This window comes from Culex pipiens, chromosome 1, assembly GCF_016801865.2.
Source record: "Culex pipiens pallens isolate TS chromosome 1, TS_CPP_V2, whole genome shotgun sequence".
Classification (NCBI taxonomy): Eukaryota; Metazoa; Arthropoda; class Insecta; order Diptera; family Culicidae; genus Culex; species Culex pipiens.
In genome coordinates this window covers 26,257,621-26,401,799 of record NC_068937.1, presented here as the reverse complement: position 1 = coordinate 26,401,799, position 144,179 = coordinate 26,257,621, and the positions used below count along the sequence as shown (strand labels likewise).

Genomic DNA, 144,179 nt, shown 5'->3' with positions numbered 1-144,179 from the left:
CGTGGATTTCACCAAAAGCCTGCCAGCAACGCCTAAGTCAGCCCAGTCCAACTCAGTCAACGGAACGTCGACAACGACGACGACCTCGTCGATAGTTGAGTATCGAAACATTAACCATAGCAATTACTTTTACAAGTTTGAGAGCATCAGCTGTGCGGCGGATCCGGGAGGTCGCCATTTGCGGCGCCAGCGCCGCCCAAGTCCGCGGGATGACTCTCGGAACAACAACGGCGGTGGTGCGCCGGACTACGACAATGCCAACGAGGACGCCGGTGAAGAGTGCGAGGGTGAAAAGTCCACCGTGTACGTCGCCGTCGCCACGTGGGTTCCCAAATGCAACAGGTTGCCCTACCAGCAGCAAGACGAGGCAATCGGCGTTCTGGGGCCCACGTCGGACCAGGCAGAGTGAGTATTATTACAGAGGGGCCTTATTTATGCATTTAAATGTGAGCGCGGGACACACAATGTTTTAAATTAAGTTCAATTTATTGCGAATGGGACAGCAGCAGAGTTGAGTCGGGTTTTTGTGATTTTGAATGGGCGAACCGGCTTGGTTGGAGGGTTGTTGGATATTTCGAAATTATCTCGAGTTATGGAAGGGCACTGCTGGTCTTTTCGGGTAAGCTGACTGGGACATGGTCGTTCGACCGAATTGATAAGAGTTTAAATGTCTCAATTAATTTAAATTGACGGAAAGGAAATTTCAAAAAAATACAAAATTGACGGAAAGGAAATTTCTAAAAAAAAAAAATACAAAATTGACGGAAAGGAAATTTCTAAAAAATTACAAAATTTAGGAAAGGAAATTACTTAACCTTCGGGAAGTCGCGTGTTTTCGCCTTCCTTACAAGTGCCCTTACAAACTGTGTACAAAGTACACGTACGCGACCTCCGGTGGGTTAAAAAATATAAAATTTAGGAAAGGAAATTTCGAAAAAATATAAAATTGACGGAAAGAAAATTTCTAAACAATACAAAATTGACGGAAAGGAAATTTCTAAAAGATACAAAATTTAGGAAAGGAAATTTTCAACAAATACAAAATGACGGAAAGGAAGTTTCTGAACAATATAAAATTTAGGAAAGGAAATATCTAAAAGATATAAAATAAACGGAAAGGAGATGTCTAAAAATGTAAAAATGACGGAAAGAAAATTTCAAAAAAATACAAAATTGGCGGTAAGGAAATTTTCTAAAAATATAAAAAATTGACGGAAAGGAAATTTCTTAAAAAATACAAAATTTAGGAAAGGAAATTTCTAAAAAATACAAAAGGGACGGAAAAAAAATTCTTAAAATATAAAATTGACGAAAAGAAATTTTCTAAAAACTACAAAATTGACGAAAAGGAAATTAAAAAAAAAAACATAATTGACGGAAAGGAAATTTCTAAAAAATATGAAATTGACGGAAATAAAATTTCTAAAAAATAAAAAAATTACGGAAAGGAAATTTCTAAAAATTACAAAATTGACGGAAAGAAAAAAAAATACAATTAACGGAAAGGAGATTAAAAAAAATACAAAATTGACGGAAAGGAAATTAAAAAAAAAACACACACAAAATACAATACAAAAAATACAATTGACGGAAAGGAAATTAAAAAAAAATACAAAATTGACGGAAAGGAAATTTCTAAAAAATACAAAATTTCTAAAAAGTATAACATTGACGAAAAGGAAATTTCTAAAAAAAATACAAAATTGACGGAAAGAAAATTAAAAAAAAAAAACAATTAACGGAAAGGATATAAAAAAATACAAAATTGACGGAAACGAAATTTCTAAAAAACACAAAATACATACAATACAAAAAATAAAATTGACGGAAAGGAGATTAAAAAAAAGTACAAAATTGACGGAAAAGGAAATTCCTAAAAAATACAAAATTGATGGAACGGAAATTTCTAAACAATACAAAATTGTCGGAAGGGAATTTTCTGAAAAAAATAAAATTGACGGAAAGAAAATTTCTGAAACATATAAAATTGACGGAAAGGAAATTTCTAAAAAATATAAAATTGACGGAAAATACAAAAATACAAAAATACAAAAATACAAAAATACAAAAATACAAAAATACAAAAATACAAAAATACAAAAATACAAAAATACAAAAATTCAAAAATACAGAAATTCAAAAATACAAGAATACAAAAATACAAAACTTTCTAAACTTCAAAACTTCAAAACTTCAAAACTTGAAAACTTCAAAACTTCAAAACTTCAAAACTTGAAAACTTCAAAACTTCAAAACATCAAAACTTCAAAACTTCAAAACTTGAAAACTTGAAAACTTCAAAACTTAAAAACTTAAAAACTTAAAAACTTCAAAACTTCAAAACTTGAAAACTTCAAAACTTCAAAACTTCAAAACTTCAAAACTTCAAAACATCAAAACTTCAAAACTTCAAAACTTTAAAACTTCAAAACTTCAAAACTTGAAAACTTCATAACTTCAAAACTTCAAAACTTCAAAACTTCAAAACTTCAAAACTTCAAAACTTCAAAACTTCAAAACTTCAAAACTTCAAAATTTCAAAATTTCAAAACTTCAAAACTTCAAAACTTCAAAACTTCAAAACTTCAAAACTTCAAAACTTCAAAACTTCAAAACTTCAAAACTTCAAAACTTCAAAACTTCAAAACTTCAAAACTTCAAAACTTCAAAACTTCAAAACTTCAAAACTTCAAAACTTCAAAACTTCAAAATTTCAAAATTTCAAAACTTCAAAACTTCAAAACTTCAAAACTTCAAAACTTCAAAACTTCAAAACTTCAAAACTTCAAAACTTCAAAACTTCAAAACTTTAAAACTTCAAAGCTTCAAATTTTCAAAACTTCAAAACTTTAACACTTCGAAACATCAAAACATAATTCTTTTTGAAATTCTAAAATTGTAAAATAAAATTCTAAAATTCAATATCACAAAAAAAAACTTCAGAGATTCAAAATTTCAAGTAATTAAAAATTCAAAAATTTTAAAATATAAAAATTAAAAAAGTATAAAATTCCCAAACTAAAAAAATCAAAAATTGAATGATTCGAAAATTCGAAAATTTGAAAATTTAAAAATTTAAAAATTTGAAAATTTAAAAGTTCGAAAACTCAAAAATTCAAAAAACTCCAAATTTAAAAAGCTTGAAAGACTTCAAAAATCTGAAAAAAAAAAACATGAAATCGATTAGTAAGACGGGAGAAGTTAATGTTCCTTTTTTTTTAAGGGGACAAGGGAAATTCTCCACGGAACTCCCAACACGAAAGTGATTAGTAAGACGAGAAGAGATTTGATCCAAATAAGCACCTTCTCCAGGGGTAAAAACTATTCCTCATTGTTCTCTCAACCCAGTACTCACCAGAAGTCCCCAATCATCAGCTTAATCTTTTTCGTTTAACCCGCTGGCCAAAATCCTAACCCCCCAAAATCCGCCCGCCTTCCAAGAACGCGCCATTAATAAACCCATCAATCTGGCTCAGACAAGCCACTAACAAGTCTCGCGAAGTCCGCACCTAGAAATGGGCGTTGTTCCGTTGAAGTCTGTGTGTGTGTGCGCGAAGGCTTCCGAGGTCCAACACTCTTCAGCGAGATCAAGCTAAATGTTGATTTAGCACTCTTTTCAGTGCTTGGATATCTCCAAGTGTCCACGAACTTGGCTGTAATCTTGTGTGCGCTAGATGGCGTAACAAGAGTACTTGCGGGAGATTTAATCTCTGCTGCGCGAGCGCGCGTGTTCTTCGATTTTGTTGACTGGCAAACAGATGAAAAAACGTACATCTGGCAGCAGACAGGCTGGATGCACCCAAAAGTGAGTGATCCGTCAAGAATTGCACTCTTTTTAAGGGGATAGGGGAAATTCTCCACGGTAGCTATAACTTATGTTTCGCTTTGATTTGGATGATTCAAAGGTTAAGATTCGTGAGATTCTGCTCAGTTTTGAGGGCACTGCGTGTTGACGACTCTCCATGAAGGAACGCACCTTTTTTTAAGAGGGTAAGGGAAATTCTCCACACTTTAAGGGGATAGGGGAAATTCTCCACGGTAGCTCAATCTAAGTTTCGCTTGGATTCGAACGATTCAAGAGTCTAGGATTTGTGTAATTCCGCCCAGTTTCGAGTGCACTGCATGTCGACGACTTCATTCTTCACCCCAACGATTTGGGAAGTTCTGGCTTAAGCTCTGTACACAACGTCCAACTTTACTTCCTCGATCGCCAAATTAAGCTGTGCGCGAACTGTAATTGAGTGGATTATTCCGGTTTAAAGTTTTTCGTGTTGTGTTTGTCAAACGTTGTTGTGTGTACCACTTTTTTGCTTCTGGATCGCAAGAAGGTGAATGAAACTTGCGCGAGAATGACGAAAAAAAGTGACTTAGTTTGACGTGCGCTACTAAGGTGGGCGTTTCGTGGAGTGGCAAAGAACAGTTACATAAGCTGTGTGGATTGTTCTGTCCAGGTGGACCACGCGAGGTGTTGAAGCTGTGGGTACTTTGCATTTGCTGCAATAAATCAAAAAGTTAAAAACAATATGGAGAGAGAGGGAGAAGCCTGGAAGGCGTTCTGTTTCTTTTTTGCTGACAACGCAACTTTGGCTTCGCGAAGGTTGTTGCTTCAGCAAAAGTTCAACGAGGTAATAAAAAGCACATGCGGAGTCCTCCGAAGCTGATGCTGGTCAGATGGTCCACTCAAGCGGACAAATGACCTAATACAAAGATCGCTAGCTTCAATACCCGGCGACAATTGAGCGATTCACTGAGTTGGATGAACTCTCTCCCAATTCGAGCGCAAAACAACCACAGAAAAAAGAAAATCCAGATCACGTTTCCTTAAAACACGCAGCCAACGAGACGCGAATAAATCAGCTCGAAAAAATTAAATCATAAGTCGTTCCGTAAAAGGTAATTTTACATCCTCTTGCGAGCGAGCGCAGCCGGTCGTCGTCGCTTCTTCTTGGACTTTTTTCCTTGTGGTCGCTGGCTGACAGTTATGGAAGTTGAAACAGTCGACGTCGTCGTTCAGGTAATCGCCGCGCTTAACCATTAGTTCGTGGTGCTGCTAGACGCAGAGCAGGCTCTTCGGGCGAAACCGGTATTGCGGATCACTGAACGTGGCGAAGGGTTGCCGAGGGTAACTTTGGTTGAAAACGCACCTTTTTTAAGAGGGTAAGGGAAATTCTCCACGGTATCACCAACCAAGTTTTCGAGCCCAAAATCACAACCCTCAACCCGCTGTACGAAATGGAAAGCCAGTTCGGTCGTGTCGTCAATGGCCAGAATCAGCATTTCTGCGCGCGCAACTTCAGCGCGCAGGTTTTGGCCCTCTACCCTCATGGGAGTCTGGAGTTGTCCACAGCAAAAAAACACTGAACTAGCCAATGTATGGGCGGATGTTCAGACCCCCACAAGGTTGCGATAATAAGCGCGGTATCGGTTATGCTGAAGGACGCACACACGCGTTCGCTGGGAAGTCGTAAGATCTGACGACAGACGACGACCAAGCGGTTAAGGTCAGCTAAATGATTGATTCGTAACGGTCGTAAATTTGGTATCGTTATTCGTGGTTCTCTGAAAGATGCGATTTTGAAGGGATTCCAACTACCACTGGGTCAGGCTTGGAGTTACCTGCCCAACGTGTTTTGGAATGTTTCCACGATCTGATAATAACCCTATGACCTGAATGCCCAAGTAACATTTTTTCCCAGGAGTTCTACAAGAGCTCTTCAAGATAGCTACAGCATAGCAGTTTGGACCGCGGTAGGATAAAATTATCTTCAAGTACTCTTCCAAACTCCTGAAGAAGTTTTGAAGAAAATTTTATCCTACTGCGGTCCAAACTGCTATGCTGTAGCTATCTTGAAGAGCTCTTGTAGAACTCCTGGAAAAAATGTTACTTGGGTGACCTACTTTTTGGAGACTTTGGGTCATTTAATATATTTTTGAAACTAGAACTTCCAGTCAGTTATTGAAATCTTCTTTCCCTGCGATTCAATTCCCATGTTTACGGTAAAAAACGATTTCTGAAATGTTTCGAGACCTCTTGAAACAATATAACCTGTATGACCTACTTTTTGGAGACTCTAGGTCATTCAATTTATTTTTAAACTAGACTCTATTTTTTGAAATTTTCCGTCGTTGCAATTCAATTCTTCCATGTTTACGATAGAAGTGCGTTTTCTAGAATGTTACCGCGACCTTTTGACAGCTTACCTGTATGACCTACCTTATGGAGATTTTGGGTCATCGCTATTTTTAAACTAGAACTTCGAGTCAAGATCATACAATCTTCTAACGTTGCAATTCAACACTATCATATTTACAACATAAGTTCGCTTTCTGAAATGTTTCCGCGACCTTTTGATAGCACTATGACCTGTATGACCTACTTTTTGGAGACTCTGGGTCATCCAACTTATTGTTGTTTAGAGTAAATCTATGAAGGTTACGACCCACTTTTGAATTGTTGGGTCATCCAAATTGCTCTAGAAAAAAGGTCTTAGAGTATACAGTGGGTCCAAAGGGTCATGGGCAAATCTCTATCCTGAAGATGGGAGTCATCCTCGGTACATTAAGTTCAAAAAAAGTACAATAACCCTTTCAGGACTGAATTTTTCTTAGCTCAATTCTACCATGTTTACGATAATGGTTCATATTCAGTGATGGCCCTGGGACCCTTTTACGTTATTATGAATTTTTTGGATCACTTTTTTTGATGTTCTTAGACCTTCAAAGTGTCCTGAAATACAGATCTTGGAGTCTACCGCCGTAACCACACAATTCTACCACGTTTACGATTATGGGTCATGTTCAGTGATGTCCCTGGAACCCTTTGGCATCACTATGAACTGTGTGGACCATTTTTGGGATGTTATTAGTCCTCTAAAGTGTCCTGAATTACAGATCTTCGAATCTACCGCCGTAACCACACAATTCTACCATGTTTACGATTATGGTGCATATTCAGTGATGGCCCTTTGGCATTACTATGAACTCTGTGGAGAAATTTGGGTGTGTTCTGGGTCCTCAAAAGTGTCCTAAAATGCAGATCTTGGAGTCTACCGCCATAACAACACGATTCTACCACGATTTTGATCATGGATCATAATCAGTGATGTCCCTGAGACCCTTTGGCATCACTATGAACTGTGTGGACCACTTTTGGGATGTTCTGGGTCCTTCAAAGTGTCCTCAAATTCAGATCTTGGAGTCTACCGCCGTAACCACACAATTCTACCATGTTTACGATTATGGTTCATGTTCAGTGATGTCCCTGGGACCCATTGGCATCACTATGATCTTCGTGGAGTATTTTTTGGATATCTGGGACCTTCAAAGTGTCCTCACATTCAGATCTTGGAGTCTACCGTCGTAACCACACAATTCTACCATGTTTACGATTATGGGTCATGTTCAGCGATGCCCCTGGGACCCTTCGGCATCACTATGAACTGTGTGGAGCACTTTTGGGATGTTCAGGGTCCTCCAAAGTGACCTGAAATTCAGATCTTGGAGTCTACCGCCGTAACCACAAAATTCTACCATGTTTACGATTATGGTTCATATTTAGTGTTGTTCCATAGACCCTTTGGCGTCACTATGAACTTTGTGAAGCACTTTTTTGGATGTTATGTTACCTCCAAAGTATCCTGAAATACAGATCTTGGAGTCTACCGCCGTAACCACACTATTCTACCATGTTTACGATTATGGGTCATGTTCAGTGATGTCCCTTGGACCCATTGGCATCACTATGATCTTCGTGGAGCACTTTTGAGATGCTCTGGGACCTTCAAAGTGTCCTAAAATACAGATCTTGGAGTCTACCGCCGTAATTACACAATTCTATCATGTTTACGATTTTGGTCATATTCAGTGTTGTTCCATAGACCTTTTGGCGTCACTATGAACTTTGTGAAGCTTTTTTGCGATGTTCTGAGACCTCCAAAGTGTCCTGAAATGTAGATCTTGGAGTCTACCGTCGTAACCACACAATTCTACCTAGATTTTGATCATGAAGCATATTCAGTGATGTCCCTAAGACCATTTGGCATCACTATGATCTTCGTGGAGCACTTTTGGGATGTTCTGGGACCCCCAAAGTGTCCTGAAATACAGTTCTTGGAGTCTACCGCCATAACTACATAACTCTACCGTGTTTACGATTAGGGTTCATAATTAGTGATGTCCCTGAGACCCTTTGGCATCACCATGATTGATGTGGACCACTTTTGGGAGGTACTGGGTCCTCCAAAGTGTACTGAACCATGACCAAAAATTGGTAAAATTGCGTTGTAAACCTTTTCTCAGAGAAAAACAGGTCGTTCAAGTTTTTCATAAAACTCCAGATCAGGAGGTCAATGTTCTGTAAGTTCCAGATAGTTACGATTACCCACAGTACGACTATGAGACCCATCGGTTCCTGGACACACTCTCTCTCCACCAACAGAATGAGATCATCCCAGAACCGCACCACGAACTCTCAAGTAGCTCCCAACTTCACACTTGCTCTTCAACTGCAACGCGCGAAAGCGAAAGTGTGTACTCACGCGCTCCGCTATCCCACGCACTTGTCCCGCGCAACCTTGAACCTCCGTTTGGAGTTCTTCCGCGCAGACAGTACGTCGGGCAGGTCATCGCACGCGTCAGTTGGAACTTCTGGGAACCTTCCTCGGCCGCTGCGGCGTGGGCCGGTGATCCACCGTGAAGACCACCGCGCGAATTGTTTGTAATTGTCGTTTATTGACTCCGCCGCGAGAGGTTTTCGGTTTCGTTTGAACGGTTTATGATTGACTGGTCGCACTGGACGTGGGCGGTTGTGCGAAATCGGAAGTTTGTGCGGTACAGACAGTTGAGTGACTTGGGCGCACTGACAGTTCAATGAAAGTTGACGCGCGCGACCGTGAACTTGGTGGTGCAGTTTTGGCACCACCGCAACTCCCCAAAAAAGGTTCGTGGGGAACGAAACTTGACACCTGACCGAGCGAGCTGACTCAGCGCAAATCCGACGACGTCAGCTTACGGTATGGCAATCCGATTATAACGCAATTTTGAGTTTGGCTGCCGTATGTGATTAGCTCGCTGGATTCCGAAAAAGTCAAGTTCTGTCCCGCCCAATATGGGAGAGTTCTGCCCGAAGAGCAGAAGCAACCTCCGAGCGGTGGAATGATATGGCACCTTTCCGCTTCAATCACGTTGAGTTAACGAGGTGAGAAACGGACGGATTTGGGCACTCGGGACGACGAATACGATGTTTACTTTGCCAAATTGCTTCTTTTTATGGGCTATAGCCGCAACATTGTGCTGGGAAGTTCTTCCCCTCGGGCATGACGAATGAAGATCCTCTTCAGCGCTGACTGTTTATTCAATGTGGCGTATAATCATTGTTGGCAGAAAAAAATGGTAGCGAACATCAGGTTGGACTGATTGGTTTGGGGTTCTGAAGCTCAACCAGAGATTTTGAACTACGTCAATGGAAGCCTTATTCATAGGATTCGCGATGGGGGCACCTTCAGGTAACCTCAGTGACCTGTGATTCCAATGACCTGGATCATACAATGACTTCCTGGAGTCGAGGCCTGGACTTCAACATGTAAAAAAGAAACGTCCGTAAAAATCCGTCAACCTGCGCGTCCACAACCGTCGCAAATCAATACCGGCTGTCCCTAATAATCCAAGTGGGACACCTCACTCCAGACCGGGCCGAGAATCCGACGTGACCGTCTACGGAACACTTACGTCAGCAACTCGCGAACGACTTCTGATCTAATGAGAGCACCGCCGCCGTCCAGCTTTGGATTAGGGATTTTTATGACTAATTAAAAAGCATGCAAGCCGCGTGAGCGGGTGATCCCAATTAAGGTGAGGACAGCTTTTTCTCTTTGGACGACGATGTTCTGGATTCTGACAGGTTGGAGGTGGCGGCTGTCATAGTTCTGCGACGTTTAGTGACGCACCTTTCAGGTCGTGTGCAATTTCAGCACAAATCAATCAATCGTTATTAGCGAAAAGCTTTGGATCGGGTTGTTCAAATTCGATTAGTTCTGTGCGAACGCGCTCGCGCGTTCCGATGATTTGATTAGAATGAGGGCGGCGCAGCTTTCGACCGGTTTGCTAGGTGTGGGCGTAACGCGCGCGAGAATCGCGTTTCTTTTTATTATAATGAAAGTGATTTCGTAGGTTGAGTCCGCCGCGACTGTGCCTGGAGTGATAGTTTCATTTAATGTGTTCTGTCTGGTGTAAAGTCGATGGAAATTTATGAAAAGATGCAAATATTGCAGGCCAAGAGTCGCGCATACCGCGCGACAAGTGCGCAAATTGCTATGCTTGCCGCACAGCTTATCTTTGCGCGTCTTCTTGAAGTAATCGCTACCAAACAATTTGCAAATCATCCCCATCAAGTTCAAAGAAAGCAGATCATCCGTAATTGGAATTAATGAGTCGTTTTTCTCGAACAAAATGCCTGTGGTGAAACCTTGACACTACAAACCCAAGGCACTTCCTCGTGACCTTCAACCGTCGCGTTGTCGGGTGCACACACATTCACGACACGCACGCACACGTTTTTTCCCCTTTCTCTTTCGCTCTTCTTCATGAGTGTGTGTGTCTGTCACATGTGACGGTAGAAGCTTACTTTCTCAAACGATTCTATGCACGATTGGGGGATGGGAAAAAGTCAATTAAGCGAAATTGTCTGCTGGTGCAACACAAACCGAGCAATATTTATGTTTAGATCGGCGGAGGAGATTTCACCAACACACACACACACACATTAGCTTGACGTGTTTATGTTTACTATTTGTAAACTCGACAGAGAACGAATGCACGAAAGTGTAAAGTCTCTATTATAATAAATACAAAAAATTAATAAAAATAAACTGAAAACATAAACTCGAAAGGGATTGTTTTGGGGTGAAAATAAATTTTAATTAGTTCTTTGCATATCGGCCTATAAAATTTCATGAAATTCATTGCAAGTTTCGTTTTCATCACCTTATTTAACCTGATCTTCTACAAAAAGAAGACAGCAAGATATGATAGCAGTACTGAGATTGAAAACTCTCCTGAAAATCTCAATACTCTTTCGATCAAATAGAGAAGAGCGGCTCGATCTTTTTTGATTTTTTTTTTTACTCTCAGCAAGTGCTCAGTGAATGTCTTTTGATCAAGACTATCGTGGTTCAATAACAATACTTCTATTGTTATCGTTATATCGGTGATAATCGTCGATAACTCATTTAAATTTATTTACTAAAACGAACTCATTCGAGCTAAATTCTCTAAGCTGATTTTTTGATAATTTAGTTAAGTCAAAAAATTTAACTCAATACTGTATGATTTTATATATAAAAAAACCCAAATTAAGACAATGTGCAAAATTAGTGTCAAATGTTTTTGCTTTTTTGGGATAATATTTTTGACATACTTAAGCTTCGTTTGTTAATCATATTGCAACTGTAAAAAAATCTAAAATAAATAAAAAAATAAGTTTTTTTAAATGCGAGATTTTATGAAAATTTATTTTTTTAAACACTTAAAAATGAAAGTGAAAATTTCTACCAAATATCGCATCACTTGATACCAATATCGTAAATTATGGAAATTTTAGTATTTCCAAAAATACGGAAATTTGTGAAAAAATTAGTATTTCACACTTTAAACACTAATTTTCAGAGCAGCGAATGACCAAAAAGGTTAAAACTGACAGAAATAAATGAATTAACAACAACAACAACAAATTTTCTATCGTTTGATACCCATGTTGCAAATTGTATTTTCAAAGAAGGTTTTTTTTCTGAAAATTTTAGTATTTTCACCTTTAGGTAAAAAACCTTTCAACCTTCAGGTAGAAAATATCTGTTCATCTTTTCGCGTCATTTGATACTCATATTGATCTTTTTTTTTAAATTTGGGTATTTTTTAAATTAGTAAAATATTATTTTTTTTTAAATAATTTGCAAATATGGGTTTCGGATCGCAGCAACCGTGCGCGAAGTCGGAAGCGAAAATTTTTAGCTGTCATTTTTTCACCCATTTTTTTTTGTGAAAAAAAGTATTTTAACATTATGAAGATCAACGCAAAATTTCTGATGATGACCAGTGGAAGTTTTGGAAGCGGAGCTTTCGCGATTATCTGGACCAGCTCTCTTCAATTCCTCAAGTGTCGTCGTCGGATGAAATGGCAGTTTTGGCCAGATGAGGTCTGCGGTCCGGGCCCCCCTAGCTGCAGCCGTTGTTGGAGTGGAGATATTCGGAGCTAAGGAACACTTCCACTTCATCCGATCGGCCTGTTTTTTTTATCAAGAATTTGGGATCTGACGATCGGGACCCCACCCACCTGGCTGTGTCTTTTGAAGATTTGCTGTTCCTTGGTGAGAGCTTTCCATCATTATTTGCTATTTGACTATATTCCCCTTTATTATAATATTATATTATAAATTCAATAACCCTCCTACCCCTTTCTCATTTTCCCATTCCCCAATCCCAATTTCCCCGACCCCAATTTTCCCATTTCCACTTCCCCCCTAAAAATATAATTGCCAATTTACACTAACACACCACACCCAACTTATTCGGAGCGTTTGGTACGGTATGTCCACGCATCCTTCCTCCCCTGTTGATTCTGTGAAATGTGGTCCGTTCACAGAATCTGTCTCTGCGGTTAATGCAACGCAGTAGGCCTGGCCGCTTTAATTTTTGCAATTCATTTTCGGGGTAACTCGGATGTACTGCAATTATTACTATTGACAAGAAAGAACTTGGGGCGTAATCTAACCACAAGTTCTTCCAGGATGCTTTCTTCGGACTGGCTGCGCTTGTGTTCGATTAGATTAGATTAGATTAGATTTGCAAATATGGGTTTCAAATGACGCGAAATGTTGTATAGATTTTCACTACATGAGAGTTTTTAGTGTAAAATACTAAAATTAGAAAAAAAGTTGTTCTTTGAAAGTACTCATATTTTTTTATAATTTGCAATATGGGTGTGCAACGACAGGAAATTAGTGTAAAATACTAAAATTTTCACAATTTATTGAAATTTCGGAAATACTCATATTTCAATCATTTAAGATTTTGTTGTCAAATGACGCGATACTTGGTAGAAATTTTTACTGTAAAAAAAAATAAAAATAAAATTTTCATAAAATATTGGACTTAAAAAAACCTTGAATTTTCATTTATTTTACCCGAACGAAGCAAAATATGCAACATTATTTTTTTTAAATTAAATAAAAAAAAGCAATCAATTTTTTTCAAATACTTTTTATCCAAAACTTCGCTTCCTTTGATACACATACAGCAATTTATCTTAATTTGAGTATTTTAAAAATCATACGGCATTGTGTTAAAATTTTAGTACTGTACACTAAGAAACTGTAATGCAGTGATTTTTGTTTAAATTCGTGTTATTTAAAATTTCAATTTAAAATTTAAAAAATTTGAGTATTTTTAAAAAATACGATACTTTGTGAAAATTACAGTCTTTTTCGAAAAAAAAACTCTTTTAAGTGTAAAAGCGTACACAATTCCGCTTTGTTTGATACCCATATTGCATATTTTGAAAATTTGAGTATTTTCGAAAGAATACGGTAATTTGTGAAAATTTTAGTATTTAAAAAAATGTGATAAATTGAAAAAGCAAACAAAATTTCAATTCGTTTGATACCCATATTGCAAACAATGAAAATTGGAGTACTTTTGAAAAACACGGTATTTTGTGAACAATTTTGAGTATATTTTATACTTTGAAACTAACTACATTTAATAATATATTATTAGTGAAAGCATTGAAAATTTCGATTTTAGAAAGATTGTAAAAATGAGATTATCGCCGATAGAATTATCGAAACAACGATAGACCATTATCGTTATCGTCAGACGATAATATTTTCGACGATAATTTTATCGATTAACAATCTTGGTTATTCAATATCGATTGCAAAAATTATGAAAATTTCAGTACTTAAAAAATACGATATTTTATGAAAATATGAGTACCTTAAATGTTGAAAATTTGAGATCATTTCATTTTGAAAGGTCTGTAAAATTAAGAATTTTCTCACGTAAATTTGAGGTAGTAATAGGCAGATATTTTACGCAGTGAAGTATTTCGTATTTTTTTACGTATTATTTAATATCGAAAAAGAGTTAAAATTACCTAATTTTTCTGACACAAAACTCTTCCAAGTCGAAAATTTTGAGATTTTTTGTAGGAATAGATCACTATTAGAAATATTGATTTTCAAAGCAGTTAATCGTGAAGTGAAATAGTTTCGAATAAAGATTTTATTTTTCATAAACAACAGTTGGAAAATTAAAGTCCGTTTCCGATATTTTTTAAACATACTTTTTGAAAAAGAAAAAACTGGCAACACTGCCAACAATGCTCAAAAAAAATCAAAAAATGTTTTTTCGTTTCAAAAATAGTGTTTTCGTAACTTTTGTAACAACGACTTGTTTTATTTACAGTTTTACTTTTTTTTCCTAAATTTTCTAAAACAATTCTGTCCTTTTATCTAGTACCAAGAAGAAGAAACATAATTCAAGAAAGTTTACATTTGGGTATTAAGTTCTTTAATTTCAAGTTTCGACCATTTCTTGTAAGTTTTATTGATCTTATCAGTGAGTTTCACCTGATTATCATAAGCAATCTAGCAACGATATTTGTTGTTTGAGGGCAAACAGTGCAAATAATTAAAATTGAAACAACAGCTAATCGGAAACGTTCACAGGTATGGGGAAAAGTCTCAGATATTCATCTGGCAACGTGTCTCACCTCAAACTTCACCAGGTGTTCCACCTCATGGCCGTCCCTTGCTCTCTCTGTTATTTCCAGCGCAGAAACGTGAAACACTGACAATAAAGCTTTATTTACACACAAAAAGAGAGAAAGAGTCTCAATAAAACCTCAATTAGCGATTTCGCGCCATCTAATGAAGAACCCGACGACGAATCCAATCGATTGACAATTATTGGACCTCCCGGACCCGGCCCGACCGTCCAATCATCGCAACAAGAAAGGTCGTCCGGAACCTCAGGTCGTGTGGCTTCGAAACTCCCGTTACTCACGACCGATCCGCGCAGAACGTAGAACGACAGTCGTCTAACGGTCCGTCCCGATATTGGCACAGATTCGATCGCACGACCGACCAGACGGCGAAGAATTTGAGGAAGCCTGCCCGGACTCGCGGGGATTTGACCAAATATAGGCACGATCTTGCGCGCAGGCTTCAACGCTGGAAATGCATAATGTATGTGGTCATGTGGTCTCCGACCGGGAGTCTGCTATGCAAATATGGGTATGCTCTGAAGATCAAGTGCGCGCTATGGACGAGACTCGATCGAACAGAGCTTGTTAACAATGTTGGTCACGATTCACGCGCGGGAGATTGAGTTGATGAACCGCACTAATGGCAGTCAACGGCGCGCGCTATCTATGGATCGCTTCGTCAAGAATAGTGTGAATGATGATTGATTTGTCTAAATTACTGGTGTGTGTGTTCTACGCGGGCTGAGGTTGGACTTGATGGATGCGAGATGATTGAGCGTTCTTTGGGTGACGAACGCGCGATGAATTAGTTATGGTTATGAGATGAAGAGGTTCGACATTCTTAGGACATTAGCAAAGCTTGAAGATTACTGCTATTCCATGCAATGAAAAGTGAAACAATGGTTGATCAAATCAACGGTATTCTTTAATTCGCAATGGGTCCTATTTCAGTTATCGTAAGCTCTTATTTCAAATAGAAATTCGAACTTGAACTCCCCGAATCAATCCAGTGCTCTTTGATCCAATCTTGGTCGTTACCACTGTGCTACGTTGGCTTGAACAAAGAGCTTAGCTTGTTAGTGAAAGAGGGTAGCGTGGAGATTTTCCCTTATTCCCTTAAAAAGGTGGAGCGGCAATAGAATCTGGTTCAGGAAAAATTGGTTCTATTCTCAACTATCAATTCCTAGACTGCTTGGGTTTAATCATATTACATGACGAAATCCAGACTGCAATCCGTGAAAATCGCCGTCTCGCGAAGCGAAAAAGCTGCGCTGGTGAAACCAACTCCACACACGCTAAAACAATAATGATGAATAATTGGGTAACCTCCGGCAAGCCGCATTTGTTTGCCGTGTCATTTCTCTTTAAACTGGGTCAATCCGGACCAATGCCGGGGTCGTAATCTACCCGCGTTCGTCTTCTTCGTACGCGCGTAACACCTCGAAATCCAAAAAGCGCCATAAATCACAGAACTCGCTCCGTACAACTTAAAAAGGCGATTCATGCGTGGTGCGTGCGTACGCACCACCACTTACCCGACTGCTGACAAGACCCGAGCCTCACCTCCATTAGTCGCTCGATTGGACGGACCACATTAATTGATCCGCACATGTAACGCCTCCAACGACGCGTGAGTCCAATCCGACTTATGTCATTTCCGCGAGCCTCGCGCCTTAATCATAATTGGGCGCCAGTTCTTTCAATTTGTGTACAACCCGAACCGTGCACGACCTTCTCAAGTACTGACACTTGACACTTTCCGAGCTCGAACAAGCTCAAATTAGGTAATATCCATTACACACCGCGTTGACAGACTTGTCGCGCGCGGTGCTGGTTAACCTTCCGGCCAGGCGAAAAACGACCAATAAAATTGCAGTCTGCCACGAGAACCCTACGGGCAGGTCGTCGGAATCAACGCCAAATTTGGCTTGAAAATCTCCGTCCGGTCTGGTCGACGCGACACTTAGTTGCAGATTGTGACGAGATAATCGATCAACGTCACTTGCTGAGAGCCGGGGTGATCGATAGATACGGCGCTAGACCAATTAGTTTGGAATAAGTAGCTCGGTGTGTGACCAGATGGTTCAATCGGTTTGGGACAGGTTGAGTGGAGTCGGAGCTGAATGAATCACTAAGGTGACCGGTTGATCAAGTTAAGCCATTTTCTTGGCATCGTTGCTTGGTGGGCACGTCGTCGGTAGTGTTTTAGAAGCTGTTTGCAGTTTTGAATCGAGGGTATCCAGGTCTGAGTCCGCAACTTCATTAAACTTGCGTTGTCCTAGTCTGTAATTGATCTGCACTCGTTTTAGGAGGGCGCCGGTAATGACCATTACCGACACTCCAAAGCGCTCCGGCTACTTCAGCTGTTTGATCAACGAAATACTGACGTTCAACCCCATTTCCTACAAAGTAAACCGTCTCACGACCTTGCCCACTGAATGAACAAGTGACCGCAAGCACTCGGAATCCCTGCTCGAACTCCTCCTACCGGATATTTGCATCAATATCCGAAGCTTGAGGGGGACAACCCTCGCTTAATCTTTCCTTCCCAAGTCGGTGAATAGGCAAATGAGCTGTGTATTAACGAGGCACCCACCAAACTGCATTCGAATCAACGGGGGTGGAACTCCGCGTAGTAGCATTTAACCAAGATGTGACTCAGGTGACCCAGATTTGCTGCTCGATGTAGTAACACAACCGTCGCGTAGTGGATGACATTGGTACTGCTTAACCCAATCTCGCGTAACTCTTCTTGAAGTTGGTGAGAAAAGAGGAAGCACAACATGCGTGTGTAACCTTGGGGGAAGCAATCTCGGTTCGCATTTTTTTTTTCTGCGAAGCAGATTTCAGACTGCGTCACACACAGCAATTCAGGTTGGGTTAGGACCTTGACAGAACGGGGAAAGTAGGAAACGCGAACGACAATGAGGCGGTACGGCACGATGACGACTTCTTCTTGTTAATATGGGGGAGAAGACCAAGAAGAGTAGGGTAGGGTTTATGAATATTCTTGGTACACGCGTGCCGTTTCAAGGTTTGTGCCAATTAAGGGGGGAGGGCTTGATTAAATTGAAACAAATTTCGTTTTATGTGACGGAGGAAACGAGCTTTTGGTGGAGGTGGAGTTAATTGGGTTGACTTAAACTGTAGAACAAACATTGGAATTGGATTGGTTTGATTTGAAAATGTGATAATCAGACTGTTATTATCATCATAAAAAGTTGAGATCCGTTTTAATAACGGTAAACTTACAAAACAATCGGAAAATTCGGTCATTTCAAGTAAAATTTAATTCATCATTCAAAACTGCAATTACTGACAGAATTTCGTTGCCGTTTCCGTCTTTGTTGTCCCCCCGATTGCGTTTGTTTTTCTATCCGGGTGGTTTCGCGGAGTTTGACAGTTGCGTTCGGGAAGTTGAACGGTGCGGGTCGCGGTCATCACGCCAGAATTTCGTTGCCGTTTCCGTCTTTGTTGTCCCCCCGATTGCGTTTGTTTTTCTATCCGGGCGGTTTCGCGGAGTTTGACAGTTGCGTTCGGGAAGTTGAACGGTGCGGGTCGCGGTCATCACGACAGAATTTCGTTGCCGTTTCCGTCTTTGTTGTCCCCCCGATTGCGTTTGTTTTTCTATCCGGGTGGTTTCGCGGAGTTTGACAGTTGCGTTCGGGAAGTTGAACGGTGCGGGTCGCGGTCATCACGCCAGAATTTCGTTGCCGTTTCCGTCTTTGTTGTCCCCCCGATTGCGTTTGTTTTTCTATCCGGGCGGTTTCGCGGAGTTTGACAGTTGCGTTCTTGAAGTTGAACGGTGCGGGTCGCGGTCATCACGCCAGAATTTCGTTGCCATTTCCGTCTTTGTTGTCCCCCCGATTGCGTTTGTTTTTCTATCCGGGTGGTTTCGCGGAGTTTGACAGTTGCGTTCGGGAAGTTGAACGGTGCGGGTCGCGGTCATCACGCCAGAATTTCGTTGCCGTTTCCGTCTTTGTTGTCCCCCCGATTGCGTTTGTTTTTCTATCCGGGCGGTTTCGCGGAGTTTGACAGTTGCGTTCTTGAAGTTGAACGGTGCGGGTCGCGGTCATCACGCCAGAATTTCGTTGCCATTTCCGTCTTTGTTGTCCCCCCGATTGCGTTTGTTTTTCTATCCGGGTGGTTTCGCGGAGTTTGACAGTTGCGTTCGGGAAGTTGAACGGTGCGGGTCGCGGTCATCACGCCAGAATTTCGTTGCCGTTTCCGTCTTTGTTGTCCCCCCGATTGCGTTTGTTTTTCTATCCGGGCGGTTTCGCGGAGTTTGACAGTTGCGTTCGGGAAGTTGAACGGTGCGGGTCGCGGTCATCACGCCAGAATTTCGTTGCCGTTTCCGTCTTTGTTGTCCCCCCGATTGCGTTTGTTTTTCTATCCGGGCGGTTTCGCGGAGTTTGACAGTTGCGTTCGGGAAGTTGAACGGTGCGGGTCGCGGTCATCACGCCAGAATTTCGTTGCCATTTCCGTCTTTGTTGTCCCCCCGATTGCGTTTGTTTTTCTATCCGGGCGGTTTTGCGTTTTCGCTTTTTCGAATATTATTTGGTTTTATCTTTCCACAGCCGGCTGTCTAAGATTGAATCATTTAATCTAAATCAACACCAAATAACCGGGAATAGTCTCATCCGCATCATCCGACTGTTTGCCTTGAGAATTCATAATCCATCACACTATTAAACAAAATTTATTGATTTGGGTCGCATCATCATCCTCTATGATGAATCCTGGCCATTACCTTTACCCACTAACAAAATCCCAAGTAGAAGTAGTTTTTCCGGCACACGTGGGGGTGTGGATATCGTATAGAACCCACCCTTGGTAGCAACCTGTGCAAACTAACATTCCCGTCCCAATCCCCCGAGATCTACAAACTGACATGGCGGGCGCCGTTGGTGGCCAACGACTGTTACCTATTTGCTCCAGATCTAGTTTTGATGATCTTGATGTTTTATCTTTTCAGCGCATTCATACATGCTGTTGATAAGGGAAACACCATTAGATCGTTGAAGCGTATGACCGGTTGTATTGATAGAATATTACGGTCCTGTTCAGCAACGGAGAAGGACAACCATGGGTGGTCTCTCATGCTCATGCTCATGCTCATTCAAAACTGCAATTACTCATATTTACAGTATATAAATAATTTTGTAAGGTAGAAGATTTCTTGGTTGAATATAACCTTTTTTGTAATTTTACCTAAATTAATGTAATTTTTCTTAAAAGTTGCGTGAAAACGTGTAATTTTACATGAGAACTAGTGAAGTTTCACTTTTTTACACATTATTTTAAGTAAAATTACAAAAAGAGGTAATTGGGGAAATTATCGTATGTATGGACTCGCTCCTTATTCCGTCCAATTTACAAATTCTAACTATTTGAACAAATTGGTTCGAAATGTTTTGTTTTAGAGAAACTTGCTTGCTCACTTCCCAATGTATTGCTTGATATGGGTTGAAAACGCTTTTTAGAAGCTGTCATCGAACGCCATAGTGCTGATATGTCAACATTAGGTGCCCGATTGAAATACATGCCGTTCTTCTATTCAACCATACAATATTTAATTTTCAAAATTCTACTTCTTTTATTGTGTTTTGATTTTTTTTATTCCAAAATTACATGAATTTTAATGTAACTTTATATAGGAATTTTATTTTTGAGAGTTAGTTAATTTGTAGCGTCCAAAAATCATGAGAACATAAAATTTAATAAAAATGTAATGGCCTTTGTACATGTTTTCAAAACGGTAGTATTTTTGAAGGTGGAATAGAATCAACAAAAGATATGATATCAACAATGCATACTTTGCACGGATTTTACCAACATTTTAGATTTTTTTATAAGTCTGGTCTAGTTTTGACACAAAGTCATTCAAATTAAAAACAGGTACCAAGAAAATAATGTTCCATGATAAACCATGTACTGAAAGGTAGCAATATTAATGATTAAAATTTATGTGTAAGTTGCGTGAAATTTTTCATCAAATCATATGGAAAATTAAATGTAACTCACCCTAAAATCCAAATCTTAAAAAGGGCATGAAAGGGTTTAAACTTGTAAAAACTTGTTTAAAGATTGGTTGTACTGACGATAGAACTCTAGAATCCAGAGTTTTAAAGTTAACTAAAAGCAATAGCTTTTGGTGGTTCAAATATTTGATTGTTGAATATTTCATCTTTCCAGTGTAATTTTAGGGGTGGCAGAAAAATAACCTTTTTCCGATGTAATTTTACGTCAATTTAAAAAAAATATGATTTTAACAAGAAATACCCCAATTTTTGGAGACATGACATCTATAAACATTACTTCCATTCAATATAATATCACCATCATTTTTTTTTTTTTCATTATATTGAAACAGTATGTTTTGTGAAGTTAAGCTATTGTCTTTCATATGTTTATAGGACCTATTAAAAAAATGGAAATCTCTGTCTGTTTCTGAGGAAAACATCAAAAATTTCTTAACCACATGGTAAAAAAAATCATGGCAACATTACAGCTGGAAATGATAACAGATTTTGTGTTTTGAAGAAATGTGTATCATTGCCTCTCAAAATGTGTAACTTTACATAATTTTACGTGTAACTGCAATTTTTCAACTTAAAGTGAGGTAAAATGACAAAATAGAATTCTCAAATTACCGATTACGAAGCGGAAGAGTTATGTTTTTGCGTCTTGATTTTTTCGAGCATTTCTGGAAGGGGAATGCATTTGAATGCAAAAATCGTAATATTTCAGAAAATCCATGCAAAAATTAGCGTAAGCGAAATAAACTCTGAAAAATATTATCATAGGCTTATGAATTGAAAACAATTTAAAACATAAGTTCAGAAAATATGAACCTTATACACAGCTAAAAAAGTAGTAATCCAGCTGCGTGTAAAATAAATATTGCATTATTTCATGCAATTTTATGTGATTTTACACCCTGAAATATGTAGCCCATCAGTATGGGTAACCTACTTGACCGAAATGTCAAGCTCATATATGCGTTTATCCTTTCAGCTTTACATCGGTCTGATGGTCGAGTGGACTAAGGTTGGTGCTGTGTATGAATCCCGTCGGTTGCAACTTTTGTTGTGTTTGCAAAAATTGTACATGCAGTGTGTAATATTAAGTGTTTATTTTTACGAAGGTGATGTGCATGCTTTTGCATGCGATTTTACCATCGGATTTTTTGCTATTAGCAGTTTTATTTTGGAATTTCGAAAAAAAAAAATATGGTTGGAAACTACCTCTTTTTTCATGCAAAATTACCTCAATTTATCTGGAAAAAATAAAATTACACATAAAATGATGTAAATTTTCACATTTTTTTTCTGACAAAAAATCTGTCAACATTACCAAATATATTTCCATAATATTTTTTTACTGTGTTATGTAAAATTGTTAGAATCTATCCCTTTTCGGTATAATGACACTTTTCAAATCTTTTTTACATTATTACATAATTAAAGAGATATTTTTTAAGGTGTGGGATACGATAAAGTAATTTGTTCCATTAATTATCTTAAAAATTTTTGTGGATTTACCACAAAGGGGCTCTCATATTTGGCAAATGGCTCGTTTATTTCCTCTTTTCATGTGAAATGAGTTCCAAACCAAAAAACCTGGTTACTTATTCATACAATTCGACAAGGTCATGAGTTGATTTACTTGGTCAGGTCATTAACGTAAAATTCTGAGTAGGGGTTAGTTAAGAATATTTCAGACGTTGGAAAGGACCACGACTTGAAGTTAGAACCAGGATCCACGCAAGTCGCAAGTCAGAAATTAAATTAATCTATGTGTTCATCAACAGGAATAACCTTCTCAAGTTCAGCATCTCTGGTATTCAAATCAAAAGATGCTCGCCACACATGCCGGAACGTTCAAAGTTTCATCAAAATAAACAACCTCGCCGGCAGATCCAAACCAAATTATGAAAACGGCTGTTCCTTCTCCCTCGTCAGTTCGATTCGACAAAAAGGGGTTATCTTCTTACAAAGAAGCAAACCTTATTCCAGCAGCGTCCGCGAAATTGACCTCCAATTTTGTGTTCACGCGGTGCTAAAAATAGTCTCAATTTTGGTTGAAGTTCTAACGCCAGAGCTTGAAACACGACTATTTTGTGACTACAGTGAAACCTCGTTGATTTGACTAGTTGTTTAGATTTCATTAAGACAACTTAAATAGTATCAAACCATCGGAGTTTTACTGTAGCTCAGAGTTAGAACAGCTCACACTCTTGACTTGCTATCAAACTTGCTTCCCCTCACGAGATCAGGGTCAGTCCGTCAATATTTCTTGAACACACACACAAACTCAATAGGTCGAATTAAATTTCCCACGAATCCGGCCGGCCACTGGCTTTGACCCTGATTGGAACGAACTGCGAATCAAATTCAAAGGGAACGGAAGCCCACAAAGCCTGATTTGACACTTTTAATCGCCTTTTAATTATTATTCATAACTCAGGCTGGCTGCGATATCGCGAACGACGACGCCCTCTACCCTAAGCTGGTCAACCAGACGCGGCATTGGCATTAGCATAAGTTGTCGAGAAGGGGGTCGCTGATTTTTGCTCACTCACCTGGCGAGTTTAGGCCTGAACTGATGGATGACCGCTGGTCAAACTCGCCAATCGATTGATTCTCTCACACCCACGGGAAGCGTTCCACGAGTGACGTTGTGCGGGATTGACACATTTGCAATTTGATGGTCTAAATCTTATATTAATCTTGAAAATATCTTTTTAAGCTTTATTAGTAGAACATTTGGGGATGAGTACATCTGTTATGACAGAAAAAATGTGTAAATTTCCTTCGTTAGGGTTGTTCCACTATTACGTCCAGAGATTTTCGGAATTTGACCCCCTCCCCTGTCACGCACTTGGCCTATACCTTTAACATGGGCTGTCACAAACTAGTTCGAAAACTATAAAAAAAAAGTCTCTTGATATTTTTTTTATCAATTTCAAATTTTAAATCAATTATAAATTTAAAAACTCAGCAATTTGATAATTTTTTGGAATTATAGAAACAATGGATGGATATAATGGAAAGAAATAAAAATATTGTTCCCTTTTTCATGTATTTTTTTCTCTTTTTCGTTGCAATTATGTCTCAACTGTCAACATGTAAAGTTACACATAAACGATGTAAATTGTAATGTAAAATGTCACAAACTTCAGGCCTCCGCAAATGAAGCAAACTTGTTAGAAAACTTTAAAAAAAAGTCTCTCGATTATTTTCAATCAATTTCTGTTAGCCTTTGAAGTTTGTTAGAATTTAAAAATGTTTGACTCTTGATCACAATATTCTTATTTTTTTCTTGTTATTTTTAGAGAATTTCAGATTTTTACAAAATTTTATTTGTTTCAAATTTTGTCCTCTCATTTCGATTTCGAGTCGAATAACAAACAATTTTTAAACTATAAAACTTTTAAACTGAAAATCAAAATTTCATGCTTGGTTTATTGAAAAAAAATAAACACAACAAAGTGATCCAATTTTGAAATAAATGGAAACAAATAAAAATATAATTTCCCCTTTTCATGTGATTTTATCTCAATTGTGAACATGTAAAATTGCACATAAACGATGTAAATTTACACTTTTTTTTTGTGACAGAATGTTTGTCAACATTCCCCGAAGTTATATTATCATGATTTTTTACACAGTAAAAATGTTGAATTTTGGCAGGTTTAAATTGTTGATACTTGAATATCACTTCTTTTTTTTTTTGAGTAATTTTACCAACAACAGAAATTGATGAATATTTCACAAGTTCGTTATGTAAAATTACACAAAATCTGTCATCATTTTAAGTTGTTATATTATCATCATTTTTTAATGTGTAGATCTGCTTAAAATGTACAATGTATTCTGCGTAATGTTCATTCATTTGTTTCTTAATGATTTTGAAACTATTTCAAACTATTAAGTTTTTGTTAAGGGCTGGTTCCAAAAAATGGTTGAGGTAATAAAACATGACATTAGTTAAAAAAAATCATGGTGATATTTTATCTGGGAATTTTTAAATCAGAAAATGTGTAATTTTACCTCAAAAAATGATTAAATCGAAAAAAAAATACAATAGAATTTCATAAAATAATGCATAATTTATTTTACACCCAGGCCTTCTACACGCAGCTGGATTACTACTTTATTTGCTGTGTAACTTTCACGTCTTTTTCCGATCTGTAGTCCCAAAATTCGAATTTTATAAAAAAGCTTTTAAATGCACTATTGATTAAAAATGCAAAATTAATCATTATTCAATGTATCTTAAACAGTTTACAACCGATTGTACAGTTTTTTTTCAATGAAAATATTTTTTTTTGCAAAATTTTTATTTGTTTCCTGATTTTCGAGAAATTTTTGAAGGGGGGGGGGACCAAAACGGTTAAATAAAATTTGCAATGGCCTTATTGATTATTTACTAGTTAAATGAATTGAATTGAATTTTATCATTTCTTAATGGAATATTTTCCAATGAATCTGAATTTGACAGTATTGGAATTTTTCTTTTGGGACCATCCATAAACCACGTGGACACTTTAGGGGGGGGGGGGGGGTATGGCGATTGTCCACGATCCATACAAAAAAGTTTTTTTTGTATGGACAATTGTCCACGAGGGGGGGGGGGGGGGGGTAACAGATTCCCAAAAAAGTGTCCACGTGGTTTATGGATGGTCCCTTTCGGTAAAATTTTATAAATATTTCAAATTTTGATAAACTGTGTATCTACCATGAACATTCTCTATCAAAATTAATTTATTTTCAAGTCTAACTTTTGTATTTAGTTCATAAATCCAAACCGGTTACAGTAAGTAATATAAAAATTCAATTGAAAATCATATTTTTTTCCATTGCACTTTGCAGTAGGAAAATGCATGGTTATATTACACTTGGAAATGGTTAAATGTTTTATGTCAGAAATAATGTGTAATTTTACGTCAAAAGTGTTTAAATTTACCACATTTTTTCAGTCTAAATCGAGGTTATGTTAGGTCACAAATAAAGTAAACAAACAATTTAAAACCTTCAAAATTTGCAGTTTTTTACAGTGTTTAACACGATCTATTTGGTTTGACCTGTTTTGCTTTCTTTTTTTAAAAGTATTTTCGAAATAATGAAAAATTGGCAACACTGACAAAAAATATGAGCACCTAAGAGAAATAAAAAGAACTTTTCAAGGCTCGAAACTTAAATGAAAAAGTCTTCTCATTTGTTTACATCGGTATATAAGTACGAATAAGTTGCGAAAAAAACTAAACTGGCATCACTGGTTTAAGACTTTGTTAGTTAGGCGGACTCTCTATTAAATTCCGAATGTTGTTAATTTGGTAGAAAATGACTTCTGGAGCCACCACTCCGTAAATCGTTCAGCAGATAAAAAAATACTTTTTGAAAATTACAAAGTTTGATCTGGCAACTGTAGACTAAATAAATTTTCATGGTTATTTTTTCTTCATTGGATTTTTTTCAATTCATTTTTTTTTTTCGAGTCAAAACACAACTTGTGCCAAGACAGCACAACTCCAACTCCACTGAGGGGTCTCATCACATAACACCCCATTCCCAGAAAAGGGAGTCGGCAACGCAGATTCATTGATGAAGTTGCTCCCAGTTCTAAATTGGTGTCGATTTGGGTGTGCGCGCCCATCTTACTTAATAAGTCATCATAGTGTGGAGGTGGGCAGGGCCCTGCTGCGGCAGTCCTTCCCCCCGCCAAGGTCGACCTGCATCATTTTGGCGCAATTTATTACGGAGGGGGACAAATTTGGAGGGTTTTATTTCTGTTCATTCAATAAAAGCAGGGAAAGACCAATTTTGGTGGTGTTTTGTTGGTTCTTGAGCGGAGGAGGGGAAGGTTTTGTGGTCTAATTTGACTTTCATATCGCGGTGAAGGTATTAATCGTGGCCGTAGTGTATATTAATTAACACGAATGTTCGCGACCTTGTTGCTGCGGATTGTGGGATAGGTTCTGAATTTGGTTGGCTCGTGAATAACAGAAATCAGAACATATTTTTTGTATGCACGGAGAAAAATCAATTCCTAAAATCGCGAACAAGTGTTCATGATTCGTAATCACAAACAAAGTGTTCAAATTTCATGATGTGTTTTTCAAAACCGTGTAAGGGAATTTGAATACTTTTTTTTAATCTTTGGTAAAAAGGTGGAAAATTTGAATTTTCCAATGACTTTTATTTTTTCCAGTACCTTCAATCGATCTCGATTTCCTCAAATCCAGCCAAATATAATTATGGGTCAAGTGCCCCCCGTCCTTTCGCCGGCTTCTTTAAAAACCACAACCACAATCCAATTTCCAATAGCGCACTACACAAGAGTGTCTACAGAGTGTGCCAAACTTGGCCGCCAGAATTATAGCAAAAGCAGAGGAGGTATAGTCCGAATCCGATTTTTGACTATATATTGATATACTCTGGCCTGCCCCATGTAAAAAGGCGAAATGTGGCGACGACGACGATTGATAAAATTAGATTTGGAATGCAATCGATTGCCATTTGACTGGTGGACGGTCAGTCGGAGTTAAGGTGAGACGGGTCGTGTCTCGTTAATGGCTCATGGAGGTGATCCAAGTCTCCTCTTCACCGCTTGGAGGTTGGGGCAAAATGTTGCAAAGTGTCCTCCTTTTTTGCGTTCCTGTCAAAAGGTGCGTGTGGTCATTTGTGGGACTTCCATGGCGCGACAGATAGAATAAGAGAAGCCACCAGAAGGCGTCGGCGACGACACCTGGCCGGCAATCACGGCCGCCAGGACATTACAAGAAAACGTGATTTTTTGGGTAACGTGCTTGGGCACCTGATTTGCGTATTGTATCCTCCTCTCTATCCCTCGCCATACGCGAAATCACTGGAGTTCAGGGTGACAACTTGAATTTAAATTTGGAAAATATCTTTTCGCTCATTACAATTTTTATTGAGTGTGAAATTATTCAGGTAATTTGACAAGTATTTTTTTTATTTCAAAAAATCTAGGGTTTTTTTTTCTTGAATATGTCCTATAAACATATGAAAAACAGTAGTTTATAGGACCGTTAAAAAAAACTCTAGCAACGTAAAAAAAATTGTTGTGATTTTGTTTGATAACTAAAATACAAATTATAAAAAAAATCAGGTTAGGTTATTTATGATAATTTTAGTATTTGAAACTAAAATCAGTTTGATACTCTTGCGCAGTAAAATTCAATAAAAAACGTTACTTAATCCACCAGAAGGTGGTTGCTGCCTTCCTCCTAAAAGCCTTGCAACCACACACTACGAAAGCTTTGGCTAACCGCTTACTTAGTAAAGACACTATATATACATCTGAGTGCTGCCATCTATGATACATTTAATGAACCATTTGAAAGCACTGCAGTGTTTGTGTGCGTGCACTGAGCGGAAAGTTCCGACAGCCTTTCGCCGGAGCTTTCAAATTATGTAAATAATGACCCTTTATTGTATCAACCAAAACAGTTTTTTGAACATAACTTTTAAAGTACTGCACCAAACCGGATGAAATTAAAAAAAGACTTAAAGAACCTGAAGATGAATCCAAAAACATAGATCCGGACAAAATCGGTCGAGCCAGTTCCGAGAAAAGTGAGTGAGAAAAAAAATTCTACGTCCAACCACACGCACAGACATTTGCTCAGAATTTGATTCTGAGCCGATATGTATACGTAAAGGTATATCTTGGAGGCTTATTTAAAAAGTTCAATTTCTGAGTGATTTTATAGCCTTGCCTCAGTGAGGTGAGGAAGGCAAAAATTCACGCCGCTGGTTACTTATATTACACACTATGAAAATCAGATTTTTTTTTATTGCGGTATTTTGCAACCATTTATGTATTGTTCACTCACGGTTCTAATCAGTGAAAATCTATATAAAAGTTGACGTCGTTTAAAACCCTCATTGCGAATTATGAAAATTAGAGTATTTTAAATACAGTATATTGCACAAAATGTAATTCTTTAAATACGTCACGCAGTTTGGGGTAGGTGGGTAGAAGGCCGTGTTACTATTATTTTTTAAATTTATATGGAAATTTTGTTTCGAGTCCAAAAATCCAATTTTTTGCGTTAAGTAATGAAAAAACACTCCCTAATACATTAAAAATTTGAGAGAAATTCTCCACGAAATCAGCCGATTTCTTTTTTTTTCAATTGTTTTTACCAAAGAAGCTACTTTGCATTATTGCATTAACTTTTTGTTACTAAAAAGTACCTTACCTATTTTTTAAAAAAAAAGTGCACCGCTAAAAAAATAATATAATAGCCACTTAAAAAAAAACACTTAAATACAAATAAACAATATTTAAAATTGAAGTTTTTTTTAAACTGCACTCATTTTTTTAATGCCGATATCGCAGAAACCAAAGCTCAAATTTTCAATGTTAAAAAATGAATAAATTGTTAAGTTTGCTGGTTCCCTCGAAAAACAATTTGAAATATTTTGAAATCATGACAATTATTTAACTCTTTCAGGCCTGAATTTTCAGAAAAATATTTTTTTTGTTAATTATGGGAAAATGATTTTTTTGACAGTACGAAAATTATAGGCTAGTTTAGGAATTTTTCGTATATTTGGGTCATATATGACCCATCTGGGTTAAAGATGGCCAAATAAGCAATATTATTTCAAACTTTTGGAAAGATAATCAAAATTTAAAAAAAAATCTGTGAGGATTTTGATTGAATAACTTAATTTTAATGAGTTATTGTCGGTTATCGCCGATAAAATTATCATATTTCAATAACGATAACGATAGGTACTTCTATCTAAGGTTCTTAAAACAATCTTGTTTTATTTGTTTAGATAATGTACTGTTCATGTTTAGTTGATGATTTTGCTGAATAATTTTAAATTACAAATATATGTTTATTGAATAAGAAAACAGTTTAAAAAAAGTCGAAGAACTTTGATTTAAAATCAATGATACTTAATAAAAAATTTAAGAATTTTTATCATTAAAAATAATAAAAAAAAGTATTTTTTGATGAAAAATTCAATCTTTTGCACCAATGTACATGCTGATGCTGATGCTATGCTTTTTTAAATTTTTGATTTAAATATTGTCATTGAAAAGACTTAAAAAATTATAAATCACTCCAAAATTTTGGGATAAAAAATAATTACTAAAAAACATTTAAAATGAATGGAAAAATCAAATATTAACTACATTTTTAGGATACTAATGTTTTTTATGCATTTCAATGAAAGAAAGGCTTTTTAATTTATTTTTTTTTACAAATTCTGAATTTTGGGACCACATAATAAAGAAAAGACTTCTAAGTCTATTACCATAAATTCAAATGCAATAATTTCTCAATTTGTAATATGTTTTGCTTACAAATTGAAAGTTAGGCTTGAAAACCGAAAAAAATACTCCTTAAAATGATTTTTACTACATTTTTTGATTTTATTTAAAAAATTAAAAAATAAAGTCATTCTTGATTGCATCTAAAAATGAATATAATAACTTTGTTTGACCATAACTTCTATATTTGAAAAAAAAAAAACGAAAATTTATACCTTAGTCCGGTGCCAGATTTTCTTAAACTCTAGCGCAAAATAATAATAATAAAAAAATATATTTTTTTTGGGATTTTTACTTTCAGGAATAAAAAGTGAAATTAAAAAAGGCGGACATTTTTTACCGTGTTCTTTTTTTACTGAAAAGTCTTAAATTTAACATACAACTTTGCCGAAGACACCAAATCGATAAGAAAATCCTTTTAAGATAAATATTTTCGAAAATTCACACGTTTCTATGACCATCCCGAAGAATTGTAGGGAGACTTGTAATGAAAAAACTAATGTAGCAATTGAAAATATAGAAATAAAAAAATACAAAATTAATAATCTATTGTTTATTATATATTATTTTCTCAATTTCAACTTGCATGTAAATTTTGTATGAAAAATGTTTGTTATGGAAAAAAGGCGTTGTCTCTCAACGAAACCCAACAAAACTAAGCATTTTTGTAAAGGTGAAAAAAATCCTACAATAATCAGACATTAGGCCAATGCAAATGTTTTTTAAAGTTTTTGTCCCTCGACTCTGGCCAAGATCGAGGGGGATGGGGCAAACAAATATTTTAGAAAAATCAATTACAAGCCAGAATATCAACATTTCAATGAAAAAATTGTTGGAAATTTAACATCCGTACAGTAAATTGAAATTAATAAGTTTTCTAAAATGCACTTAAATTTCCTTTGAAATTATGAAGTCTCTTGAAACAAAATGTTTTGCTCCCTTTTTTTGCCGATTTGAATATTTATAGAGAATCTGTCAAGCCAAATCGTTGCTCTAACCCATTACCGGCGCCTGCCTAGTCAAACTGTAGTCCTGGACGCGCTCACTGTAACACTTGCTGTAAATAGTACAGCCTTTTGGTTTGCGTGTCAACGACCCTTCAACCTTAGAAGAATAACATTTCTGTGGCAAATTCAAATTCTTGCCAGAGTCGTCACCCTGCTCCCGCTCGAGGGTGTTGTACTTTGAATAAGTAGTAAATAAAACACCGCGTTCTTAGTAGTAGCAGCCACACAACCTCGCGAAGGATTTTCCCTCCCTGTTTTTGTCTTCTTTCTTCTTGTACGTACCTACTCACTAGAACCCGCTGCCGCGGCTTGTTGTTGTTCTCGTCTATTATTTTTGGTCCACTAGAATGCCACCAGCTCGGTGTTGGCACCGGGGTTGGCCAACTCAATGCCACCTCGGTAGTGTGCCGAGATCTGTCGACGGTCGTGCAGTGCGGCCAATGGTGGTCCCCGGTGACGGATTCGTTACGACGACGACGACGACGTTTTGTGATGGTTCCGGGGAGTTCGCGTTGACGGCTTGGCGACTTGAGATATTGCTTCGGGTGGAGGAGTGGACTAGTGTTGCAAATCTGGGCGCGATTGTTTCCATGCAGTGGACCACCTGGTGCGGGGGGGACGACGTCAATCTGAAGATTCGTTTGAAATGTCACTAATCAGCTGTTTTTGTTTATCTCATTCTCTCTTTGCAGTTTTGATGGCTCATCCCGCAGACGAAGGGAACGGTCGAAACGGTCGCACCACCGCCGCAGCCCGGACTCGAGCCGCCGGCGGAACCGGCACCGGGAGGACAAATCGTCCCGCCGGCAGCACCACAACAAGGAACGTAAAGAGAGGGAAGATAGGACCCCAGTCAAGGTAAAATATTTCCATTTTCTTACCAAAGAACCTCTCACGTTGCCTAGAGAGCGGTGCAGGCCGTGTCAAGTGTGCGTCCGTGTGTGTGTCCGGCGGAGGGACTCCGGATTCTGTCCCCAGACTCCCCACACGGCTCCCACACACACACTCGACACCCCCTCCGACACCCGCGCGACGACGATTCAGTGTAGTGTGTCCTACAACTACAAAGAAAGCGAGAGCGAGAGAGCAAACATGAGAGTAATTACAGAAATAGCAACTTGGTGGTTATCAGCGCGGAGAAAGAAAGCAAAAAGGTTCTAATTAGTGTCTTAAAACCGTAACAAGAGAGTGTAAATGCTTTCACACCGAACAAAAATGTCAACAAAAACCGCTCTGGCAGTGCTGCCATCTCGCGGCAAAGCCGCGACGGCGACCGCCCCAACTAACCTTTCAACCTTGCATGCAAGTTTTCACCCCCGCACATTCTCACATTTGACACTATCCAAAACAGCGATCTTCGCAGAGATCGCAAAACGAGAGAGATCATCTAATCGGAACTTTTGTTCACTTAAAACCAATCTGTATGTGTGTTTGTGTGATTTTTTTTGTTTTTTTTTTGCGGCGCTTGCGCAGGCGCGCACTCCTGCAATTGAGACTGACCCGGCTAAAAATAGCGTCCCGAGTCAGATGTTTGGTTGGTTTATGAAAATTGTGTTATTTTCGCGCTCTTTCTCTTGCGCTCCTCCTGACGGACGAGGGCCACCCCCGCTTCATTCCTCTAAAAAATTCAGAGGGTTTGATGTTTGTGTGTTGGACAGAACTGATTGTTGGTTAATTTATTACGTTGTAAGTTGTTCAAAATTAAAAGAAATTAATTTGGATTTCACAAATGTTGCATCAGTCTGTTAATTTGAAATGTTTTTTTAATATCCTTATTACATATTTTTTTTTAATTTTTCTTAATTACATATTTTTTTATAATTTTTTAACCTTTTTAATTTTATTTGCAACATAAATCTACAACCACGAATATGCAACAAAAAAATCTAATTACATTACTTAAATTTACTGAAGCCACAGACCAACAGACTTAAAATTATCGTAATCCTTGTGTGATAAAAAAAAATGATTAATTTCACTGCACCTCACTTCACAAAAAAAATTCTTCAGATAAAAGCGACTTCGGTCCTAACCAGGTCCCAGCACCAAAAAGGACCTGATAGAAATAATTTTATGCAAAAAAATAAAATAAAAGCGACTTCCACATAATCGGGCTATTTCTTTAAATTTTATATTTTTTTCACTAAGCTGAAACTTTTTGGGGGGTTCTTTATGACTAGGGCTAGTGATTTTTCGCGATTTCACGGATGCCGCGTAATCCGTGAAATTTGATCATTGCCGTGACATTTGCAAAATCTCGTGAAATGCCGTGAATTTATGAATAAATCTGTGTGAAAAATCTTTCTAAATTGACGTATTTCAACAATGTATTGAATTGCAAAGTATTTTCACAAAATACCGTTTATTTTTCATAATTTGCAATATGAGTAAGCAAAATTTACTTAATTAGAGAATTTTGAAAAGTTCATAAAATATCGATTTTTTTTTTCAAAAATACTAAAAGTTTCATAATTCGCAATTTGGGATTCATTTTATTAATTTTGTTTGTTTTTTTTTTTTGAAAAATACTTAAAATTCATAAAATGCATTTTTGTAAAAAACTAAAATGTTTGCAATTTATATTGTGTTTTTCAAAAATAATCTTTTTTTTATAAAAAAAACAGTATTTTGAAAATATGGTATTTTGTGAAACTTGAGTATTTTGTAAAAAAAAACTCTAATAGAGTGAAAAAACTAAAAAAAATCGCTTCGTTTGATACTCATATTGCGAATTATGAACATTTTAGTATTTTCGGTATCTTGTGATTTTTTTTAGTATTTAGGCCGCTGCAAATATTTTTTGAAGTTTATGTCCCTCGACTCTGAACAAAGTCGAAGGGGGGCGGGGGGGGGGGGGGGCAAAAGGATAAAAAAAAAGTATAAAAATTGAAATTACGAGCCATGGTTTCAACATTTTAATGAAAAAACTGTTTCAAAATGCATTATGCACCTGTCCAGTTGTTTTGCCATCATTAGTTTCCAAAATATCTAAGTATTGACGAAAATTTTATTTTTTGCGAAAAATAAAATTTTTGCGGTGCTGTACATTGGAATTTCATAAAAATTCAAAACATTTTTAAACAAGCCCAAACATGCTAAATATGATTATCAATGCAGAAAAATGCATTTTAGATTGTTTTTTGTTAATTAGACTTCTATTTTCATGGAAATTTTGAAGTTTTTTGGAAAATATTTTTTTGCCCCCTGATTTTTCAAAACAATTTTGAAGGGGAGGGGGGGGGGGGGGCGACATAAACTTTAAAAAATATTTGCAACGGCCTTATGCTTTAAAACTTACTACATTATTAAAAAATATATTCTTAGTAAATCCATGGAAATTTAACAAACTTTTTAAAAATGAGCTATCGTTCGTTATTGGCGATAGGATTATCGTCGATAAAGTTATCGAAATAACTATAGGTTATTATTTAAAAAAAAAAAAACAAACAAAAAAATCATCTTTCGAGCCACAGAGAAAAATGGACAAAATGATGCTCTCGGAATTGTTTTTTTTTTACATTTTTTAATAATATTTATAAAATTTATACTTTATAAATTTGCAAAAAATATTTTAAAAGCATAATTAAATTAACATAACTTTCTTTTCGATGAAACGTGCCGTTTTCAAGTTACAGCCATTTGAGGGTTAAGTCCTGGTTGAAAACAAGTGTCCATTTTCCTTTGTGTTTTCCAATCAGCCTTAGTCAATCCGATTTTCAAAAAAAGAGAATCTCTGTAAAAAAAATCTTTTTTTATATTTTCAGATTTTATAAATATTTTCATTAAAAAAATTGGAAAATTTCGAATGTTTAATTTTTTTTTTCGTTGGAAATCGGAAAAAGTTACCTAGAATACGTTATTTGAAAAATTATAGCTTATTGAAAATCACATTAAAAAATTAAATTTTATCCTTCTTTTTACAATCTATCTCGCCAATTTATTGATGCTTGAACACTATATCAAATATATTTTTTTCAATCCGAGCCTCAAAAAAAAATTTTTTTGAAAAGGTCAGGAAAACATATAAAACAACCCGCTTATAGAACCTTATAAAAAGTAGATTTTGAACATTTTCGACAAAATTAAATATTTATTGGATAATTACACTATCGTAAAACAGACTGAATACAAAAATTTCAAAACAATCTCGCGAGTATTGATTTTTTTTTTGCGATTTAGCAAAAACATTGGTTGGCTTAACCAAATTTTATGCTAATATCACGCAAATTTAATTAAAGAAATTTTGAGTTATGCCATTTTAAAATGTTTATTTTGAAGGTTAGGTTTTGGCTTTCGGTCTGTTTGGGGAATCAAAACACTTGTATGTTCTCTTCATCCGACGTTTCGACCCGTTTTGGGCCTTTTTCAAGGAATCTAGGGGTAGATTTATTGGGTAAGGCACAAAAACATAAAAAATGTACACTTATGCTAGGCTTACCGAAATGGGAGTGTTTGTCGTTAGGGGATGCTCCGTCAAGCACAGAACTGTCTGGTAGCGGGGTAATCTGTAGTTTCAGAAAACAAATAAATATTTCTAAATCTACAAATATTTTTCTCTCCGTGCACTCACGTTTCAGCGAAACTGGCCGCTATCCGGTATTCGCTCGTCATACGGGTTCGTTTCAACACGAAACGCGAGAATTTTTGGGGCACGGATAAATTCGACACACTTTCTACCATTGGCGCGCAAACTATGGCAATAAAACTCATTCTAGTGTGTGAGTGTGTTAAGGTGTTGGCATTATGTGTTAGTGTGTGTGTTGTCCCTACTGTTATTGTTTTTATTTATTTTGTTTTGGTTTTTCTTCCTTGTGTATATGTTCTTAATCTCGTTCAAAATCCCGGCATATGCAGCATGCAGATTATCCGTGTCTGTCCGCTTGTTGACAGTATGTTGTGTGTTTTTAATGTGGCAACTCTCCAGGATCGGTAGATTGGCCCCCTTCATTGACCGATCTACAATTCGTACGGAGTCGATCCCGAACGAGTGGTCCATAGCTGCTACGTGACTCGTCAACGCCGACTTCTCTTTTGCCCAGCTGATCTCTGCGTCTGTGTTTGTGTATCCCTTCGCTTTCAGTTCTTGTAGTTGTTTTACATTTGATTTGTGTCCAGACATTCTTGTTTTCAGTTTTGTTGTTGTAATCCCAATATAGCAGGCATCACAATCGTTGCATGGTATAGCGTACACAACGTTGGATTGTTCTTGTATTGGTGTTTTGTCTTTCACCAGTGGTAGGAGGGAAGCTACTGTTTTTGTGTTTTTGATGGCTATTTGTATGTTTGGGTATTCCTTGTGAAGTGTTTTTGTTATTTTCTGGGTGAGACCATAAATATTGGTGAGCGAGTAGAATATTGGTGTGTTATTCGTACTTGCGTCCATAGCTGTATCGTTCTCACTATTGTCTATCACTGTGTTGTTGTTTACCTCCTCAAACAGCTGATTTTGTGGTGTTCTGGAAATGACGCGGTTTATTAACGACTTTGGGTAGTCGTTGATCAGCAGGTGCTTGCGGATGATGTTTGCAGCGGTGTTGTGATCCAAGTTTGTTGACAACATCTTTACCCGCTTTGCGAAATTGAACGCGACGTTCAACTTGTGGTGTGGGGGGTGGTGCGAGTGGTAGTTGAGGAACCTTCCCGACGCGATCGGCTTCATGTACCATTCTGTGCGGACAGTTTGGTCTTCTTGCCTAACCAGAGTCATGTCTAAGAATGGGAGCCGTCGGTTTTGCTCAACTTCGACCGTGAACTGAATGTTGTTGTCCTGACTGTTGAAAACTTCTTTCACGTAGTCGATTTTATCAGCTGGGAGTGACAGAAACATGTCGTCAACATACTTTTTGATGTGAGGGATTGGAAAGTTAACAGCTTCGAGGGCATGATCAATCAACTCCTCGGTTACGAGGTCAGCAATCGGCGATGATAGCGGGTTGCCCATAGCCGTTCCAAACTTTTGGATGTAGTATTCTCCGTTGAAAGAAAAATAGCTACGGTTGACGCAAAACTCTACGATCTCACAGAACATGTCCAAACAAATTGGTGTGTGCTCTTTGATCTTGTTCCATCGCTTGATAACGCTCTTCGTGACGAGTTCTAGTGGTATAGACGTGAACAGCGCTACGACGTCGAACGATACCAGTATGTGGCTGTTTGGTAGTGTGAGTGTGTTTACGTACCTACAAAACTCGAACGAGTTACGAATGTTGTACTTGCTGTCTATCGATTGCCGGATTACGTTGCCAATGTATTTCGAGAGCTCATAGGTTGGTGACGTCATACATGGTACAACAGGCCTCAATGGGAGTCCCTCCTTGTGGGCCTTCGGCTGGCCGTAGATCTTTGGGCACACTGCAGTATATGTTCGTAGTCGCTCTGGTTGTTTCGGTTTTAGGAGGTTGAGATCGTTGAGTCGTTTTACGATGTTGTTGTTTTCTTTCTCAAACCTTGATGTTGGATCTCTTTTCACCTTCTCGTAGGTACGGTCGTCGTTTAACAGCTGTTTCATTTTTTCGTTGTACACCTCCCTTGATAATACGACGGTTCTGTTTCCCTTGTCAGCTTTAAGGGCGAGCAGTTCGGGGTGTTGTTTGAAAAACGATCTTGTTTGGAGTTCGGCTTCCGTGTAGAACTTAACACACTCACACACTAGAATGAGTTTTATTGCCATAGTTTGCGCGCCAATGGTAGAAAGTGTGTCGAATTTATCCGTGCCCCAAAAATTCTCGCGTTTCGTGTTGAAACGAACCCGTATGACGAGCGAATACCGGATAGCGGCCAGTTTCGCTGAAACGTGAGTGCACGGAGAGAAAAATATTTGTAGATTTAGAAATATTTATTTGTTTTCTGAAACTACAGATTACCCCGCTACCAGACAGTTCTGTGCTTGACGGAGCATCCCCTAACGACAAACACTCCCATTTCGGTAAGCCTAGCATAAGTGTACATTTTTTATGTTTTTGTGCCTTACCCAATAAATCTACCCCTAGATTCCTTGAAAAAGGCCCAAAACGGGTCGAAACGTCGGATGAAGAGAACATACAAGTGTTTTGATTCCCCAAACAGACCGAAAGCCAAAACCTAACCTAAAATTTATTGATACGGTCGAATAAACAGCAGGGTTTATTTTGAAGGTTTTGAGAAATGTTTGACTCTTTGCCAATGCATGATTTTAATATTTTCCGCATTATTTTATTTTTCCAGAAGGAAAAAAAATGTTCAAGGATTATTTTATTTTGGAAAGATCAACATTTAATATTAACTTGGTTTCATATTGTTTTTAAAAACCTTTTGAGATATTTTTTTGCGATTTTTTTTTGTTAAGGTTTGGTTAAAACATCATATAAAAAATATATAAACTTGTTTGCAAACTTTCCCATAATTTCGCTGCCGGCCAGCGAGTATAAAATAAGAAACATCTAGAGTTTTATTGAAAGATCCAATTAACACAATTTTTGTTTTGTTATTATTTTGTTTTTTTGAAACCACCTGAAGTCAGAGGTATTCAAAAACACCCTAAAAGAAGAAAATTAAAAAAAATCGTTATTTGACCTTTAAAAAACCGCCAGACATGTTTGCAAACACCTCAAACAATTATTTATTTATTTTGCTCTAACAAGTTACATCCATTCAGGCAAACTGCTAATCAAGCGCAGCCAGTCCGAAGAAAGTATCGTTAGAGAACTTGTGGTTTTATTACCCGCATTAAACGGCCAGGCCTACTGCATTCCATTAAGCGCAGAGAGGATTCTGTGAACGAACCACATTTCACTGAATCTACAGGCGAGGGAGGATGCGTGGACATACCGTACCAAACGGTAAGGAAGCTGTGAAGTAATTATCTTTAATTTTGACAAAAAAAAATTTTTTTAACGGGCCCATAATTTTCGTATGGTCCTGATAATCATTTACCCATCATTATCTAAAAAAAAATACTTATTTAAAAAATTAAACTTGAAAGGGAAGGTTTGTAAAATTTACCATTAAATTCAGGAAAACTCTATTCTCATTGTTATTGTGAAAACATATGATCGACACCAGCTCACCTTCTGTCAATGTCTGCGCGAGAGAATTTGCCTGCCGAAAATAATTTCCTCTCTCACCGTTTAGAATATTCACCCTCAAAAGTGTGTGTGATTTCTTCCCTCAACACACAAATTCAGAAAAATATTGCACCGTCTTGGTTGGTATTGGCGCTAGTTTCTAGCCGCGCAAGTGGTGTGACAGTGGTCAGTATCACTCTCTCAGCGATGTGCGAGCATCGTGTCGCGGGAAAATCTTTCTTTTCTTTTTCGTCAAATCGACTGAACCGTTAAATTGTGACAGTTTTTTTTTTGTTCGCGCGGTTTTTCTTTAATTGGTATTTTTTTTATAGAAGAAGAATATTACCGTTTCTAAGTGAAATTGAGCGCGTGTCGATCGTTTAGAATTTTTCCGCCCGATTGTTTTTGAGGTTAGGTCCTGTCGTTTCTGCTCCATTCTGGTGTTTGTTTTGGTTGGTGGTTCGCAGGATGGCCACGGTGGCGCGCGCGTCGCCTAGGAGGACAGGAAAACAGTGCTGGTGTACAGAATCTCTCTTTTTTTCTTCTGGAAAGATTGCGCGTGTGTGTGTGTGTTTGTGTGATTCATCTTTCATGTGGCGCACAGAATGAATGGAGGGTTAAAAATAGATCCGACCGACACATTGCCGTTGTTGTTGTCTGTGGAAGAAATTACGACTTCTCTGTGGGGTCGAAATTAGTGGAGATTGTTGTTTGCACTTGGGGCGTCTGGATCTAGGGGTTGGGAGAAGAAGAAGAAGAACGACAACATCGCAAATGATCGAATTTGATTAAGTGCATCTCTCGCAAGTTTTGTGCCAAATTCGATGCCAGTTGGAAAGTTCGATCCAAGTTTAATTCGCGGCTGATTTACATAATCAACAAACGAATAAAAAAAAAGAAAGAAAAGAAAGAAAAACAACCAGCTGATCGGTTTTGGATTATGTCAGCGCTGTTTTAACACTGCAGCTAGACATTAAGTAAGCAAGCTCGATAATGAAAAATTCCACAAATTAAAACCGTATCGATTCGAGGCTCGAACCCAGGTCCCCTGTGTTACGCGCGTCGGAGTGCTTCCGCACACCTCGCACAAGTGCGCATTGTTATTATTGACCTTTTGACAGCGCGAAGTGTCAAAATCAAAGCAATGTCTTCTTTTCTTGGTCTCGGATGTCCCTCCTTGCCCCGTCTCCGCCCCTGGCCGGTCTTGAGGAACTGCCAAGAAAATGTTACTTTTACTTCGATCGAGGTTCGGTCGTGTGTTTGTACTTACTCTTTTTCTTTTGCTTTTCTTTTTTTTTCAAAGTCAAGTTCGATTTCGGCCACGGTCTCGGCGGCGGCGTGCATTGAAAAAACACGATGCAGGTGTTGGGAATTGATTTTGGTTTTGGGATACAAATTCCATTTTGCGCAAATTTTTAAATGTAAATTTTGACATATTGAAAAACAAGAAAACTAGCAACACAGTTGTTTGTCCCATAGTGCTGGGATTTTGGTTATTTTCTTTTTAATGTAGATTTTTGATTAATGGACTGAACAATCCTAACCATAACCTACATCTTTGCCGATGATTTCAATTCAATCAGAAAGCTAACCGTTGCTCGCAATGTACCCTTTAACATAAGGTAATTTGGCAGTTTTTGTATTTTGTGGTCAGTACTAAATACAAATACTAAGTACGAAACTAATTTTTTTTAAATAAATAAACAAATTAAAATTAAGAAACCTTAATCTGATTTGCCGAAAATTACATCTTGATCTGGAAAATCTGTAATTTTACCTGTTTGCTGGTGTAATGTCACTTTTTCAGTCGAATTCGAGGTTTTTTTTTATCTAAACCGAGGTAAAATTACATCATAAAAAAGGGTAATACTTAACCTTCCAAATTTAGGCAATTTTTTACTTTGAATAATGCCATTTCAAGTGCAATTCAAATTCATGTGATACAGGAAATCAACTAGAATGATTGGAATTTAGAATGGCTGAAACCAAACAGGGAAGATGTCCCTATTTTGAGCACAATTAACAAAACATTTATTCATTTCCGCAGTTTGACAAGAACATCAACTCGCCAAAATGCAAAAAAAAAATATGTCCCAAAATCGTGTAATTTTACTTCTGAAAATGTGTAAACTCACCACTATTTGTTTTGCCACTTTTTCAGTCTAAATTGAAGTAAACCTTTCAACTTTACACATTTTTTTACTGTGCAAATACGGATGCTTTTGAAACTTAGGAAAGAAATTTCATCCTATCTCGAAACTGAGGCGATTAGAAACTATTTTCGACTATGCAGTTTTGAAATAAAGTTTATTTGAAAAAACGGTTGAATTTATTTCTTTTTATGATATTTTACCTAAATAAATGTGTAAAAAATAACAAAACATAGAAATATTCCAGAATTTCACTTCGCTGATGTAATTTTACACATTTTGTGATGTGAAATTATGTTTTCTTCCAACACAAAATCTGTCTGAAAGAATGTGGGTCAGAAAATTTTAATATTAGGAACTGTTGAAATTTTCATCTTTTTTTGTTTAATTTGGTGTTTTATTCATTACTTTGGTTAATTTTGGTAAAATTACATGAAAACAATGTAAATTTAAGCCAACAAATTTCGACTCCATTTTTTTTTACTGTGTTTCTATGTTTCGAAGTTCCAAAAATTGATTTTTTTGAAGTTGGAAGTTTTTAAAATTTAGTAGCGATAAGTGAAAAAGGTAATGTTTTTTATTCGCTAGCAGCTGTTATGCACACAGTAAAAAAATATAAAAAAATGGAATATTACCAATTTGTCGATGCATTTTTTCTTCAAATTTATGTTAAAAATTAAAAAAAAATCTGTGTACATATATAACGTAAAACAAATAAAAGATGTAAATTTACACATTTTTGAAGTAAAATTACATTTCTTTCTGTTTAAAAAATCTGCTAGCATTCCCTAATATAATTAATAATGCTAATGATAATATGACAAAATGAACTGATTAAAACAAAAAATTTATGCATGATTCACTGACCTTGATTTTAAATCAAATTATTTAATGAATAAGTATATTTTATTTTATTTAGAAATTCATAAAGCAAAATCATTTAAATTTGCCTTTTTTAATTATTCTTATTTGAAAATTTAAAATACGAGCGTCAAATCATTCCGAATTTTTCACAACATTAATCTAAAATATTTTTTTAATTGCATATTTCTAGAAAATACTGATTTTTTCCAAATTTAAATTTTGAATTGATTTTTAAAACATTTAAGTTCTTCGTACAAAATGTGAATAAATGTTATAATAATTTTAACGGTTTTTCGAAAACGCTTAGAATTTTCATAAGAAAATTATCGCAACGTATTTTTTTTAAATAATACAATTTTTCACAATATCATACTTTTAAAAAATAAAAATATGTGTAAGTTGTTTTCAAAACATTCGATTTTATGCTTTTGTACAAAATATTAATATTTTCAAAACTGTAAAAAAAAACAATTGGCTTAAAAGTTTAGAATGATGCCACCTTTTTTTATAGTATTTCTAAATTTATTGTTGTTTTTTTGCACAAATTTTTAACATAATATACAAAGTATCAGGAAATTTAGTTTTCGAAAAATATTTAATCTTGTATGACTAACTATGCGTTTTCTAAATGATATTAATCTCCTTGGTATTAAATAAATCTCAAAAAGTTTATTAGGATCTATTTTCTGATTTAATTTTTTTATTGATTTTCAAAACATTTTAGTTTTTTCGTACAAAATGTGATCAAATGTTTGGTAATTTTAACAATTTTGTTGAAAACTCTTGGAATTTTCATAAGAAAATTATCGTGACGTATTATGTTTTAAATTATATTTTTTTTCACAATATCTTACTTTTTAAAAATAAAAAAAAATTAAAATATTGTAAGTTGTTTTCATAACATTCCATTTTATGCTTTTGTACAAAATATTATTTTGACAAAAAAAACATTATCAATAAAAAAATATTTAACTTTTCAAAATTGTATTAAAAGTTTCGAATAATGTAGATTTTTTAAAGTTTTTCTAAACTCTATTTTAGTTTTGTACAAATTTTGTATATTGTACTATACTGTATATAAAAATATTGTACTATAAGTACATATAAAATAATATAGTGCATATAAAATAATAAAAAAGTAAATTTGAAAAAAAAGTAGATTTGAATAAAAAAAGTGTTATAAAATGCATCTTACACCTGCCCTGTTGTTTTGCCATCATTAGTTTTCAAAATATCTTAGTATTCAAGAAAATATTTTTTGCCGATTTTTTTTCTGCAGGAATTTCTCAAAAATTGATAATATTTTTAAATGAACTCAAACATGTTAAAATTGTTAATAAATATAAACATAGAAAAATATTTGCAACGGCCTAAGTTGTACCTTAATATTGATTTTCTTAAATAAAAAAAAAACTGCGCAGAAAATACAAATTTTAGAACAAATTTGAAATTTAATTTTTTTAACCGGTTAATTTTTTTATATGAAAAAATAAAATATTAGTTTTTAAATGAAAAAAAATTAACAAATTTTTAATTAATGCGGTTGTTCTGATAAATTCAAAAATAAATTAAACGTTTTCCGCCATATTTGCCGCCATCTTGGATTGCACATTCCTAGATCACTATAGAGTGTTTAGGGATCATATTCAATTTCAGCGACCACCAAATTAATTAAAATTGAGTAGTCGGTTGAGTAGATAAAAAGCCTTTTTGTTGATTCTCGCACCCAGTCGCCATATTGGACGCCATCTTGAAATCTCGTTTCCCTTTGAGAATCGGCGAAAACTGACCTGTAACACGATTTGCATCGCTATTTTCGACTTTTGTGCGATGAATGTAGTGTAAACAACTAATATCCGTTTGGCCGGCTGCGAAGTTATGAGAAAATAATTTTTTTTTAGACTTTGTTTTTATGGTGATAAAGTTTTTCTGGTTCCAAAAATGTGCACTAGGTCCAAAATAGGTCCATTCGTCCTAGTTACGAGAAAATTTAATCGCATCACATTGTATCAGAACTGTCCCAATTAACAAATCACTTGTCAGTGCTAGTGCTGCTGCCTGCCTGCTTTCAATCAATACGGGGGCGCCACTTTTCCGATGCGTGATCAGTTGTTCGTCCTTCTTCCGGTTTGATCGCGGTTTGGTTTATTTTTGAAACCTCTCTAACCGTGTGTCGTGCGTCCGTTCGCGATCGTTTGCGATGTTGTTGTTGTTCAAGTTGTTGGTGTCAACAGGCTGATGCATGTGACAACATTCCCAACATCCCAACAACCTTGACCCGGTTGTAACAAGACGCGTTACGTCTTCTGGAACGAAGTTTCACGCTGCGCTGGATGTAACGGCAAATCACCAATTGAGCTAGTTGGGAGTGACTTTCGCCTCAGAGAGGGTGAGATTTCGAGAGCGCGAATGAATCCGTCAATTTTGCACGAATCGTGATTCTCACGACGAAGTCGTGAAGTCTTGGTGTGTGTGCGTCCATTCTTTCAAACTTTTCATCACTGGTATTTTTAGAAGAGATTTTGTACACCACCGTACAATCGCTACCGTCGTCGTTGACCAGACTCGCGCGGACACTTCTTAGGTTAGGTTTGTGGACGGTTTTGGATCGGCGGATGTGAGTGAGAGATCGTAGTGTTTGTCTGTATCCGTGTGAGCGTGTGTCTTAATCGTGCAGAATGAAAACAAGATTGCGATGTGATTGCGCGTTCAAGACACTATAGTGAATTCGGTTTGGGATCGGCTGTTTGAAGGATCCGCGATTGGGTTTTAACTACCGTTTTTTTTCTCAAATAAGAAGAAGAATGCTGCAGTGAACAAAAGAGAAGGTCGGTGGTTTGAGCGAGTGTTTTCGATTTTCGGATTTTCGTCTCGGAACGCAGCATCAGCACATTGAGAGAGGAAGAAAAGGAAAAGTTGGTGTAGTTCAGTGTTCGCCGCAGTTCCGTGATACAACCCGCGCGGGGATTCGGGGTCAAGTACAGTGAATATCTGCGTCTCGACCCGATCGGTGTCGCCCTACCACCACTCCCGGTTCCCAGACTCCCACAGTTGAAGATGTCCGCGACCGCGGTGAAGCTTGTAAATAGTGGTTCCCCCAAGCTGGTTCGGACGTCCCGCTAAATCTGTGTCGTTTTTCTCGTTCCGTCAGCAGAATGGATCCGAGCCGTCCAAGAAGTCGGTCAAGGTTGTCGAACCGGCCAAGGACAAGGCTCCGGCGTCCGCGACCGCTCCAACCCGTAAGCAAGGCACTCCGGTACGAAAAACGGCGGCGGCCAACCACGACACCAACCACGCCAAACGGTCCCGTTCGCCCGAACCCAACACCTCTTCGTCGTCGTCGTCCTCCTCCTCCGAGGAAACCGCCAGTAGTAGCACCCCCGCGAGCAGTAGCTCCACTCCGGCGGTTCCGGCGACCCCTCCTACCCCAACCACCACCAACCCCAAGGAACTGCCCACGATCAAGGGCAGCGGCCCGAACGGGGAGTTGACCTTGAAGGACATCCCCATCTCGGGGATCTCGTTCCAGGAGGTGTACAACCCGGAACACGAGGGCCCCCCCACCACCAAGGTCATCATCTACAAGCCCAAGTCCGGCAAGGGCCAACCGACGGCGAAAGTCATTGTGACCAAGGTTCTAGCGCTTGCGTTTCCTCTGTGTGTTTGTGTCTGTGTACTGTCCAAGTCCAAGTGGTGGTTGTTGGGAAAGAGAGATTGAGCGATTCTCAGTGTTAGGTGTTGTTGTTGGTGTTGTTACTTGTGTTGTGCGCCGGGGTCTCTTCTAACTGCTATCTGAAAGTGTTGTTGTTGTTGCCGATGATGTTGTCAATGTTACGGTTCTTCCGTGGTACATGAATCGGGTAGGAACACACGGAAAGAATGTGGTGGCATTGAGTGCTAACACTGGTGTTTGCTCCTCTTTCTACGGCATGATTCTTTGATTGCTTCGTTCGAACGGTTTCGGATGACTTGTACTAATCTTCAACTTATCAGGGACTAACTTCTTGAACTCTATCAATATCCTAAACTTTCACAACTTGACATTTTTTAATTTGATGTCAGTAAACGCATCAGTTTCGTCAAGGTATGATAGATTTGGGTACGCCGAACACGCTCCAATCGACAGATCTTATTTTTTGTAAATTCCCTGTCAATAGATAAAATTGTAAATTTTGATTCGATGTTATGATCTCAACATTTTGAAAGATTTCCATAATATTTCAAAAGATAAAGCGGTCAAATCTTAATCAAAGCTGAAATATAAATTTTAGTAAGAATTCAAAACAAATGTTGAATCTACTGTAAATGTTTCGAATTCATTTTCAAAGTACATAGTATATTTTGCGGCTTGGTCTAATTTTTTTTTCTTTTCTTGAATTTAAAGGTGAAAATCAAACAATTCTTTTTAAGTCTGATTTTTTTACTGTATAAAACTGTTTTTATCTGCGCAGTAAAAAACAATCATGAGTACATTTTGTAAGTTCGAAAAATGAGTAATTTTACCTCTAAATATATGTAAATTTTCCACCACAGTGGAATTATATTCCACTTTTTCAGTCTAAATATTACATGATTACAGAGGTAATATTCAACTTTTAAAACCTCCAAATTTATAGTTTTTTTCATTGTTGGAATTCGAGCGAGAAGAAGGAAAGCATTTCTCGCTCGCGAACGAGGGAGAGAACTTGTAGTACTTTTCTCTTCTCGCTCGCGCTCGCATTTTCGTTCGCGTTCTCGCTCTCGCCGCGAGCGCTCGCGAGCGCCTCGTGCTAGCCGTTCGCCCCAAGCTAGCAATTTGTTTATCAGGCTTATGAATACGAACCAGGCGATGGTATAGAGGTGTAACTTCAATCGCTGTGTTTTTTTTTTTTGTTCGTTTCTAAAACGTTCAACTTTTCGCGAACGGGCAATTCTGGCTCGCGAGAAAGCCCGTTCGCGAGCGGAGGAGAGCACGGGCAATCGGTGAGTTTCTCTCGGCAGCTCGAGACTTGCGGCGAGAACTCCAGAGAGAGAAAATTTTCTCGCGAGAGCGCGATAATACCAACACTGGTTTTTTTTTTACTGTGTGGTGATTATAATGTTATTTTGAAACAAACTTGGCTATAATTTTTCAAGTTTCAATATTTTCTCCAAATGTGAAGAATCAGGATTAAATTAATCATATATTTAAAGGAATTTTATAAAATTTTCAAAAATTACTAATATTTCTAATAAAAAATAATGTGGACAACTTCTCTAAATTTGTTTAACATCAGTTGAAAGCCGCTAAAAATATTCTATCGAATTTATTGAAGTGAAGGTTTTATATGTTTTAAAATAATAATAAAAAGGCAGCAAAAAAAAAAAAAAAAACAAAAAGGAAAACTGTTAAATTATGTTTTTTCTATGTTTTGTACCTGAATTGATGTAAAAAAATAATTTAGATAATTTCACCTCTCTTGTAAAATTCCACACAGTTTTTGATGTTAAAAATTCCAAAATTGGCAACACTTGGCAGCCCTGCCTTTCAACGCTTTGTTGTTCGAGATGTTTACAATAGAATGTCATTTTAATCAACTCTTTGAAAAAAACTTTACATGCATTTGAAGGTTTAAAAAATCCATCTTGTTACGATTCTTTTAACATAAATGAGTGTGTTAAAAATAAAATTACATAACATCATGAAATTTTCACCTATCTGATGAAATTTTACATGTTTTTTAATGTAAATTTAAACACTTTGTGAAATTTCAGAAAAAGCGAGTTTTAATTTAATTTTTTATCGCACAAAATTGTCAAATTTCTTTAAAAATATGTAAAACTACACATTTTCTGACCTTTTGTTTTTGAAAAGGTCTCGTATACACAGTAAAAAAAGGGTGAATTAAGGATGGTTGAAAAATTTGCCTCCTTTTTGGATGAAATTTTACATCAAATTAGGCAGAATAAATAAAATTACACACACAAATATGCAAATTTACTCATTTGTAGAAGGATAAATACTAAATATTTTTCTGACACAAATTCTGGTAACATTCTGCGATGTAATAATTCTTTTTTTCAGCCTGTCTTTCAACGCTTCTTTTTTCAAGATGTTTACAATACAAAGTAATTTTGAGCTACTTTTGTTCTTCGAAAAAAAATCCTTCACATGCATTTGAAGGTGTAAAAATGCATCTTTTTACGATTGTTTACCTACATTTATTTGTAACACACATAAAATTACATTGAAAATCATAAAAACAAAATCACCCATGTGATGAAAATTTAGTCATGTTTTCATGTGAATTAACACATTTGCGAAATATTACCACTAGCGAGGTTAAATATCATGTTTTTTTATGTGATCACACACAATGATGTCACAATTCCTTAAACATATGCCTCTGATGTAAAATTACACATTTCTAGAGTTTTTTTGTTTGAAAATGTCCCATAAACCCATAAATTTACCTTTTCCGTGCTATTTTTAAACATGTAAAACTAAACATAAATACTTGTAAATTAACAAATTTTTACAGGTAATACACATTACACATTTTTTCTAACACAAAATTTGCCAACATTCTCGAATGCAATATTTTCATTTTGTTTTTCACTGAATAAAACTCTAGATTTGAACACATGTGTAAAAAAAGTTTATTTAATTTACATTAAAAACCTAGTAAACTTACATAAGCTTTGTATAATTTTTATCCTTTTATTTTTTTATGCATTATAATTTATGTAAAATAACATAAAGAACAAGTAAATTAAAGAGCAGTGCTGCCTTAATTTTAAATCAAAATCAATTAAAAATTTATTTTTTCGAATCAATAAGAATCATTCTTAAAATTTGGATAAAATCAAAATAAAAAGCACGAAAAGATTACTGCAAAATGGTTTGTTTTTTTTTTATTGATTTATTATTATTAGTTTGTCTTTGTTACACGATGTAGGGATGTACCGAAATTAATTGAACTAGAAGAACATTTAAATTCTTCATAACTGTTTAGCTAGACATTACTGAAATTTATATGCAATTATTAAATTTGAAATTTTCACAAAAAAACTCTGTTTAGAATATCAAATTTCGTAGGAATTATTCAAAATTATGAAAGAATTTTGTTTAACAAATTTTTAACTAGCGTTTACAAGCAAAAATGCTAAACTTTCTGAAGTTTTCGAATTGTATCAAAAGGCATTAGCGGCTAAACTGTTATGAACGCAAAAATGTGCATATTTTCATAAAAAATCCAATTTTTGTTATTTTAAGAGATTAGTTTTAAATGCGCAACATTTGTTCTTTAAAAAACCTTCCAGTTAAGTGTTCATGTATTCCAACAGAGTTGCCAGATAATAACTATTATTGTTTAAATTTTTTAAGTATTATCCTATTTTGTTGCAATTAGGTTTTCCAAATTACTTTACATGAACATATATTAATTTGCATAGGTCATTTTATAGCAGGGTTGCCAAATTTACACCATTTTGAATTCATTTGAAATGTTTTCTTTTACCCTTTTAAACTTTGTTTTCTTCTTAAAATTCAGTATCCTATCTTCAAACGTTTAATACACTTCAATTAAGTGTCCACCTAACCCAGCAGGGCTGCCAGATTATCAATTATCATTTGATTTGTTTTTTTATTGTTTATGACTCGTTGATGTGCAATAAAATGGATTCAAATGACTTTTTTCATTAATTCTTGCATAATAAATTCTATTTCTGAGCTGTCATCATAGCAGTAAGCAGAGTTGCCAGAAAATAGGAAAAAGCGACTAAAAAATAATAATATAAAATTAGTTTTTTGAATCTTTCACGATCTTACAATCGAACAATAAAATATTAATTTAAAAGTAATCTCATAAAAATTGATTGGGTCAGCGTAACGTAAAACAGTGCTGCCAGATCTATAACTTCTTTTTTGATAAATAAAAAAAACATTTTTTTCTTGATGCCAAATTTTGCCAAATTGGGAATAATTGTCAAGATGATATTGATCAAGTTCAAGAAGTTATTTTTAAACTGCCTGCAAAACATAAAACAAATCTGCATAGTTCAAGAATTGGTCATTAATACTTAACTTGTTCATTCTATTCATACCGTCATCCAGTTTACTTGCGCCACATTCTCTCTGTGTGTTTGATCGTTTACCTAGGGTTCATCGAGCCAAAACCTTCCTTCTTCTTTTTCCTTCACTCTTTTCTATCGCCAACGATAGCCCATCAATTTCGACGTACTTAAAATAGTACCACGATGAATTCTTCCCACCTAGAACACAAACATTTCAAGATCATCATCAACAGCAAAGCAATCCGATCACGCCGAAGATTCGCCGCGGTAATCCGGGTGGTCATCATCGTCTTCGGTGTCGTCGTCCCTAATAGCCCGCGGGACGTCTGCCCAGTCTGAATGTTTCTCTTCCTGTGGTCCGTGCTCGTTTCGTACTTTTGGGAAATAGTATGTTCTAGCGTTTGCGTCTCATTTTGATTTTGTGGTTCCATCACGTCGTTGTAACTAATTGCAAGAAGGTGAAGATCGGTGAAGAACTTTTTTTTTTTGTCTAGTCCAGCGATGATTGCGAAGCGAATAGCGGTCGTGCGGTCGCGATGAACAGTGAAAGTGGTTACTACGGTTTAAAAGGGCCCACGATGGCGTCCTTCCAGCAGCAGCATCAACCTCAAATAGTGGCTAGTGAAAGTAATTATCAGCAGCAGCATGGAGTTGGAGGCGGTGGCTACCCGCAGCCACCAATGCCACCGATAAGAAATTACGCCGCGGCCAGCGAAGCTGGCGAGATGGTGTACACAAATCTACTCGGAGGAAGTCATGTTAATTACAATGGCAGCACTTATTACAACGGCGTCGGCGGCGGTGAGTTAATTGATTTAAGTGCATCACAGTTGCATCAGCCGCAGCAGCAGCCTCAGTATCATCAGCAGACGAATCAACCGAGTCAGCAGCAGCAGCATAATGATATGTATAATGCCGATATCGATTTCATGAACAATTATTTAAAAAGCCTGCCCGAGTACGCGGCGGTGGCCTGTCCGAGTTCCTCGATGCCGGTTGCACCGGCGCAGACCGCGACGGCTGCAGCAGCTCCTCCTCATATAAAGAGTGAAAATTACCGCCACCATTACGTCAACGACCCCTACTTTCAATATTACGACAGTGCAACGGCGATGCAAGGCTACTACCCGATTGCCAAGTCCAGCTCGTACCACGCGACGGGGGGTCATCCCGGGTACTACAATCCGTACCAGCAGCCGCAGCAGGTTCAGCCGACTCAACAGTCGTTTGTCCAGCTACCTCCCCACCACCATCACCATAATCAGCATCATCACCACCACCACCATCAGCAGCAACCCCAGGTGGAGGTTCTACCGCGAAGTACGTCGCACTCGTTGATCCCGCGAGCCTCGGTCGAGAACAAGTTCAGTAAGAGTAGGGCAACGCCCGGTGATAGCGCTGAAGCGGCTGGAGTTCCTACGGTGCCGTACGCGCCCAAGCAGTCCAGCATGAGCAAGTTCTGGCAGGAGACGACCTCGAACAAGCCGGCCAGCGGGACCAAGTTCGGCTGGAACTACGACCGGATCATGGCCAAGACGAAAAAGGACGTCCAGAACAGCATCAACGAGTACAAGAAGAACGTGACCAGCCTGCACAACCTGTACAGCAGTGCGGACGGCAGCGAGAGTCACATCCCGGAGGCGAACACCCACTTCAAGCTGCGCAAGAACTACTCGTACTCGCACCTGGACAAGCACATCCGGGACCACCTCACCGAGGAGGAGTTCCAGCGGCTGGTCAACGAGAGCGAGTCCAAGCCCAACTTCTACGCCAACCACTCGTGCAACTACGTCAATCCCCTCTGCAAGAGCTACTCCAGCGGTACGATGAGCTTCGGCCAGCCGTTCCTCCCACCTCCTCGACCTCTTCCCCCAAGCCATCCTCCTCCGACGAGCCTCGCCAAAAGCATCTCCAACACCTCCATCCAGCGGAAACCCTCAATAACCCTTCCCGACGTGGCGGCCTTCATCCCGGCCCTCAACCTTGCCAAAAGCTCGTCCTCCTCCTGCATCTACACCAAGGCCCTGAACCAACCCAACAGCAAAAAATACAACCTCTTCACCCCCTACAAAAGCATCATCCCCGAACCCCCCGGCCTATCCTCCCTCCCCCCGAACGACATCAGCGCCACCAACAAAATGATCTCCAAAAACAACGCCCTCATCAAGAAGAGCGCCTCCTTCCAACCCTTCACCAACACCAACACCCCGACCCGCCGGGGCACCTCCGACAACTTCTTCGTCAAGCAACACATCCCGCCCGCGAGCAAGGTCGTCGTAGACTACCCGCCCTTCACCAAAATCTCCTCCATCCAAATCCCCATCAACGGTCACCTCCCTCCCGCCTTCCCCCGCGACCTCAACAACAACCAACAGGACTGCATCATCAACATCGAAGACAACATCGAACAAAGCATAGCGGACATCTACAACGTCGGCTACGACCAACCCCCCCTTCCCCCACAACCCCCCATCCCCCTGGGCGTCTTCAAAAGCTACTCCCACTCCCGGCTCAACCCGGACGCCAAGAACTTCACCCCCAGCCGGTCACTCCACCCCCCAACCCCCACCACCAACCAACCCCCCCTCACCTCCCTGCCCAACAGCTGCAACGTGGCCGTCAGCGCCACCACCGTCTTCAACTCCACCGTCGAAGTTACCCCCACCTACGTCCCAGCCAAAAACATCACCCTGTCCAAGTCCGCCACCCAGATCGCGTCCTACGGCGACGACCCGGACGACGAGGACGACACCGTCGTCCCGTGCGCCTCCGACGACGAAGACGACGAGGAGGACGTCGACTACCTGGACGACGACGACGAAGATGAAGATCAGGACGCCGAAGGCGTCCTCTACGAGCACTGTCTCGACCAGTACTTCGTCCCGTCCAAGTCCGCCTCGGACCTCGGCGAGTGCTCCGGCGCCGTACACAACACCACACCGGCAGTCGCGAAGATCCCCGAGGTGTTCACCAGCAACGCGGACATCTTCCTCGAGGGGGGAAGCGAGGAGTTCCTGCTGGATGACGTAACGGAGGCGGAACTGTACGCGGCGGCCGATTCGGCCGACTCGTGCACGCCGGAACTGGAGGGTGTGGCAGCTGCGCTGCCCGCGGCAGATGGGATGGAGGTACCGCGCGCGCTTGAGAGCTTGATATTGGCAACGCTGCTTGAAGTGTCCCGCGTCCGCGAGCCGTGCTTTTCGCGAAGATCTATTGTGTTTGAGAGGGTGTGATTTGTTGCGGTAACAGCATGTGCTAGGTTTTTGTGTGTGTTTTTGCTGAAGTTTGTTGGGAGAAACTTGCATGCAAAGCAAGCGGGAACTTGCACGCGAAGCGTGTTCATTGCTTCACATTCCAAAATTTCAGGAAAGCATATCTTACGCCATGTTGTGTGCAAATCATTTTTACAGTCATAAGATGCGTTTTAAAACCATATGTTATGATCGACTCTTTCACATTCTTTTTGTACGAAACCTGTATGCAAAGTAGTGTGGTTCATGGCCCCTTGGAAATGCAAAAATGTCAGCTAGACCGTTGCATTGTTGATAAAATCATTGTTCTATGTCTACAGAAGCTCTCCTGAAATTTTCAGCCAATTTGGTTCAGGATTCATTGAAGCTCTTTAGCATTTAAGTTTGTATGCGATTTTCATAGAGAATCTTCACCTTTTTACATTTTCTGACCGCAAAAATCATCTACTGAACTAAAATGTCTGAAACCTTTGATATATATCAAAAATAATATGGGGAACAATTTTCTAGAACACCCCAAGTTGATCTGAGCCGAACTGACTTAGTTATAAGTGGATTAAGTGAAGGTGTCGATGTTGTATTTTCCAAAGGGCCTCTTTCGCCAAATTTTCACCTGATGGCTCACTTTGATCGATGGTAAATCATTTGACAACTTGGTTGTTGTTGATGTTAGAAAAATGGGCATGATGGTTTCAACTCTTGTGGAACAATTTAACCAGATTTCTTTCGTCTTTTTCAGGTTCCAGCTGAATATGAGTTCTTGGCCAGCATTGTGCAACACTTGGACTAGACCGTGGAACCCGACAGATTCAAGGATATTTGTTCAGCAGCTTAATTGGGCCTTCTGTTTAGTGAGGAAGGTGGTGTGTATCGTCACAAGCTGAACCGATGATCGCGCTCCGGCGATGTACGGGCCGCTAGAGGCCGCTTCCACGCTTCCGTTTACACCCACTGGGTGGGGGAAAAGCGAGGGGCCTACGATCTACGCCACCGGAGCAGTATTTTTCTGCATTATTTTGTGCCGGATGTTCTTAGGAACGGCCAGCAGGCGTTACTGACTTTGCATATTCCCTCCTTGTCAAATCGACAGACCTATCTTCTGCTGACCCGGGAATGTCGAAATGGGTGCCCCTTCACGATGGTGGTCAGCCGACTGAGAATTTTAATCCTTAACGGCTATGAGCCAACGCGGATAGGTCATTATAAGACGTGGACAAATGGCGGGACGGGACTCATACTGGTTAGGCTGACCAATCCGGGCGCACGTACGCTAACAGTATCGCCTGGTCCCGCACTTCCATGTGAAGTCTATTGGCTACCTGCACTATAACGTGCGTGAACTGTCCACTTGGACCGCGCCTTTCACCATGAAGCCAAAAGGCTTCTTGTCATATGGCAGTTTTATGTTCACATAACTTAAAAACATTTCCTTCCGTACGCGCTCCTAGGTCAACTTTGGCAGAGATTGACTAGATTTAAGATGTGTGATGTGAAGATGTGTGGGTCATCAAGATCCCAAGTACCATGAGCAGACGAGTCGTACAATTGTCCCTACCTTGACATCAACTCCCTCGATCGTACATGGCCCGAAGACCGTTCATGACCAAGATGATGATCGCGATGTTATCCCTTATCAGTGGTCAAGATGGTCTCCCTTCGCTACCTCCTACGATCATCCGTACTCGAGTTCGCGTATTGTTCTAATTGTTCTGAGCTGACCAGAGCGAAACAGTGATAGGGATATAGTCCTGCGATTCTGTTAGCGTACGTGCGCCCGGATTGGTCAGCCTAACCAGTATGAGTCCCGTCCCGCCATTTGTCCACGTCTTATAATGACCTATCCGCGTTGGCTCATAGCCGTTAAGGATTAAAATTCTCAGTCGGCTGACCACCATCGTAAAGGGGCACCCATTTCGACATTCCCGGGTCAGCAGAAGATAGGTCTGTCGATTTGACAAGGAGGGAATATGCAAAGTCAGTAACGCCTGCTGGCCGTTCCTAAGAACATCCGGCACAAAATAATGCAGAAAAATACTGCTTAGGTGGCGTAGATCGTAGGCCCCCCGCTTTTCCCCCACCCAGTGGGTGTAAACGGAAGCGTGGAAGCGGCCTCTAGCGGCCCGTACATCGCCGGAGCGCGATCATCGGTTCAGCTTGTGACGATACACACCACCTTCCTCACTAAACAGAAGGCCCAATTAAGCTGCTGAACAAATATCCTTGAATCTGTCGGGTTTCACGGTCTAGTCCAAGTGTTGCACAATGCTGGCCAAGAACTCATATTCAGCTGGAACCTGAAAAAGACGGAGGAAAGCTAATTAAACAGTTCCACAGACGTTGAAAACCTCATTCCAATTTTTTCTGACATCAACAACAAACCAGTTGTCAAACGATTTGCCATCGATCAAAGTGAGCCATCAGGTGAAAATTTGGCGAAAGAGGCCCTTTGGAAAATACAACATCGACACCTTCACTTAATCCACTTATAACTAAGTCAGTTCGGCTTAGATCAACTTGGGGTGTTCTAGAGTATTGTTCCCCATATTATTTTTGATATATATCTAAGGTTTCAGACATTTTGGTTCAGTAGATGATTTTTGCGGTCAGAAAATGTAAAAAGGTGAAGATTCTCTATGAAAATCGCATACAAACTTAAATGCTAAAGAGCTTCAATGAATCCTGAACCAAATTGGCTGAAAATTTCAGGAGAGCTTCTGTAGACATAGAACAATGATTTTATCAACAATGCAACGGTCTAGCTGACATTTTTGCATTTCCAAGGGGCCATGAACCACACTAATGCAAAGCCAGCTCTTGACCAGTTTTACTTTGCATGCAATATCAGATGGAACTTGCACGCAAGGCTAGTTTTGTCCTTCCAGTACAAAGACCTACAGAAATCGCATTTGCATCGGCTTTAATTTCTCTATGCAAAACTTGCATGCAAAGCAAATTGGATGGGTCTTGCTTTGCAAGCAAAGTTGCATGCAAAGCATTATTTGTTGTAAACATTCCAAGGTGGCTAAAATACATACAAAAATCATATTTTCGATCGAATCTTAGCTAAAGATTACCGAATCGTTTAAAGTTTATTAAATCGTCAGTTTTTTTTTAATTTCAATAGAAGATTTTAGATGTTTAACAAAATTTTGATAAACTTTCAATAATAGTTTTTAAAATATTCTTTTTCTATCACAGTCCAAAATTTGGACTATGTACCGATTGCAATAAAAATAAACTTTACATGTAGCAGTTTTTTCCTCTAAAAATCAAATTTTAAGATATCTTACTCTTTTACTTTGTACAAAACTAAGATGCAAAGCCTGTTTAAACTTGCATGCAAAACCAGCTCGCAATGGCAAACAAGGCAGGTTTTGTTCATTGCAACGCGAAACAAATCTTTTTCTTGGTAATTTTTTTTTTTGTCACGGTCAAGTCAGTTTCCCAAAACCCGTATTTTTTTCTTTTTTCGTTTTTTTTATTATTTGTTTTAGTTAGTATAAAAATGTTATTCACAAACCACGTAGATACTTCTTAAAAAAAAGTCTCAAAAACATCGTGCCTTTAACTTGAATCTAAAATTGCTGGAAAACTTAATTTCGATTGAAATTATGCTTTTATTTTGAATTTCAAATTACAGAAAAAATAGGAAATTTTAGTTGCTTTCAAAATGTATCTTTTTCTCAGGTATTTCCGTAATTTTTCTTCTGGTAAAAGTTATCGTTTGATGTTAACTAAATTAAACCAAATAGAATTAAATTAATCCGGCTTACTTTTTGAAAAAAACCCTATCAACATAGGAAACCCATGGCTCATAGGACCTTTCGAAAAAGTACTCTTGAAATAATATTTATTTGATAATTCTCGATTAAATTTTCAAAAGGCCCTATCTGCATAGGAAACCCATGAGGGATAGGTTGTTTTGAAAATTTAATCTAGAATTCAGCAACGAAAACAGCATGGAAAAAAACAAAAGTGCTCGGATCGGGCTCAAAATTTTTGTGGGAGTTCCCTAGCCGAAATAATTAGACCCGTATTTTTTTGTTTGGCCATTAGGGTGACCTACGGCGTGTTAGGGTGGTCTGAAAAATGACCATTTTCGTCGATTTTCGCAAAAACCCCTTTTTTCAAAAAATCATAACTCCTCGCCATTTCAACCGATTTCAATTGTCTTATACGCAAATGAAAGGTGATAAGTTGGCCTTTCAAAGAAAAATAGTAAGAAGTTTCAAAAATCTAGCCTAACATATGAAAAGGGCGTATGCAACTTTAAAATGCCGTTTTGACGGTGTCTGGACCAAAGAGCCAATGTCTGGAAATATTTTTATCGGATTCCCCGGACATTTTTACATAACATACTAAAAAATGGGAGGAGTTCATTAACAGGATTCCGAGATATGATTTTTTGAAAATAAAATCCGTGTTTTCTGACGCGCCGCGCGCAAAAACCGGAGAATGACGAAATTGGCAAAAAATCAACTTTTTTCACTAAAACTGCGATAACTTCAAAATTTCAGCGATAACCTATACATGTCTGGGTACCAAAAGTTGCGTCTTTTAATTACGAAAATTTTGGTACCCAGACATCTATAGGATCATATCTCGGAATCCTGTTAATAAACTCCTCCCATTTTTTAGTATGTTATGTAAAAATGTCCGGAGAATCCGATAAAAATATTTCCAGACATAGGCTCTTTGGACCAGACACTGTCAAAACGACATTTTAAAGTTTCATACGCCCTTTTCATATGTTAGGCTAGATTTTTGAAACTTCTTATTATTTTTCTTTGAAAGGTCAACTTATCACCTTTCATTTGCGTATAAGACAATTGAAATCGGTTAAAATGGCGAGGAGTTATGATTTTTCGAAAAAAGTGGTTTTTGCGAAAATCGACGAAAATGGCAATTTTTCAGACCACCCTAACACGGCGTAGGTCACCCTAATGGCCAAACAAAAAAATACGGGTCTAATTATTTCGGCCAGGGAACCCCCAGAAAAATTTTGAGCCCGATCCGAGCACTTTTGTTTTTTTCCATGCTGTTTTCGTGGGGAATTGCTGAATTATTAGATGAATGTTAAAATTATTGTAGAATGGGATATTTTTGGAAATCTACAAAATTAATAATTTCTTTGTTCAAACCTTGCATGCGAAGCATGTTTACCAGATTTCGTGTACAAGTTGTATACATAACTTGTATACATGTGTTATTCCATTACTGGAAAGTCAAGTCAATTTACCAATATCCGTATTTTTACCTTTTTTCTTGTTTAGTGAATATTTTAAAAGTTTTTTTGTATATCTAATTTACCGATTTTTTATTTTTTTATGGGAAGATCATAAAATTAGACTCTTATACTTTTTAATTGAAAAAATACAAAAATATCTATCCCCTGAAAATTCTGTGAAATGTGATCCGTTACCAGAATCCTCTCAGCGGAAAACACAACGCAGTAGGGCTGGTCGCTTTCAAGATGTATAATTTCTCAAGAACTTTCCGTTATTTTTCTTCTGTTGTTCCTACCAACATAGGAAACCTTTTGAAAAAGTAGCCTAGATATATTTTTTATCATATAATATTAGATTTATTGCACAAAGGCAAGCTCTCAGAAAATTCATGCAAATTAAAATTTGATTTTACTGTATTTAACTTTCATTGGAATTTCGCAACGTTGTAAAAGCATGAGGTTATTGCCGATAATTTTATTGCCTTGCGATAACGATAAGTTATCATTACAGTCGGGACGATAACGATTTAATCACAATTTCAAGCACTTATCGAAACAAAATACATTCAGCCTTTTTTTTTTAATTTAGTAAGTTTGAAAGTAAATAAATACTCAAAAAAAATCACAAAATATTGATTTTGTTTTGAAATCCACAATTTTTTTAATTTCTGTGTGCAAAACTTGCATGCAAACATGTTAACCAGATTCCATATACAAATTGTATGCATAACTTGTATGTCAGGACATTTCTATAAATCTTTCATTTCATTACCAGAAAGTTTCTTTGAAAACTATGTAAGCCTTCACACACTTCGAATATTTCAATACAATATACTAGTCTTTTAGACAACCAAAAAATAAAATTTCGTTGGAAAGTCCGTGAAATCGGACTCTTATTACATATTAAAAATTTGCATGCAAGTCAAATGACATTGTTCACTGAATTTCAAATTCGAGTTTTTGTATGAAACTTGTATGCAAGATTTTTTTATTGGGAGCGTAATTATTTAAAGTTTAATTTAATTGTTATAAAATATCAAGTTTTATTTCTTTGTACAGACTTGCATCCAAAGCATGCTCTGTTGTTCACCAGATTTCAATTTCCTGGAAACTTTGAAGACAAAACTGTACACTAATACGTATTTTTCTATTCATTTTGGAGTATATTCGCCTTTGAAATCAAACTAGTTCGCTGCTCAAAACATGCATGCAAAGCAAGTTTTTTGGTCCACCAAATTAATAATTCAGCTTTTTTATACAAAACCTGTTTGCAAAAATATTTCCACAAGGGAGTGAGTCTTAGCTACCTTGTAAATTTAGTTTCTGATCATGAAACATCATCTCAATTCTTCAAGATCTTCAATTTTAGCTACTCTGTACAAAACTTGCATGCAAAGCAACTTGCAAGTCTGAGTTAACGGGAAAGTAGCCAAGGCGGAGACTAATCGCTGCCGCGATTAGAATTGCCCAAAAAGGTTTTCCACTTTGCGCTCTTCTAATTCTGCGGCCTTTCATTACTATAATATCTCCTGGTTGGCTCCACCTAATTGAAAGCCCGCAACTCACCGATAATTGCGTTGAATTTGTTGAGATTTCGGAAAAGAAGCGAGTTCGTTTCAACCCGTTTCGCCTCGCTTCCTGTGTGCACTTCCAATATCTTTGCCGGTTACAGCTAATTGTTCCAATTTCTCGGCGGCCATCAATCAATGCTGGCCGGCGGAGGCCCGTTTTGGGCCCTACATTCCGACGACGACGACCAGAAAGGGGCCACCCCAATTACTTCGTGGCTGTCAACAGCCAGTTGGCCAGGTTCCGTTTTCGGAACTCTCGGGTACGGTAAGCTATTGTTAGCCGTGACGAGCATCTCTCGTCGGCGTCGTAATCTTCGTCACTCTGGTGCTTTCGGGGTTGATCGATTTTATTAGATACACTGCATTTGTACCAAACAAACAAACATTGGCAGCGGAATGACGTGCGAGCGCGCTCGTTTTGAGGCGTAATCAGCTGCGGTGACCAGAGATAAGTGGATTCGCACAAAAAATGGTGATTTGCCCTAAAGAGCAATATAGGGCTGCTCCAGGGCTGACTTAATGCTTGTTTCGTTCTTGTCCTTAGTTGTTGCGGTAACTTTCAAAGCACCTCTTTCAATCTTGAACATTTTTAATAGAGTCGAATCCAAAGATCTGTGGCCACCTTGCGGCGGGCAATCGCAGATTGCGCTATTGTCGGCTCTGCTCAAAGTTCGCGCGTACTCTCCCTCGAGAGTGCGCTCTCGAGGATGAACGTTTCGAAAAAGGAAGCTAATTATCGCAAGCTCTCAATACACAGGCGATCGTGCCCCGGCTATATTTGTCTATATGGCGCGAATCTTAATCCGCCGTACTAATTGATACATCAGAAAATCAACGCATGGTGTTGAATTTCCATAAAACGCACTCGTTTATGCAAAAAAAGAACTCTGCAAAACTGCGATTACGTCGGTGGTGGAATTCCGTTCCAAACTCGGGGGAGCCAACTTGTACACAAAGGAGGGGCTAGGCATTCCATAACCCACCGAAGTTGGACATGACTTGCTCATTGTGCAAAATTTCACGCCTCGCGATTGGTGGCGGTTTTATGGGTTACCGGATCGGTAATGTCTCTATTTGCGATCGACGAAGGGATTCTTGAGCGTTTAAAAGTGGTGGTATGCGGAACGCCATCTATTGGGCACTAGCAAAGTCAATGAATTCGTGTCTTGCGAACCTTCGAGGTGAACGGACACTAGAGCTGCGGTATTTTTTACTACCTAAGCTCAGAGTTATTTCAAAAAAAATTCATAGTCTTTTTAAAGACTACCTGAGTTATTTTCCCAAATTCTAAACAGTCTTTTCAAGACTAACCCCACCTGAAATTTTGTTGTATTTTACAAACGAAGCCATCTTTTTAAGAGAACTTTGCTTGCAAAATGCGTCAAAACAAAGGTAAACGCAAATCTTCTGAAGATTTGGTCGTTACGTCGGTGAAGCGTTTGAACGCTAAACCGGCTAACGGAAACAGAAAAAGAAAACAGCCTCATCCGAGGTCTGATTCTGATTCTGAAAGTGAGGCCAATCCTCCAATTCCATTGGCAAACAGTTTCGGTGTTTTATCCGAAACTGTTGACAAGGATCCTTCTCCTCGTACTGAGTCTTCAGCCGTCGAGAAACGAGTAAAGGCTCCGCCAATTGTAGTGACTTCCGTCTCCGATTTGGCCAGCTTTCGAACGCAACTGAAGAATTGCAAGGAAACTTGCAATTTGAAGGTTTCGTTCCAGCTTGGTCGAAGAGGAGAATGTCGCTTGTTGACGGAATCTTTACAAGATCACCAAACTTTTGTTGGTTATTTGAAAAACCACAAACACAATTTCTACACGTATGAGACCAAGAATGCTCGTCCATTCAAAGCGGTCCTGAAAGGTCTCTCCAACGACTTGTCGGTGGATGAGATCAAAAACGAACTTAAGGTGTTGCTTGGCTTTGCCCCATCCCAAGTAATACCAATGAAGAAAAAATCAAACGGGAATATTTCTCGCTTTGGTTTGACTTCACAATTTTATCTGATTCATTTCAACAGAAATGAAATCAACAATTTGAAACTCTTGGACAAAGTTCAGTTTTTGTTCCATGTACGGGTAAAGTGGGAGCATTTTAAGAAACATGGCGGTAATGGCCAGAATCTGACCCAGTGCCGGCGTTGCCAGGCATTCGGTCACGGTACTGATCATTGCGCTATGGTTCCAAAATGCATGGTTTGCGGGGATTCTTCTCACGACAAGGACAATTGTCCCGTGAAAGAAGTCACCCAATTTAAATGTGCAAATTGTGGTGGAAATCACAAATCAAATTTCTGGGATTGCCCCATCAGAAAAAAGGTTTTGGATTCTCGTGCTAAGCATCAGCCGAAATCCAAACCGAAATTTTCTCAAAGTCAGGTTGTACCTGCATCTTTAAATCAAACGTTCGTGCTGTCTCACTCGAACAATACCCCTACCGTGGAAAAGTTAGGTAACAGCAATGGCATTTCTTATGCCAACGTCGTTTCGGGTTCGGGTTCATCCACGAATTTTAAATCCTCTACCAATTTTCAAATTGGGCAGGTACCTCAAATTTCATTTGAAAATTTTTCTGCTGGCAACGCTTTGGGATCTTCTGATCTCGGCGATGTTACGTTTGAAAAAATGACTTTTTTGCAAAACTCACTGTTTGGTTTGATTCAAACAATGAGTAATGCTACATCCATGATGGAAGCCATCCAGATTGGATTAAAATTTGCGAATGATGTTGTTCTTACCCTGAAGTTTAATCATGGATCTAAGTAATTCCATCAATATTATGAATTTTAATGCTCGCTCTTTAAAAGCGAAAGAAAATGAATTTTTCAACTTTTTACGAGTTCATAACGTGCATGTTGCTGTTATAACCGAAACATTTTTAAAAACTGGCACTTATTTGAAAAGTGATCCAGATTATAAAGTTATAACCAATAACAGAATGAATCGAAATGGCGGTGGAGTTGCAATAGTTATCCACCGTAGTATGACTTATAGCACGTTACGTGACTTTAAGTTAAAAGTTATTGAAAGTTTGGGCATTGAACTTGAAACTTCTTTTGGGAAAATTATGATTGCAGCTGCATATTTACCATTCCAATGCACTGGGGAAAATAAAAATTATTTCAAAGGGGATTTGAATAAACTTACTCGGCATAGATCTCGATTTTTGATCATCGGTGATTTTAATGCCAAACACCAATCTTGGAATAATTCAAAAGTAAATTCCAATGGTAAAATTCTATTCAGAGATTGCACTTCTGGTCTTTATTCGGTGTTATACCCGAATGGGCCAACTTGCTTTTCTTCTGTTAGAAATCCATCAACAATTGATTTGGTTTTGACAAATCAAAGTCAGTATTGTGGTCCTTTAGTGACTCATGCTGATTTTGATTCTGATCACCTTCCAGTAACTTTTTCACTTTCTCATGAAGCAGTTACCAGACCCAATAGTTCTGTGTTTAATTACCACAAAGCTAATTGGGACAGGTATCAGCATCATATTGAGAATAATTTAAATCATGATTTTGTTTTAGAAACCAAAGCTGATATTGATTCAGCCTTGGAATCTTTAACTAATGCAATTTTGGATGCTAGGAATATTGCTATTCCTAAAGTCCAAATCAAATTTGATTCTCCCATTATTGATGACGATCTTCAGCTTCTGATTCGTCTGAAAAATGTTCGCCGAAGACAGTATCAACGTTCTCGTGATCCTGCACTGAAGCGAATTCAAAAAGATTTGCAAAAGGTTATTGACCACAGATTCACTCTCCTGCGAAATGAAAAGTTCGCAAGAGATGTCGAACAAATTAAACCTTATTCCAAACCTTTTTGGAAACTTTCAAAGGTTCTTAAGAAACCTCAAAAACCAATCCCTTCTTTAAAAGATGGTGATAATATTCTATTAACAGGGTTGTTACGGACGGCGCGGATCGCGCGGATGGCGCGGATGGCGCGTATCGCGCGGATCTGGCGCGGATTTGCTGGCTAATTTTGCTCAGGCGCGGATTTCGCGCGGATAGCAATTTTGATAAACAAAATAATTGAGAACGATAGAATTTCTTTCAAATTACAAAGGAAAATATTATTAGGAATTAAATAAATTCAATCTTATTCGTTGAGTGCGAAAACACAAATTTCTAAGAATTTTTAAATGAAGAAAATTTTCTTCTAAAAATTATTGATTTTTTTTTCCTAATACGAAACTTTGAAATAATCTTCAAGGAGCGATTTTGTTAATGTATTGTACAATTCATTATTTTTAAAACATCTGCCTAACAATTCCAATAAATACCAATTTTATTAAAATCAAAATAAAAAAATTCGAAAAAATTACAAAATTTAAAAATTTCTATGTTTTTTTCAATATAAAAATTTAATTTTTTAAATTTTTGGTTTATTGAAAAAAATTCTGTTGCCACTCTGAATCAGGTAGAATTGATTCTACTCCCAATTATCACAACATGACGAAATCCACTTAGAAATCTGCTAAAATCTCCGTCTAAAAGCGAAATGTAATGTTAAAATAAAAAAAATATAAGAAATCTGCAGTTCAACAATTTGAAATTTCAGAATTTACATATTCAAATAATAAAAAAAAATAGAATTCATTATTTGAAATTGTCAAAACTTACAGAACCAAAAAACTTAAAAAAGTACGAATTATTAAATTGAAAAATTACGAAAATATGACAATTGATTTTTTTTGTTATCAAATTATTAAATTATTAAATTATTAAATTATTAAATTATTAAATTATTAAATTATTAAATTATTAAATTATTAAATTATTAAATTATTAAATTATTTTATTATTTAATTATTTAATTATTTAATTATTTAATTATTTAATTATTTAATTATTTAATTATTTAATTATTTAATTATTAAATTATTAAATTATTAAATTATTAAATTATTAAATTATTAAATTATTAAATTATTAAATTATTAAATTATTAAATTATTAAATTATTAAATTATTAAATTATTAAATTATTAAATTATTAAATTATTAAATTATTAAATTATTAAATTATTAAATTATTAAATTATTAAATTATTAAATTATTAAATTATTAAATTATTAAATTATTAAATTATTAAATTATTAAATTATTAAATTATTAAATTATTAAATTATTAAATTATTAAATTATTAAATTATTAAATTATTAAATTATTAAATTATTAAATTATTAAATTATTAAATTATTAAATTATTAAATTATTAAATTATTAAATTATTAAATTATTAAATTATTAAATTATTAAATTATTAAATTATTAAATTATTAAATTATTAAATTATTAAATTATTAAATTATTAAATTATTAAATTATTAAATTATTAAATTATTAAATTATTAAATTATTAAATTATTGAGTTATTGAGTAATTGAGTTATTAAATTTTTAAACTATTAAATTATTTTTTTTGCCGTTTTCTTAGTTTGGATCATTTTTGGAGTCATATTTTAGTTTAGAGAAATTTAGAGAAGAAAATAGTAGAAATTTCGTGTTTCGATTTTCCAGAGTAAAGTTATGGCGAGAATTATCAATACTAAATCCCTAGATTTTATTATTTGGTGATTTATTTTATGGTTTTAAATTTTTTTAATTTTCTATTTTTTATCTGAATTTGTTTTTAAAGCAACGATATTTAAAGTGTTGCAAAAAATGCTAATATTGTTTCAGAAATGGCAAAAAATGTTCCATTTGATACAGGAGGGATATGAATCCACAACTGATCAACGGTACTGATCCAAATGCCTTCTGTATTATTCTTTTATTGTTTAAAGTTTCATTCATTATGTTACTCTCTTCTATGTTTGTAGCGATTTTTTTATATGGCGCGGATTTCGCGCGGATTGGATTTTGGGGTCGGCGCGGATCTGGCGCGGATTTTTTCTCGACTTTTCCGTAACAACCCTGTATTAACTAATGGGGAGAAAGCTCAAAAACTTGCTCAGCAGTTTGAGAGTGCTCATAATTTCAACTTAAATGTTCTGAGTCCTATTGAAAATCAAATTTCAATAGAATTTCAGAATATTGTTGAACAACAGTTTTCATCAGATGATGTTTTTAATACGGATCTGAATGAAATAAAATCTATTATCAAAAAATTTAAAAATATGAAAGCCCCTGGTGAGGATGGCATTTTTTACATTTTAATTAAAAAATTACCTGAAGCAACTTTAAGTAGCTTGGTCAAAATTTGCAACAAATGTTTTGATTTGGCATATTTTCCCAGTAGTTGGAAAAATGCCAAAGTAGTTCCGATTTTGAAACCGGATAAAAATCCTGCTGAAGCCTCAAGCTATCGGCCCATTAGTTTGCTTTCATCTATTAGTAAATTATTCGAAAGAATAATTCTTAATAGAATGATGACGCACATTAATGAAAATTCAATATTCGCTGATGAGCAGTTTGGATTTCGCCTTGGGCATTCAACTACTCATCAGTTGTTGAGAGTTTCAAATTTAATTCGAAGCAACAAATCTGAGGGCTATTCTACTGGCGCTGCTCTTCTAGACATAGAAAAAGCATTTGACAGTGTTTGGCATAAAGGTTTGATTGCGAAATTGAAAAGGTTTAATTTTCCGATTTACATCGTGAAAATTATTCAAAATTATTTGACGGATCGTACTCTGCAGGTATGTTATCAGAACAGCAAATCTGATCAACTACCTGTACGGGCCGGCGTCCCTCAAGGAAGCATTTTGGGTCCAATTTTATACAATATTTTTACTTCTGACTTGCCTGATTTGCCCCCAGGATGTCAGAAATCACTTTTTGCTGATGATACAAGCATCTCCGCCAAAGGTAGAAGCCTTCGTGTCATCACAAGAAGATTACAAAAAAGCTTGGATATTTTCAATTCTTATTTGAAAGAATGGAAAATTACTCCAAATGCTGCAAAAACTCAACTTATTGTTTTCCCTCACAAACCAAGGGCTGATTTTCTTAAACCAAAAAGTCATCACATTATAAAGATGAATGAGGTAAATTTAAAGTGGGAGGATCAAGTGAAATATCTTGGACTTGCTTTTGACAAAAACCTTACTTACAAGGATCACATTGAAAGTATCCAGGTTAAATGTAACAAATATATTAAATGTTTGTATCCACTTATAAACAGGAATTCTAGACTTTGTCTCAAGAATAAACTGTTAATTTATAAACAAATTTTCAGACCTGCCATGCTTTATGCTGTGCCGATCTGGACAAGCTGTTGCTTAACCAGGAAGAAAAAACTTCAGAGGATTCAGAACAAAATTCTGAAAATGATTCTGAAACTTCCTCCCTGGTTCAGCACCAGTGAACTTCATCAATTAGCCGAAGTTGACACTTTGGATGTTATGTCCAATAAGATAATTGATGCATTTCGACAAAAATCATTGCAGTCTTCAGCTGCATTGATCCGCTCTTTATATAGTTTATAAGTTAGTTTTAAGGTATCCCTTTTCCCTTTTGTACATGTAGGACGTCCTACATTTGAAATCACTGAATAGCGAAAGCTACAATATTTCATGAATAAATGAAAGTTGCTAGTATTTAAAATTGAGTTGAAAAGTCATCGTTTGTGATTGGACACTCAATAATATTTTAACTGAATGAATGTACATGGAAGAGAAAATCAAAATAAATATAAATTAAAAAAAAAAAAAAAAAAAAAAAAAAAGTCAATGAATGCAGCACGTATGTTTTTGTTTTGTTGGTTTTAACATAAACTTTGAAAAATATTTGCAACGGCCTTATGGAAAAAAATGATTTTCGTGGATTTAAAAATATTTAACTTTTCCAATAATTCAGATCTTTGCGAAATAAAATTATGTAACAAAAGCTTCTTCCAAAAGCTGATGTTTCTTGTTTGCTAAACTAACCCAAATTCAATTTAAAAAAGCAAAATTTAAGTTTTATGCAATTTAAGTTGAATTCTATAGTATTATTATAAATTATTAATTTTTATCGTCTGGTGATAACGAGAAGGTTAAAATATACATAAGTTTAAAAATATAAGTAAATACTAAAAGTTTTCACAAAATATATTTTTTTCAAACATTTTTTTTAATTTGCAATATTTTGCATTCTTTTTTATTTCATAAGAGTTTTTAGTGTATTTTTTTTTCGTCTGCCTGTGTGGATCAATCGGACCGCGCACTGGACCCACAATCCAGAGGTCGCCGGTTCGAATCCCGAGGCGGACGCAAAAAATTTCTAAGTGTAAATATAGGTATTCGGTGCCCTCTCCCCGTGCCCATACCTTCACACTTAGGAGACCCGGGAGGCGGAGTCTTGTCGCAAAAAGAACGATACACGCCTGTGGATCCGTTGACGAAACCGCAAGGTTTAAAGGGCCACATTATAAGGTGTTACGTCGATTCCGTTTTTAAGTGTATTTTTTAAAACAATTTTTATAATTTCAAAAATCGAAGGACGCATTTTTTTTACTACATTGCTAGTGTAGTGTATTTAGTGAAAAATACTAAAATATTATTAAATTTGCATATTTTGTAATACAGGATTCAAACGACAAAAACTTTTTGAACTTTTACAGATTTTGCATTTTTAATGTAAAATAGTAATTTTTTTTTATTAATTTCTATCATGGACATGAATGCCCCTTTATTTTGTGCAACTCAACTTTTGTGTTTTTTTAAACAAGAAATTGTTAATTTTTAGAGTTAAACAATTTTGGATAAATTCTTCTCAGCAATACCTACAAGTTTGCCAAAGATCCAAACCGATCAGAAAACGATCAGATGATTTTCGGTTGACGTTTTGAAGCTTATTAAAAAAATAACTTATGAAAAAATAAGGTTGGTCGATCTGGAAATAATTGAAGATTTGCCGATTTTTTTTTATATTAACCATATTTAGGAAGTTATTTTGAGCAACTTTTGTTTTATGAAAATTTTGATCTCTCTTATTTTATATTTTTCTTTTATTATTTCTAGTATTTTTATATGCATTTATCCTGTTTAGTTTTAGTTTTTTTTTATTAATAGTTGTAGGCCTATTCTATTTTCAGGTATCACAAAATATCAATAAAAACCAAACCATTATCTTTAAAGTCGCAACCAAGTGCTTATTTTGAAATATAGGTAGAAATTTAAAGATTGAAATTATAAATATTTTGTTAAATAATAAAAGTTTCATTTTCCAATGCTTTTTGAAGATTTAAAAAATATTTATTTTTAAATCGAAGCCCTTCTATTATATTTACAACTTTTTCTGTCTAATTTTTTAAGGTGTAAAATTTAATCTTCTTCCGGTGTGAACTCCCTGAAGCAAATTAATCCAGTTTCTTACATACAATTACAAATTGTTGCTGAAACCAAATCTTATATATTATAAAAAAAAAAAAAACAAACCGATCAAATTAGGAAAGATCACAAAAAATCAAGAAAAATTTAACTTACAAATAATAATCAACTTGTAGAGAAACAATTAGTAAAAAGCCGTTTATTCAAGGGATTTACAATTGATTTATATTTTTCTTTTCATTACTTTCTAATATTTTTAAATTTAAAAATGACAGAAAACGTTATGAAATAGATGAAAATTTACTCTACTGTAATTTAATCCAGTTTTCGATGTAAAATTACATTTTTTTTTCAGATGGATTTCGGGTCGCAAGAAATGTGTAATTTTGCATCAGAAACGGGGTAAACTTACATCAGTGAAATTACCTTATTTTTCCATGTAATTTTTTTCACAAAAAATCCCGTGCTTTTAATACAACTTAACGGTAAATTACATTTAAAAAAGCTTATAAATTAACATAAAAAAATATATCTTAAAAATTTCCGAGACAGATTTCGCATCGGAAAAGAAGTAACTTTACATCAACAATCGGGTGAAATTACCTGCGTGCGATTACATTTTCGTTTTTTTTTTTGTCTTTTCATTACATTCTAATACTTTTGAATTTCAAAATGACAGAAAACGTTGGACCTTAGTGAAATTTCGGCAATGTAATTTTTGATTGTAAATTTGATTGAAAAATTAATTTCAGACAAAATTGAATTATCGTTGCTTTTTAAATGTTACAATTTTCGTGAGAAAAAAACTGTCCGTATTTTTATATTTTTTCGACAAAGAAGTCATTCATGGGTTAATCGCTGAACCCTACTGGTGGTGGGCCCTCATTTTTCCATTTTTTGTTTTGTTCCTCAATTTTCTTTCCATACCACGCGACGCTAGATAGTAGTTGCCGTCGTAGTGGTGTGTACTCTCGTATTCTAGCGATCTAGTGAAAAAACCTCAAAACAAACCAAGAACGAGAGAGAGAAAATAAACTTTGCGGCGGTGGTGGTCCGACTCTTCACCCCACGCCACCAGATGGCACTCTACCGACTATTTTTAGAACCTTTCCGACGACGGTGAACGATCTCAAATGTCAACGTGGTTCACGCTGAGAGATGTAGATGTCGTCGCCCGCGCAGCGGGGGCAGTTGCCTAGATTCGGGCGCACTGGCCCATCACGCCGTTTTTGCGATCTTCACTTGAACTCTGGGCCAACAACGCAGCTGATGAGAGTTGAAGTGTTGGTGCGGGGCAGATCTACGCAGGAGTTCTGCCGGTGGGGCGCATGCGCGCGGCCTTCGTGCGCAAATCACACTCGCACCAACGTCAGTGACTCCCGAATGTTCCTTGGACTGACCGCGGTCGCGTAGTTGTGAGTGTGGCGCTACCAGCAAACAACAACACAAATACACGCAGAGCTTCATAAGCTGGGAGGCTGGCATTTTTTGCCTGCGACTTTCAAAAATTTTCACTTCCAATTTATAAATAGTTGCGTTTCGGCATTCTCGGTTGTACGCCGCGGTCGCCCTAGTGTCGTCGGTTTCGTCGGTCCTCCTGCGTGCGACCGAATGTTCCGGACGTCCTGCTGAAGTCCCGTTTGGACACAGCTTGTGATATATACTCCCGGAGGCTCGATATCCGGAGCTGCTGCCGAAATCCCCTACTTCGTTTTTTTTAAGTGTTCTTTTTGTGTGAAAACCAAAAAAAATCAAGAAATTTCAGTTCTAGTCAAATGCTGTCAATTAGCGCTGTGATAAAGCCGTAGATTTGTAAGAAGTTGTGTGTACGTAAAAAATCCGAAGATTCGCGAAACTTCAACCGTTTTGGTTGTGTTTAACTCCGCTGAAAAAGGAAAAATAACACTTGAAGTTCGCATAGTGCAATTATTATTGTTTAGTGCCATTTCGAGTGAGTGAGTGTTCTACTTTTCCCGTCGATGACGGATGCAGTGTACCTCTGCCTAGTGTGTAGGACGATCATCGTGATCCCCTTAAGGGATCTCGTCAAGGGGAGAAATTTGCTGGATCGGACGAGTAGAGCACGTCGTACACCCCCCCTTCTAACTGTTCTGATTGACGATCGCGATCATTAATTCAGCAAAAAAAAAACTTCTTCAAAAATTTAATATTCTTACCTCAACGGTAAGAGCGACAAAAAAACACACTTTCGAACTCTCAGAGTCGTTCCACACCGGTTGGCGGCGGTGACTCTCGGGGGCTAGAATTGCGAATTAAAAATAAAACCTACGTGCGGCGTCGTGAGTGACATAACGAGTTTTTCCCTCCCAGAAGCATCATCCTCATCGCTACTAGAGGCATGGGACACCAGCGCGCGGAATCTTCCGCAAAATAGAAAAGCAAAGCGAGCAAAAAAAAAAGCAGATATTGGTTCAAAACGGCTTTGACACTCGCATTTCTGCGCCATCTGCTGTTTGATGTGTGGTGGCGGTGATGAGAGCCGGGATCTTTTTTTTAAGAAGAAAAGTGTCTCAGAGAAGGTTGTTTTTGGGTTGGAAAATTGTAAACAACCATTTTTTCCTCAAATGAAAAGTGCTTGGTAATTGTTGAATCTTAGCAGCTCCGGTACCTCAGAACAAAATATTTCTTTGAGATTGTCAACTCAATATTTTGGGATTTTTTGTATTTGTTCCTCAATGTGTTTGTACCCCTAAAGCGTAACAAAATAATTTACATACAATAAGATGTATGTAAATTTTTCCCTTGCTGTAGTTTCACTCAGTTTCTAATGTAAAATTACACATTTTTGTCCGACACAAAATTGTTCAGAAATATTTCATGTCAAAAGAAATGTGTAATTGTACATCAGAAACTGAGTAAAATTAAATTAACGAGATACCATTTTCAACTTTTTCTACGTAATTTATTTTCTTACACATAATTTCCCGTATTCAAGGTAAATGTCATGTCAATAATACATCTAGAAATTTTAACACGAATAACAGTGTCAGAAAAAAAGTGTAAATTTACATTTTTTAATATGTAATTTTTCTTGTTTTACGTCAATTGAGGTAAAGTTACATCGAAAAGATTATATTCCAACTTGCTGATTTAAGCTCTAACTTTCAATGTTAAGCATTTTTATTTTCAAATAAAAACTAGCATGGTGCAGTATTTTTACTTGATTTACAGACGAAAAAAAAATGTTTTCTACCTAATTTATTTTTTTTACACAAGTTTCCATTTATTAAATACCACTTAACGGTAAATTTCATGTAAATGGGGTAAAAAAATCATGAATCATCAGAAAAAAATGATGGTAATATTCATCAGGAAATGGTGACAGATTTTGTGTCGAAAAAAATGTGTAATATTACATCAGGAATTGGTGAATATTCATCAGTTTTTGATGAATATTCATCAGGTTCACATTTTTACACATTTTTTATGTAATATTACTCAAAAAAGAGGTAATATTCAACCTACCAAATTTTCAACCTTCCAAAATTGTCCTTTTTTGTGTACAGTGCCAGAAATAAGGTGTAAATTTACATCTTTTTATGTGTAAATGAGGTAAAATTACATCGAAAGCTTCTTTTTGCATTACGAATGAGCATGGTGCAATATTTTTGATTTACAGTCAAACCTTTGTTTTATAACTGCTGACAAACAAACTTAAGTTCTTAGTTTTTTCCGTCTCTTTCAGTACGGGGTTTTCATTTGTAATTATTCGTAAAACCGGTGAAAACACAGGAAAAAGGTCAGAAATTTGATGGTTAAATATTTCATCCTTTTTGTGTTATTGTACCATAATTAATTTGGAAAAAGTGAAATTCAACAGAAACTGATTAAAATTTCACCAGTTTCTGATGTAAGATTACACTTTTTTTTACACCAAATCATTCATGAAAGATTTTCTGTCAAAAAAAGAAGTTTTTTTTTTACAATAGGAACTGGAGAAATTCAATCAGTTCACTTTTTTAAACATTAATTTAGATAAAATTACTCAAAGAGCGGATGTTACCTTCTAACCTTAAAATTTCCGAACTTTCAAAATATATTTTTTGTTTCACTGTGAATAGTGAGTTTGAGGCTATAATACAAAAAAAAAAAAGATAATTTTAATTTTAAATAGAGCTTTGAACAAAATTAAATTTTTGAAATTCACCTAGAAACAATACTAAAAATTAGAAGTAACGTTTTGGAGAACAAAAGTTGCTAAAAATGACCTCTTGAAATTAAAAAAAAAATTATTAAAAAAAAACATAATTATCAAAAGTCACGCAAATTTCTTTTAAGTGATATTAACTTTCCCATCTATTAAATACTTTTCTTAAAATTTACAACACGATCAGTTTCGTTGCAAAGCCCCCCTTTTTTGGTCATATCATAGTAATTTTACATAACTTTTGAACTAAAATTAAATGGAAACCGGAATATTGTTAAGGCGAATCGGGACTCTTATCACTTTTTCAATTTATCTTTTTTCAATAATTTTTTTCAACTTTTTAAACATCGTGAAGTGTTGCAAATCATTCGCGTATAACAAGAGGCTGATTTTTGGAAAAGGTTTTCTAAAATATAATTAAGGTGAAACGGGACTCCTTGTACTGCACCGATTACCAAGAAGCTATTTTTATATGCAAAATTAAGTTTTTTAAACTTTGTAGAATATCGGGAAGTGCACACAAGCGATCAAGAAAAGGGTTAATTTTGGAGTGTTTTTTTTTGTGGGAATTAAATTAAGGTGAAACGGTAGTAATGTTGTTAAGGGGAAACGAGACACTTATCAATATTTTTTTGTGATGCAATATTTTTAAAAATTAACTAGAATTGTTTTGTCAACTTATTGTAACCAAACTCAATCCAACTCAAAAAATTCTTCTACACATGAGTCACTTTCAACCCTGAACGCATCACTTCCCCAAAACTATGCATCCACCTAGGTGCGTGGATGTTTTAAGTGGCATTTTACACCGCAAAATTACTCCACGCTTCTCGGACACCCCACACAAAAAGAAAAGCCAACGCAAAGAAATTTACTTTTTCGACTCCACCTAGACGCAGTCACAAGTCACTCACGTCGATTCCGGTCGGTGGAGGAAAGAAGCAAAAAAAAATCTAAACTAAACCTCTGCACCAGTAATAGGTCGAGGTTGGCCCATGTCAGGAATTTCGGAAGAAGCTCGCACGAACGTTGGTTTGTTTTTTTTGGGACACGACCACCACCACTATCCGATCGTCAACATTAGAGGAAGTGAGGAAGTGCATCGTCGTCGACGACGTCGTGACACTGACCTTGAGATATTGTGTAGTGGCTTGATGCGTTCGCATCGCACACTTGGGAATCTCAAGTATGCACTTGGGAAAAGACGACTTGACGGATCGGAGCCAAGTTACAGCGCGATCGAGTGAGAGGCGCGTCCTTTGTTTGGCCAGCATCTCACGGTTTATATTTGAACTGGTGAAAAAGTTTGCGGAGACACATTGTAGTGCGGGACTACTCGAAGAGATCTCCACGAGTCAATGACTGCAAATCTTGGAGCTCTTGTCCGTGGTTCGATCGTCTTCCGTATTGATTTATTTTCAAGAAGAAGACTTCGATAACCACATTGTTGATATTGTTCAGCAAGTTAATCCAGGCATGATCAAAAATCAAAATAGTCACTGTGGAAAATTTCCCTTATCCCCTTAAAAAAGTGGAGATGGGAAATTCTCCAATTTTAAGATTTTCCTTAATACCTCAAAAGTGACTCACCAGTGTCGTAACAGTCCTCCTCCAAACTTCCGGCAATCGCTAGGGTCACTAAATCGCCACCTAGGGCACTAATTGCCGGCTGTGTAACCCCTTGGACATGTAACAAGCCGGTCGACCACACCCGCTTTTGACCCCATACCGAGCCTCCGGCTCTAATGAGGCTCGGCTTTTGAACAGGTGTGTTGAGCAGCTCACTCCGAGCTGTGAGTGCTCTCCATTAACACTTTGGGGTGTTAAAATTAGCTACTTAGCGCGCGGTGTGGCGCGCGCGTTTGACGTATTTAAATGGACGCCGGCGGAATTTTCAAAGGGAAGAGAATACTATAAAATAAATTATCGAATTAATCGGCGTTTAAGAGAGGGGGGAATTGGATTACGCGATTCCGCGTTGGTGATTTCGGAATGCGAGCTTTGGTGAAATAAAGATAAGTATTGATTTTGAAGACTTTTGCAATGACCTAACCTCAATTTGAAACCTATGACTTATAATGCCACTTTTTTTGCAATTGGGTTTTACCAGAGCTTTATCAGAGAGATTAAGAAAGGGATTGCGTTCTACCCCTCGACTACCATCAAGCCATTGTGGTTCAGGGGTAAAGAGATGTCCTTTCAAACAAAGAGTTCCGGTTCGAATACCGGTGGAGGCGAACTTTTTTTTTGGGTCTGCTATTTTTTTTATGTCGATACCGAAATCGTATTGGATTTCTGAGATTTTGTAAAAGTTGTCAGAGAATTTGAATTCTTCCTTATAGTTATTGGAAAGGTCCTCAACCTCTAGATATAAAACTTCAAATTCATTTTGAAAAATAAAGGCGTAGTCCCACGTCACACGACTTAAGCCCAGCAAGCCTGATTAGACTCAGCTCAATGTTTGTATTTTGCACCCAGAAGTTGAGTAATCGACGGTGTTGGTCTTTTCTCGCCTGAGCTTGACGACCTTAGGGGGTAGTGGCACGAGTAGTTTGACTTCTTTTTTATCTGGTGGTGAACCTCCACCACTGTCACTGTCATGGACGTCACGTTTTTTCTTTGAACATAAAGGGATTTTTGGGTTGATTTTCTCTTTCTAAGATATTGAAAGAAAAAAAAATCGCCACAATTTCATCACTTTGAAAAACCGTCCTTTTTCGAATTGCATGATGTTTTAAAAAACAAGCTGTCGGTACATGGGATTCAATTTGGCTCAACATTCAAAGCCGTATAATCGCACATCTCCAAGTATGGCAATTGTACTTCGAAGCCGGTTAGACAGGCCGAACGCCACCGACTGCGTCGGGGGGTCCCCCAATTAGTAATTTTAAATTACAACAAAAAAAAACTTCAAAAATCAAGCCAATTTTTAAAGAAATGTAAAAGAAATCTTAAAATCATAAAAAAAATTGAATTCATGAATCGAATGTCGCACCCCTCGTGCCGAGGGGTTCACCAGCCAGCCTCAGATATTCGACAGGTTCGAGTTTTTTTCCCTCCATCTCTTCATTCCATGTTTTGCGTTTTACGCTCATAAGACCTGTCTGTCTTATGTTGGTGCGGCTAGCCGCCCTGGGGTTCAGGATGTGAGTTTTCAAGAGTTTTTCAACAGTTTCGATTCGAAGTCGGAAGTGTTTTTTTTTTTTGTTTTGAGATGGAGGGGGTGCTCCGACTCTGACCTCTCGTGCTCGCGGAACGCGGGGATTGATGCTTTTATTTATAGTTTTTTTTTTGGTTGGGGGTTTCTCATGTTTTGATTCTTTATCTGCGCTAGATGTTCTGCCAAAAGGGTTGCCCGTCTTAGTCGCTTCGTCGAGAACGTTAATTTGATAATTTGCGCGGAAGTGGCCAGGTTGTTGATCTTGCTTTGAATCCATGACCTTTGAGGAACTTCGAATTTAAAAAAATGATGTTGTTATTGTTTATCAAACCACATAAAAAATGTCGTTATTTAAATCCAACGTAAAATTTTAAATGCAGTCAACAATTGGTAACATTTTTTCAATATTTTCAAAAAATTTAACGTATTTATTTTCATGGACAAGAAAAGTATTAATTCCTTCAAAGATGTACAACATTAAATTAATTCTAACTAAAACACACATTAAAAAAACAGGGTAATATTGCACATGAGAATGGGTTCTCTTTTATGCCCGAAAAAAGTGTAATTTTACTTTTTCATGCGTAATTTTTTTTTCAAGCTTTATTGTGGTAATATTACATAATTAATGTGCAACGGGATTCCTAGACAACTTCTGTTCAACTTTAGCCAATTTCTTAACTCGACAGATTTTCGGTAAAATTATGTTGGTTTTGAGAATGGCAGTAAATTACATTTTTTAAATGTTATTTTATTTCAATTTACGTGAGAAAGTGTAATTACACATAAAAGGATGTAAATTTACATTATTCTTAGACACAATTTTGAGGCTGAAAGGTCATTTTGAGAAGGTTTAAAATTACAACTTTTTCATATAATTTCACATCAATTTACGTGATAATTGCAACTACACATAAAAAGATGTAAATTTATATTTTTTCGAGTTAATTTTTGTCTTGGACAAAATTTTGAAGATGAAAGTCATTTTGGGAAGGTTTCAAATTTTATCTTTTTAATGCATTTTACTTCGATTTACGTGAAAAAGTGCAATTACAAGTGAAAAAATGTAAATTTACATGTTATAATTTTTTCGTGGTAATTTTAAATCTTTTTTCTTAAACTTATATTTTCACCATGATTTTTTCAACTGTTTATTTTCAGCCTTTTTTTTTTGCTATTTCTGTTCTTGTCAGCCGAAATTATTTTCAAATAAACATGCATTTTTGATGACATTTTCAATCATTCGAACTCTGTTTAGAATTTTTCAAGCTTTTTTGTGGTAATATTACATCATTTATGTGCAACGGGTTTCCTAGACAACTTCTGTTCAACTTTAATCAATTTCTGAACTCGACAGATATTCGGTCAAATTATGTTGATTTTGAGAATGGCAGTAAATTACATTTTTTTAATGTTATTTTATTTCAATTTACGTTAGAATGTGCAATTGCACATAAAAAAATGTTAATTTGCATTTTTCTTAGACACAATGATGAGGATGATAGGTCATTTTGGGAAGGTCTAAAATTACAACTACAATGTAATTTTACTTCAATTTACGTGAAAATGTCAACTACACATATAAAGATGTAGATTTATCTTTTTTCGAGTTAATTTTACACATTTTGTCTTGGACAATATTTTGGAGATGGAGGGTCATTTTGGGAAGGTTTAAAATTTTATCTTTTTAATGCAATTTCACTAAGATTTTCATGAAAAAGTGCAATTACACGTGAAAAGATGTAAATTTACATTTTTGCATAGACAAAATTTTGAGGTGAAGGTAATTTTGGTTTAAAATACAAATTTTTCGTGTGATTAATTTTACTTCAATTTACGACAAAAGTTGAATTACACATAGATAGATGCATTTTTTTTTTCAAGGTAATTTTACACGAATTTTCTTAGACTTATATTTTCACCATGATTTTTTTCAACTGTGTATTTTCAAACTTTTTTGTTGTTTCGTTTTGGCCGCTGGAATAGCCTAAATGAATTTTAAATAAACATTTTTGATAACATTTTTTTTTCTAATTTGAACTCTATTTGGAGAGTAAGAGTTACAGAGTAGTATCTACTTTTCTTCGGAAGACAATCTTTTAGCTTACAATTTTTTTGTACAATTGTGATATTTGTGCCTTAGCATCAAAATATTTCATCCTTAGAATAATGTGCTCGAAAAAGTCCATGATAGTTTCTTGTTTTGAATTATCAAATTATTTAATAATATATTTTAATTAATCTTTTACAAAATGTTATTGAAAGGTTCAATATTTTCAATATATAAAACAATAGATATCAGTTATTACGTCTTAAACTAGAACAGAAAATAATACTGAAATCTCAAAAGAACATAAGTCACATTTTCATGTATGTGTCTGTATACGCCTTTAGCATTCATAGCCTTTGAATTTTTTAACATTGTTCACTATCATTGGTCGTCGGTGAAAAGCGAGATTAAAATTAATTTTAAAACACCTGAAAAATCAATCTTCAAGCTTTACATTTACCGATATCTCGCACAAGAGAAAAGATAGAACCGCTCTCTTTTTCGATTTTCTCTCTCAGTGAGTGCTCAGCAAAACTCTTTAGTTGAATATTCCTAGACCAGAGGACAAAACATTTGTCGGCGTCTGACGGTTGAATGTATTAGTGAGATCGAGATGGATTTTTCATTTCATCGATATCTCGCAAAAGAGAGAAGATAATTTTGCTCTATGTCTCTCGGTTTTTTTCTCCTTTGTGAGCGCCCAGTGAAACTTTTGATGAAGATTCTTTGAGTGGGAACGAAAAAGTAGTAAAATTTGAAAAGACGATTACTCAAAAATTTTCATCCAGACAAAAATGTATGACATTTTCGTTCAAAATCCATCAAGATCACGAAACACGAGTTGAGTCGTAATAAAATTATAACTTTTCTCACCACAAGAAAAAAAAAAAACAAAAAAATATCAAGCAAAAATCACTCTGCCCCCGCCTCACGATCTGCTGATGTTTTGCTCTGTTCTGAGGGCGTATCTTTTTTTAATCGAGCAAATTTCTCCTCTCGACGTCGTCGACGGTCGCCGTTCAACCTTGCGCGAGAAAATTGAAACGAAACAATAATAAAACACACACTAAAAGTCGTCGGTACACTGCATCCACATCGACAACAACAAGGAAGTGGATTTTCTTGGGCTGGTGAAAAAAAGAAAAAAATGAGAAAAAGTGAGATGTTTTATTTATTTGTAGTGATGTGTAACTGAAGAAGAAGAGCATTCGAATCCGTCCAATACGCTGTAGAGAGTAAGCTAATTAAGAAGAGAGCCAACCCAGAACCTTACGCACCCAAGAAGCGAAGTTGACGACCTCCGTCGTCGTCGTGAAACTCAGCTGTTTTCCCCATCGCGCCGATTTGCTTCAGAAAGGGAAAATCCCGATCGATCACCGCCAAGAGCTTCGTGATCGCGCAAAGATTTATGAAGTCCGTGCGGCACCGACGACCGCGACTTTGTGTAAACTTGTGTGATTTCGTGTAACGACGATCACCACCACAATGGCTACCTCAACGTCGGATCTGAGCGCGGTGCCGACTCGGCGCCGCTACGTCCGCAGCAACACGTCCAGTGTCACGCAGATCCTGTCCGACAGCTGCAACAGCATCCTGCAGCGCTTCCGCCGCAATCCCAGCGAGAAGCCCGACAAGCAGCGGTCCCAGTATCGGTAATTACGTAACGCTTCTTGGGCGCGATCGAGCTGATCTACGGCAGTGCGTAACGGGTTAACTAGTGCAGTTCTGAACACGACCATTGAGTAACACCGCAGGTGAAAGTGCACGATCGAGTATTTTTAGCGCGACTAATTTGGGCCAAACTGTGTCAACCGATCGCGATCGCCGCGAATTCCTCGCGGGTCCTCCGTGTAGTAGTGTGGACGCGACACCTGGTGGTCGCTAGCGGCGATCGTCGCAGACGACGCGGGCTTTGTTTACATCGCGATCGCGATCGCGCGTTGGTTGAGAAATAGTGCATTTTTTCTCCTTGCTCTATTCTTAGATCGCCTGCGGCGATCATCATTTGTTTATTAAAAAACCTCTTCCTGTGTTGCATTGCTGCGGAGATGCAAACATTTCTGGGCAGTGTAACGAACTTGCGCCGTTGACCCCGTTCGCACTGCAGTAGTACGGTAGCGCTTGTTCAGGCGAGATCGAGCCCAAGAAGTGATCGCGAAAGTCCTCGAAAAACTCACACCCCATGTTCGTGTACAGCTTCAACGATCTAGCGCCGTCGGCGTCCAGCAGTGCGGTGTTTGGCCGCGATCGGCACGGGTCTACGACGAGTACGTCCGACTATGGCAGCCTCGGCTCGTCCAGCGATTCGGTGCACCGGACGTCGTCCTACGCCAGCTTCAACAGTACTATGAGCTCGTACTACAAGCCACTGTTTCGTACGTTCGGCAAGCGCTTCGACAGTCCACCCAAAGTAAGCTACCTACACTCAATTTTCCTCACCCTTCTAGTGACTTGATCACTGACGATCACCTCTTCCTGCAGCGAGAAACCGAAGACAAAGACAAGACCCCCATCGTAGCGGGATCGCAAGCGTCCAGCTCTACAGCGGAGTCGTCCAACGGGAAGTCCTCGGCCGTGTCCCGGCTAGAGTCCAAGTACAGTGACATACTCGATCGCGTACACCGGCGGAAGGAGATCAAAGACGACAAGGAGAAGACTCTGGAGCCCGAGCGGACTCCCACCAACTTCGGGTCATCGCGGGGCTTCAACGCCCTGGCCAAAAGTGCCACGACCTCCCACGTACGAGACGAACCGTTCTCGTTGGCGCACAAGGAGCGAACTCCGTACCGGTTGGCCACCCAGCGCAACCGCAACAAGTTCCTCGAATCGCTGGAGATGGACTACTACAAGAAGCGGGCGGAGCTCGCCCACAAAACCAACTCCGGCTCCTCAGTCTACGAGCGGAGCAACCGCGAGCTCAGCAGTTCCTCAAAGTACGTCCTCAAGCCGCGCAGCAAGGACAGCGGATATTACGACAGCAAGTCGACGCTGTCCTTGGCCGCGAGCTCGAGCGGCAGCGCCGCCGCCACCGGCAAGGAGAACATCTTCAAGTCCAAGTACGACCCCGACGAGATGCTGTCCGAGTTCAACGGAAGCTCGATCCTCGCCGCCAGCTCCTCCGCCGTCAAGCCGCGACGTCACACGCGGCCCTACAAGCGCAGTGACACCACCGCCCTAAGCTTCCTCCAGAACACCAACCCTACCGCCGAAGCGACGGACCGCAAGCGGGAGCACCGCCGCAGCGGCAACTTCCACCAACTGCAACGCTCCACCACCCAGGGCTTCTTCGACGCGGACGACATCTGCACAAGCCCTGGCGGCGGCACCGCCGCCACCGCCACCGACGACGACGACACCCCGTCCAACGATCCCAAGCAGATCGAGCGGAACCACCGCCGCAAGGAGATCGAAACCATCCTCGCCAAGTACGCCCCCAAAGAGGACAAACCGAAGCCGGAACCGTCCCCGGACGGACTGACCCGCATCAAATCCCCAACCACCGGCAGCCGGTTCCACCACCGCGAGAGTCGACTCGCTCAGTACGGGCCCAGCACCAGCGCAGCTGGTGGTGGTCTCCAGAAATCCCTCACCATGTCGAACGTCTCGTCGCACCTCAACGGAGGTGGCGGTTTGTACAACGGTAACGGGTCGATCCTGACCATCCACACCGGGGCGTCCTCGGCCATGTACAAGCAGCAGCAGGCGCTGCAGCATCAGCTGTTGATGCGCAGCTCGCGGTCGCGCATTCCGAAGGCACTGTCCACCTTTGTAAGCGGTTCCGGATTGAACCCCGAGCGTGCGTTTGTGTGTCGCATGCTTGACTAACGCTCTAATTGAAAACAGGAGGGACTGTGACAAAGTGTGGAGTTCGTTGACATCGGCGCGAGCGCGTTATTGTGGCGAACAGAACAGTTCCATTATTGTTCATTGCGAGCCAGTAATGGGTATTTCTACGAATCAACGCTGAATTGAAGTCGTAAACGTGAATCTGATTGGTGGGGCTAATTGAGGACACTTGGGGTGTTCTGGATCGGGAAACAAGGGGGTTGATTTACGTCTCATGAGTATTAATTGAAGTTGTGTTCAAACACTTGTAGGAAATCTGATTAAATTGCGAGTTAAATGATAAGCTAATGATTAGTTCAGGTTAGTCGGCAACTATCCAGTTAGTGTTAATAAAATCACTTAGTTCTGTAAGAAACCACAATAATGATTGATGTTGGGAAATAATAACAGAATATTCTGAATTTTCCGACTTCGTCAAAATGTTTAACAATGTGCAATTGGGCAAAGTGATGTTTAGTGGGCAAATAACCACTTCTGTAGATTACAAAAAAAAAAAATGCTTTTTTATTATATAGCAAAATCCAATAAGTATCTGTTAACAAATTGTTACCAATATCTTCCAAGATAACACATTTGCATCTTTTGTCAAGCTTAACTCTAGAGTTTTTTTAAAGGTCCAATAAGTAATTGTGTTTCGTACGTCTATAGGACATTTTCAATACAAACTATAGAACTGTTCTAAAAATGTCTAAAGAGATTTCAGACAAGAGCTAGTTATTCAAGTTAGTCGGCAACTAGCCGGATGATATTTGCGAAAGCTTTTTTTAAAAAAAAATGATTTTTTATATATTATTTTACATAATTATAGCATTTGGTACCTTTACTTAAGGAAATATTAGACTAAAACAAACAATTTTTTTGACAGTTTGGCAGTTTGCCTGCGCTGATTGTTTGCAGAAACGTCAGTCTGCATACATTTGGCTTTGTTTGCGAGTTCGCGAGTTTGGCAAACTGTCAAACACAAAAAGTGCGAGTTTGTTTGTTTGTTTGCCATAGTCTAATACCTCCTTTATTTTATTTTATTTAATGACACACAAAAAAGTCATAGGTGACTAATCAATTCAAATTCCTTTCTAATTTTGGATTTTTTTTTTATTGTTTTAATTTCTACAATTCTGGAGTTTTTTTAAAGGTCCATTTAACCAAGTTTTTGCTTTTTGGGTGTTTTTAAATAGCCCTGACTCAAGGCGGTTTCAAAACACTCAAAAAGCAAAGACTGGAAATTTGGTTATTAAACCTTTTCAAAAAAAAACTCCAGAATTAATAAATTTCCTTCCAACTTAAGAAAACTCAAAACATTCAATTCAAAACAGTTTTTTGAAGGTGAATTATAAACATATCGGTCAAATAAATTAGTCAAAAAAAATTGGTAAAGCAAATACAAAATTTGTTAACATTTCTACTGAATTCTGGTCAGAATATACGATATTTCAGGTTATTGTACCGAATGAGTTTAACATCTGGACACAACTTTTTAACCATTTTTGTTGAAATGTTATTTAAGGCTCCAATCAAGGCGATTGTCAAATGCCACTAGAAAATTAAAGTAGTTTTATTTACTTTTCGAACGCTGATCAAGGTAGGGAAACTATGCCCTTTCTCAGCCTATTTCTATTATCGGCCTATCAGCACTTTGATCATGAATTACAGTGAGCAAGCAACTCTCCATTGTTGATACATCTGAAAATGTTGATTTTATAGCGGAAAACGGCCAAAGTGATGAGAATTGGTCGAACGGCTTAGAGTGATTAAAATGGGCATATTTCCCCTACTAAATGGGAAAATTCCGAATTCGGTATAATTTAAAATAATTTGATATAATTGTACTTAAATGCAGTAGAAATATTTGTTTGGTTTAATTTTGGTAATTTTAAGGAGGGCCATTTAAAACGGATTCTTTTTCTAAGGTCTTTTTTTTTTCAAAATATTGGAATCATTTGTACCCAATTTGGGTAAATTTTAAAAAATTGTGGTAATTTTTTTGCTCATAGAATTTCGAAGATCGAAACTTAAATGTTGAGTGGCTATTTTTAATAACCGGCCCACTTTATTAAAATTTCTATACAGTACTTTCCGATTTAAAATTTGATTTTACATTCAAAATGATGTTGGCAAATTTTTTGAAAGATTTATATTTTTTCAGAAATAAAAAATAAACACTATTTTTTTCAGAAAAACGCAACACTGTGGATCTTTTTTTGTCTAACTTCTCTATGATTCAATACTTTCTGGTTTGTGTCCCTTAACCCTTTGACGGCCTGGATTTTTTTTTTTGAAAGTTATTAAATACAGGTTTTAGGACATTGATTTTTACGTAAAAAAAATTAATTAAAAAATCAGCAAACATTTTTTTTCCTGTACATTTTGTTTTAAATTCTAGAGTTTTTTTTATGTGTTTATAGGTCCTTTTTAAAAACATATCCTGATCAAAATACCTACAATTTTGCCGAAAATAACAAATCGATCTTAAAATTCCTCCAAATGATATTTCAATATTTTTTTTGTTGAAATATTTTGAATTGAAAAGTGAATTTTGGTAAAAATTTCACTGAAATTCGTTAGTAAAATTCAGTGGTAATGTTTTACCCTGTATTTTGGTATTATTCATTAACATTGAAAAAGGCTTACCAATTAAAAAATTAGTTTTTTTTTTCATAAGAAAAAATCCCTGATTTTTTGAGTATTTTTACAATCTATTTTTTTGTAATTTTTGGTAACTTTTTTTAATTTAAAACGGAACTTCAACAAAAAAAATGAATAAACAGTTTAAAAACATCTTATCATTTTTATTTTAATAATTTTTCTCCAAATGCACAACATTTTAATTTGACTTGGTTTGAAATGAAACAAAACGAATCTTACAACCAAACTTCGATTTGATTAATCTAATCTAATCCAACACAGACGCAGCCAAAGAACACCTAAATCATGTATTACATAAAAATAAAGTGGCCAGCCCTACCACGTTGTGTTTACCGCAGAGAGGATTCTGAGAACGGATTACATTTCACAGTGGTGGAAGGATACGTGGACATACCGTACCAAACGCTCCAATTATTATGATTGTTGTTTGTGTCTCAGAACCAAACTTTTACCGGTTTAATATTACCGGAATCTTTTAGTAGTCAGTTTACTGTATTCACTATAAAAATGTGTTAAAATCTACATACAGCTTTTTGAACTATTTTTTGCTTTGTCAGATGAATATTAAGATGCCTTCAAATGTTCATTTTTCACAAACAACAAAGGCCTTTTCTCACTAACGTTAAGTCACCAAATGCAGAAAAAAAACCCTGAGCTTTAAAAAAACATAAATTTAACAAGGTTGCAAATATTTTTTGATGTTTAAGTCCCTCGACTCTGGCCCAGATTGAGGGGTGGGGCAAACAAATAAAAAAAATATCAACTTTTGAATGAAAAAAAGTGCTTTAAAATGCATTTTACACCTGCCCAGATCTTTTGCAATCTTAAGGTTCAAAATATCGAAGTATTGGCGAAATATTTTTTTTGTCGAAAAAAAATTTTTTTTAAGGACTGTACAAAGGAATTTCACAATAAAATAAAATATTGTTGATTGATCTCAAATAAGCTAAATATGATTTTAAACGCAGGAAAATGTATTTCAAATTATTTTCATTTCATTTGACTTCTTTTCCAAGTTTTTTGAAAAAATACTAAATATTCATATTTAAAATATTTTTTTTGCACCCTGCTTTTTCTGACCGATTTTGAAGGGAAGGGCGACATAAACTTCAAAAAATATTTGCATCGGCCTTAGTGACGTTTGACGTTTCACCTGTAAGAGTATAGGTCAGATAGCTATTTTGAATCGCAGAGGTTCGAATATTCATTCATATATAGTTTATTATCATTTATCTCCATATCTTGCAGTAAACAGTACAGAGAGAAGAGAGTAAGGAGAGAATCGTTCTCTTGTGATACTCTTCCTTATTAAAATGCTGGATTGATATCTTTGTTCATGAATTTTGCTTCATTTTTGTTGCTGCTGCATGTCATCATGCGTTTTTATGTAACTATGTGTGCGCGTGACACTAATTTAACCTTTACCGTTACGTTTATAGGACACCATCGCCAGGTTAACACCATTACTAAAATTTGCTCACCAAAAAAAAAAAAAACAAAAAAAAACCCTTTTCCTTCAACAACATCCGGAACAAATATCATAAACACACGCAGTAACCTGTGCGAAGCGTCAGGTAAATGTCAACTCTCATTGTAAATTAGTCAAATTAGTTCGAATTACCTTTGAAAAAAAAAAAAACGAAGAAAGGGAAACGCAAGAGAAAGACTGTGTGTGTGAAAGCTTGAATGCGCGAGCGTGCCTGTGTGAGTGTGTGCAGCAAATGTCAACAATAATCATCACGGTTAGACAACAAAAACAATTAACCCTCAACTGCATGCTCATTTTTTTGTGAGTGTGATTGTATTTTCTCTCTTGTTGAAAAATAATTCCGAAAAAAAATTTGTTTTAACCTGCGTGCAAAAAAAAAGCTCTCCGCCTGATAACCACTAAGCCAATCAACCAAAAAAAAAAAAGATGAACTATATTTGTATACCAAATTTTTTCTTATATTTTTTTCGAACTAATTATCTTATCGCAAATCGATACCGTATTTTTCTCGTGTCTCTTCTTCGATATGAACAATCACAAACAAACCAACTCCACTGGTCGAATTGTGTGTGTGTCGCCCCCCCTCGTGTGCCCCAACGAAACGTGCGTGCGTGTGTGTGTGGAAACACCAAAACGCCGCCCTCAACCCCGGCCTCGCCCTGCCCAACTACAACTACAACGATGATGATGTCGATGACGATGGACAACCCCCGATGACGATCCGATCCGAACCATGAAATCGATGAAACTCGACGATGTCTCGATGACGATGATGATGAACTCGATGATGAACGATGATGGCCGGAACAACCACAGAAACAACCATCCGTGAGGGATGATGCTGATGGGCATTTGATTTACCACACTGGCGACATTCTTCATAACAGATGTTCGTGAAGCATTAATTTAAATTCTTTACTATTTTTTTTACTTTTACCTCCCCTTCCAAGTCTCTATCTTGATCGCGCGACCCCCCCTCGTCGAGCTTCCGGAGCTTCCGGAAGGGGGAACGTCCTCCGGGGAGCCGAGTACTTTCCGCGGCCACGGACGACCTTCCGCCAACACCGGAGCTCCCCGAACGGAAATTTCACCTGCAAACCACAATACTACACTTTTTCATCCAAGCAACCCTGGCGAGAGGGAAACCGCCATCAGCGCTGACACGACGCCGAAACGTCAAAGTCGACTCCGATGGAAGCTTTCCGCTTGCCAGAGTTAACCTTTGGATGAACAAGCGTTTTCAGACCTAACCTTAAAAACTTTCAACCCTTCAATCTCTAACAATCGCGCGACCCCCCCTCGTTCAGTTTTTAAGTTTTTCTTTTCGCGATCAAAATCGAAATCTCTTTCCCCTTCCGCGCGCCCTCCCCCTCTCTCTAACTCTTACACTGATAAAAGTTCGAAATAGTTAGTTCAATAATCAAAGCAAGACAAAAAAAAAGTACACTCAGAAAAAAAGCAAACAACCAAATCTCTTAGCGAATATTACACACGATCAATTGTTGTTCCCAAACGAATGGAGGTTCGAACTAATGGTTGCCGTTTTCCCTTCTCTTTTCTTCTCTTCCCTCTGCTCTTTCTTTTTTCATATTCGCTGATGATGTCCTGGCGAGCAGATAAAATCCTGGCCACCCTAGGCGAGGGTACCTTCGGCAGGGTGGTGAAAGTCAAGGATATGGAGATGTGAGTATAAATTCGTTGATTAAATTATCATATAAATTGGAAAAAAAAACTCTGGTTTTCATTTTGAAACAAAAACAAACAAACAGCTGTCAAAATCTGATTAGGATGGTCGAATTGGGCTAAAACCGTTGGAAACTGTTGATTTTTTCTAGATAATGTTTTTTTCATTTTTAAGCTTTTTTATTTCAAAGCTAAAAATTCATAGTTAGCATACTTCAAAACAGATATTATTATTTCAATTACACAGCAAAAAAAAAGGAGTAATCCAGTAGCGTGTAAATTGCCGGATGTAAAATAAATTTTGCAATATTTTATGAAAATTCATGTAATATTACACCCTGAAATATGTAGCCCATCATGTAGTGCTGAGTTTGAAATTCGTCGGTTGCTATTTTTGTGTGTTTACAAAAATTGTTAGGTGTCTTTTTTCATAAAGGTGATGTGCATGCTTTTGCATGCGATTTTACCATCGGATTTTTTTGCTGCATTTTCTTAGAAGCATTTTTAAAGATTTGCCTTTGATTTAAATCCCAAAAATTCAAGTTAATATGTTTGAGGTAAAACGATTCGAAGAATTTAAATTGTCACATCTTTATTTTCACGAAAATGGATAAATTTGACCAAAAATTATCAAATGAATTTGTAAAAAGGCATGACTTTGGTAAAGAAATGTTTAATTTTTTAGCTCTTTCAGGCCTGAATTTTCAAAAAAAAAATTAGGTAAGGATGGGAAAATGATACTGAGGACCACACGAAAATTATAGGCTACTTTTAAAAAAATATTTCTTAAGAGCACAGTAAAAAAATCATGGTAATATTACATCCAGGAATATGTAAAAAAAATAAGCCAGAAAAAATGTGTAATTTTCCCTCTAAGAATGTGTAAATTTAGCAATATTTCGTAGTAATGTCCATTTTCCAGTCTAAATTGAAATAAACCTTTTAATTATACACCTTCCATGTATGCATGTAAAAGTGTATTCCAGTACAATACTCATTTTATCGTGCAGATAAAAAAGAATATAAAAGAAGAACTAAAATTAAAAAAAAAATAATTGAACTTCAAAAAATATATTTGAGTATTTCTCAGCGAATCGACTTTTCTTTGTATTTTTTTTTGTTTAAATGAAACTTTTCTTTTATTGAATTAAAAAAAAAATATCAATAAATGTGTGAAGTTATTTTTGATTGCAAGTTGAACTTTACATCTAGAATAATTTTGAAATTTTGGTTCACATTATTTTTGATTTATTAAAAAAAGAACCTTTTCCTAAATAAAATTCATGGTCTCGGTACCAGACTTTGCACCACCCTAAACTTAAGCGCAAAAGATGCCTTTTATAGAAAAGAGATAAATAAAAATGAAAACATAAAAATAGCTTTTTTGGGAGATAAACTTTTGGTCATAAAAAATCAAATAAAGATTCGATAATATTTTTTCGTGTACCTATTTTTTCTGAAAAAAAACCTGCAACTTTGCTGAAGACACCAAATCGATCAGAATCAGAAATCACTTCTCGAGATATAGATTTTTATATGGAGTGTTGTAAAACTAATGATGCAAAATGGGGTATTTTAGTGTAGGGAATGCAAAGATAAGGTTTCGTTCACTTCGATAAATACTGAAATAAAAATTTCGAAAAAAATCGAAGTTCTAGAGAATTACTTATTTGTCATTTTGAAATATTTTTATTAAGGGTTTTTTTTTTTTATAAAGTTTTTATAAAATCTAAAATATTTTTCATGACGCGATATAACTCTCTAATTGAAATTATTAAATTAAATTAAAAGAAGTTATTATAAATTTAAAAAAAAATATGAGTTCGAAAAAAATGGGTTCTATTTTTGAACGTGGTAATTTAAGGGTTGTGATTTTTTTCAAGAATTTTTTAAAACAACAAGTTTAATAATAAATTTAAAAAAATCCTTGCTGTAGAATCCTGTTTTTTGTATTATGAATTTTAAGCAAAATTGTTACTTTTTACCTCAAATTCATACACAGAGATTCTAGTTTAAATGTCTCAAAATTTGTCAGGAGGTTCCTTTTCTCAAATAATTAGATTTTTTATTTTTCATCAGGACATAAAAGTTGTCCTATCCATGTTAAGGTGACTCGAAAAATTTAAATTTTCGAAAAATTGGCAAAAAACGTTTATTTCAAAAACTCATAGCCAGCGATGGAATAATCATCATCAAAAGAAAATCATTGGACGTTCATCAAGAGAAAAAATCCAAAGGGAGCATGGCTCTCCTCTCTCGCGCACGAAAGATCGGTAAAAGGAATCTAAAAAAATCATCATCTTGATTATTCGGCGGAACATCTTTTTCACTACTACACTTGCAAGTATAACATCACACGTCGAAAAATGACCTGTCACATTTTGTAGATGGGCAATGTGTGTAAACAAAGTGAAATAAATATTTTTGAGTGGTGCTGACAAGGAAATTCACAAAAAATTATCTGCAGATTGATTTTCTTGGAGAATTTCGGGAGCGAATTTCTTTTGCGTGATTTGCCTCCTCTCTCTTTCGCGGGTGAAGAAAGTTCGCAAGCGAAATTGATTTTTTCGCGATTATTCCATCCCTGCTCATAGCTCTTAGTCGTTTCAATTGATTTGAGCTGTCAACTAACAACTTTAAATTTGTGTCCAAAAGAGCTGAAATCGGTTAAAATGGTAAGGTGTTAATTTTGTTTAAGATTTTTTTTTTTTGTATATTTTTGATAAATTTTAATTTTTGGATCCACTCAAACTTGGTTACAGCCAAAACCCAATTTTTGTATATATTTTTTAAGAGGTCCAATAAGCTATTGTATTTTATATGTGTATAGGACCTCTTTTTTTAAAAATAAAAAAAAACTCTAGAAATAAAAATTACGCATCTAATTATGTGAGCAAGGAACCTCCATTTAAAAATTTTGAGTTTAATTTTCATATGGAGTTGGTATTTAAAGTTATTAAACTTAGTGAAACAAAAATCTGGATGTAAAAGGATTCATTGAACGATTATAATTAAATTTTCAAAATTTGCAAGCTGTTAGAACCATAAGATTTTCATACTTTTAAATAATCGTAAATATACATTAGGGTGGTTCAAGTTTGACTTTCACCTTTTATTGCAGGGCGTAACTGTATGAATCAGAATCCTTAATGTGACCTCGATTGCACGAAAATCGAGCATCTCAAGCCAAATACATTTTCCGTTCCGTAAATTATTTTTTTAAAATTTTGGTTATTTTAATGTTTTTTAGCTATTTTTTCGATTAATTTCAACATTGTAGAAGTGCAGTCAGTCCGACTACAGCATGGCATGCTGGATAAGTATTAGAGTTAGATAACGCCCAAGCACTTTTCTTGTCAACATAAATTGCAATTCATCCGAGAACACTCTAAAATTTATTACAAAAAGCAATGCGGTCAGCCCCACTGCGTTGTGCTTACCGCAGAGAGGATTCTTAGAACGGATCACATTTCACAGAATCTACAGGGGAGGAAGGTTGTGTGGACATACCATACCAAACGCTCCTCATAGAAGTGCAGACCAACTCTTTGCAATAAAGTTGGATTATTCAAGTTGAATCGCAAAAATGGCTAATATGCTCAAAAATAATCGCAACTGAAACAGTGACTTGACCCCATACAAAGTCGTATGGAAAATGAATTTGGCTTGGGATGCTTGATTTTCCGCCCTGTTCTGGAAGGCGAAATGTCAAATTTGAACCACATTCAAACATTCAAGCTCAACATTTGACTAAACTTTCCGCTTCTTTTTTCCTCAACCTTCAATCCACAGGGATCACACGATGGCGCTCAAGGTGATCAAGAACGTGGAAAAGTATCGGGAAGCGGCCAAGCTGGAAATCAACGCACTGGAGAAGATCGCCGAAAAGGACCCAACGTTCCAACAGTGAGTGTCGATCGTCGTCTGCTTTAAAAAAAAACTTATTTTAAAATTATTTCAAATAATTCACAGTTTATGCGTCAAAATGCTGGATTGGTTTGACTACCACGGCCACATGTGCATCGCGTTCGAAATGCTCGGGCTGAGTGTTTTCGACTTTCTAGTAAGTGTCTCACCCCCATTTGAAGAAGAAGGTTTGACCTAGAACTAATGTTCAACCTCTTTCCACCAACAGAGAGAAAACAACTACGAACCGTACCCGATGGACCACGTGCGGCACATGGCCTACCAGCTGTGCTACGCGGTCAAGTTCCTGCACGACAACAAGCTCACCCACACCGACCTCAAGCCGGAGAACATCCTGTTTGTGGACTCGGAGTTTACCACGTCGTTCAACAACCGGAAGGTGCGTTCTACACCCTCTTCCTAAGATTTTAGAGTTTAATTTATTTACTTCAATTTTAGAACCGCGAAGTGCGTCGCGTCAAGTGCACCGACATCCGCCTGATTGATTTTGGCAGCGCCACGTTCGACCACGAGCATCACAGCACGATCGTGTCCACCCGTCACTACCGAGCGCCGGAAGTAATCCTGGAACTGGGCTGGTCGCAACCGTGCGACGTCTGGTCGATAGGGTGAGTCCTCTTACTGCTTCGATTTGTAACTTGAAATCTAATCACGACCTACGATCTCCTTGCAGTTGTATAATGTTCGAGCTGTATCTAGGCATTACGCTATTCCAAACCCACGACAACCGAGAACACCTCGCAATGATGGAGCGTATACTGGGTACAATTCCGTACCGAATGGCCAGGTAAGAGCCGCTCAGCACCCCCAAAAGATCCCCATTTCAACTCTAAACGTTTTGTAGAAAAACCCGCACCAAATACTTCCACCACGGCAAGCTCGACTGGGACGAGAAGTCGAGCGCGGGCCGGTACGTGCGCGACCACTGCAAGCCGCTGCACCGGTACGTGCTGGCGGAGACGCCCGACCACCTGCAGCTGTTCGACATCATCCGGCGCATGCTGGAGTACGATCCCGCCAACAGAATCACGCTGAGTGAGTATTGATGCTAAGCTTAGAACACTCGTTGCAAGTGTTTTGACGCGTCGCATGATAAATTGGACCATTTACGAAAATTAGTATGATTTGGACCGGATATCCGGATTGTCCGCAAGTGACCAAAGTGATCAGGTGGTCGAAACTTAGTTTTGGACATCTTCTCGAATTATAGAACACTTGTTACAAGTGTTTTGAAATGTCGCTTGACACATTGGACCATTTTAGAAAGGTATCCCAGTTGGGACCGGAATTTCGGATTTACCGGATTTTGGACCTAGTGGCCAGAGGGCCAAAAATGATATTTTAAATTATTATCTCGCTCTTTAGATCACTCATTACAAGTGTTTTGACATGTCGGTTAACAAAATGGACCATTTTCGCAAACTACCCAGCTTGGACCGGAATTCCGGATTGACCGGAAGTGGCCAAACTTATCAAGTGGCTGGAACTAAATTAAAGATATTTTCTCACGTTTTAGAACGCTCAATACATTTTTTTTAAAGGTCGCTTGGCATATCAAATCTATTTTCAAAAATGCCCTAGCTAAGACCGGAATTCCGGATTGATTGGAATTGACAAAAAAAAAATCAAATGCCCGGAATTTTCTTTGATTTTTTTTTTTATATTTTCTTTTAATTGAAATGCCGCTTTTTTAAAGACTCAAATTTCGGATTCACTGGTACTGTTCGTAATGGTCAGATAAATTAAAAATAGATTTAAATAACCTTTTGATAGCTTCCAATTTTTAGTAAGATTAATTTATGAATTTTGGTTATGTTTTTCCAGTGCACTTGAAACTAGTCATTGTTGGAACCAGTTCCAGAATAAATCCGGTAAAATTGGACCATATTATAGTACTTTTTTTCCGTTAGATAATATATAAGGCTATTTCGCATATTTTCAAATCGAAAGCGTCCAATTTGGTTTTCGCTTCGCTTGGAGATTTTGATTTAAGCTGGTTGCAGACTGGACTTCGTCATGTATGTGTAATGATTTTCCAGAACAGGTTGCCGTGGAATAATTTCGAATAAAACTAGTTCCACGTGAATCGGATCCTCAACATCAAGGACAAAGAAAGGGGATTTGGAAAATGAGAAGTGTTGACGCTCCACTTTTTTAAGGGGATAAGGAAAATTCTCCTCGGTTTCGAAAACGTCCAATTTGGTTTAAAACAAACTTAACTCATTTTAGGGAGCGTTCTTAAATGACAAAACGCCAAATTTATTTTACTACATTTTTTGCTGTTGCATTTTTCTTTCGTTTCTTTTTTTGTTTTTAATTTTAACTGTTTTTGAAATAATAAAATTTTATTTTGTTCTTTTTGAAACAAAACAACACAAAACGTCATAATTATCTTTAAAATATACTTCTCGACTTTTTTTTTGATAAGGTCCTATAAACATATGAAAGGCAATAGCTTTTTGGACCTTTTCAAAAAAAACTCTGGACTTTATCTGACCCTGAATCTGTTGCTGATGCTGTCATTTGTCATTGTTTAATGCCTCAAGACAGTGAGCAAAAGAGCAACTCTCTCTCTCCTGCCTCTCTCTCTCTCTCTCTCTCTCTCTCTCTCTCTCTCTCTCTATTTGAGATTCTTCCCTTTCTGTCTCACTTCATGGTATTTTCATTACTGTTATTTAGTGTTATGTGAAATTTGTGTTCCATTTAATGGTACCGTTTAAAAATGGAGGCCACTCAATAACAACGGAAAAAACAATGTTATGGGAAGAAAAGAGTTTGAGCACTTCGGTTTTCAAGGCACACTTTCAAACTTTCAACAAATAAAAGTCTAGTAGCATTAATGTTTAAAATTTGAACAAAATATTAAACTTAATATGTTTTTTTCGAAATTAGAAAAAATCATAGTAGCCAACAAACATCTAAAAAAAATCTATGTTTCCTATGCAGAATCTGTTTCTAAATGCTGCAATTTGCTCGAAGCTTGACAGTGAGCAAAGGAGCAACTCTCTCCCGCTCTATTTTGAAAATTCTTCCCGATTACTCTCCTTTATTCTTTTTGGCTCTCTTTTTCTTTTGTTCCGCAGCGCGTTGTTCTCTTGCTAACTGTCTTGCCTCGAGATCAATCGTTATTTTTTTATTTATTTTTTTATGGAGATAAGATACGTTTTTATGATAAATCTTTTCATGGCCCTATACAATTCTAAGAAGCACGGGGTTCGGTAATTTAAATTTCAAGACACACTATAAAAAATTCTACGTTAAAAGTGTAAAAACAATCTTAATTTAAACTTTGAAGATATGTTTTATGTATAGATTTTTTCGAAACATGGTCATCAAAAATATTTTGAACAGGAATTTTAACGAATATTTTTTTTTTTGTATAACAATTGAATAATTACGAATTGCGACAATTGAATAATCATCAAAATCTTAACTTAACGTCTTCTTAAAAGAGGAATTACAGCGTATGCATGTCTGAGTCTAAGGCTAGTACAAAATCCACTGTTATTTTATTAAATGCCAATGATTTTTTTTTTTTTGTGTAGGCCCAGTCCCGGTCCCGGTCCCATAATTCAAAATTTTATAAAGCTTAGAAGCGCATTAATTGATTTTTAAGGGAAATTTTAAAGAGGGGGGACAATTAACTGAGAATAACTTTTAATCCGACTCTGTAGCTTATGCTGCAATTTGATCGAAGCATGACAGTGAGCTAGACAGTATCTCTCTATCTCTCTCTCTCTCTGTCTCTCTCTCCCTCTCTCTGTCTTTCTTTTAAAAATCCCGTTTTCTCTCTTTTGTTCCCGTTTGCTCTCGTTTCCTTTTGTTCCGAAGATTTGCTCTCGAGCTCACTGTCTTGCCCCGAGAAAATGTGTTTAATGTGAAATTCTTTCAAACTAAAAACAAAGATTAAATTGGGTACTATTTTCAAAAATATATCAATGTCACTATGCTAAAATGGTCCACAACATTGACTCGAAAAAGCGGCCAAACAAGGTCATTTCTTGACACCAAACCTCGGAAGGCACGTCGTCGGCGTTTTAGTCATAGTTTAACATGATTTTTTTTTCGTTTTTCTTTCCAGGTGAAGCCCTCCGGCATCCGTTCTTCGCGAAGCTTCCCGCGGCGCAGCGCCTGCACGATAAGTGTAATGAAAATTCCGTCTCGGGCAGTAGTAGCCGGGAGCGGTCCCACAGTTTATCGAGATGAAATTCAGAACGATTTGATTATTATTAATTAATAATATTACACAGTTGTACCGAACAACAACAACAACAACACTACCACAACAGTCGTCCCCTACGCGGATGCGGCGGAAACAGAAACAAAACAAAAACAAACATGATGAAACCGTGTGAAATTTTACAAACAAACAAACAATTGGCGCGTTGTGAAAGTGAGGAACGGAGCAAACACACAAACACAATCACACCAACACATCTCATTCATACTAACACAAACACACAGTCTACCGAAGTGCACAAGGGGTGTGACAGCCTCAGATCAGGAATTTTTAAGGGAGAAAGTAACCGTAAAAGTGGGTTGTGTGTGTGGGTGTGCGGACGCGTGTTGAACGAACAAGAAGAAGAGGGTTTGTAAATTTTATTTCGTTTGTTTACTTTTCGTTTAACAAACACAAACACACGCACACACAAACGTGAAAAAACTTTGCCGAGCGTGTTTTCCAGTTGCGGTGGGAACATTCCACACTTTTTGTGTGTGTTCATGTTCACACAGTACACACAGTCCGTTTTTATAGCGGCGCTGCGTGGAAGGCACGCCGGCGGCTGCTCCCCCTCTCCCTAAGTAGTAAAGACAGCGTTCAGTGTATTTGTTAAGTTGCGCAATGCTTTTGCGCGCAGAGATTTTAGAATTGTACCAGGCCCCTCGCCCCCCTTCTAAATTCAAGTAATTCGAGTTTATTGTCAAATAAATAAAATCAATAAAAAAAACAAAAACTGCTCAATTTTGATTGGTTCACCGGGTTGCGGTTGTGGTTGTGTGTTTGTTTTGTGGTGGATGTTTTATTCATTGTTCCCCCCATTGGTTCAGTTCATCGCATTTGGGCAAAATCAGGAATCAGAGAAGAAAATTGAAACGATCCTTCCAGGAGTGGGCCCTGTCGGCGGAAGGAAAGAGCGAGATAGAGGTAATATTATTAATTATTCCAATAATAATCAAATCGTGCGAAAGAGAAAAGAAGAAAAACAAAAACACGTCATTGAAGCAGTTCAGTGTTGTGTTGCGAGAGCGCGAGAGAAAGAGAGAGTGTAACTAAAACAACAAAACAAAACAAGTGTAGATCGTAAACTAAGTAAAACAATAACACACACACACAAACAAAACAAAACTTAACACAAGAAAACGGCAAACAGAAATGCAGCAAGAAAGCAAAAGTTGTGTGTAATCAGAGTGTTGCGTGCGCGATTTAGGTCAAATGTGTCTATATTTTGTGCATGGTTTCCCACTTTTTTATACATAGCTAAACAAAAAGGTCGTAGAACGTTTAACGTATGTGTGTGAGTGTGTTGGCATTGTCATGCTGTGTCTAAGTGCGTGTGTGTGGGTGAGTACTTAACTGCTTTGTCATTTTGTTTTTATTATTTTTCGTAACATTTTGTTCGACAAAACAACTCCACTTTAGCAACCGGGCTCGGATGGCATCGTCGAACTGACCAAGGTTGTTAATCGAGAAGATATAATCGTCAATACTAAAAAAATATTTTGGGTATGTTTGGAAAAATATTTTGTGTTTTTTTTTCCTTTAAAAAAATTATCATCGTTTTCAACCAAATTTAGTACTTTAGAAAAATTTAGAACACGAATTAACAATTTTATGAAAATCATACAAAATTCGATTTTCAGAAATATTAGGATTTTCAAAAAAATATATATTTTCAAAAAAAGTTGGATAATTAACGTTATTTTTTTTTTTTCAAAAACCATATTTGATTTACAAAAGTTATTACATTGCCCAAAAAATATAAAATTTTTGAAAATCTCAGCAAATGATTTAATAATTTGAGTATTTTACAAAAACGTGTTTTATAACAATTTTAGTGCTTTCCTCAAAAAATATTTTATTTGTTATAATCCATAAAAAATGCGATCATTTGACACCCATATTGCCAATTTAAACAAAAGTATTTACAAAAAGTAAAAAAAAAGAGAAAAATAAACTTTTTCTCAAAATTTTATAAGATTTATGTAAATCTATACCATTCGTTTTTTTTTTCATTTGAGATCCATACTACAAGTTTTGAAAATTTGAGTATGTAATTGAAATATAATATATTTTACAAGGTATTTTATGAAAATCACATATATTCAAAATTTCAAATATTTCAGTATTCACAACAAAATTACGAATTTAGAGAAAAATTATTATCAGATTTATGTAAATTATACATTTTTTGTTTTCGTTTGAGATCCATACTACCAGTTTCGAAAACAAGAGTATTTTACTGAAGAATATTGAAAACTTTTGTGGAAAAGCAGACAAAATTTGATTTTGTTTGACTTCCATATTGCAAATTTGAATTTTTTTAGCTTTTACAAAAATATAAGTATAAGATTTAAGAAAATCTCTAGAAGTCAGAAAATTTTACGTATTTTACTGAAAACTTAGTTTTTTTAAATATAATTTTTAGTACTTTGTTTAATTTTTCAACTTTTGGCAGATTTATCACATCTGTGAAGAGCTTTATTTTTTTCAATGAAGATGTCAGTGCTTTGTACAATAAACATAACATTTATGAAAATCTACACAAAATTTGAATTCTTTTGAAATCTACACTGTATTTTTTGCGTTGTCTAAAATACGTGAAATAAGGTCAACTCTGCACAAATATGAGTAATTTTGTGTAAATTTATACAAATGTTGTCTTCGTTTGAAATCCATATGGCAAATTACGAAAATTTGAAAAATATTGTTTTTCATTTAATTGTAGTTTTAGTACTTTAAAATTTCAAAATTTGAATATTATACTAAAATTTGTGTTAAAAAATATTATTTTGCAGAAAAATCGTAAGATTTTAGAAAATTTATTTAAAAAATACCTCTGTTTGGATGATATACTGCAAATTTATAAAATTTGATTACGAACAAAAAAAAAATCTGTGAAAAGAAGAATTATAATTTTACTTTTTATTAAAAAATAAAAACATCAGATTTGCGACGATCAATTCAAATTGTTGTCCTCGTTTCACCTTTATTGAAAATTTCAAAGTTTGAGTATTTTTTCTGTAAAAAAATGTTTTTCGTAAAAATATTGTTATTTAAAAAAAAATCATAAGATTCAACACCCGTATTGAAAATTACGGAAATTTTGGTATTTTGTTTAAAATTTTACAAAAAATCGTTTGTCTTAAAAAAAAATCATGATATCTATCAATTCGATATAAAAAAAAGTAAATAATGATTTTTGACAATTTTCAGTACTTTGCACAAAAATTATCAGGTTTGTGTAAGTTTGTGACCTGAATTTTTTAATTTTATTTTTTTCTGAAATATTTTCAAATAATATTGTGAATTATCGTTTACAAACTATTCGAAATTTTGACCTTTTAGTATTTAAAACATTAAAATCTGTGACTGGTTCAAATCTGTTTGAGCGTGTTTCAAGTTCGTTTAACCGTTCATATGAACCATAACCATACTCTTACAGCTCGGAAGGCATGTCGGCGTTGTTTGAAAAGTCATTTGTGACTAATTCTTCAGCCTGTTGTCCTTGTTGGCTACTCTCTTTCCATCTCACGAAAGCACTTATCGACCTCAAACTTTTCAAATAGCGCTATCAATACTTTTTTAAATGTTTGTAGCGCCTTTTGAAATGTTGACGTCGATTTCTCTTTTTCTCTTTCTCTTTTCTCTCCCTCTCTCTCCCAATTTCGCAGTCTACACAAACTATCGCCTTCGGCTTACCGAGTACTAACGCTCACACTTTTTTCCCCACACACTCACGCACACAGTCAAGTACGCGGCGGCCGTGGTTATCTCGAGCGTTAGCGTTAGCGCTAGCAAAAAGAAACTTCCCGGCAAACTGGCCCGCTCACAATCGCTGGCATTCAACTGTTTTTTCAAGTGAATGCTCACGCACACTACAACAGTACAACAACAGCAACAACAACAACAACAATGGCTTGACAGTTCTTCTCGCTGACCTTGGTGGGATTTGTTACTTACTCTTAGCACTAGCGCGCTCAATTGTTGTAATTTACTTTCTTTTTTTAATTTTAAGTCTTTATTTAAATAATTTCCTGCTATTGTTCTCTCCTCTTGAGAGTTTGGACACGCCACCTAGCTCACCAAACCCCTCTCTCCGCAAATCCTATTCTCTCTTCTCCCTTTTTACTCACACATGCACAAACAGACACAGTAGAATGAGCGACGCACGCTGACACTCACGCACACGCATACAAGTGAGAACTTTTGAGTGCAGCCAGGATGTAAAATATATATCGAAATAACTATGAAGTTTGATGCTGAGAACGTAGTGGATGTGAAGGAAAGAAAGAGATGATGGTAGAACAATTGCGCGTGTACACCCTTACCAAAAATCATGATTTTTTGAGTTCCAAATCCCACTTTTCATACGAATTTTTCAGTTCAACCCATATAACCATTTTTATGGTTGTAGTACCTGAACTCAAAAAATCGTATGAAAAGTGGGATTTGGAACTCAAAAAATCATGATTTTTGGTAAGGGTGTACGGAGAGAATAAGAAAAGGAGCAGCAGCAGCACACACAAAAAAATGAGGAGAAAGTGTGTGTGTGATTCTCTGAAACGTTTTAGTTTGACAGTGCGTTCACTTTATTATTATTATTATTTTTTGATCGACAGGATGAACACAAGTTAGAAGATAAATAAAATTGATGAAAAGATATTAAATTTAATGATCTGAATTGGCGGTGTTTGCGTTTAGCGTGTGATGTATCACATCCCCAGATTGGTGATTTGGTTGGAGATATCCGAGTAGGCCGGTGCTAGGGAAGAAGGAACATTTCAAACAGTTTGTGTCATTACGTCAATGAACTTCAGATACTACGGACGCGTTTAATCCAAACTCTTTCAAAAACCACGTGATTTTGCTACTGGAAACTTAGGGTCTCTATGTATCCAAGAATTGCCGGAGACATCGGTCACAAGCAGTGAGAACTCAGGACCAGACTTTTAAATTCTAAGGTAAGTGGATTTTCGTACTAAAATCGCTTCGCAAATGACGTAATATGAGATAAACTGTCAAAAGGTGAGGGGCATGCGTCTCCATTTCAAGCCAATAAAACCTGGGTTCAGGAAAATAATTCTTTACCTTTACTGGATGAATCAGAATTACCGGAAATCTCCGATAAAAAATCCCGGAACTGACTTTTGCCGTCCCTTTTTGTTAGATGGGGTTAAAATTGGTCGTCTTGCTCCTACTCAATAAAGAGATACAGTTCAGACTCGATTATCCGAAGCCTCGATTAAATATTAAAATGCATTTTTCAATATTTCATCACCGCTAATTGGCCACCATCTTGGATTAAAAAAAATTAAATCACTTTAGCGTAGTTTAGGGGTCATACTTAAGCTCAAAAATTAGACAACGAAAAAAAAAAAATTCGTGATTGGATTATCAGAAGTGAACATTTTTCCGAGGCCTTCCGATAATCGAGTCTGGACTGTATTCATCAAAAGAGCATCTTGCAAAGTTGTTTGCCATATTGGTCATGTCTGTAACATAACAGTCGGCATCTTTTTCTCAATGTTTTCAATAATCTTACAATCTTCCAGAAATTTTCCAAAGGAATCTGGTTTTGATTTTGTATTTTTTTTAATGAAAATTTGTACAGTCCAAACTCGATTATCCAAAATTTGTAAGAGACTTCGGATAATCGAATTACTAACAAAAAAATCTTTTTTTTTTATTTCGTGGTTTGCTACCTCATTTGAGTTGTTGATTGCCTTTTAGCATACCTAATAAATTTTCTCAATATGTCGACACCACCATTTAGGCCGCCATCTTTGATTTTAAAACTCTAAATCACAGCGAAGAAAAACATTGTTTTTTCGTGATTCGATTATCCAAAGTGAAATTTTTCCGAGGCCTTCGGATAATCGGGTCAGGACTGTATACCAATTCCTTAGGTTCAAATAAGTAATTTTGTATCATTGGTTTCTCCAAACAAGACGCCATACAGCTTGGGGGCTGTCCATAGAAAAAGTGATGCACAGTAAAAAAAATACCACTTTTCTGTTGTAATTTCACTTTTGAGGTAAAATTACAACCTTCCAAAATTACACCTTCCAAGTTTACACTTTTTTTTTACTGTGTATGCAAATATTCGAAAATCTGTATCTTGAAGAGGAGTTTTCTGATTGATATGGTATCTTCGGCAAAGTTGTTTAGGTTATAATTAGGACTACAGTCATGCCTCGGTTTAGCACCGCATATGGGGGATGCAAAACCGAGGCGTGCATAACCGAGGCACAGAGCTTATGGGATTTTGGCTATATGGGAGACATTGGCTTTAATCGTACGAAAAATCATGCAAACATTAAAAAATTATAGTGTTTTGGAATCGGGATGATGTCAGCTATCCATTAAAATTATTATTTCATGAAAGTTTTCACAAAAATACGTATTTTTCCTGTACTTCGAAAATGCATTTTTTTCTCTAAAGAAACCAAAAAACAACATTTTTAGAAAATACTCCAAATTTTCTCCAAAAAAATACTCAAAATTTCAATTTTTACAATATGGGTATCAAACGATCGGGATTTTTTCATACATTTCGAATGTAATAACAATATTTTTTTGAAAATACTCATCATTTTCACAAAATTTTGAAAAGTTTTACAAAAATACGTAGTTTTGTGAAAATTTTGAGTATTTTCAAAAAATATTGTTATTACATTCGAAATGTATGAAAAAATCCCGATCGTTTGATACCCATTTTGTAAAAATTGAAATTTTGAGTATTTTTTTCGAAAAAACGTAGTTTTGTGAAAATTTTGAGTATTTTCTAAAAATGTTGTTATTACATCCAAAATGTATGAAGAAAACCTGATCATTTGATACCCATATTGCAATAACAATATATTTTTGGATACTTTAGAGAAAAAAAATGCATTTTCGAAATACAGGAAAAATACGTATTTTTGAGAAAATTTTCATGAAATAATAATTTTAATGGATAACTGACATCATCCTGATTCCAAAAACACTATAATTTTTTGATGTTTGCATGATTTTTCATACGATTAAAGCCAATGTCTCCCATATAGCCAAAAACCCATAAGCTCTGTGCTTCAGTTAAGCACTGGGCCGTGCTTAACCGAGGCAGCTGAACGGTGCAAATCCGGGGCAGTGCAAAACCGAGGAGTGCAAAACCGAGGCATGACTGTATTCGGAAAAATAAACGCATTTTTTATTAACTTGTTATCATAAAAAACTAGATTTTGACAATCTTTACCCAAAAAAACCCAACAAAACATTTTGTTGATTTGAAAACAAGATTTTTGTTGAATCAACGCCAGCGATGGAAGAATCTTCATAAAAAGATCAACAGAAACAATCGGCAGGGGACACGGCTCTCCTCTCTCGCGCACGAAAAATCGTTAATAGAAAAATCAAAAAATAATCATCTGGACTACCTATTCGGCAGAACATCGATGTCACTACTACACTTGCAGGTGTAACGTCACACGTTACACCTGCAATGTTGAAAACAATGTTTGAAACAAAACGAAATAAACTAATTTGTGGTGCGAACAACGGAATTAAAAAAAAAAAATCTTTTATTTATTTACTGAGTGATTTTTTGGACAAGTTCTTTTATCTTTCACGGGTAAAGAAAGTTCGCTAGCGAAAATATTTTTTTTTCACTATTATTCCCTTCCGCCAAACGTCAAAGCAAGTTTTTCGTAACAACAAACCGGTATGAGAAAATATTCAACTAAATGTTTCGTTGAATCAACCCTCGTACAGGCTGATCTTACAAAATATTTTTCTGCTTGAAGAGATGTCTAAATTTTTAAATTATTTAAAACTCTTGATTTAATAATTTTTCTGCTATTTTTGTTTATCGCTTCTCAGGAGTGTCGTAAAATCCTACAAATGTCAGCAAGATATAACCCATCATTAACCTTCCGTAGTATCAAAGTGCTGTTCACATAGAAATCATAGAATGAATGAACTCATAAGTGGGGGGGTTCGGTTTCCCCTCAACGAGCTAATGTTAGACCGTAACTAACCTTACCTCGAGGACCCCCGAGCGAGTGACCCCTGGAAAGGGCAACCACACCGCTGCTCGTCGTGAACATTACTTAACAGAAAGATCCCAATCATACTATGTTCTGTTCTCAGTGATAGCCCCGAGCAACTTACTTGTTCACCGAGTGAGCTCAAACATTCTAACAAAAAAATAAAACATTTGTGTCTACGTCATTACTCTTGTTCGGGATATCGGACCCCTGAACCAAACAGAAACAAAGTTTCGAGCGTAATTCGAACCGTCGTGGTGATCGCGTCGTCCGGTTGGTTGATTCCGAACCAAGCACTGAAATTGAGAGAAAAACGTGATCACCTTGCGACGACAAAAACAATACGCGCCGATCGCAAGTGAGAGACTTCAACAGGTCCATGGGAACTACAACCAACCAACCGACCATCAGTCAGTGTCGGGAATGGAACAAAAGAGCCACCACCCTTGTTTTGGTTTTTTGGAGTTGGCGTGATCGGAAGCCTTGTTGCGTTCTGTTGATGAGAGCAGTTTGTTACAGAAGCACTTGAAGTCATTAGTCCATAAGCAACACGTTCTCTGTTTTGTTTTTGAGGTGTTCGGTATGGATTTACCGTGAAATGGGGTAAACCAACTCATTTTGTTTAGAAAATAACACCTTGACTTGAAATTTCTTATTTTCTCCTTTCCACCAATGATAATTGAAATCAGGGTTGAAAGGTTGCCAGATAGCTCAAAAATTTCCGTTTATCTGTTCCAGAATTTGACAGATTTTTATTTTCAACTGATTTAGAATGAAATTCCTAACTAAAGTTGTGAAATTGTTATATGGACCTAATCCAATTAAAGAAGATTTTTCGTTAAAAAAAAAAAAAACAATAAAATAGCATAGCATAGCATTGGTGTCTACCCGTAGTTGCTACTCTGTTATTGACCAGGACCTCCAAGAATTGCTCCGTGAACCACAGATGAAAAGTAGGAACCAATCATCACCACTTCTCAACTTTCAAATGTCCCTATCGTGCTAGTCAATTACAGTGCCGGCCACGACCAGTGGTAAGACACGGGGAAGTGGATGGGAATTTTAGTCCAATACTTGAGTGATGAAGACCGCTAAATCGGCTGCGTCTTCGACAAAGTATCACGTGAGATTTGAGGGGGTTAGTAAGATGGGTGTGAAGTCAGGATTCACCGTGGTAAGTGATGCGGCCGGTCAAATCTATTTATAGTCCTTAATTCTTCGTATATTCTTGGATTCATTTTGGAAGCTTTCCAATTCGATTCACCAAGCTTTTTGTGGTGAATTCTGGTCGTGTTGAAAGTTCAATGTTCGCCTAATAAGTATGCCACCAGTAAAGCTCTTGAATTCAACTTTGCATTCAATATTTGCATGGTCCTGTTCTTAGGTTCACACATTCCAATCAAGTTTCTTGGATTCTTATAGCATTCTTAATCCTTCTAGTTAACTACTCGATGGTCTGGTGGTTAGCAATTTTGTCTGCTGACCCAAAGGAAGGGGGATCGAACCCCGCCGCGAGCTAATGAATTTTTCGTTCATATTCAAGGGTTCAGAATTCCTTCTTTTCCATAAATTCTCTATAGGAGCAGATGGGAATCTAACCCAGAACCTTCCGCTTACAAAGCGAACAGCGTACCGTAAAACGGTGTGACTTTGATAGCCGGGGTGACTTTGATAGGTTTGAGATTTTTTCGCAAAATGAAGAGTACAAATAAGATACGTACGAAATTGTATGGAATCATACTGACCGGGGTAGAGAAAGGTTCAAGGTACTTCTAGAAGAAGTTTTCATTAAAATTTGAAAAGTTTAAATAGTTAGTTAACTATAATTAAGAAAACGTTGATAAATAGCATTATTTTCAAATTCTCAAAGTGTCATAATTTTCTCAATGAACATGATTTCAAATCGGAAAACGGAATGCATTTTCGGATTCTTCGGACAATTTTCCACTAGGAGAATGAAAACGAAGTTAGTTTAACAAAATCTTCATATTTATAGGCATTTTCAGTTGAACAAATTTCATTCAAAATGTGAAAACTTTTGATTCGTGCTTCAAATTCTGTTAAAAATGCAATATGAATCGATAATTTTATAAACAAAACTATTTTTAACAAATTTCAGGCAAAATTCGAACTTTTTAACAATTTTACCTAAAATTTATATGTATTTTGTTAAAAAGCTTATAAGCATATAGTTAACTTAATATAAACATTGATTTTTTTTGTTAAAAACTATATCAGCAACCTTAGCAATGGTACGTTCGACGCAAAAATAACATTTGAACACCTGTAACCTGATTTTAACAACAAAAACAATGACTATCAAAGTCACCCAGGTATTCAAAATAAGAATTTTCAACGCAACTATTTTTATAATCACTATTGAAAAAACCTTTTTTCAAAAATAGTGCATGGACCTTGTGTGGCCTATCCCAGTACATGTTTCAAAATAATAATCTTGAGAATAACCTTACCTGTTGGAAAATATTCCAAAATCAAATTGAAATCCTATCAAAGTCACCCCGGTTTACGGTAACTGTAACCATTCAGCCACGCCTACCCCCGTTAAAGAAAAAAAACATTAAAATACTGAAAAAAACAACATTGACTTTTTAAAATAAAATTTCAAAATGTACAAGAAAAAATAGGAAACGTGATAAAAACACATTTTTACACGAATTCCTAGATATTTAGATTTTTTAAATAATATGTTTGTATCAAATCAACTGTTCGGATGTATACTGCCCATGATCGCATAAATGTCCCATATGCATTTTCATCACTTTTGAGTTATTGATGCAGTTTTGTTCAAAATCGTGTGCTCTTTCAAAAGAGCATATAACATCCAGTACTTTGTTCTAGAAATCAAGAGGAAATCCTGTTTTTTCGTGAAAACTTAACACGTAGCCTTATGTGTGGGACAAACTTCCCTTGCGTTTTTCTCAGCTTGCTGTTTTTGCATATGGGACATTTATGTGAACATGGGCAGTATAGTACTTTTTAGAAATAAAAATCATTGAAATGTTGAAATTGTGGCTTGTAATAGGGTCCTAAAGCCCTATGACAATTTTTATGTACAACGGTAGAAAACAAAAAAAAAATCCATTTTAATCCTTTGCGGTTGCTTCATCGTTGTGAAAAATAATATAACAAATTTATGCCTAATATTAGGACCCAATTCCAGTTTTCATTGAAAAAAATTGAGGAATCCAATTTAAATTGAGTTTTTTTTTAACGTTTATGAGTGTTTTTGTTTTTTCTTTTAATAATTGTTTAGAGAATGAATTATTAGGTTTTCTCTGTATCAAAATTATGAGAGTATCTATTTTTGAAATTTATTGGTAAGTTTATATTTTTTTCTATGTTTTAAACATTGGTTCATACATTTTGTCCGATGGCTGAACAGCTTTTGAGTTGCAATCTTTCTTTGGGTTAAAATGCCTATTATTTGAGATTCTGGAAAAGTTAGAATTTTGAAAGTGGGATTTGAGTGGTCACCCTGAATATATTTTAAATACACTAAAACTTTGAATAATAGTTGCCGCAAAAATAATAAAAAATAGCGTAAATAATTTTTTGTGAGGTCCTAAACAATTTGCCGAAGACTCCAAATCGATTAGAAAATTCGTTGTCAAGATACAGATTTTTAAAAATTTTAATAGCTTTTTAAGGGACAGTTGCCAAATTTGTATGCAAACTTGTGAGGACGAACTAAAGGTGCAAAATGACTTCTTTGGCAAAAGATTAAGTATACACACAAAGGTTCATTCAAATAAAAAAAAAGTCGTCCGAAGTCTCACAGAATTGCTCAACTAACCGAAGTTATTCGAAAACGTCGTAACAGCCATCACGACCTCCGACACTTATTTTTTTTTCTCTGAAACAAATTGAATTTGCATTATTTTTCAGTAAAGAGTATTTGAAGAACTTGTCGATAAATTATTTGAAGCTTTTTGAAGCTAAGTTGATAGTTTGTGAATTGATCGAGAATCGATCGAACCTTTTGAAATCTAATTATACCAAATTGAAAGCACTACCAGAACATATTATTTAATTTTTTTTAACAGTGAAATATGTGTCAGTAAAGGAACAACAAAAACCAAGTAATATTTGTAATCTTGAACACAAAGATTAACTCCAAGAACAATTTTACCTCGCCCAACTATATAGCTACTCACGCTTTACCATACCGTCCCCGATGCTCTCATGCTGCTAAACCGGCTATTACTACGCTCTGTATTGCGCAGATAGGGAGGGGTGGTCCCACCTTGTACTGAGCAAGGAACCTTCTCACCACCGCACCAGCACGCTCTCTCACGGGGTTCGGTTCGGTTCAGTCGGCCAGATCAGTTCTCGTCTGGCGATTCTTCGATTAACAACGCAAGCAAATGTCTTGAACCGCGTAAAGTTCGGGATTGTTATCGGAATTTTTAAGCGAATCTATGAAAAGTTGTGCAGAACAATTTTAAAGTGTACACGTGTGAAGTGCTAGTAGTGAGATGCTGGTACGAGTTGTGTCGTTTTGTTCAAGCTGTTGAAGCAGTTAGTACCTGCATTGAACCTAGATTGTTCCGTTCGAAAATGACCCTGATGATAAGACTGTTGTTTGAAGCTGCTTCCACCACATCTGCTACGCGATGACGCAAGTTGTGAAGGTTTGTGAACTGTATTTTTTCAATAACATTAGGCGGATTAAGGGGAAAATAGTTCTAAGTTATGCACCCACCAAGTTGGTAGTACTAACTATGAGTCACCTTAAGATAAAAACAAATGGTTCGCATAAACACACGTGGCGCGTTGGTCGCAAGTGCACACTCCACAACTTGCTAATTGAAACAATTTCTTCTTTGTGGTAGGTATAATATCGTATCGTATCGAAACATGTGCTGACTCGCGGATGCCTTATTTGTGCTTCCTGAATAATGTGCTGCGGAAGAATGTTCCGTTGTGTTTTATTCCAACGTGCGGAGTTGGGCGCAATTGTTTGTAAATATAAAGCTTGAAGCCGACAGGCTGGCACCAAATCAAAATGACTCATCTATCCCTCTCCTCTCAGCAAGCAGCTCATAGCTATTAATCGACAGCATTCACAGCATCCAGTTGGTGTTGTTGTTGTTGTTGAAAGGAAACAAAACAGCTTGAATCTTTGGCGGCTCCTAACGAACTTCGCATGGAATCATCCTTATTTTTGCATAGCATGATGAAATGAGTAATCAATCGGGAAAAGGCATATTGAAAGATTATTTTTATAGCTTAGTTTTTTTTTTACGTAGCTATTTTCACGAATGTAACTTTGTAGAAGGAAGGCCACATTATTTCATTCAGTTTCCATTAGTTGAAATAGAATTTCAGACTTCAATAAATATTTAAATCATGTTTATTGCTTTTTGTTATGTTAAATTTGTTTCCCGAAAAATTGAAAAAAGATATTTTTATCAATGTTTTTTTTTTAAGTGTTTGGGCCGTTGCAAATATTTTTCAAAATTAGTGTCGTCCAAATATCAGTGCAATCCCCTTTGTAAAAAAATGCAATTTTTTCATACAAGGCTCCATAACATTTTTCGGGCTGAGAGACAAAGAGAGAAAATCTAATTTTCCACTAAATTTAATCTTTAAAAGGCTCTATCTAAGCAACCAGCAGTCCGATCAAGAGTGTCAAAAGGAAAATTGTACAATTTTTTTCTTCATGTATTTTCAAATTGCAAAAATCATTTTTTCGAAAATTTCACCTGTTCGTTCAAAAGGGGGTAGGCGTGGCTGAATGGTTACGCTGTTCGCTTTGTAAGCGGATGGTTCTGGGTTCGACTCCCATCTGCCCCTATCGAGAAATTATGGAAAGAAGGAATAATTCTGAACACTTGAATATGAACGAAAAATTCATAGGGACGTGGCGTTACATCGTGCTGCCACCTGGTTTTTTTAAGCGCAAGAGTGTAATAGTGCTGAGTCATCGTCTAAAAATAGACAGCGTCCTATCTCGCCCAGCAAAATGAAGTCGATAAAGTAGTCGGTTTCGATGAGCAAAAGTGGAAAACGTGGTCTAAAAATAGCGACGCCATCCCCCTATTAGCTCGCGGCGGGGTTCGATCCCCCGTCCTTTGGGTCAGCAGACAAAAATGCTAACCACCAGACCATCGAGGCTTAGTTGTCTAGAAGGATTAAGAATGCTATAAGAATCCAAGAAACTTGAATGGAATCTGTGTGAACCTAAGAACAGGAAAATGCAATATTGAATGCAAGTTGAATTCAAGGACACTGGTTGCATAATTGTTAGGCGAATATTGAACTTTCAACACGACCAGAATTCACCACAAAAAGCTTGGTGAACCGAATTGGAAAGCTTCCAAAAATGAATCCAAGAACATACGAAGAATTAAGGACTATAAATAGATTTGACCGGCCGCATCACTTACCACGGTGAATCCTGGCTTCACACCCATCTTACTAACACCTTCAAACCTCACGTGATACTTTGTCGAAGACGCAGCCGATTAAGCGGTCTTCATCACTCAAGTATCGGACTAAAAATTCCTATCCACTTTCCCGTGTCTTACCACTGGTCGTGGCCGGCGCTGTGATTGGCTAGCATGATAGGGACATTTGAAAGTTGCGAAGTGGTGATGATTGGTTCCTACTCTTCATCTGTGGTCCACGGAGCAATTCTTGGAGGTCCTGGTCAATAACAGAGTAGCAACTACGGGTAGACACTAATGCTATGCTATGCTAATTTCACCTGTTCGTTCAAATGTTTGTAAATTGAAAACTGTGCACTTCCCATCAACAAATATTTCCATGATATCAAGTAGAGCAATTCTCCACCAAAACCCGAAATGATTTTTTTTTATTTTTTTTCTTGGCTCATACTTTTTGGGATCCTTTCCTATGACCATGGATGTCATTTTGTGTCTTTGGTTCACCCTTACAAGGCTCCATACAATTTTGGCAGCTGCCCACACAAAAATGGTACGTAAATATTCGAAAATTTGTAATTTTCTGATCGGTTTGGTGTCTTCGAAAAAGGTTTTTTTTGCCACATTTATCTTTTTTGCATTTATAGAGCAAGGCCCTTCTCATCTTTTACAGGTAATACAATAACAATTCTCAGTGAGCTTATAGCTCTTTTAAGGGAATGTGATGTTGTAGCGGACTTGGTAATCTAAATATGACTCTCGCACGATTGATGTTATTTTTGGGGTGAGCAGACCTTATTTTTTTCGGTACATGCTTTTTGTGTAAACGTTTTTTCATGAAATATTACATGCTTTTGCTCACAAAGGTGATGTGCATGCTTTTGCATGCGATTTTACACAGATTTTTTTACTGTGAGAGGTGGGCAAAAAAAGACCCGCGGTTCTTTTTGAAACTCCGGTCTTTTGAAAGAACCGTTCCAAAATGGACTGATTTCTAAACATGTGTCTATTTTTTAATTTATAAATATAACTCATTTTAATTTTCAAGTAATTAGGAATTAGGAATTGAAAATATAATTTAAAATATTTCAATGCTTATAAATAAATGCCAAATTTGCCAAAATTGTCTCACAGTGTACTTTTTCAAGTACCAAATAATAAAACCGGTTGAAGATACGCTAGTTCCCTACTATTTGAGAGCTGATTCCTAGTTTTCTTTGAATTTATTCCAAAAGGGTATGCTTTTCAGAGCAAAGTAAAATAAACTTTTCAAAATATGTTTTTACAACATCAAACTATTACCCGAACACAAACATGAGTATTTCAAAATGCTTAACTTGGAAAATTTTACCAGCAGACTACTAGAGATTTCAGAAAAAACATCCTCGCAAGAGAGCATACTGGCATCGATTTATAGTCTTTACCGAATAAACCTAAAAAAAGATTAGATTAGATTAGATTTACCAAATAAACCTCAAATAAAAGTTCCCACAGAGTATTTGCTCCAAATACACTCAAACCCCGATGGTTTGACACCAACTGTTGTCAAACGAACGGGATCACTTTTTAGTTTGACACCCCTTTTACACGAAGTTCACACACACTATCATACGATTGTTTTGAAAGTGTGCGTGAGCGCCGTGTAAAAAGTGACAGTTCGTCACTTTTTAGTTTGACTTTGACCAACCAACGGGGTACAAAAAGTGACCAACCACCGGGGGTTGAGTGTAAAATATCTGCATTTGTTATATTTTAGCGAAAATAAACGCAATTTCGTTAAATAAATAGCAATTTTGTTAAAAAAAAAACTGCTTCCCCATCGAATAATTCGAACATTTTGGTTGGATTAGGAAACTTGACATACACTGAAATAAAAAAAAAGTACCAAATTCCTAAATTCTAGGAATTTTGCCTCCTTTCCTTATTAAGTAATTCAAAAAACCCGACTACTAAATAAGGAAAAGTGGCAAAATTCCTAGAATTTAGGAATTTGGTACTTTTTTTTTACTTCAGTGTAGAGACCGCCAAGACCTATGGTTTTCAAGCGATTTTTCTCGATTTTATTCAACAATTTATTAAAAAGACTAATAAAAATACGTAAAAACTCACATAAATATTTAAAATAGCTTTTTTAAATACCGTATACCGGGGTGACTTTGATAGGATTTCAATTTGTTTTCAGAATATTTTCCAACAGGTAAGGTTTTTCTCCAGATTATTATTTTTAAAACATGTACTGGGGTAGTCCACACAAAGTCCATGCACTATTTCGGAAAAAAAGTTTTTTCAATAATGTTTAGAAAAATAGTTACGTTGAAAATTCTTAGTTTAAATTCCGGGGTGACTTTGATAGTCATAGTTTTTCTTGTTAAAATCATATTTAAGATGTTCAAATTTTATTTGTACGTTAAATGTACCATCACTAAAGTAGCTGATATAGTTTTTAAGAAAAAAAAAATCAATGTTTATATTTAGTTAACTAAGTGTATAAGCTTTTTAGCAAAATACATATAAATTTGAGGTAAAATCGTAAAAAGTCGGAATTTTGCCTGAAATTTGTTAAAACTGGTTTTGTTTATAAAATTATCGATTTATATTGCATTTTATACTGAATTCAAAGCACGAATTACAAGTTTTCACATTTTACATGAAATTTGTTCAACTTGAATTGCCTATAAATTTGGAGATTTTTTTAAATTGTGTTTCAAAAACACATATTATTTATTATTTACAAACTTTTTTAACCTTTTCCTAGTGGAAAATTGTCCAAAGAATCCGAAAATGCATTCCGTTTTCCGATTAAAAATCATGTTCATTGAGAAAATCATGACACTTTGAGAAGTTTAAAATAATGACATTCATCAACATTTTCTTAACTATAGTTAACTAACTTTTTAAACTTGTAAAAAAATTATGAAAAGTTCTTCTTTAGGTACTTTGAACACTTCTCTACCACGGTCAGTATGTTTCTAAACCATTCCTTACGTATTTTAATTGTACTCTTCATTTTGCGGAAAAATCGCAAACCTATCAAAGTCACCCCGGCTATCAAAGTCAACCCGTTTTACGGTAGCCTTTTTATCATTTTTTTTTAAAGAGCGAAAAAACCGTTCAAAAGTTGTTGTTTATTTTATTAACGTGACTTTAACCTAGAGAGGTCATTCGTCACTTAACCGTTCAAAAGAGCCGCTCATTTTGATGAGCGAGCGAAAATGAGCGGCTCCTAAAAAAGAACGGGTTTGCCCACCTCTAGTGTATTGATGAGCACTATTCTGAAAAATAAATCGTACAAGGAAAAATATTGTGGATTTTTTAAATAACTTTTTTTTCACATAAAATCAATTTCCCAACATCTAATTTTCCTGGATTATCTAATTTTTTTGTTATTTTTTTTTTTTGAATGTTTTAGGGGACACAAAACCGTAACGTTTTAACCTGTTTTAACCATAGAAAAGCATTGAAAATATGGTTTTCGGAAAGTTGAGTAAATTCTTCATAAAATTGCCTAATAAACATTAAAGATTAGACCTCGGGTTGCTGGAATACAGCGAATAAAAAATCCAATCCATCCAAAAATCTTTTTTTATTTTCTAGTATGTTTAAAACTGAAATATTCGCGAAATTTCTAATCTTTTCGATTTTTTTTTTAAATTTTGGAATCAACTCTGAAACTTAAATAGTGGGTATTAATGATTATTTAACCTTTTTGATATGTTAGTCAGGAGCAAATATTATACTTTTCCGATGCATCCAAAAGATTGAAGATCTGACAACCCTATCAAAAATTAGGAGTGTATGAAATTGAATTTAGAGAACATTCGGGTCGGGTCAGTCAGGTTGGGCCTTTTATTAAAAAAAAAAAACGTTTCTTAATCCACCATTAGATGGTTGGCGCCTTCCTCACATTTACAAAGTAATAATAAAAATAAGTTTATGAAAAAAATATATACCTGATACAGACTTTTCCAGAAAACATACATACTCTCATTTGAAGCAATGTGGCAACCGGGCGTTTCGCATCTGGCGCGACTCTCGCACGTAAACAAAAAGACCCGGCCTTTTGAGGTTATGCAAAAAATCACCCTTTTTTGTAGATACAAAAATCTTTTTCTTAGCATAACTTTTTAAATACTTTACTAAATAGAATACATTTTAATAGGGTCTTAAGGGACCCCAAAACGAATCGAATAAGGCTGACCCGGCCAAAATCGGTTCAGCCAGTTCTGAGAAAATCGTGTGGAAAAATATCTTGTCTACACACATCCCCACAGACATTTGCTCAGAATATGTATACGTGAAGGTAGGTATATCTAGAAGGTTTATTTAAGAAGGTTAATTTTCGAGTGATTTTATAGCCTTGCCGCAGTGAGGTGAGGAAGGCAAAATATATATTAACGTTAGGAAGGCACCAACCATCTCAAGCATAGCATAGCATTGGGGTCTATCCGTAGTTGCTACTCCGTTATTGACCGGAATCTCCAAAAAAGTGGTAAGATCACGGGGAAGTGGATGGGAATGGTAGTCCGATACTTGAGTGATGAAGACCACTGCTGCATCTTCGACAAAGTATCACATGTAGTTAAGGGGTTAGTAAGATGGGTATGAAGTGGGCAGCCGGCTGCGGAAAAATACAATGTTGTTTATCTAAAAATATGTTTTAATCGAACCCGTGCCAACCGAGCAGTAATGCTATGGGAAGGACTTAAATTATTGATAACGCGAGCTTATACAAAAAATATTACATAAAAGACGGTTGACTCTACAATAAATTGGAATGCATGATTAGTTAATACAAAAACTGGAATAGGGGAAAGTGGGGCAAGTGTAACAAGCTAAGGAAATGATCGTTATAACCCATTAAAAACGTTAAAAAATCTGTCGGATTTATTGGAATCATCTTATTCCAGGTCTTAACTGAGACTTTGATAGAACAAGTTTTTTAAAAAATCTGTTTTTTAATGTAAAAAATTGATTTTAATTTTTTTGATTTTTCGTACGTTCTACTCAACTAGTGGGGCAAGACGAATAACCCGTTGGGGCAAGAGGAACAATGCATGAAAAAACATGTTAATTTGCTGACAATTGAACTGTTATCACTTAGATACATCAGATTAGGATGTATTTGAAAAGTTTCTTTCATTTTTAGATTAAAGAATATTATTTTACTAAAAATTTGATCGTTTTTACGAAAAAGATTATTACTTAGATGAAAAAAAGGAAATTTTCATAATATCACTATATTTTGTATGTACATTTTTTTAAACAATTGTTTATCAGTTATTAAGTACGTTTATGTATTTATTTCCCAATAAAATATGTTGTTGCAGCAATTCGTATTTTTTTCCATACTAAAAATCCATATGGTACACTTGCCCCACCTGAACAAATTTTTTTAAAAGCTCTCAACAAATATAACCAAAAGTTAAATCATACTTTATAATAAGTGCAAGTCATTGGTAGGGGCACTACTGATCTAGGAAAAAATGCATTTTGATAAAATGAGCCTTAAAACGAACCCAAAGTCTTATTTTGTACTTACCAAATATTATAAGAAAATAAAGGTTTGTAAAAAAACTTCATTGAATCTTATGCTCCGTGGCGTTTACGTCGTTTTGGCGGTTATGTGGTAGTAGAATCAGCTAATTGCATTGCTAGCAACATTTCCTCATACTGGAAATAAACAAAATTGTAAAAATTACGGCCGTACGAGCGATTGTTCCTCTTGCCCCATATGGTCGTCTTGCCCCACCTTCCCCTGCAATATTGATTTCAGCGAATTTGGAAGCAATCAAAATAAAAAAGAAACAAACAGAAGACCCACACGATCCGCACGACCCGCATGTAATGAACACAATAACTTCGACATACTCAGCCGACGGCGTGCCTTCTAATCTACGAAGATAAAGGAAGGACTAATATTGTCATTCATTGTCATTGCTAGCGAGAAAACGAACGGCCAAAGAACACGATCGGGCCTGCGAAGCAAAATAGTGACTTCACGCACTGCAACCAGTGATACTCAAGCTTAGTGATGTTTTATACATGGTCTGATAACTTTTTTTGTGAAAATGTCAGTTAAATTCAGGTGTTCCACAATTGTGGGAGACACAATAACAAACCACAATTATGAAACAGGCAATTTGGAGGCAGTTTTTTGCTGCTCGGAATAAAATATTCTTGAAATGCAGTTTTTTGTTAAAAAGGACCTCTTTTACTAGTGAAATAGCAAGATAATGTCCAAATAAAGGTCCTAAAAATAGTAGGGTCGAGAGAAAAGCTGCATTTGGCATGCTATTGACAAATTATCACAAAAGTGTTCCGAATTTGTGGGACGAAATCGAAGTTTTGAGACGATATAACCTAAATCGGCTAAATCCTAAAATGATGAAATTCTGTACAAACATTCTTCTATGGAAGATATAGGTAATAGATTATAATGAATTTTAGCAGTTTAAGCACTACTTCCATTGAATAGTCTTCAATAAAATAATAAAAAAAAAGTAGTGAAGCATTCCCTCTGCTCGCTCTCAATGGTCCACATTTTTTTTATCAGTCCTCCTATGGGTATGATAACGTGGCAGGGGTTGCAATATTAATGGAGGTAAACGAAGCGTAGTACAGAGATTGTGGCAAAGGTTTCCCCCTTCAAACTGCAAGGCTTGTCTCGGGAGGTTCCGTTGCCTGATAACTGATAACGCCGAATTCGCGATAACAGCGAATCATGCTAACACACCTGGGTATGGAAGCCCCCGCCACCAAATGCAAGTTTCTTGGTCAGTATTCGCTGTGTGCTGGCCCAAGTTGCTACTGTGATTTGTGATAAAACGTAACATGAACACATTTTAGTCACACTTTTCGATGATGTTTCATGGGTTTAAGGTGAGCGACTTAACTTGGTGTGAATCATTGTGGTTCTGGTGAAATCTAATGCGTCTTCTTTTCGTGTTCCGTTTCCGTTCCAGGTCGTCCTGCTGCTCTTCCTCGCGATTAGGCTGGGCCTCGCCCGCCGCGATGGCGAAGAGTTCGAACCGGTCGAAGACATCTGCGAGCGATGCGTTTGCGTAGTCCGGAACTCTCCCGGATTCTCGCTGCTGGATTGCTCCACCAAGAATCTGCGCCACATGCTGGCGGAATGGCCAGAACAGTTCGGTACCAATCAAACCGGTCAGGAGATCGTACTCTCTCTGTCCGGCAACAGCATCAACTCGCTGCAGCAACTTCCGCCGACGGAGGCCGACCTGGTGTTCAGCTGTCGGCACTGCAACCTGACGGAGCTGGCCAGCGGGGCGTTTCTGGACACTCCGAACGTGATCCGGTTGGATTTGAGCTGGAACCGGCTGACGGCGGACGTGCTGCGGCCGGATGTGTTCCGGGGGAAGTACGACGATCGGGTGTACGAGTCGTTGGCGCTGGATGAGCTGGATCTGAGTTACAACTCGATTGAATTTCTCGACGCGACTTTGTTCGAGCATTTGACGCATTTGAGGAGATTGTCGTTGGCGCGGAATCCGCTGGGGGAGATTACCGAGGACACGGCCGCGGCGCTTGGCTCGATCGCGAAACTGGAACATCTGGATTTGTCGTACACCGGGTTGAGCGAGCTGCCCGGTGAGCTGTTCCAGAAGATTGACAATTTGCGTGAGCTGCTGCTGCAGGGAAATGACTTTGCCGCCGTTCCGAGCGCTGTGGCGTTGCTGAAGCCTTCCCTCGTGGCGCTGTACATAGGGGAGAATCCGATTCAAATGTTGGACGATGAGAGTTTCTTTGGTAAGTATAATTTTTCGTGATAACAGAAGAATTCTTTAAATATTTTTTTAATTTTCTGTTGAACGAAAATATTATCGTAGATGTAAGTTATTCCCAGTCACGACGTTCAAGCAGGATTCTAGCAGAGTTCTTACAGAGCTGGATATTCTTACAGCATTCTAGCAAAAATGTTCAACCGTTCTAGCAGCATTCTGGCAGAACCATCTTTGCTAGAATATTTCGTGACTGGGTTTGAGCTTCGATAACGATGACGGTTATATTATCGTCATCGTTATCAATCAACGGTTATTTCATGAGCAATCCAGATTTTTAAGCGAAGATGGCGTTACGAATTAGGTTTTACAGCGTGACGTCACGAGCGCACACGCACACACATTTTTGCTGAGACACACGTGCAAAAAATGTAAACAGTGCAGCCAAGCTGTCAAATTTCTTACCTAAAAACCGAGTCGGCGTAAAACCTAATGGTGCACGTCCGAAATTTCAAAATCACACAGTGACCAACATTACAAAAAAATAGTGCCATGGCATGACAGCCACACGTTTTTTTTTTTCTAATGTTGGTACGTGCACCATTCATAACGCCATCTTCGCTTAAAAATCTGGATAGTCGACGATATTATGAGCAATAGGGTCCTAAAACCCTATTTTAATTTTATGTACAAAAGTCAAACGGAACGAGCTGTCAAAGAAGAGACTTTTATCCAAAAGGCCGTCAAGCTATTTTTTTAATTGGTTGCAAAGTTATTTTCAGCAGCCTGTGTGGTCTTACACAGTGTAATTGCACTTAGAAAAATAAGATTAAGTGGTGTCCTTCCCTATAACCAAAACAATTATGTTGCATTATTGTTTTTGTAGATATAATAAGGCATCTTTCGAGCAAAGGAAAAGAACGACCAAAAACATTAACATGGGGTTATGATTATTTTTAGTTCATGATTTTTCAAAGCATTGAAAATGTACTTTTTTTTGTCCCATTTTAAGTGAATTTCAAGGTTTATTCAATGTAACAAAAGGCCAATGCAAATCCAAATTTCTAAAATTTATTCAAAAAAGTTACACAAAATACTTTATACATTCTTACAAAAATTTGCAAAAAAAAGAAATCATATTTTTTTCAAGGTGTTTTTTTCCGTTATTTAAATAATCCACAATCAATTGAAAATAAAAATCAAAAAAACACAAAACAAGAAAAACTATAATATCCGAAGCCTCGATTATCCGAAGGTTTAGATGGGACTTCGGATAATCGAATCATTAATCATATTTTTTTTATTGTCTTGCTTTTAACCTCAAATCTGAGTTCTACCACCCAATTTTAGTCAAATTTTTATAGTTGATGGCCTATTAAATTACAAAATGCATTTTTCCATCCGCCATCTTGGATTTCAACATTCTGAAACACTATAGAGTAGTTAGGGGTCGTACCTAATTTCGACAATCAAAAATAAGACAAAGAGTCTTTTTTAGTGATTCGATTTTCCAAAGATTTGATTATCTGGATTGAAAATTTTCCAAGGCTTTCGGATAATCGAGTCTGGACTGTACAAATTTTCAAATTCAGAAAATGTATATTTTTTTGAGTATAAATTTAAAAAATTTCTAATGAATCACACATACATGACGAAATCCAGTCTGCAACCCGCTAAGATCACCATCTCCATGCGAATGCGAATGCGAATAAATTTTAAAAATTTGTAATAAAAATTAAAAATAATCAACATTTAAATAAACCCAAAAAATCGAAATGCTCAAAAATTCAGAAACATTAAACAGTTTTAAAAAATTTCTGAATTAAAAAAAAAAAAAAAACAAAAATTCTAAATGTATCGAATTAATAAAACAAAACAAATCATTCAAAAAAAGCTGGACAAAAATTTAAAAAAATCTTAAAATCAAAAGAAAATGATTTAACAAATAAAAGCACAAAAATAATCAGAAAATTTTGCATTGTCTTTCTGATATACCTAGAATGTATAAATACCAAATAATGAAAACAAAATCACAAAAATGAAAAAAAAAAATGAAAAATGCAATAAGCCTCAAATAAATTCCGACAAAGTAAAAAAAAACAATGATCTTAAAAACTAAAAAAACAACAAAATAAAAACTGATAAAAATCAAGAACTAAAAAACATTAAAACAAAAAGGAAAATCGCATGCCATCCCGTTTATAACAACACGAATTTTACGAACATTTCTGCGTGGCAAAATTCAACGTAAATTTTTAAACTGATCATTATTGTTTGAGGTTGAGGATTGTTTAACGGTCAGCAATTTAGAAGAAAAATAAAGTTAGTCAAAAAAAAATCAAAATAAAAGGTAAAGCCAAAAATGAAAAAAAAAAAGCTGAAATCACAAGACATTGTTACAACATTTGAATGACTAACACACATGTGTTAGTGTGAATGTGTTTTAAAATGAATTTCACAGTTGTTTAGCAAATCATAAGTATTTTTTCAAAATATCAAAATAAGTTCTTCAACCATCAAATTTTAATTAAATTTTATTTGCGTATCGTTACACTAATAAAATGCTTTAAAAAATAAGTTGTAAAAATAAAAAAATAATTCTGTACTCTAATCACATTGCAATTTTGCACTATTTTAAATACTTTTCCCCCCAGACCTCGACCACCTGACCCACCTCAACATCAGCGGAATGAACCTGCTGCACGAGGTCGCCGCCGGATCGTTCTCCGGACTTCACTCGCTGGAGGTGCTCGTCGCCAGCAACAACCCTGCCCTCACCGAGTTCGACATGAGTGACCTGGGCGGGCTGACCCGTTTGCGCGAGTTGGACATCTCCCGCTGCGGGCTCCAACACCTCTATCTCAACGAACCCATCCCGGACGGGCACGATGACCCCTCGGACATTGCCCACTTCGACGTGTTCCCCAAGCTGCGATCCGTCAAACTGGAAGGCAACCCATGGCACTGCGACTGCGAACTCTTCGAAGCCCTCGAATCCATCAAGCACATCCTGAACGACGAGTTCCAAGCTCCGCACAGTGCCTCGGAAGCACGCTGCGAGACTCCGTACGACCTGGCAGCACTCCCCCTCACCGACCTAGCCGGGAAATCCCTCTGCTCGTCCCCACCAAAAAAGGTCCCAAAGATCCCGATCTACGAAGCGCCAGCCTTTCTCCGACCACGCTCACTCCTCATCTCCATCATGTCCGTCGGAGTGGTACTCCTCATCGGCTTCATCATCGGATTCGCCATCGTCTGCATCAAGCGAAAGCTCAAACAAAGTGACTTTGGGTTTACCTCGCCCGTCCGGTACACCTCGGTGAGAAACAGTACGACCTCGACGATTGTGCCACCGGCTTGAGGTAAATAAGCGTGGTTAAGATAAAATGCCGAATTTGTTTGTTCTAGTCTTCGCGTGTTTTTTTTTATCGCGATAAGTTAGGGGTTATAATATTTGAGATGAGATATAAATAAAAACATTCCTGTTTGTAATTATAAACGTGAAGGTGGGCGACTTTATTGTTTTATGAACGGAAGAAAACCTCCATTCAAGGTAAAAGTCATTCGTCTGGGACCAAATCTGGGACAGTTTCTGAATGATCTTACGTTGGAAACAAAATTAAAACTCTCGTTGTTTTCATAATATTTGATGAACCCTTTTTCATAAGTCATAGTATACAACAATTTAAGTTACAGGTAAGAAGATTCATAGTCCTAGTCAACGATTTGACTAACAAAAGTATCATTTCCAGTGGAAGTTTCCTGTTTTCTTGGTTGCCAAACTATGCGCTACCACAGACAACAGACGTTTTGGCACGATCACCACCTTGTGTAAAAACATGCAACGGTTTTATCGAGAATGGCAAACCGTTTGTGGCGCTGTCGTCGCAGAGAAGATTTGACAACTCTCCCGCGCTGCAATTAAGTGTAAACAACCACATTGAATTATGTGGTTGAGCGTATTCTCATTCTCATCAATAGTTTCATGCCTTAAAAATAATATTATGAAAAAAAAAGTTGTATGCCTCTTTTCGTCGATAAAATTGATGTGTAGATCATACAGAGTTTTGAAATGTCGAAAGTAATTATTTTGACAATCGCTTCAGATAATTGTTAGTTAATTTCAAAGCAAAAAATCACTTTTATTAAAAAAATAGCATCATCAAAATGATGTTGGTGAGAATCAGAATGCGGCTCCTGCAAAAGCTGTCGTGCACTGCAGTCTACATTCAGGCTTATTCTTGCAAGTGGCAATAGACTACGAGATGGCGTTAGTGTATCACCCGACATGTTTTTACACACGATTTTCAAATTTTTCTGTTCTAGCTGCTACGTCTGTTGTCTGTGATAGAAAGTTAATCTTACATAGAATCTGGGCGAATCGGGACTACAGTCTGAACAGTGACAAGGCTTCAAATCAGGCCTGCCCATTCTCCGGCCCTCGAAGCTATTTTATCCAGCCCACGACGGCTTTTTATAGATAGTTCGATGACTGGCCCTTTAGACTGTTTATGAGATATTAAAAAAATGATTCAGAAAATATTGCCAATTTTGCACCTAATTCGACGCACAGCCAGAAAATATTCACGCCTCAAATTCAACATTGAATACCTACTACGCCTTTTGAAATGTAAGTCTTGATTTAAAAAATTGAAAATATTGTTTTCGAAAAGATCGGAAAATTTAACGAATGTTTCATATTTTAACATTGAAAATCGGACCATTAAGTTGCTGAGATATCGACGTTAGAAAATGGTGTGTTGTTTGAGTGAGACTTAAGAAACATCAATTTTCCTGTTTTTAAATCTTTGCATGACAATATCTCAGCAACTAAGGGTCGTATCAACAAAATTCAAAAAAGCAAAATTTAGAGAATTTTCCGAATTTTCTCAGCTTTTCAAAAATATGTGTTTCAGAAGTGGGCAAATATGTGCACTAATTTAAAAAAATAAAAAACTGCGACTATGTTCAAAAAAGTTACCTAAAAATTGCTTTAATTTGAAAACGGTGCACTTTATCAAAATTTCACTGAAGTACTTTTTGATTGCAAATTTGATTTTACATCGAAAAATTAAGTTGGCAAATTTTTGCGTCCAATATTTCGATTTTTTTTAAATCAGTATTGATTAAAAAAATAAAAACTCGGTCAAAGATTTTTGCACAACCTGGAAATTTCTGAAAAGTTAGCATTTTATGTCCCCTAGAACATATCAAAAAATAAAAAAAATGAAAATAGTATTTTTTTGCAAATCAAGTTTTAGTGACAAAAAGTTAAATAAAAAATCACCATTTTTTACCGTGTATCATTTATTTTTTCAGTGTGGTTCTTATCCATACTTACAACTTTGCCGAAGACACCAAATCGATCAAGAAATTCCTTCAAAAGATACAGATTTTTGAATTTTCATACATCATTTTTGTATGGACAGCTGCCAAATTTGTATAGAAAATTATATGGACAAACTAATGATGCAAAATGGCTTCTTTGGGCATTCCGAAAGCACCCCAAAAGTTTCAGCCGGATTAAAAATACAAAAATTAAAATTCTAAAAAAAAGACCGATTTCGTAGCGAATTGCTCTCGGTTTGTCTGTAAACCAGACTGGTGGCAAGCTTGTCAAAAAGTGTGCCTCGCTTTGACAGTCCATATAGGGTGAACGTTCCGTAAACTGGTTGCGCAAAATAGGGTGTACATGCCATTTCTGAGTAAATTTGAAAATAATTTTATTTAATGTAAATCAAGCAAAACAATGTAAAAGGTCCAAAGTCAAAAGTGTAAAAAAAACGGATTTTTGCTGCAAACAAGGCTAAGAGTCTTAAACTATCTATATATATCGAGAAAAGCATAAAAAAGTGATTTTCATGTGAAAAAATGGCTATTTAACAAAAATGAGATTGGACGTTTTACAATGTTTTGCTTGAAATGTTTTCAATTTTTTTAAATGATTGTCGAGTTTATTTTTTGCAATATATTTATATTGAGTTTATGGAATTGAATGTGACATTAAAAACTTATGTAGCGCCACAGACAACAGACGTAGCAGCTAGAACAGAAAAATTTGAAAATCGTGTGTAAAAACATGTCGGGTGGTACACTAACGCCATCTCGTAGTCTATTGCCACTTGCAAGAATAAGCCTGAATGTAGACTGCAGTGCACGACAGCTTTTGCAGGAGCCGCATTCTGATTCTCACCAACATCATTTTGATGATGCTATTTTTGCCTTCCTCACCTTACTGAGGAAAGGCTATAAAATCACTCGAAAAATGAACTTCTTAATTCGACCTCGTAGACCCACCTTCACGTATACCTATCGACTCAGAATCATGTTCTGAGCAAATGTCTGTGTGGATGTGTGTAGGTGGGTGGACAAAAAAATTGTCACTCGATTATCTCCAGACTGGATGAACGGATTTTGACCGTATTAGTCTCATTCGATCCGTCTTGGGGTCCCATAGGTCTCTATTTAAAATCAGCAAGTTTAGTTAAGTACTTCAAAAGTTATGCTAAAAAAACGATTTTGGCGTATGTCCGGAAGATTGTAAAAAGGGTGGTTTTTGCAAGAAAACCTACCATGTTATACATTTTCAGAAAGGTATTAAAAAGACCTTTCCAATGAGCCCAAAACATTGAAGATCTGACAACGCTATCAAAAGTTATTAGCACTTAAGTGTTATTTATACACTTTTTGGAGGCCGGATCTCAGATATTTCAATGAAAATGATGTCCGGGTCCATCATGCAACCTATCGTTAGTTAGATAATCAAAAGACCTTTCTAGTAAGCCTAAAGCATCAAGGATCTGACATTCCTATCAAAAGTTATGGGCACTTAAGTGTTATTTATACACTTTTTGGAAGCCGGATCTCAGATATTTCAGTAAAAATGATGTCCGGGTCTATCATGCGACCTGTCGTTATTTAGACAATCGAAAGACCTTTCAAATGAGCCTAATACATCGAGGATCTGACAACCCTTTCAAAAGTTATTAGCACTTAAGTGTTATTTATACACTTTTTGGAGGCCGGATCTCAGATATTTCATATCTGATTTAATTTAAAGACCTTTCAAATGAGCCTACAACATCAAATATCTGATAACCCTATCAAAAGTTATTAGCACCTAATTGTTATTTATATATTATTTATCTCAGCAACTGCAATTTTTAGTAACAGTATGGAAGTGAAGGAGGTGGATTCTGCTGTTGTTGTCTGACAGATAAGGAAAATTCTAATGGTAATATTGTGTAAGGGCAAAATTGGCTTATACAGGCTCTGATAGAAATCTGCAGACTTGACAAAAATTGCAAAGTGCAGTTTTTCAAATAAAATAGTTTCTATATCAGACTAAATTACTATATAAATGAGAGGAAGGCACCAACCACCTAAGGGTGGATTAAGTAACGTTTTTTTAATAAAAGTGATTTTTTGCTTTGAAATTAACTAACAATTATCTGAAGCGATTGTCAAAATAATTACTTTCGACATTTCAAAACTCTGTATTATCTACACATCAATTTTATCGACGAAAAGAGGCATACAACTTTTTTTTCCATAATATTATTTTTAAGGCATGAAACTATTGATGAGAATGAGAATACGCTCAACCACATAATTCAATGTGGTTGTTTACACTTAATTGCAGCGCGGGAGAGTTGTCAAATCTTCTCTGCGACGACAGCGCCACAAACGGTTTGCCATTCTCGATAAAACCGTTGCATGTTTTTACACAAGGTGGTGATCGTGCCAAAACGTCTGTTGTCTGTGTTTCTATCAAGAACGAACGCTTCACCATAATTAAAAATTATAACGAATTATTCCGAAGTTGAACGTACACAGCAAATTTTGGGTTGCCATTTAAGTAACAACTGGAAACATTTTCAATGATAAGCAAAATCAAATTTTGATAACTTAAATACTAGCAACGATTGCTGAATCTTCAGCAAATGATCTGTCAAACTGCCACGAGAAAATTACTGAATTTTCAGCAAAATAATTTGACGTTTGTTTTGCTGAAATTTCAGTTGTTTTGACAACCATTTTACTGAAATATCAGTTAACTGAGAATTCAGTAAAATCTAAATTACTGAATCGTTTACTAAAATTTCAGTAGATGAAAATTCAGAAAAACTTTACTGAATTTCACAAGGAATTTCAGCAAAAAAAATTGGTGTGTAAGAGCATACCCCTTGACATATCTGAAGTGCAGCAGTTCCAGATCTCGTTCAACATGGCTTCCATAATAAACTAATCGGACATCGGAAAGTACCTGCAGCATGTTTCGGGCCCTCTCTTAAAACACATTTTTCCACATTTTTTCTATCGAAATGTCCAAAAAACAAATGTGAAAAGATAGCACGATTACCACGTTTAGCTCTCGAATTCCGATGTGTAGCGAAATTCGAATTAACGAATTCACTCTGTACTGCCCATGTACTGCATATGGGACATTTATGCGATCAGGGACAGTGTACTGCCGCTCTAATCTTGTCCGTCCCATATGTAAAAACAGCAAACAGTTTTTGGTTTAGAACTGTGTTGAATTCAACATTGTTGTTCATTCGTTAAGGACCCCATGGTCTGCTGTTGCAGACAGTTGCACCTCTGTACAAAACTTGATACAGATTTTTGCAGCGAGTTTCTGCTGGCAACACTGCCCTTCCGCCACAGCTGTCAAAGTTCAGTGTGAAAAATGGAGAACATACCACGAACGCATGAAGGTGCGTTTTTATTTCAATAATTTGTGTTAAATAAGCTTTAAATTAGTGTAAAAATAGTTCAATTCGCTTGTTTAGTTAACAATGCATCCGGTTAAACTGAAAATTCCCGCGAAATCATGAAATCACAACGATTTCAATCGTTTGAAAATTTCGCAACTTCGCCGTATCGATGGCGCAGCCATATTTGTTTTCCCTGGTGCCTGCTTGGATGGTTCAACACTAATTTTTGTTGTTGTTTTTTTCCGCTTCCAGACATCGAGGCCCGGAACCGACAACCGGAAATTTAATATTTTCCGTAACAACCAGAAATTCCACCTTCCTGTAACGACCGGAAATGCCAAATTCTCCGTAACTACCAGAAACTTCATTTTCTGTAACAAACGGAAATTTTATATTTTCCATCTCATTTCCAAATTCCATCTTCCTGTAACAACCGGAAATGTTCATTTTCCGTAACAACCAGAATTTTCATTTTTCTGTGACTACCGGAAATTCCACTTTTCCGTATCAACCAGAAATTTCATTTTTCTGTTATATCTAGAACATTATTTTTTTCGTATCAACCAGATTTTTTTTACTTTCTGTCTTTCCATAACTACCAGAACATTCATCTTTCTGTTACAACCAGAAATTTTACTCTTTTTTGAATAAATTATCAGATTCCACTTTTCCGTATCAACCAGAAATTTCAATTTCTGTTACATCCGGAACTCATTTTTTTCTCGTATCAACCAATTTTTTTCCTATCGTTCCGCAACTACCAGAACATTCATATCTCTGTTACAACCAGAAATTTTACTCTTTTTGAAACAATTATCAAATATTAATCTTTATCTTTCAAATGGAAACTTCATTATTTCTGTAACTTTCATATTTTGTTTATTCGGGCGTCTTTAAAATACCAAAAATAAGAATGCACAACCAAGGGGTTCATTCCTGATGCATTTATAACTCATGATATTATTTTTCCCCAAACTGTAACTTTAACCTTCTACCACAACCGAAAATTAGCTAATTTCCGTACCGTATCCATAACTTTTTTTCCATTACGACTAGAAATTTAAATACTTCTGTAATAAATTGATGACAACAAATAAATCCCTTCTTTTTACCAATCATGATTAGATAATCACTCAGAAACATCATGCCAAAACTGTTGCACATAACAGAAAATACGCACCTTATATGTACAGTTAGAACCTCTTTTTGCTCCATGTGCATAATTACCATCACCGCACATTTCTTTATGCTTTTGTGCGCTAATCATAATCCTCTTCCAAGGTCATTTCCTTGCAGCCTCGGATGATGCACACCTTTCTTTACTCCTTTGCGCACACACTTTCCAAGGTCACTATCAATTTCGATCCCCGCTGCACCATTTTTCTACCACAATTTTCACTAAATGTAATCTTTTCTGCAATAACATACTTTTTTTTAAATTATTCCTCACATGGTATCACAAACATTAACACAACATAATTTAAAACACTTTTTCCACGATATTTTTTTTAACACAGTCGTTGAGAGCACGTTCTTTCATTAACCATCTCATATTTTAAATTTAATTAATTGACCATAATTATTATTTCAAAAGGCAATCTATGTTTTATTCGAATTTTCGCTTCATCCTCGTCGCCATTGTGTGGTGACCACGTGTATCTATACAAGAAGTGTGACCGATAAGCTTGAGGCTTCCAACCTAACTGAGCGCGACGCGATTGTTTATTATGTACACGAGTCCACTGCACTGGTGATGATTCCGCACATACAGTTGCGCATTCAATGTAATTATTATATGCTTACCAATAAAGGCATCCACCACACATAGACATTTTTCTTTGCGAAACGAAGCTTTGAAGGGTGTTTGACATTAGTTTGTTTTTGTTTGCTGGACGTTGCCATGATCCTCTCCCATAGCTGGGTACCAAGAAAAACATATTTTCAATCGAGTCTTCATTTTACATCGTTCTGTAAACTGATGATTCTCTTCCTCGACGGTCCCTTGGATATTGACAATCAAAGAGTCGACTGTAATTCAAAGCATAATTGCATAATCCAAAATAAAGCAAAAAATATTATTCATAAGCATGCATTAGCATTTTTTAGCATCAAACATTTAAATTTGGTTAAGCCACAGCAAATATTTTTTGTAAGAAGTTTATATACCACGGTCTGGTCAAACCCAGTCACGAAATATTCTAGCAGAGCTGGTTCTGTCAGAATCCTGCTAGAACGGTAGAACATTTCTGCTAGAGTTCTATAAGAATATCCAGCTCTGTAAGAACTCTGCTAGAATCCTGCTAGAACGTCGTGACTGGGAAGCGGTAACACGGCTAGCTCACAATTTGATGTTTCTAATAAACACAAGTTTCCCCACATTGTCAAGCTTACGGACGACGGCACAAAACGAGGAACAAAGAAGCTGCGCGGGCCAACTTCAAGGGCGGCTCTCCCTTTGTACGGGGAGAATCGAGAAATTAAAAGTGAGAGTGTGTGCGTGCAACATGGAGTTAAACTTTTCAAAGTGCCGTGGTAATCTTCACAGCAAATTCACAGAAAGTTTCAGATCATAGACTAAAGACTAAACACTCCGAACAAAATTTTCCAAAAAGTATGACTCATAAGCTGTGAACCGCGGGTACTACGTTGAGCCGCATCCGCTCGGCCCTTGTATGACAGATCAACCTGGCAGCGCTGACTTTTTCGAATCCGTTTTGTGCTGATTTACGCGCGAATCTTATTTGTTTTTGTTTTGTTTGGCAACCAAGACAGCAGGTAACAAATAAATCAACTCGGTGGTCCCGATTGCCTGCGACACTCTATTCAAGGCCAGAGTTTGGAACACTAGGTGCGTGTTTGGCATTTCCATGCTGGAAATCATCCGTGCCAACCAGGGATTTGACACACATGCAGTTTCCTGAAGTCCCCACCAGAGGCGCTGTCAATATTGTTTACGTATGGTTTTTGAAAAGGTCGTATGAAATAAATACAATTTTTTTTCTCAAATTATGTTTTTTGTTAGTTTCTACCTCGGTTTTAACTTTTTTTTTTGCATATATATGCGAGATAGTTACAAGTATTACGTTATTTTTTTTTACATTTAACATTTATTAGATCAATAAAACAAAGTTCTACTTGGCCATGCAAGAAAAACTACACAACACACTGAACTGAACTAAAAACTGAATAGCTTCAGTTTCCTTGAAACAAAATAAAATTTGTTTGATATTTCCGTTGTGTTAAAATCCTGTCCGTTGTGTTAAAATGAATTACGCTTTCAGAATACTAACTAAATTTCTGTCGAAAATGCTTTAAACTAGCTGTAACTGAACACCAAAGTGCTGATAAGCCAACATTAGGTTCTCGATGGAATTATATGCTATTCCCCTAGTTCAAATTTGAGAAAAAACATAAATCTTTCTAAAGACAATAAAAAAAAAGTTTTTATTTATGTAATTTATGTCCAATGCGCATACGACCTTTTCAAATGCCACGCGCTAAAAACTTGGTTCGATCTTGGTTCGATTTTGACTTCACTCGCTTTGTATGTGGATGACAGTCGTGTCGTAACCGTGGTGCCAACACGTTCATCGGTGAGGGTGTCGACTTCGACGGGTCAACATTCCGGTCATCGGAGGTCACTCCGGCGAGATCATCATCCTAGTGCATCCCAGAGCTTCTCAAGAACAAGATTGTCACCCTGACGAAACGCATTCAAGAGGCCCCAGGGTGACCACTCAAGTCGGGAAATCGGGATTGTCGGGAAAAAGTCGGGAATTCGCCAAAATCCGCTAAAAATCGGGAAAAAGTCGGGAATTTGTGGTTTTTTGTCAGAAAGTCGGAAAAAGTCGGGAATTCCAAGCATACCTGCCTAATCTTTTTTTCTAATTCTTGAATAATTTTGTAATATTTTTTACATAGAACCTTTTGAAAAGTAAGCGAGAATTCTTCTTAAGTAACTTACTTAAAATTTAAGGTTTCTTTCACTACCGTAAACTGGGGTCAATCGGGACACATGAGGCGAATTGGGACAGCAGTTTTAACCATGTTGGAGCACAATATTTTGATTTTTCTGGTTGGTTTCGGTTAGAATAGACTCGGGCCAACAAAATGTGTACATCCATTTCCAAATTTAAAAGCTTTAAGTGCTCTAAAAACTGCTGTCCCTATTCAGACTGTAGTCCCGATCCACCCCAGATTACGGTATTTCAATTTATATGATAATTGAAAGGTTTTTTTTAAGACATTAAAAATACTAGTAAACTCTAGATGCATTTGACACAGAATTTTATAATAATTTTAATGAATCAAAGGTATTTTTAAATTTATTTTTGTTTATCAAACATTACCTCTTGTTCTTACTCTAACACGCAGAAAAATAAGGCATGTTTGAATCAACAAAACGTTTTGTTGATTTGAAAATCAAGATTTTTGTTGAATCAACGGTAAACGTCAAAGCAACTTTTTCAAAACAACAAAAGATTTTTGTGGAATTGAGAAAATCAAGGTTTGTTTCAACGCAAAATTTGCGTTGATTATATTCAACAAAAATTTTGTCGAATCAAACCTCGTACAGGCTGATTCTACAAAATATTTTTCTGCGTGAACTTAAAACAACAACAAAGTTAATGAAAAAATATTATAAAAATTGAGTTTAATTTTAACGATTATGGCTAGCGTAAACGTATGATTCTGTTTGATTTGATCACATTGATTGAATATTTGATAGAAGATTCCAACTTGAGTTAGGCATTTTTTTTTTGTGGTAAATATTTTTAACTGTTGAACTAAATTCATTAAGTCATTTAATATTTTTTTTTCAAATGATTCCCTTGAATTTTTTGTGAGTATGTGTAAAATACTTTTGATAAAGCTTGATTTTCAGTTATAGGAAAACTTAAATATTGAAAAAATCACTTTAAAAAATCTTTTTTTATTTATTCAGAACGAACATTGTTTTGAAAACATGAAAAAAATGAATCTGTTAAAAAATTAATCCAACAAATTTTGGTTAAAGTTATTGCAAATATGTTAAAAGATTTTTTCCTTCAAACATTTCATATAAAATAAGTTGTAAAACATAAAATCTTATCAAACTGTTTTTTTTTTTCATTGAAAAAAATTAAGCAGTTAAATACTGACAACTAGATAAATCAACATAAATTCAAACAATCAATAACAAAATTTACAAACTTCAAAAGGAAACTTTGTAAAAACATTTTTTTACGAATTCCTCGATATTTTCAAAAGTATTTTAAAGGATAACAGCAATCATATTTTAAATTAGTAAAATATTTTAAATTTAGTTATCTTTAACTTTTTGTCAATTCCAGTTGAAACGAAGTATCAAAAACTATAGTTTTGCAAATTTAAAAAATAAATATTGAAATTACAAATATTATTGAGCTTTGGGTTATTTTTCAAAGACTTATTGTTTATGTTTCTATCCGGAATCGAAATAATGAGTGCTTCAATTTTTAAAGGTTTTTTTTTAGATATTTGTTGTAAAGTTTCTGTTTATCGAAAGTTGTCGATAGTTTTATTTTCTTTAAATTCGTTTAGGTTTTTTTATGGTTTATATAGACTTTTTATAAGGAGTTTTTTGTTTGAAAACATTCTTTAGATAAGAAATGCCTATTATTTGAGATTCTGGAAAAGTCGGGAAAAAGTCGGGAATTTCAAAATGGGATTTGAGTGGTCACCATGAAGAGGTCCTCAAAGCCAAAGCCAATGCCGGAGCCTGTTCTGCTCTCGCTTTGGCCCAAATCCACTTCCTTCTCTTAGCCGCTGCTGCTGGGCAAGAACAGTCTCGAGAAGAACCTTGGTATGTCCAAGGTGAACGACTAGGAACAGGAGCTGCTGAAGAAGGCCATTCCGAAGCTGATGAAAAACATCCAGAAGGGCGAGGAGTTAGACATGAACAAAAAAATCTAGATTTAGTTGAAAATAATTGTAACCAACTTATTGAAGTATCCGCCGTGGTATCCGCGACGTTATTGCTGGGGTTCGGAATGCCAAGTTGACAGTTTAGGTCAAAGCTTGGCCGTGTTTAGGTTTTTGAAATTTGTGCAGTACCCTCAACCCAGATGGCGTCTGTAAGGGCTTTCTTGCCTTTCAGGGTGACGATTTTGGGTTTGAGGAGGACGGTTTTTCCCCGACAATATCAAACGGAGGCGGCCCACGTCTTGACTCTAGATACGCCGACTTTGCTTGGCAAACTCAACGGTGTTCACGTGGTCGTTTTCGGAGTGATGATTAACAGTCCGAAATGATCTCGATCGGAACCTGCTTCTTGCTCTCGATTGTGAGGCCCTTGTTGCCGTTCGAATCCCGGAATGGTTTTGAATACAGATTGTCAAGTCAAACAGATTGGCCAATCGATTTTGACGGATCCAAACGCGCTGGACACCAAACGCGCTGAGCAACGCGTTATGTTTGTGGGAAAAGATGGGAAAAGTTGACTCGACAATCTGTAGTGTTAAGGACCCCATGGATCTGCTGTTGCAGACATTATCACCACACTGTACAAAACTTGATACAGATTTTTGAAGCGAGTTTCTGCTGGCAACACTGCCCTTCCGTCAGCTGTCAAAGTTCAGTGTGAAAAATGGAGAACATACCACGAACGCATGAAGGTACGTATTTAATTCAATAATTTGTGTTAAATAAGCTTTTAATTAGTGTAAAAACAGTTTAAATCGCTAGTTTAGTGAATGATGCATTCGGTTAAGCTAAAATTTCTCGCAAGATCGTGAAATCACAACGATTTAAATCGTTCGAAAATTTCGCAACTTCGCCGTATCGATGGCGCAGCCATATTTGTTTTCCCTGGTGCCTGCTTGGATGGTTCAACACTAATTTTTGTTGTTGTTTTTTCCGCTTCCAGACATCGAGGCCCAAATCCGGGACATCCAGTCCAAGAAGAAAGAAATAAGCGCCGAGGCCGCTAAGGACAAGGGCGTCGGTTTGCTAGAGAGCGGCTACTACGATGCCGATTTGTACGACGGGGCTGCCGGCAAGGGCAAGTACGAGGGCTACGTCACGTCGATTGCGCCGAACGACGATGTGGACGACGACGAGGACGACGGAATGCCGATGGGACGGGGAGGAGACGGGGGAGCTGGTGGTGGCGGGAGGAATCGAGCCCCTGGGTATACTGCGCCGGCGGCGCTGTTGAACGATGTCGCGCAGGTGAGTGGTCTTTATTGTTTTGATTAAATGAAGATTGATTGAATTTGTTTCGTTTTAGCCCGATGCAGATTTTGATCCGTTCGCGGACCGGCGCCGACCTACGGTCGGTGAGAAGGAGGACGAGTATCGCCAGAAGCGACGCCGACTGGTCATCTCGCCGGAGCGTGCCGATCCGTTTGCCGACGGTGAGTTTCTAGTTGTGAATTGAACTCTAATCTTGTGTAGTTGAAACTGTATTTTTGTACTAGCTTAAGATAGTTGACTTATCTGGTTGCGACGCCGGTCGATCTCCGAACGTTTGTTCCGAGACTTCCGGCGCTCTTCAAGCAACGTTAGATTTTGGTCTGAGTGGGATTCTGAGTGAACGAGAATCTTTCAAGATTCACGGTACGAATGAGTATGAAAAACTTCCCTTCTCCTTTCCACAATCCCAGTTTTCCCAAACCCCACACGCCTAGTCCAGTATTTTGCCACTTTTTAATAACGAAAACCACTTACCACGCAGGTTCCGGTGGACATCCGGTGTCAGAGTGAGACCGCCGAAAGAAATCTCAGGTTAATATCGAGCCTCCTTTTTGCGGGCGCTGCGCGCCCCTTCCCAGAACCGGTCCTGCGCTGGAATACTTTCAGTATTCTTGAGCAAGCAAGTTCCGGAAAGTGTCGCGCGCACGCTCTCAACCGAGGTCGGTTTGTTGTGAGAATGGTGAATGAGCGTGTTAATTGTACTCAGAAACAGAAAATTATTAATCACAAAGATTTGTTTTAGGAACTTCCCCCCCAACTCAATTTCTCTCAGTAAAAGCCAAAAACAGCCGTGAACATTTTTCTGACCCGCCACAATTTAACTCGTAACTCTTGCGTATAAAGTTTTTTCAATTGCCTTTAAAGAATTAGTGTTCAAGCATTGAAATCGTGGCAGAAAAAATGTTTCGCGCACTGAGGATCTGGCTGGAGCACGTACGTATCACTGCCGGGACGAAACTTGAAATTAATCAAACTTTTCCGTTTTCCCTCCCACTTAATCTTCAACAGAAAGCTAAAAAAAATGAACCTAATTTCAAGTTGTGTCTCGTTTGTATAAGTTAAATCGATCACGCGAAACTAGTCGCTAGGAAAGGTTGAAAACTAATCAGTTCGATTTTCTCGTTCTGCTTGTTTTCGGATGTATTCCAGGCGGCAAGACTCCCGATGTCGGTTCCCGCTCGTACACGGAGATCATGCGCGAGCAGATGCTCAAGGGCGAGGAGGTTGAGGTGAGTTGTTGGCAGTCATGGCAGGGCGGCCACTCGAGTTGAAATCGGGGTATATTTTCTCACTCTTGAATAATTTGTAGTATTTTGTTCAAATTTCAATTTAATTGAATTCAAGGCTCCATCCACTTTATTTTTATCTGTTTGAGAAAAAGGCTATTTTTTGTCGGTTTTGAGAGTATCAAAACATTTTTTTTGTGTTATTAAAACAATTCATTTCTATTTCATTTTGCCACAGGGCTTGAATTTTTGAAGTTGAGGAAGTTGTTTTGAGGTAAATATTTCTAAATTTTAAACTTATTTCATTAAGTCATAGTTAATATTTCTGACAAATGTTTGATATATTTTTTTACTTTGATTCCAAAATATAAAAAAAAAAATCCAATATTCAAAAAAAAATCAAAACCAAAATTCTAATAATAACAAATTCAGAAATTTTGAAATTTTCTAAAATTTTTAAGGTAACGAAATCAAAATTCTGAAATTCCAAAATTCACTATACCAGAAATTAAAAAAAAAATCAAAACCCTGGAATTTTAAAATACACTTCTTGAATTCTTAAATTCTTTAAAAATCTTTAAATCTCAAATTCTTAATTTTTGGAAACTTCTGGAGTTTCTGGATTTTTGAATTGCTATTTTTTTGGATTGTAGAAATTTAGAATTTTCGTTTTTTTTATTTCTACAACTTTTTTTATAATTAGAATTTTAAAAAAATTTCAAAATTTCTCATTTTTTTTACTGCTTTGGAAAAAAACTGCTGCCAAACACAGGTGTTGCTAAAATCGTTGGTTGACATAAAGGACATAAAGGATGGCAGAGCATTCGAATTTTTGAATATTTGTGAAAATGTATTTTTGAATTTCTGAATTAATAAATTTTGTAAATTCGTGAGTTTTAAATTTCTTAATTTTTGATTTTTTTTTATTTTATATTTTTATATGACTTGATCATTTTTGAGTTCAGGATTTTTGAAAAAGAAAACTGTCCTTAAAATCCTAAAAAATTTTGAATCTTGAAATAATAGAAATTTCTAAATTTTTCAATCTATTAAAAAAAAAGATTGAGAAAAAAAATATAAAAATAAATTCCAAAATTCATAATTAAAAAAAATCTAGAATTCAGAAATAAGAAAGCTAAAAAAATATTTAGTTCACTATTTAAAAATCCGCAACTCCAAAATAAAAATAAAAAATTAAATTCAGGATTCTTCAATTTATTTTGTTTTAAAATTTAAAGTTTCTGGACTTTTGAGATTCTATATATTTGAATTGTAAAATTTTGAAATTTTGGATTTTTTAATTCTTGCAACTTTTTTTAATAAATTAAACTTTTGGAAATTGTAAGATTTTCAATTTTTGAATTCTTAGATTTTTTAATTTCTGAATTTATTATTTTTTTGATTTTCTTATTTAAGATATGTTTTTTTTGTAAATGCAATGGCCCCAAGACGTTTTTTCATTCAAATGCATTATGGTTTATGTAAAAAATAATCAATGGATCGTACGAAAAGAGACAAAAATCGGGTATTGGCAAAAACATAATGCCAGCGTGTTCGATTTTTAAGAATTTCTTAGTTTCTTTATTATTGATTTTCAAAATTCGTGAATTTGGAGTTTTTTCCTTTTTTTGTTCTAAATTACCTAATTTTTTAGGGCTTTAGAAAATTTAAAATTTTTGTTTTTTAAGCCTTAAAGTTTGTAATTTTAAATTTTTTTTATATTTAGATATTTGTATTTTTGAACTTCTTAATTTCTAAACTTATAAATTCCTTTTAATTTTAAAAGTTTTATTTTAATTTATCGAATACAAATTTATTTTAACGATTGTTATTGTACGATCAGTTCCTTACTGGTTCTTACCAAAGTTGTTAATCGATAAAATTACCGTCGATAATATTATCGTCTGACGATAACGATAATGGTTATCGTTATCGTCGGGACGATAACGATAATCTATCGTCAATTATGTTAAATTTTCAATGGTTATACCAAGAATATAGTTTTTGAAAATCTAGTAAGTTTCAAAGTTTAAATATGTACTCAAAATTGTTCACAAAATACCGTTTTTTTCGAAAATACTTAAATTCCATAATTTGCAATGTGGGTATTAAACCAATCGAAATTTTCTATGCTTTTACAATGTATTAGATTTTTTTTTGAAAATACTACAATTTTTAAAAATTTGCAATATGGGTATCAAACAAAGCGCATGCATGCTTCGTACATTCATTAAACTTGTGTAAGCTACATATTTTACATAATTTGCGTCGTTTGATACCCATATTGCTAATTATGAAAATTTGAGTACTTCCGAAAAAATACGGCATTTTGTGAACAATTTTGAGTAATATTTTACTTTCAAGCTTACTAGATTTTCAAAAAATACCCTGGGCCTTGTAAAGTCAAGGGGCATGATTTGATCCTAGTGCATTAGTTAAAATTTGGGTATACATTCTTTATTATAAGCACTATGGACACCACTTCATGCTACGAGAACTCGCTTTGTCGCAGCCCCAGGGCTTAAGCGTTGACCGATAAGCTGTCTTCGTGAACTAGGTAGTTCTCCGATAGTGAAAATATCACAATTGCACAAGACACCGCTGCTTCTGTGACTTTTTCACTATCACAATGTGGGATTTAGGTGGGACTTTAGGATAGTACAATTGATTTGTTGCTTAGCATTAGCATTTAAAATAAATCTGTATGCTTTCCAAATCTATTTGATGATAAATTTAGTTGCAATTGTTAAGTTAGAGTAATGCTGTCATTAAACTTTGATTGATGTAGAATACTAGGCATTCGTTTATGTCAAATTGTTCATAGAGTCTTGATCAATCAATAATGTAATGATATCGGACAAAATTCGTTGATCTGTTGAACTAACGGTTTTCGGATTATGGTTGTATCGACCATTGTTGCGAATCGAGGAACTACGGATCTTTTGACGTAAATGGTCATTTCTTTTTCAAATCGCGATTTCTATCCTATTTGTATATCAGTTCATAAATTTTATTGTTTTTTGATAGAAGTAGTAATACAACAGTTAAAGGAACGTTTAGTTTTGAACATTAAGTTTAGAGGATTTTAGATTAAAATTTAGATTTTCAATCCAAAGTAGTTAGCAAATGAATATTTGGACTTAAATGAATAATTGAATAAGTTGGACTTATGAATAACACACAACTGTACATTTATTCTAGAGTCAGATCCATACAGCGTCAGTGTTTATTTGGTCGAAGTGTACTAATTCATTGGCAGATCTGATTCTAGTTGTAATGTACGACAAGACTACTGACGGACGTGACAGGACGAGGGCCCAGTTTAGAGGTTTCAACATCAACGATGTGCGGCTGGACCACCCTCCCAAAAAAAAAAAAAAAAAGCTTACTAGATTTTCAAAAAATATATCTTGGTAAAAGCATTGAAAATTTAACACGATATGGTTAAATTAATCGATTTTAGATAGATTTTAAAAATGAGTTACCTTCATTATCAGCGATAACATTATCGCCGATAGAATTATCTAAATAACGATAACGATAGAACAAAGCAAAACAAAGGAAAAAAAATTCAAAGCTGTTTTTAACTTTTTGCCATTCCTTTATTCTCAAGATAAAACTGATGAAAAAAACTTAATTTTTGAAATTTATAAAATGAAATTGTATGCATTACTTTTAATTTATTTTTAAAATCTGAAGTTTTTCTCTGTATTGAAATTATTAGTGCTTTATTTTAATTTTTTTTTCTATGAATCTATTGTTGGTCCCTAAGTAACTATTTTTACTTACAATTGTCAATAGTTTGACTTTTTTTTAAATGTGTATATGTATTTTGAAAATTTGATTTTTAGAAACTTTGTTCAATGGATAGGTATTAATTTTATTTTATAAAAATATTTTGATTTGCAATCATATAAATATTGATTGTGTAACAATACCTATTATTTGATGTTATGGAAAATCCGGCAAAAAAATGGGAATTCGAAAATGGGATTTGAGTGGCCACCCTGTAGTGTCAAAATCGTCAACCCGGAGTTCAAAAACTAACCCAAATTTTGTTTTCACAGCTCCGCAAAAAGATCCAGGAAAAGGCAAAGGACGGTTCCCTCGTGATCAACCGCGAGTCGAGCAACGGAGACGGCAGCAGCAGCAAGTCGGCTGCGGAATCGAAGAAGCGTGGCCGCTGGGACCAAACGGTGGAGGAGTCGTTCGTGCCGCCGAAGAAGTTGTCCACCGTGCCGGCGACGCCGACGTGGGGCGATGCGGAGAAAACCCCGGCCGACCATCGCTGGGACGAAACGCCCGGCCACAAGGGCAGCGAAACGCCGGGGGCGACCCCGAGCGCACGCATCTGGGACGCCACGCCGGCCCACTCGGGTGCCACTCCGGGGCGGGAAACCCCCGCGGAGAAGTCAACGCGTCGCAACCGTTGGGACGAGACGCCGAAGACGGAGCGTGAAACTCCGGGTCATTCGTGGGCTGAGACGCCCCGTGCCGATCGCGGACCGAGTGATAGTGTGATGGACAGCACAACGCCTGCTTCGAAGCGACGTTCCCGTTGGGACGAAACGCCCTCGAACGCTACCCCGTCGGCCATGACTCCGTCGATCGCGATGACCCCAACCCCGCACGCAACACCCGGACATACGACGCCCCTGCTCACCCCAGGCGGTTCCACCCCGATCGGTAATAAAGCGATGGCCATGGCCACGCCCACCCCGGGCCATCTCGCGTCGATGACCCCGGAACAGCTGCAAGCGTACCGCTGGGAGAAGGAAATCGACGAACGCAACCGACCGTTCAGCGACGAAGAACTGGACGCCATGTTCCCGCCCGGGTACAAAGTGCTCCCACCCCCAGCCGGTTACATCCCAATCCGTACGCCAGCACGCAAGCTGACCGCCACGCCAACCCCGATGGCCGGAACCCCAGCCGGATTCTTCATCCAGCAGGAGGACCGCAGCGCCAAGTTCATCGACAACCAACCCAAGGGCAATCTGCCCTTCATGAAGCCGGAAGATGCGCAATACTTTGACAAGCTGCTGCTGGACGTGGACGAAGAAGCGCTCAGTCCGGAGGAGCAGAAGGAGCGTAAAATTATGAAACTTCTCCTGAAGATCAAGAACGGAACGCCTCCGATGCGAAAGGCCGCCCTCCGTCAGATCACCGACAAGGCGCGTGAATTCGGCGCAGGACCACTCTTCAACCAGATTCTACCCCTGCTGATGAGTCCCACCCTGGAAGACCAAGAGCGTCATCTCCTCGTCAAGGTCATCGATCGCATTCTCTACAAACTGGACGACCTCGTGCGTCCGTACGTGCACAAGATCCTGGTCGTCATCGAACCGCTGCTGATCGACGAAGATTACTACGCCCGCGTTGAAGGTCGTGAAATCATCTCCAACTTGGCCAAGGCCGCCGGCCTCGCCACGATGATCTCAACCATGCGTCCCGACATTGACAACATTGACGAGTACGTGCGAAACACGACGGCCCGTGCCTTCGCGGTGGTCGCTTCCGCGCTCGGAATCCCCTCCCTCCTACCCTTCCTGAAGGCCGTCTGCAAGAGTAAGAAGTCGTGGCAGGCTCGCCACACCGGCATCAAGATCGTCCAGCAGATTGCCATCCTGATGGGTTGCGCCATCCTGCCCCATCTCAAGTCGCTGGTCGAGATTATCGAGCACGGGTTGGTGGACGAGCAGCAGAAGGTCCGTACGATTACGGCGTTGGCGCTGGCAGCGCTGGCCGAAGCCGCCACTCCGTACGGTATCGAGTCGTTCGATTCCGTGCTGAAGCCCCTCTGGAAGGGTATCCGGACGCATCGCGGTAAAGGTCTTGCGGCGTTCCTCAAAGCCATCGGTTATCTGATCCCGCTCATGGACGCCGAGTACGCCAACTACTACACCAGGGAAGTGATGTTGATCTTGATTCGTGAGTTCCAGTCGCCGGACGAGGAGATGAAGAAGATTGTGCTGAAGGTCGTGAAGCAGTGCTGCGCGACGGACGGTGTGGAGGCGCAGTACATCAAGGAGGAAATCCTGCCGCACTTTTTCAAACACTTTTGGAACCACCGAATGGCGCTGGATCGGCGAAACTACCGCCAGCTGGTGGACACCACGGTGGAGATTGCCAACAAGGTGGGCGCGTCCGAGATCATCAACCGCGTCGTGGACGATCTCAAGGACGAAAACGAGCAGTACCGCAAGATGGTGATGGAGACCATCGAGAAGATCATGGGCAATTTGGGCGCCGCCGACATCGATTCCAGGCTGGAGGAACAGCTCATCGACGGCATTCTGTACGCGTTCCAGGAACAGACCACCGAAGACGTGGTCATGCTGAACGGCTTCGGCACGATCGTCAACCAGCTGAGCAAGCGCGTCAAACCGTATCTCCCCCAGATTTGCGGTACCATCCTCTGGCGATTGAACAACAAGTCGGCCAAGGTCCGTCAACAAGCGGCGGATCTCATCTCCCGAATCGCCATCGTCATGAAGACATGCCAGGAGGAGAAGCTGATGGGCCATTTGGGCGTCGTCCTCTACGAATATCTCGGCGAGGAGTACCCCGAAGTGCTCGGATCCATTCTGGGCGCCCTCAAAGCCATCGTCAACGTAATCGGCATGACCAAAATGACACCCCCAATCAAGGACCTCCTGCCCCGTCTCACCCCCATCCTTAAGAATCGCCACGAAAAGGTCCAGGAAAACTGCATCGACCTGGTCGGTCGCATCGCCGATCGTGGCCCCGAGTACGTGTCCGCCCGCGAGTGGATGCGCATCTGCTTCGAGCTTCTCGAACTGCTCAAAGCCCACAAAAAAGCGATCCGACGAGCCACCGTCAACACGTTCGGTTACATCGCCAAGGCCATCGGCCCGCACGACGTGCTGGCCACGCTGCTAAACAACCTCAAAGTCCAAGAGCGTCAGAACCGTGTCTGCACGACCGTCGCCATCGCCATCGTGGCCGAAACGTGTCGTCCCTTCACCGTGCTCCCCGCCCTCATGAACGAGTACCGCGTGCCCGAACTCAACGTCCAGAACGGCGTCCTCAAATCGCTCTCCTTCCTGTTCGAGTACATCGGAGAAATGGGCAAGGATTACATCTACGCCGTGTGCCCCCTCCTCGAGGACGCCCTCATGGATCGGGACCTGGTCCACCGACAGACGGCGTGCGCCGCCATCAAGCACATGGCCCTCGGAGTGTACGGCTTTGGCTGCGAGGACGCGCTCATCCATCTGCTCAACTACGTTTGGCCCAACATCTTCGAGACGAGCCCCCACTTGGTGCAAGCATTCATGGACGCCGTCGAGGGCCTTCGGGTGGCGCTCGGACCGATCAAGATCCTGCAGTACACGCTGCAGGGACTGTTCCATCCGGCGAGGAAGGTGCGCGACGTTTACTGGAAGATTTACAACTCGCTGTACATTGGCGCCCAGGACGCGCTGATCGTGGGCTATCCGCGCATTTCCAACGATCCCAAGAATCAGTACATTCGGTACGAGCTGGACTACAACATCTAAATATCATTCAATGCTTAACCATACGTTTTTTGTCTTGTACGATTAAGAAATAAAGGAAAACATCTTTAGTGTGTTACAAGAAGATTAGTGGGAATGCTGTTTTTGCTCTTTTCGAAATTCCCTATTCGTGATTCAGCAAAAAAACTTTGGTTAAATTGTGCATGTCTAAAAAATGCTTTCCCAACACCTAACCTGGTCTCTGTCCCAAAAAAGACTTAATAGAAAAAAGCTAGTGAAAAAAGTGATTATTAGTTGTCTTGTTTTTCTGTCGATTTCAGATCCAGCGTCACAGTTGGTGTTTCAAGAGAGGACGCAGCAACCCAGCCAACGAAAACTTCGACTTTGAAGGCATCTTTTCAAAACGTCGTTGTATGAACATCTCGCCGTGAACGATTTTGCTGCGATGAACATGGCCTGAAGTTTCTACAACAAATGAGACTGTTGTTAAAGAAGTGAGACGATCAACTGCTGCGAGATCCTTGAAGGGAACCTGTGTCTTGCAACGGACACGGAAACAATTGAGAACATGACTTCAACGAAACCATAAACAATCTTTCATTTTGAAGAATTGAAATGAAGGTAAAACGATCTCAAATACGATTCAAACTGGCTGGGTACAAAAGTAGCTCGGTCAAACAAATAAA

At 37.0% G+C, this 144,179-nt stretch overlaps 4 protein-coding genes across 8 annotated transcripts; 3 read left to right on the top strand and 1 right to left on the bottom strand.

Moving 5' to 3' along the window:
• Positions 1-35,371: 35,371 nt before the first annotated feature.
• On the bottom strand, positions 35,372-37,950 carry LOC120413350 (uncharacterized). Its single transcript, XM_039574129.2, has 2 exons — positions 35,657-37,950; positions 35,372-35,591 (listed from the first exon to the last, which is right to left on the bottom strand). Exon 1 carries the CDS (start codon positions 37,754-37,756, stop codon positions 35,828-35,830), a length of 1,929 nt encoding a protein of 642 aa, XP_039430063.2. The 5' UTR covers positions 37,757-37,950; the 3' UTR covers positions 35,372-35,591; positions 35,657-35,827.
• A 6,989-nt stretch (positions 37,951-44,939) lies between these two features.
• On the top strand, positions 44,940-100,957 carry LOC120413347 (uncharacterized). Of its 2 annotated transcripts, none has more exons than XM_039574125.2 (13): positions 44,940-45,223; positions 45,294-45,776; positions 50,671-53,304; positions 87,669-87,741; positions 88,469-88,535; positions 92,328-92,441; positions 92,508-92,598; positions 92,671-92,841; positions 92,901-93,070; positions 93,136-93,249; positions 93,307-93,497; positions 96,544-96,606; positions 100,431-100,957. In XM_039574125.2, exons 1-13 carry the CDS (start codon positions 45,200-45,202, stop codon positions 100,544-100,546), a joined length of 4,311 nt encoding a protein of 1,436 aa, XP_039430059.1. In that variant the 5' UTR covers positions 44,940-45,199; the 3' UTR covers positions 100,547-100,957. The 2 variants fall into 2 exon arrangements, with proteins under 2 accessions (XP_039430059.1, XP_039430060.1); XM_039574126.2 differs by lacking the exons at positions 44,940-45,223; positions 45,294-45,776; positions 50,671-53,304 and adding exons at positions 80,252-80,526; positions 81,071-81,284; positions 81,356-82,642.
• An 8,091-nt stretch (positions 100,958-109,048) lies between these two features.
• Positions 109,049-122,359, top strand: LOC120413351 (chondroadherin). Of its 2 annotated transcripts, none has more exons than XM_039574134.2 (3): positions 109,049-109,360; positions 118,078-118,882; positions 121,509-122,359. In XM_039574134.2, the coding sequence occupies exons 1-3, from the start codon at positions 109,343-109,345 to the stop codon at positions 122,213-122,215; spliced, it is 1,530 nt and encodes a 509-aa protein (XP_039430068.1). In that variant the 5' UTR covers positions 109,049-109,342; the 3' UTR covers positions 122,216-122,359. The 2 variants fall into 2 exon arrangements, with proteins under 2 accessions (XP_039430068.1, XP_039430067.1); XM_039574133.2 differs by lacking the exon at positions 109,049-109,360 and adding an exon at positions 117,838-117,994.
• An 11,735-nt stretch (positions 122,360-134,094) lies between these two features.
• On the top strand, positions 134,095-143,622 carry LOC120413349 (splicing factor 3B subunit 1). Of its 3 annotated transcripts, XM_039574127.2 has the most exons (5): positions 134,095-134,206; positions 134,458-134,762; positions 134,821-134,947; positions 135,936-136,015; positions 140,080-143,622. In XM_039574127.2, the coding sequence occupies exons 1-5, from the start codon at positions 134,179-134,181 to the stop codon at positions 143,533-143,535; spliced, it is 3,996 nt and encodes a 1,331-aa protein (XP_039430061.1). In that variant the 5' UTR covers positions 134,095-134,178; the 3' UTR covers positions 143,536-143,622. The 3 variants fall into 3 exon arrangements, with proteins under 3 accessions (XP_039430061.1, XP_052562538.1, XP_039430062.1); XM_052706578.1 differs by lacking the exons at positions 134,095-134,206; positions 134,458-134,762; positions 134,821-134,947 and adding exons at positions 134,972-135,465; positions 135,529-135,719; XM_039574128.2 differs by lacking the exons at positions 134,095-134,206; positions 134,458-134,762; positions 134,821-134,947 and adding an exon at positions 134,972-135,719.
• The last annotated feature ends 557 nt before the right edge of the window (positions 143,623-144,179 follow it).

Coding starts and splice junctions, on each gene's coding strand:
- LOC120413349 (XM_039574127.2), top strand. CDS start 134,179: ATGGAGAACATACCACGAACGCATGAAG. Junction 134,207..134,457: donor CATACCACGAACGCATGAAG/GTACGTATTTAA, acceptor TTCCGCTTCCAG/ACATCGAGGCCCAAATCCGG. Junction 136,016..140,079: donor TCAAGGGCGAGGAGGTTGAG/GTGAGTTGTTGG, acceptor TTGTTTTCACAG/CTCCGCAAAAAGATCCAGGA.
- LOC120413350 (XM_039574129.2), bottom strand. CDS start 37,756: ATGGCAATAAAACTCATTCTAGTGTGTGAGTGTGTTAAGTTCTACACG.
- LOC120413351 (XM_039574133.2), top strand. CDS start 117,974: ATGATGTTTCATGGGTTTAAG. Junction 117,995..118,077: donor TGATGTTTCATGGGTTTAAG/GTGAGCGACTTA, acceptor TTTCCGTTCCAG/GTCGTCCTGCTGCTCTTCCT. Junction 118,883..121,508: donor GGACGATGAGAGTTTCTTTG/GTAAGTATAATT, acceptor TTTTCCCCCCAG/ACCTCGACCACCTGACCCAC.
- LOC120413347 (XM_039574125.2), top strand. CDS start 45,200: ATGTCCGCGACCGCGGTGAAGCTT. Junction 53,305..87,668: donor CCGCGGCAGATGGGATGGAG/GTACCGCGCGCG, acceptor GAACAACCACAG/AAACAACCATCCGTGAGGGA. Junction 93,250..93,306: donor ATTCCGTACCGAATGGCCAG/GTAAGAGCCGCT, acceptor AACGTTTTGTAG/AAAAACCCGCACCAAATACT.